General features: G+C 39.7%; 4 protein-coding genes across 8 annotated transcripts; 3 read left to right on the top strand and 1 right to left on the bottom strand.

The window, feature by feature from the left end:
- Positions 1 to 19,134: 19,134 nt before the first annotated feature.
- Positions 19,135 to 83,299, bottom strand: LOC122766066 (acid-sensing ion channel 1C-like). Of its 4 annotated transcripts, none has more exons than XM_044020695.1 (3): positions 81,822 to 83,299; positions 20,473 to 20,623; positions 19,135 to 19,599 (listed from the first exon to the last, which is right to left on the bottom strand). In XM_044020695.1, exons 1-3 carry the CDS (start codon positions 82,374 to 82,376, stop codon positions 19,379 to 19,381), a joined length of 927 nt encoding a protein of 308 aa, XP_043876630.1. In that variant the 5' UTR covers positions 82,377 to 83,299; the 3' UTR covers positions 19,135 to 19,378. The 4 variants fall into 4 exon arrangements, with proteins under 4 accessions (XP_043876630.1, XP_043876637.1, XP_043876622.1 ...); XM_044020702.1 differs by lacking the exon at positions 81,822 to 83,299 and adding an exon at positions 33,982 to 34,547; XM_044020687.1 differs by lacking the exon at positions 81,822 to 83,299 and adding an exon at positions 22,946 to 23,907.
- A 7,427-nt stretch (positions 83,300 to 90,726) lies between these two features.
- zgc:92591 (uncharacterized protein LOC436997 homolog) lies at positions 90,727 to 91,376 on the top strand. The gene is made up of 2 exons (XM_044037268.1): positions 90,727 to 90,956; positions 91,051 to 91,376. Exons 1-2 carry the CDS (start codon positions 90,843 to 90,845, stop codon positions 91,285 to 91,287), a joined length of 351 nt encoding a protein of 116 aa, XP_043893203.1. The 5' UTR covers positions 90,727 to 90,842; the 3' UTR covers positions 91,288 to 91,376.
- Positions 91,377 to 97,367: 5,991 nt separating this feature from the next.
- On the top strand, positions 97,368 to 102,686 carry asb10 (ankyrin repeat and SOCS box containing 10). 2 transcript variants are annotated; one of them, XM_044020471.1, is made up of 5 exons: positions 97,368 to 97,816; positions 98,939 to 99,206; positions 100,620 to 101,124; positions 101,556 to 101,669; positions 102,048 to 102,686. In XM_044020471.1, the coding sequence occupies exons 1-5, from the start codon at positions 97,492 to 97,494 to the stop codon at positions 102,231 to 102,233; spliced, it is 1,398 nt and encodes a 465-aa protein (XP_043876406.1). In that variant the 5' UTR covers positions 97,368 to 97,491; the 3' UTR covers positions 102,234 to 102,686. The 2 variants fall into 2 exon arrangements, with proteins under 2 accessions (XP_043876406.1, XP_043876418.1); XM_044020483.1 differs by lacking the exon at positions 97,368 to 97,816 and adding an exon at positions 98,467 to 98,764.
- Positions 102,687 to 104,592: 1,906 nt separating this feature from the next.
- Positions 104,593 to 106,893, top strand: gbx1 (gastrulation brain homeobox 1). Its single transcript, XM_044036836.1, has 2 exons — positions 104,593 to 105,346; positions 105,856 to 106,893. The coding sequence occupies exons 1-2, from the start codon at positions 104,896 to 104,898 to the stop codon at positions 106,368 to 106,370; spliced, it is 966 nt and encodes a 321-aa protein (XP_043892771.1). The 5' UTR covers positions 104,593 to 104,895; the 3' UTR covers positions 106,371 to 106,893.
- The last annotated feature ends 6,447 nt before the right edge of the window (positions 106,894 to 113,340 follow it).

The following is a 113,340-nucleotide window of genomic DNA, read 5'->3' on the forward strand; positions in this document are numbered from 1 at the left end:
AATATGTACAATACTCTTTTTCTTCTCTAGAACGATGTTGGAGGAATGGGTTATCTTTGTATGGTATTAACATCGTTTTGACCACTTCCATCAGTCTTTGTTTTAATATTCTTATTTCATACATATTTGAGTGTGAGTCCATATTTCAGATTATAGGCTGAGCGGTCTCGTGGAATATCGACTGAAGGTCAAACAGTTTCACCATTTCATTTGGTGAAACCCATCAGCTCGCGGTGTTGATTACACGGGCGCGGAGCAATGACACTGCCTGTGGGCGTGTTGTTGTTCTACGTCCTCCGATTCATTGGGGGAAACAGCGGGACGAGTGTTTGGCAAACAGAGGGCGAAGCCGAGACATGGCCCCGTCATCGAGTTCTTCACAAAAGGTTAACAGAAACATTAAATGTCTGTCAGTGCGTCACAGCAGAGCCGAATGATTGGCGTCGGCTTTGTTCGACTCTCTCCCCTCGACTGTCGTACAGTACGACTTCACCCAACAAACACACCAATTACCGGCCATTGCACTCGTTAATGTGCTGAAATTGCACTGTAAATAAAAGTTCTGTGATAACACCCCCACGCTAATTCCGATGCCCCATAAAAACAATAATTGTCCGCCATGAAAACCAATTTGACTCGGAATTATAAATTGGGCTTAGCCAAGGTAATGAATGATGGCACGCGCCAAGTCAAGGATGGAGGCTTTTGTCTGAGGCAATCACTCGCGGTGGCTTGGCTGCGTTTCATATCAGCGAGACTGACATATGGAAAAATAATTAAAACGGACGCGTTCAACCAATAACAGCTGGCGAGCGAGGGTTTTTTAATTCGCCGTCAGATTTGCATGCCGGCTGTCAATCCGCGCTCTTCCCCCGTCTGAGGCGGAAAATTCCAATCAATCAAGGTCTGGGAGTTTGTAATCGGGCGACATCAGCAGCGGCGGCCGGCGCACGCTCACCTTGAACACGGCGAGACAACGTGGCAGTGATTTACTGAGCGGAGTTTGAGTCGGCGACAGTGAGTGAAAGTGAAAGTGCACGGCAACTTCCTCTGTGACAGAACAATTAATATAAAACGGAGATTGGGGCGTCAGTCTGCGGAGGCCGGGAGTGATGATGCAGTCGAGCTAAACGAGGCAGAGCGTAGCTGCGGCAGCAGTAAGAGCGCGTTCCAACAGTTCTGAAGACTCAGACTATTTAGTTTTTGTCCATAGAAAGCTGAGTCCAAAATATTGATCTGGCCTTTTCCACTTTCTTTAAAAAATATATCAGTTTCTTGTGTCAAAACTTCTACATTTAAACAAATGTCTTGTTTCCACTTGTCAAAAATGTCAAATAACAGTATTTGCATCTTGTCAATGCAGACAAAAGCATCAGCATAACGACTGCACACAGGCTGGAGTTTGACTGAAAACATTAAGATAACGTCTACAAAAGCAGTTACTCCTACCATGCCTGCTCTGCTGCTGTATACACACAAACGCTCCCTCAAGTCAGGTCTGATGACAAACATCTACAAAAGTTCTAGTTTTTGTGTGTTACAGCCATAGACCATATTCACGATACAAAATGGACGTCGCTTTCTGGTTCAAACAGTGAAGCCTCGGAAGTCGGATGTTAAGTTAATTAGTTAGCGGCAGTTAGCCACCAGGGGGCGACTCCACTGATTGTAGAAAACGCCTTCATTTGAATGGAAGTCTATGGAAAAATGAGCTTCTACTTCTCACTTGATTTGTTACAGAAGTAAAAAGTTCCCTCAGGAGTTAATGGTCCCAATTAAGGACACACCATATTTGTCGTTTGGCCGCTATACTGGGAGTGGTCAAGCTGATAAATGATTTACATTTTTACCAACTGCAGAGGTCATTTTGTCTCTTCTGACGTGAAATGAATGCAACATTTTCACACTCAGGCGTTTCTTCATTGTACAAAATACATAAAAACTAAATAATAGCATAATAGTCAAGGTGGTAGCAGCTTATTCTTATTATAGTCTCACATCACTGGTTACAGCTCTTCTTCAATACAATATGATGTCATTATTGTTCCTGAGGTCCTTGAAAGTTGTAGTTAAGTTAAGATATTCAGGGAATTGTCTCCCTTGTCTGTTACGGCGCCACCTGTTCCATTGATGTACGTAGACTAGGCCCAGTCTCCGCCGTTGACGTGAGATTCGGTTGCAGAACAACGGGCGAGTAAAGTTAAGCAAAGAGTGAGCAAATGACGACGAGGGGATGTTTGGGGAAATGGAAAATTCCAAAATCAAATTCCAAAAGACGGTAACTTTGACCGAGGTCCCAAGGACCCTTACAAGTTGTCCTACCATCTTAAGCTGTGTCGGCACATTCTAGCCCCTTGAATTTGAGGGCATTGGTCCTGGAAAGTCCTTGAGTTTGACGTCAAACAACATGTGGGATCACAGTGCAGTCCCATCTGACTGCGTCTCACACACGCTCATGACAGGACAGCGAGCGTCCTTATTAGTTTGGCTCAGTTTGACAGAAGCCTCAACCTCACTCCCTCCTCATTTTGGACAAGAGGACAAGAGAAGACAAAAGAAGGGACGTGGAAGGTGGCTCTGGACAGATGGCCGAGAGGACGGGAGCAAGGTAAGCAGCTGTGCGTGCTAAATAAAGTCCAGGACTAAAGGACCGTCAGTGGACTCATGGAGCAGCAGAGAACAGATGGACTCACATCACACCGACTCCGCTCTGAAGCAGAGGGTGAATCAGGAAGTTGTGAAAAACACAAACACACAAAAAGAAGGCAGGACTCTGCTGGTGGTTTTTGACCGTCGGGACGAAACGTGTCTCACAGCGGCGTGGACAGAAGAGTGTGAGCGTCGTGTTGTTGATTTCTCCAACGTTTACAGACATTCTTAACAGAAAAAGTCAAATTAATATAGGGTTGGCTACTGTTTTGATACCAGATCTGGTTCCAGAGCCGGGATTTAGGAGCCGGAGTTCTTATATTTAATTATATTTTTAGGGGTAAAAACTCAGTTTTATCAAGAAAACAATCAAAGGTTGTAATTATAACATAAGATCAGAATCTGAATGTTTCTAATCTCATACATCCCACCAACATACTGTGGAGGCTATTCTGAAACATGGATTATAGTTTCATTTTTTGGCTTGAGTTTTGATGGTGAATCGTAAGCAGTGACGGTCAGATCGCGAGTTTTGGCACAATAAAAAATAGCAGAAGCTACAATGAACTAACACATTTTAGCACGTGTTAGCACGTGTTAGCACGTGTTAGCACGAGTCACTCCCTCAGTCAGTTTTCATATGAACGTCTGATGGTTATCTTTGACTCTGTCCACCATCTTGTCTGAAGTAAACCGATCATGTGACCCTCTCTACGTTGTCCAGTGACTTTAGCGATATGTTTTTTGAAATGTAAGTGTTCAAATTACCAGTTTTTTAGTGTGATATTTAGTTTTTGTGTTTTTTTAGGGGCAATAGAACCAGTTACATGTTTTCCACTCCTGATTTCCCTACAGCCACTTCATGACGACAGCACTTATAAAAGAGTCGTCAGGACACTGCTGCTAAAATCACAACCGTGTAGCCCCGAGATGGAGACAAGAAAGTTCATGACCTCTCCAAAAGTTGCTAAAAGGCATTTTGTAAACGTCACTGAGCGAAGAGGAACGACACAGAGTCAGCTGAGGGGAAGGTTGTGTTCACCACAACAGTCTGGAAGCTGACCTCACCTGACCTCACCTGACCCTCCCCCAGGACTGAACTGCAGCGCGCACACACACACACACACACACCGCAGCATGACCTGGCATATAATTAACACACACACACACACACTGTCCATCTGTATAATTAAGCACCTTAACAGAGCCAGAGGATCAACGTCCTGAGCTTCAGCATCTGTTTCAAATTCATGTGAAACTTCTCCTCCTACTGACCAGTGAATATGTGTGTGTGCGCGGTGTGCAAACCTCTTGAAAACATAACGAGGCTCAGTATAATTTAGAAATCAGCGGCTGTTTACTCGCCGTTACAGCGAGAGTTCAGGTGTGTTCTGAAGTGACTCACGGACTCTGCTGAGAACCTGATGCCGGCGCTCGCTCACAACACGTGAGTCACTAAAGAAAACGGGAAAGTGACATTTGTGAGGCTTCGTAAAGAGATTCTTCTCCCACAGAGAAAACCAACCAATGTTTACGTCGCTGATCCACTGCGATCCACACCTCGTTGATTTTTAACATTCAAACATCACATGTGTGCCCGTGTGCACCAGAGGAGGATTCTGCTCACACACACACACACACACACGAAACAGATATTTAGCATCAGCTTTTTTAAATGAAATCTCTCATTCTGTCACGTCGTGTTTGTTTCTCCCCGACATTCGTGTGATATTCATAGAAAAAGGAAAGGAATAATCATTTATTTATTTATTCATTTATTGTTTTTGTTAACAAACGATGCACAAACACAAGAAAGAAGAAGAAAGAAAAATAACGACTGATTTCACTTCCCCTCTCGACACACACACACACACACATAACGTTTCCTGATTAGGAAACAAGACGACGAGAGTGAGACGAGCTTCCAGTAACGATCGCCTCGATCACGATGCCTTCAGGGTCAGTTATCACACACACACACACACACACACACACACACGTTTCTACAGAAGCCCAAATGGTCGAACAGTGGTGAGAGTACAAGCTTTAAGGCCACCGTAGTTTTGGAGGGAGTCTCTCGTTCATCTTTAAAGCTCTAGCACGTTAACTTCATCTGACTGAGGGAGCGTTTGTGTGTATACAGCAGCAGAGCAGAAGCATCTAACGCTCCGTCGTTCTCAACATAAAACATCACTTCCTGCGTGCGGCGCGGCTACGCGGAGACATTTAGCTTTTGTTATTTAAAAGTTAACACACTACAGTCGCTCGCTTCAGCCTCAAAAGACTCTGATTAAACATGTGAGATCAGTGTCGACTGAAAGGAGCGCTCTCTCGTGTAGTCTGCCCCCTGGAGGTGACACACACACACTGCGTTTGATTTGTGGAGCCAAAATGGACGGAATAAATCACAACAGCTACACCAACATGGCTGCATACTAATCAGTGTATTACCCACGGGGAAACTGACCCTGACTAATGGTGCTGTGTGTGCGTGTGTGTGTGTGTGTCTGTGAGTGTGACCAGTGTGTGTGACATAGCGTGGTGTGTGTCTGTGAGTGTGTGTGTGTGTGTCTGTAGTGTGTGTGTGTGTGTCTGTGAGTGTGTGTGTCTGTGGTGTGCGTGATGTGAGTGTGTGTGTGTGTGTGTGTGTGTGTGTGTGTGTGTGTGTGTCTGTGAGTGTGTGTGTGACACAACCTGTGTGTGAGTGTCTGTGCGCCGTGTGCGTGTGTGTGTGTGTGTGTGTGAGTGTGTGTGTGCTGTGTGTCTGTGTGTGTGTGTGTGGTGTGTGTGTGGTGTGTGTGTGGTGTGTGTGTCTGTGAGTGTGAGTGTGCGTGTGTGTGTATGTGTGTGTGTGTCTGTGAGTGTGTGTGCGTGTGTGAAAGTAAGTGCTGTGTGTGTGTGGTGTGTGTGTGTGTGTGTGAGTGTGTGTGTGTGTGTCTGTGTGTGTGTGTGTCTGTGAGTGTGTGTGTGTGTGTCTGTGTGTAGGTAATGCGTGTGTGTGTGTCTGTGAGTGTGTGTGTGTGTGTGTGTGTGTAGTGTGTGTGTGTGTGTGTGTCTGTGAGTGTGTGTGTGTGTGTGTGTCTGTGAGTGTGTGTGTGAGTGTGTCAAGGCGTGAGTGTGCGGTGTGAGTGTGTGTGTGTGTGTGTGTGTGTGTGTGTGTGTGTGTGGAGTGTGTGTGTGTGTGTCTGTGTGAGTGTGTGTGTGAGTGAGGGATGTGCGGGTGTGTGTCGTGTGTGTCTGTGGTGTGTGTGTGTGTGTCTGTGAGTGTGAGTGTGCGTGTCTTGTGGTGTGTGTGGCCAGCGTGGTGTGTGTGTGTGTGTGCGTGTGGCAGTGTGTGTGTGTGTGTGTGGAGTGTGTGTGTGTGTGTGTGTCTGTGAGTGTGTGTGGCGTAGGTGGTGTGTGAGTGTGCAGGTGTGCGTGTGTGTGGTATGCGTGTGTGTGGTGTGTGTGTGTAGGTATGTGTGTGTGTGTGTGAGTGTGTGTGGAGTGAGGTGAGTGTGTGTGTGTCTGTGAGTGTGTAAGGTCTGTGAGTGTGTGGCGTGTGTGCTGCGGTGTGTGTCGTGTGTGAGTGTAGTGTGTCTGTGAGTGTGTGTGTGTGTGTCGTGAGTGTGTGTGTGTGTGTCTGTGAATGTGAGTGTGTGGTGTGTGCGGCGTGTGTGGTGTGGCGTGCGTGTGTCTTGTGTGTGTGGCGTGCGGTGTGCAGTGTGTGTGTGAGTGTGCGCGTGTGCATGTGTGTGTGTCACTTCAGTCTGTTGTTGTATTAAAGAGGAAACATTAACACGGGTCAGGCTTTTTATTCAGCGCGTAAACACGCCGTGTGGTTCAGGCTCCTGTGTGAAGAAAACAACACAACAACAACACAACAGAAGAGAAGGTCGTTGTTTACCTTTCTGATGACCTCGACCTAACGTCACAAAGCCAGAGGAGATGAAGTTGTGAAAGTCGGCGCCGCCGCCGCCGCCGCTGCTGCGCACACTCTCTTTACCGTAGTGAAGACCTGAACACACACACACACACACACACACACACATCACAGGGTTTTACTCTCATTTTCTACAACTTCATCCTCCACACAGGGTCACGAGGGTCACAAGGGTCACGAGGGTCACGAGGGTCACGAGGGTCGCTGGTCTCTACACAGAATTCCTGAGGTTCTACCGTTCTACTGTAAAACATCGGATCGAGGGCCAGACTCTCTATCATCACACATCTATGAATGAATGAATGAATGAGTGAATGAAGGACTTTTCCACATATCACAAACTAGTACTGTCTAGGAGTTACGGTCACGACAAATCCTGTAATCCTGTGGTAACAGTCGGGTTAATCCTAACATGTCCATGTTGTTCTGCTGTGAGATTATTGTTTATTTTCAAACCCCTCACTGTGGCGTCAAACAGAAAACTCCCCCCTGCGCCGTTTCCCTCGGGCGCACACGGGAATGTGAACAAACACCCGGCGCCGTCGTTGTTGTCACTGTGATCTTCAGGGGAAAAAAATAAAACAGCGATATGTTTCCAGCAGCCGCTGCACTTTGAACTCAATCACACGTCTCCTTCTGCGCGCCGCAGATAGAGCCCCACAATCCACCGAGTGGGATATATAGTTTTCAATTCTCTCCCAGTGTCACACACACAAGCTTTTGTTGACACCTTTGTCATTGGTAGTTCTGTCCACAACCCACTGCAGCAACCCTTGAATCTGAAAGACCCTTCAAAAGCAGACCTCCTCCTCCTCCTCCTCCTCCTCCTCCTCTCCTCCTCCCCTCCTCCTCACAGCTCATTAAGGTGAGGTAGCATGACGAGCCTGCAGGGGGACGTCTACGCATTATGAATTTATCGTCCTTGGTCCAAAGAAATTCGTGACTTTCACTTCAACAATGTGCCATGGAAATGAGCGAGTGGTGGAGCGAGCGGTGCAGCTGCTGCAGAGGATTCATATGCTAATACTTCTTTTAATCACACGTCGTTGGATGAAACCTACACCTCTGAATTACCTCTGACAGTGAGAAATAATGTGAATAATAAGATAATTATGTGTAAGAAAAAAGCTGCTGGATGTGGTGCAGCGCGGCTCAGCACGGATCAGCGTCGGCGGCCGGTCTATCTGACTCCCAAGGTCGACTATCTTTGACATGAGGCCCGGCTGAGGTCATTTACACGGTGTACTGGTTTTTATGGCGTGATCAGACGCTGCTGCGGACGCGGAGCTGTTTGCGTCGTCTCTATGATGTCGTCATGTTTTCATCACGTGCTGTCTCAGGGAAGTGATCGTAGTGTGTCGTCTTTAGATTCTATTTGTTTTTGGGTTTTAACGGGAGTTTTTGAAACGTTCCCTCTGTTGCACCAAACTCCATTGAGAAATGTCTGTTTTTAGCTCAGAGTGTCCACTGCTGCCTCGTGTGGTAAGTTTGTGTTACTTCACACAATCTGAATAAAGATGGTTTGATAAGATGTGGTTAAAAAATGGCAGATTTTTTCAATGGGATTTGGTGTGGCAAGTAAAGTCCAGTTTCCTGTTGTAAAGTCCAGTTTCCTGTCGTAAAGTCCAGTTTCCTGTCGTAAGGTCCAGCTTCCTGTCGTAAAGTCCGGCTTCCTGTCGTAAAGTCCGGTTTCCGTCGTCGTCCGGTTTCGTCGGTTTCCTGTCGGGTCCGTTTCGTCGAAAGTCCAGTTTCCTGTCGTAAGTCCGGTTTCCTGTCGTAAGGTCCAGTTTCCTGTCGTAAAGTCCAGTTACAGCCACGTTACCTGATTGTCAGCTGCTCCATAATTAACTGGCTCAGAGATGCTGATGGATCCCTGTCTCCACACATGAAACCTGTGTGTGCGTGTGTGCGTGTGTGCGTGTGTGTGTGTGTTTACACTCTGGGGGCAAACGGCTGCAGCTGTGTAATAAAAGCACGGGGCAATAATGAGATCCAGGGCAGGAGACGATTAGGGTGGTGGTCTCTAACGTGGACGCAGTCCACAGAGATGTTGTTTTCAAACACGTGGGCGATGATTATCTGGTCGACATGGAGCGGGCGAGGTCGCGGCGGAGACGTTACGGCAACAATTTAAGGATTAATGAGAGAGAGAGAGAGAGGTTGTGTTTGTGAATACGATTATAACGGCTCCTGCCGGCGAACATCGCAGTAATTTAATCAGCGTTTTTGTTATTTGGGCAGAATTTACAGCTTGACCGAGACTCGGAGAGAAAAACTACAAACCGCCCTCCTGTGTTCACTCTGATCTGAACTAAAACCTAAATGTTGTGTTTTACCTCAAGATCTCATAATAGTTTTGACACTTTAATGACAATATTTGAGCTGATTAAGAAGTGATCATGGTTAAAAATGACACAGTATACACACACATGTACCCTGGAGGTCGACTGATAGAGGGTTTAAAAGGCTGATGACATAAGTAAGAAGCATGAAGAAGCCCTTACAAAAACAGGATTATCCCAATATTCAAAAGAATAATGTTTTGGCACTGATAATTAGAATGTTTTAATATTTCCAGAGTCCAATTTCCTCATTAGTAGTTTCTATTACCATCTAATACCACGAGGTCTAGAGGTTGATTGTAGCAGCAGCAGCAGCAGCAGCAGCAGCAGCAGCAGCAGCAGCAGCGAACTGCTTGTGATTGTGGTTTTTTTTCTTTCAGAATGAATGACATTTACGAGGGTCCCTGAATGCACCTCTGAGCGCCACACGTTGTGGACTCCACATTTATCACATCAGCTCTCATGTGCTGGGTGTTATCCATGCTGGTCGTCTTTTAATAAAGTGTTGATTTCAAGACAATTTTCAGGGAAAAGTGGCCTGGAAATGAGCAAATATCGACATATTTGTGCTCAACGACATCGTTTCATAGTTTCAACTAAACAGAGTGATGATTTAAAGCTGTAGTACGTTACTTTTGTCGTCTACGTTATTATTCCGTCCTGTTCCGTCGCATTATCAGCTGCTGCGTCCTTTCTCTGAAAACAGGCGAGCTAACCTGTCAGACCTGACTGAGGGTGCGTTTGTGTGTATACAGCTGTAGAGCAGGGGTGGGCGGAGACAAACTGCTCAACGACTTGGTTTTTTTCAAGCGGTAGAAGGTTTTCGTGGACGCTTATTTGAGTCTCGACATGAAAGAAATCACTTCCTGTGTGCAGTACAGTGCGTGACTGTTGCTAGGTGACAGATTATGACAGAGATGTTTTAATGTTTCTCCAAAAGTAAAATAAATACCTCAGCAGTTACCGCTGCATTTCCAAATGTGATCTGTAATATAACGTACACGCTGCTCAATGACATGTACACTGCAGTTTATACAAAGTGTCTGAAGGCTTTTCCAGCTCGCCGTGACGCGCTCGTTCTTCCTCCGCCGTTTATTCTGATTCCTCTGCCGCAGCAAACACAGCTCCATAACTCATCATCTAATTTCTCTCTCTTTTTTTATTCATTTATTTTATTTAGGGAGTCTGGTTTTTGTTGACTAAACTGAAGTCGGAGGAAAAAACTGTATTTCATCATAGTGAGTGCAGAGGAAATGTCAGCGAGGAAACCAAGCAGCACTTTAAAAAAAGAAAAAACACCACACAGAAAAACAAAAGAGAGGCAAAGCTCGGCCCGCGGTGTGCAGCGAGGAGGAAAAGAAATCCACTTCATCTGCACAGAGCTGCGGGTCGCTCTGTATTACTCACAGAAACATTTATTGTTTACTTTCACCGACGGCAACCTGACGACTCGTCTCTTCTCAAGGTCTGAGCCGCGCTGAGGCTGCAGCGACGACGTGTGTTTACTGTTTACAGCCGCAAACCTTCAACATACATGAACAAGAACTCGCTCCGCCTCTAATGATTCTGCAAGCAAAACGGACTCTTTGTCACCACTTTGTGATCCACTGTGTAGAACTTTACCTCCAGAAGAATGGAGAACATGCCAAAAACCAGCATTTTAATTATTACTATTGAATCATTTTAATCCCAAACAATGCAGGTTTCATTGGTATCCTATCATTTAGAGATTATAATTCCAACCCTGACAGTCGTAGAGAAACTGGAGAACACACACTATACCTGCGAGTGAGTGAGCGAGTGAGTGAGTGAGTGAGTGAGTGAGTACAGTCGTGGAGCTCCCAAATTTATATGCACACATTAAACACGCATTTTCCCCCCAGTGCTGTCACTGCCTTTCATTCCCAACTCCCGTCAGAGTGGCTGTGCTCCCTGATCGGAGGAGGAGGAGGAGGAGGAGGAGGAGGAGGAGGAGGTGCAGCAGTGACTGTGTGTGAACCTTTAACCACTTCACAAAAAAACAACCGCTCACTCTGAAAGCGCTCCTTTAACTGGAGAGTAAGTTGTAAATCCTGCACCAGACTCCACAGAGAAAATCAACGTTGTTAGCTGCTGGTCTACTGCTGCCTCGTGTGGCCAGTTTGTGTCACTGAACTTAAACCAGTCAAAGAGGCAACAGTGGATCAACAACTGCTGTGATGTACAATCGTTGATTTTCTCTATGGACTTTGGTGCAGGCGAGTGAGGGGTTTACAAAGAGCCACCAGTTTTCAGACGCGGTGATCACTAAACCTTCACAACAACAAATCCATTAGTTATTGGTCATAACGATTAGGGACTTAAATGTTGACATTTATGCCAGGCTGCGTGATTAATCCTGCAAAAAGTGTAATATCCAAACTGAAAGGCACTGGAAATACTTGATAAAGATAAAACAACAGCATTATGATGAGATTCTCTAGCACTGCAGGAGATTTTATGGCCTGAAAATGTTGTAAAATCTCAATAATTCTGACATATACTGTATATATAAAAATGATAAGTCACGCTTGATATAGATTCTACTCATGAATCATTTGACAAGACAAATGTGAGTTCATGACGGTATCGTGAGGCTCTAATATAATAAATAAAGAAACCGTGACGTCGTCTTGTTGAACCTTTTCATATGAACATTATTTAGATAAATGCAGCCTTTAAGAACACTTTCTTAACCCATAAAACCTTTGTTTATGAGATAATTAAATGGAAATATGTCATTTTCCTGTCCTGTGATTGAAGTAACCCGCCTCTCAATCTTGACTTCAGCTCAGAACATTAACCTTAGATCACTGATGGATGGATGTGTTGTTTTTATCCCGTGAGGATTCACAGTCAGTTTGGTCACCGATGTATTTTCAGACGTGGATTTAAAAACGATTCAGTAATTCTGCAGAAGTCTTTGTCTCTCTCTGTCCGTGTCAGTGTCTCGTCTGTTTCCTCATAAATCATTATTTTTTCCCGTCTGCGTCTCCTGATGTCTCTGTCTGATAAGAACACCTGCTGCTGCTGCTGCTGCTGCTGCTGCTGCTGCTACTGCCACGGTTCTCACACTGTGGTGCGTGTACCGCCAGTGGTACGTGGAGTAATACTGTTTCTACCATATATACCAGGGTGCGTGATCGTGAGTGTGGAGAAAATGAAACAAATAAGACATTTAATACGAGGTACTTGGTAGAACCACTGGTCTTATGCTGCGTTCACACCGGACAAAAACGCACATTTGTTGAATTACAAGTTTATGCACAAAGTCAACGCACAGACGCGCGTCTATGAACTAAACAAAAGGTCGTAGCTACGCGTGGATTCTGTCAAGTTATCGAACTTAAGAAATGTTTCAAAATTGACTTCATTGTCATTTTTGACTCCAATTACAATGAAACCGATTTCAAATAACAAAAATAAGAAATAAAGTAATCATAGAGTAACATTGTGTTGGTTTGTGAGGTGATAATAGTGAGTAAATAAAGAGTAAATGCTCTTACTGCGAGTGTTCACCGGAGACCGGATCTCTTACCGTGGTTAGACTTGGACGAGTGAACCGGGGTGTAGTGGTTCTTGGACGAGGTTCTGACCGGCGTGTTGTCTTTGGGCGAGCCGTTCATCGCTGCGAAATTCTCACAGTCGTATTGCGATATAGGGATCGGCCCCTGCTGCCTCAGGATGTCTGCGAGGGCCCTGGAAACATGGTCGGGAAACAAGACGAGGCTTAAAAACTGAACCAAAAACAGGGTTTATTTTTACACGTTATTAATATTATTACATTAAAAGGTTTTATAGTTTCAGCATCCTCACCAGCAAACACACACCTATAGTCCTGATGGTGGCGCTACAACAGCTGTTTATATAATATTTTATATAAACTTATATAAAATATTCATACGTGCTAGAGTTTTGCAGCTCACATCAAAACATGGAGCAAAATGTATCACAATATTTAGCCCATTGAGCTAGCTAGCTAACATGTGTAGTGCATCTATCCACTATATTTAGCTAACTAACTTGCTATATTCTGTAGCTATGAAGCTATCTATTTATCTCTCTCTCTCTAACTGGCACTATCTATATATCTAGCTAACTAGCTCTTACTATAATTCTATCTATCTATGTATACTGTATACATATAAAGATGGCTAGATATAGCAAGCGTTAGTTAGCTAGATATATATGTATATATAATACACATATATATCTATATATATAGATATATATGTGTATACACATGTATATACATATATGTATATATATATATAATATACATATATATGTATATTATATATATACACACATACATATATATATAGATATATATAAACCGAGAGTTAGATATATAGATAACTAAATATAGCAGCAGCTATATATATGTTAGCTATATATGTAGCTAACAAGCTTTCGCTATATATCTAGCTAGTATATAGTATATATCTAGTATATATCTAACTAGAATATAGTATATATCTGGTATATATCTAGCTAGTATATATCTAGTATATATCTAGCTAGTATATAGTATATATCTAGTATATATCGAGCTAGAATATAGTATATATCTAGTATATATCTAGTATATAGTATATATCTAGTATATGGAGCTAGTATATAGTATATATCTAGTATATATGGAGCTAGTATATATCTAGTATATATGGAGCTAGTATATAGTATATGTAGTATATGGAGCTAGTATATAGTATATATCTAGTATATATGGAGCTAGTATATAGTATATATCTAGTATATATTGAGCTAGTATATAGTATATATCTAGTATATATTGAGCTAGTATATAGTATATATCTAGTATATATGGAGCTAGTATATAGTATATATCTAGTATATATGGAGCTAGTATATAGTATATATCTAGTATATATCTAGCTAGTATATAGTATATATCTAGTATATATTGAGCTAGTATATAGTATATATCTAGTATATATGGAGCTAGTATATAGTATATATCTAGTATATGGGCCATTCTACCGAATTCGTGCAAATTGCTGTCCCACAATAAAAAAACTATTTAACAAAACAATTAAGAATTCAGACCTTCAATATTTACTAAGATTATGTTATGATCTAGGTAAACACAAGACTGTAACTATTTAGTAATTAAGCTAAATATATACAAAATCATCATTTATGCTACCTTCCTAGGTACTTTCTATTGGGAAGTAGTTGTCCCAATCTCTAAGCCCTAAATTTCAATCCATGAAAATAATACTTAAAAGAATTTTGTCATTTTTTCCAATGGTGTATTTTAAAATATATGTTTGGTTTCTTTTAAACAGAATGTAAAACATTTAGATTCATTTTGAAGTTTTTTTTAAAATTACAAAACATGCTTTAAAAAATGCTGTCCCACACTTTCATGTCACAACCGTAACACGAGTTGTTTTACCACATGGGTGGAGCCTGGTTTTAGTCACACCCCAGAATTTCTGACCAAGAAATGACACTGCATCCCTGTCCCTCATGGCTGCATGGTGAGATATTACCTCTTATAATTTTTAAGTAAATGGGCTCCAAAGTCTGAAAATCAGCATGTTGCATTAATAATTGTCACAACCGTACACATTTTATCTCCAAGTAAATACACTTTTGGGGGCTCAAAACAAAATATTATGTTTTGTTGTGTGTACAACTGTTCAAACATCTGTTCCTAGCCAATTACTTGTTAGCATGTTTGAGTTATGCTAGGAATTAGCTAAAAATGTCACAACCGTAACAGTCACAACCGTAACGAATTGTAACGTTACGGTTGTGACATAATCATTATGGTGTACTGTTCCACATATTTAAGGACATTTTTCATCATTATTATTACATTATACTCACTAAACATGATAATAATAATAATAATAATAATATTGTTATTATATTTGATTTGTAAAGCACATTTCATTCTTAAGAATCTCAGAGTGCTAAATAATGTTTGATATGATAAGGAAAGAAGGAAAGAGAACGAAACTAGAAACGAAAGAAAGGAGGAAAGATCAAATCTATCAGTGATTTATCTGACAGGGAGCAAAGGAAGGTCAGAAGATCATGGCGAAAAAGACAGCAACATCACAGGCTATTGGTGAAAAGTCAAAGAGAGGTGGAGAGATTGTGCACAACTTCCACGCCACCTCCCACACCCTCTGCCACGCCTTTTCCCATGCCGCCTTACCTTCCACGCACTTCTAGTGAGACTGTTACTCCACGCACTTCTAGTGAGACTAATAAGAGACGTTGGAATGCGTGACCACAGAAAAATAAACTTGAATGGAAGAAAGAAAAATATAGAAAACGGTGCCATAGATTGTGCGTGAGGCCAGAGAAGTCAAAATGTTCTGCAAGAACAAAAACTCAGAAGGAAGTATGGAAGCACAGAGTTCCTGTGCATATCAGAAAGACCCTTCTTTTTCATAACACACTCATGCACAATTTGCAGAAAAAAATACAAGTCTGCCAATTATAAAGAGAAACATGGATTAAGAAGCGCATTGACAAGCAGGTTGCTCAGAAAATACAATCTTGTTTCTATGCTCAGAGAAACACTAGGCAGCTCCCACAGGCAGCTCTCAACACGACTGCAGACAACCCACATCTAAAGTTCACATATCAGAGACATAACATTTGTGTTTGTAAAATTCACATTAAAAGGCAGGTTATGAGTTAATATTAAGCAATAAGGTTGAGGGGATATAATACAACCTTGCAAACAAAATACTGTGGTCACAAGCAAAACAGTGCAGTCACTACCGTAACAGTGCAGTCACTACCGTAACACTGAATGTTTTGTAAAATAAAATAAGAATTGAGTCATTAAATAACATTTTATGATAACTATTGGTTAAATATACATTCAATGTAATAACTAATGAACTCTGAGATCTCTATGATCAGTGTAATTCATTTTACAAAAAAGATTGCATTTAAATTTTGATGAGTCTTAGAAAATAATCTTTGAAATTTGATAAAAAAATTATTTTAATTGATTTAGTTGTAAAACCCTTAATAATAAATTACTAAAATTATTCTTTAGAGGGTGTATGGACACACAATATTAACAGATTAATATAATGGTTTTTATTGCAGTGTGTTGCTGTGTTACGGTAGTGACAAATTTCAGGAGTTGAAAAACATTTCAAGAACAGGCAGACATTAATATATGAAATTTTACTGCGCCTTTACTAGATATGTACCATTGAAATATGGTACAATATATGTATGGACAAGGTTTTTGGAAAAAAACAACTTTTGAAAATGTGTTTCCAACTCTGGACTTTGCACGAATTCGGTAGAATGGCCCATATAACCAAATGTGAGACTTTCAGTCCATTTCAAAAGACTTGTTTAGGGTAATTTACGACAACAATGCCTACAACAAATCACCATGACAAAAATCAGCCAATTATTTATAAAGGGCAATGATGCCTGCTTGGGCATTTGAATAAATAGCACTAATTGCAGTTGGAGCTCGCCAACAATCGATGCTGAAGGCTTCTTCTCGCAGGGAAATTACAGTTTTTGTCAAGTGAGGGTTCACTGTAATTCCCAATCATTTCCACCAGCTCCCACCTGGCTAACTCTTGACAATGTAATGTCACTTAGTCGATAAAGTGCGACAGAGATAGAGTACAATTCACTGAGGAGGTGAATTCAAATGGGCAAACCTGATTAAGACTTTATTGAGCTCCAGTTCTAGTCTAGAGACTCATAACTGGAGTTACACTAGAGATAAAACAATAGTGCAATAAATGCTGGATTTCAAACTGATGCCAGAGTCCTCGTGGGTAATAAAAATTAAAATCTATAATGAATCACATTTGCTGGTGCCTCCAAATAACATTAAGGGGCAGTCCAGTGAATCGACCCATTAACACATGGAAATAAAACGTGACGAGAACTATGCGTGACAGTAAAAGAGCAAAGCCAAGCAGAAGCTCTCATGATGATACAGACACAGATGAAAGGCTTCAAGCTGAAATGGAACACAGTCACTGCTCGATATAGATATCCACTAAATAGAGAAGACAATGATGACAACAAGCGACTACAGATGTTGTCGCTTCAGCCACACAGACTGGAGCTGGGAAAGTCCCCAAGGAAAGGATGCCAGCAGATGAAAAGTATGGAACCTGATGACAGTTGTAGCTCTAATGCATAACTGTTTTTTTGTTTTTTTTTTGTTTAAGTTGGTTTCTTTATCTGTGGCATGCAGCAAGCCCAGACAGTTATACGCTACCCTCTGCTCTTGTGTGGAAACAAACGTTTGGAAGCCGGGGGTGACCCCGAAGCCCAGCTGATGAGGGAAAGGAGGCTCTGACTGAGAGTGAAGCTGAACCTTTATGCCGGCCTCATAGGACGTCTCATCTAGGACGAGGGGTGAGGGAACACAGCCCACATAATTATCAAAAATAAGATTTGAGCGGTGCAACAGTAAGGTAAGGGAGAGAAAGTGGTCAACGCCTCTGTACAGTCAGACAACCTGTAGTCAGCACAGCAACAAGACAGCTACAACGCCCACTGTCATGTGAAAACTCTTCTTTCCTCAAAGTAAAGCTCCTTTACATAATTGCAGTCCAAAATGTGACGACATATTCTTCACATCCATTGTGATTCATAAGTTACAGCCTTGCATTAAAAACCAAATTCATTTAAAAAGGTTTTCAAACATTGTTTCACACTATTCAGTGACTGAAATCACTGCTGTCCAGATTTTAATAACAGACCTAATTCATGTAACACATCCTCTAGGTCATAAACATGTCTTGTGGCTGACACTGGGATGGGCACTTGTGTCATGGTAATTAATGACATTGCATGCACTTCTGCTTCCTGGAGGAAACTTCAGTGATGGTGATAAACAGATCAGAGTCTGTTCTCTTTGGAGATGGGTGAATGATACACCATGTACAGAGAGAAAGACAAAAGAGCAAGAGAGAGAGACACATACTTTATAAATCATATATTAAAAAAACAAACAAAATCAAATTTGTCACATTTGTGGTGTCCAAGTGTCTGTTTCAAGAGACCAAAATTCTGCTTCAATCATCCCATGTTAGTCTGCGAAAAGAGGGGTGAAGAATTTATTTGATCCTTTATCGCATGCTCAGGAACTGACCAAGACCATTAACTTTAGGAGCAAAATCATTTAAAGTAGGCTCGATTAATTCTTAAAGTAATGAATTGGGTTTACTGCTGGTCTATCCATTACTTAATACCAGGCAATGGCTGTGTAGTGTACATTTTAATAAGCCTAGAGCACAAAAATACACTTGATCTCAGCGGTAATCGTCGCAGAAACCGACAGTCCTTTGTGGCACAGCTGCCTGACTTACAATGAGGGACTTGTAATGTTGCTGTTTGACAGTGGAAATGTTCCTGATCTGACAATGCTTACTTTTGGAAACCAAAGAGTGTTGTTTGGCTTGTGTGCTATTCTAGTGTAGACAAAAGGAGACAGTTTAAATGTTGTTGTGGTAATGTCACAAAGCTGCTCAACAGTTTCATTACATTTGGATAGGAAATCCATGTGAGATCAGTATTAGGACCCTTCACTCAAGGCTTTCTAATCAATTCAGACTCAACTCTAGTTATTACTTGTCATCCTTCACTGGTGGCAGGGGACAGTCAACAAATCTGCCACGCTGCCTTTCTGCTGTCATGGATACTGGGCAATAAAAACAATAAAAAAAATTGCTGTGGGTAATCTATGAATACTTAGTTTAATTGTTAGTGGATATGTAAACTAAACTAATATAACAGCAACGTTTCCTTCTATCAAGACACAGAGTCTGGAGCCTCTTCTTAATTTATAGTAAAGCTTTGAAAGTGAGTGAAAGTGGCAACTAATAGCTCATATTATCACTAATGCTGCTGAGAAAAATCCCTCATGTTTTAATGTATTTTTAAGGCCGTTAATTATGAGATTCTTTTTTAATTAATCACTTTTTAATTAGGTTGATGTTATATTTATCATAGTTAATAATTTGATCATGTGCTGACCACGTCTGTGTGAAATCCTTAACTCTTCTAAGCTCTTCTCTCTGGCTTCTCTTCAAATGTGCCATGTGAGACCGTTTTCCCCAAGCATTCAAATATCTGTAATCAGAATTTTTTTATATTCTCTTGCTGACTGAAAGCACTGAAGGCTTATGGAAAACAAAACAAATACTCTGCCAGATATTTTGCCTGCTATAGAGTCTGGGGTTATTTGGCATGGATCAGGACAGTATGCTTGTTCGCTTGCATCCAATCATTACTTGGCCCTGGTCTATCAACGAACCTTGGCTGCTATAATTCATCCGTTTCATTTATTGTACCCAGATTCATTGGATGTTTATTTATTTAACACGTTTTAACTGCACATTTCCCACACAAGATTAATCACAGAGCAGATTTTGCCCCATGCTCTGTCACACAGGTGTAATGGGCTTTAGCCAGAGAGGGTTTGAGGACAAACACATAATGAAGCAGAGCAAAACAAAAGGCGAGGGGGTTGCACGGGAGGAGGCTGAACGTTAGGTACCAGTTGCTGCTGACATGACACAAAAGTTTGAAAACCAGGGGCGACACCAAATCCCAGTTGGTCAATGAAGGGCGGCTCACTCTGGCTGTGGATCTGAACCTTGATGCCTGCTTCGTAGGAGGTCTCATCTGTGGATACAGCACGCCAGAAAATGGAACAAAAGCTGTGGATGACTATGCAAACCCGCTCTGTGGCCCTTTATCCTTCCCACTAGCAGTGATGCTGAGTTGTATATGGACAGAGATTTTTTCAACACGCCAGGAGCTAATGTGGAGAGGAATACTTGTAAGTTAGTGGGGTACAACAATATATCAGGTGTACATCAAAGGATTTATTACATGCTAGTTTGCTTGTGAATATATGGCACAGAAAGTGTTGTGATTCACCATGGAAAGGAAAAATATGCCAGTCATGCAATATATCAGGACAATATGCCTTTAAACTTTAGTTGTAAATCACTTGTGTGTGGAGCAGAATAATGCAAAGATTTTGCAGCAGTGATATTAATGAATGATGAGACCTGAGGAATCTTGGGGGTTTTGTTCTGCCTCCACACCAGCAACAGCTGTGGATGCATGGAGCCATTATGTTTTCAGGTTCCTATTCTAGCCTGTTGTCATGAATGCAATATCACAAGAACACCATGAAGGAATTTCTTTAAATGTTCTCCAAATGTTCACTTGCATTTAAGGATGAACTGATAAGAATTTGGTGACTAAGTGTCAAAGGTTAAAGTCACTGTTGCCTCACATCTCTCCCTGCAGAAAATGTCCATCTTGTGCAGACAAAAAAAAAACATTTACATGATGACGTTTTATGTCAGAAATTCAACTTCAGTGAGACATATGTCTTGGCCATTATCCATTGACATAACTAGGGAAGCTAGGGAGAGACTGTGACCATATGTGAATGGTCACTGTATAAAGTGACACATCTACATGCTCAGATGACAAGACAAATGTTACTGTAAATGTCAGAATGGTGGATAGCGCTGCACTGACCTGTCTCTCCCCACACAGGGAGGTATTCATCCTGTTGAATATCCAGCATGATCTCCAAGCCGTTCCCTGTGCCACCTTTCAACGTTGTCAACAAAGGGTTGCCATCTAATCCGGAGTTGAAAGTGTAGCATTTTCCGTAGCGTGTGTATATCTGTGAAGAACAAGAAGGGAAACATTTTACAGTGTGTTTCAGTAGCAGCACGGCGTGTGTCACATGTCAGCATGTAATTATGCAAGACAGGCAATAATTGCAGAGATTTTGTGATTACCTGAGAAACCACTACTAGCTCTTCATAGACACCTGACTCTGATTTGAGGAATTAATGGGTGCTACTTAGCAGCAGCAGTAACTATCAAACTTTATCCCGTTTCCCTGCACATTTCCCTCGAGTAATTTAAAGTGAATGTACTATTTGCTATCATTAAAGACGACACACTTGAGGCTGGAGTTAAATTGGGTTCGTAAAATACATTTTTGTGTGTCTTAACGTGAAAAACATCGCAAGAGACCAAATCCATGCCAGTAAAGCTCAGTGGTATTTAACAACTGATGTGCAGTCACTGTGGTGAGTTTGCTCACATCAAATGTCTCTCTGATGTAATGAACCCAGCTGTCTTGATTTATATTCCGCTTGTACTCTGGCACTCACTGTTTCCAGGCTGACATTTCATTCACAGTGATTGGGAAATGATCGTCCATACAGGAAAACAAGCACACGTCTATCATGATTAGACTCGACATTTTGAACTGAGCTCATTCATCATCGTGGTTTAGTACGAAATAATTAAGCAAATGGGTTGAGAGGCTGAGAAAAAGTAGGAATAAGACAACCAATTCCAGATGATCATTTCATAGATTAAAAAAAATATGAAAAATCACCACATTGTACAGCTTTGATTTCCTGGAAAATGCATTGTTCTGTAATGAATAAAGATAATTAAAATAATTTCAGTGTGTGGTGGTTTTTCACTTTTGATTAGGTATTGCTTGTAAAATGACAACATTTTGCCATAAATCCTATATTAATAATACCCGCATCATTTGAAGTTGCAGCTTTCGGCTAAAATAAAATGTATCCCCGGCCTACACTACCAATTAACGACAAAAGGAAATACTGGAATATTCAGATTCTACTCAGATGCCTCCCATGCCTGTTGTTGACAATTCACACCTCAATTGCATTCCACCTGTGATAAAGTCATTTGGCATTCAGTTAAATATCAGAGCAAAAACCAAGCCAAATCCAAAATACTACTGTGGTAAGTGGCCAGATGACATCAAATTCAACCAGCATGCCAAAAGCAAAGCCAATCCCCAGAGATCAAAGTCAGTGTTCCATATCCAGACTCCGACAGACTCACATGTAGCTGAGACGGATTACCAAGCTTTGCTCCTTTGCCCTTGCTGGTTATATAATGAGGACTGCAAAGAAGAGTAGAAAGCATCTAACGAGTAATTTTTTTTTTTTACATTTATGGTAAGATAATAAAATGAGATATTTATTGAGTCACAGCACAGCTAGACCATGTGTTGTTTAAACACAACACAGCAAATGTAAATCCCAATAATTACCCCACACTGGCCGTGATAAGTGATTTCTTTGGAGCGTGCAGTTTTCACACGAGTCTCAGTCCAGTTAAAGCCATCACAGTCGGACATTGACAACTTGACTTTAGATGAATCTAGTCTGGATTTGCATCACAGTCAGATGGTTTCATACCAGCGTGTGCTTGTGCTGACGATCGACAAGCGTGGTCACAGATTTATTACCAGTGCTGCAGAAATAAATTTGCCTCTGTGCATGCGTGCCTAACTCTCACCACAGACATTTGGCCTTGTGAATATTTTCTGATGGCCATAAAAGCTGCAAGTTTGTGTTGAAAGTATTTATTGGAGAATTTTCCAGTTGGAATTAATTAACACTAAGGTTGGGAAATGTCACCCACTTTGTTATTCTGCTAAAGGGTACAGTAGACTTCCATCTGGTCTTTTCATTTGAAAACTCAGTCGTACTTCAACTCTACATGCCCTCCAGATGCTTCAATAGAGAAACTAAAATTTTAATTTGGACTGATTTATGACATTTGCATTTTTAATAATTCCCCCCTTAATATTGTTGGCAATGTTTTTAAAACCCAACCTCAAAAATTCAAATAAGTAATTCATAAACCTGTAAGGGACACACTGAAGTGACGAGTGAGGACATTGATTTTTCCAACTCAAGGTCTGTGTTAGATTCCTTGTGTGACTTTCCAAAAACACAAGTTTAATAATTCAAAAGCTGTCATGTTTGAGAGGCAAAAACAGGACGGGCTCGTTTTGTGGCTTTGAAACATCAACACCTTAAAACATCCTTTAGACAAAGCCTGCTGGAGGGAGCTGCGACAAATGCTTGCATGAATTATTAATACACTCTTTGAACAACATTCATATTCACACCTGACAAAATGCCATGTTTCTTTCTGTACATACAGTGCTGAAGTTTTTGTAGGTGCATGTTTCGCCGCGGAACCTGCACTCCAACAGCATGTCTTCCAGCTGGTGCCCGAGGCGTCCCATCATCTCAGTGGTGTTGATGTGGTAGTTAGGGGGTGGGGTGTAGTTGCTGAAGTCCAGCAGGTTCAGGAGACCATGTTTTTGATTGTCCTTAAGAATTGAAAGGCTCCTCTCCATCACAGTGTGATTGGGGTACATGAGGTCCATCCAGTAGCCGCTGTGGTAAAGGTCATGCTTGGTCACTGTGGACACACGGAAGACATTCTTATTGCAGAAAGTGACAGCTGGGAAGGACAAGTTGTGAGCCCAAGCCATGTAGATCTTTGTGACAGCAGGGTAGGACATCAGGTAGAGGATTCTGTTCCAGGACCAGGTGGCGAGAAGACCCACACAAACAGAGAAGGCCATCATCCAGATGACCCGCTGCGGTTTCGACTTGTCTGTAGAGAAGATGAACTTCAAACCATGGATCTTGGTCTTCATTATGAAAGCCACCGTGATCTCTTTCCATGTTGATTTCAGTGAGCTGGAATCATTGGTTTGGAGAGTTGTTTCCTGGGCATCATGTCGCTTGTGTGTCCCCAGGGCCATTGATTCAGATGTGGATGCTTTGACCATAATTGCTCAAGTCTGGGCAGGTGCTTCTTTAGTAGATGCAGTCTTTTATTAGCCCACCCTGTACTTCCCTAATTTACACTCGGCTTTTCCCACAGCCATCTCCAGGCAGAAATTCCATGTAGCAGTGAATTCCTAATACTCAGCTGTCCCAACGTTCACGCTTAAAAAGATGTAAACAAATGAAGTGAATTCCTTGGGGGATGTAAAATTGATTTACATAAGGATTCCTTTGAGGAAAACAGCTGAATCACGCCATTAACAAAAACCATCACGCGTAACCATTACCAGTCCTTCATCAATAGATAAATGGATGTGAAAATTGCAGATGTAAGCAATGGCTTCACTCGCAGAGGCAATCACTTTGAAAATCCGGTGAGGCTTACCCCTGTTGCTCAGGTCTTTTACTCCTCCATCTCCCTCGCCAGTGCCAGACAATACTTGCAGTTTTCACTGGTTTCTCTCTTTGTGCTGTAGCAGCCCAGAATCCAACTCCTCCCTTTTTGCACAGATTGAAGAGATGCCTTTTAGACTGTTGACTTGCAGCCTGCAGAAGCGAATATAAAGCTTGCTGCCTCGCTCTACAGTCGAATGGAGAATGAGGTGGAGCCAGTGAATGAAAGTGTTTTCCTCCGGTGATGAAGTAGACCTCCAATGGTGTAAAAGAGGCGGGGGGAAGGTATCAATCAAAGTAGAAATAATTGTAATAAAGATTGTGCAAACAAAAGAAAAAAAAGGACGGAGGAGGAAGTAAGAGAATGAAAAGTAAAAGGAGAGCTAGTTAAAAACGAAATAGCAAAAAAATCATTAGTTCTCCTGCTCTGCCAGATTAAAATATAATTTCAGAAATAGGGATGTAATAAGAGCTGAGATTTTGCTGCATGCAGATGTGGCACTGGCTGGTATTAAAAGTGCTTTGCTCTAATTATGAGAGGCTATCAGAGGATTCAGCTTAGCTTCCTATACTCAAACTATTTTTTCATATTGTTAGCTGGAATCCGTGAGTATGTTGCAGAATAACCAGATCATGGCTGCCACAATATACAGTTGAAACCTACACTCAAGAGGAGGCAGTTGACTATCATGTGCAAGGTGAGATGGCACTAATTGGACCACAAATAACAGTTTAAATACAACTGAAAATGATTTGTAATGACTTGTAATGGGAATTGTGGAGTCTTGATTTGATGCTAGCATTGCTACAAGTGACGTTACATCATCCCAAATTCATCTGAAATGTTACAGTCTTGAATATGTGCTATACAGACAGGGAGCAAATGGAAACATAACTCTCGTAGTAGTGTACCAGACAAGAAATATTTCCAGTGCAACATCATTTTATTATCAGTATAGCTTATTTTGTATGGGAGGAATAATCAAGCCGCAATATTCTAATTAGTGCAGAGGTAAAAAGCGATGCTGGAGTCAAGGCAGCTTCATTTTCAGTTTTAATTTTCTCATTTACCTCAAAAATGAAGTAAACATAATTTATGTCTCAAAATATTTTGTTAAGACACCAATGTTCATTGTAAATGTTTGCAAGTAATATATTTAATTCATTTCCTTGACCCATCATTTCACTTTTATTTGGCTTATTCTTTGCTCTCTTGTCGCAAGATTGAAAAAGCTTTAAGATCTTTCCCACCACAGACTTCTACCGTCTAATTCCCACCAAGTGTGCTTTCAAATGTTAAACATAACCACTGATTCATTCAGAGTGCCTTTCGCATTTGAAATGTATTGTCTGTTTAAATGCGTGCGCTGTGGTTTTAATGCAACAATTCTTTATCACACTGGCATTACATGACTTCCTTGTTTCAATCAAAACCAATAGCAAGCAATTCTGAAAGTGAAGCTAGGTGTGCAGAGGAAAGGAGACGTGTGATCACTGTGAGGATTATAACTTTAATGTCATTAGATTGAGCTGCAATAATCACACATGATCTGTGTTCACACCATCGCTCAGGACGAGAGAATACATAATGAAAAAGATAACAGTTTTTCCTTTTCTGCATTAAATAAAACTAATGCAGTACCTGTTTACTATGTGCCTCTTCGGAATTCTTTGAAAACTGTTACTATTACACAACAAAAATTCTGTTTATTTACGTTATTTCACATCGAACACCTAACTAGAAAAAGATGTTCTATGTTGGTGCTGTTTTTGCAGTATATCTGTTACATTTCTACCGATTTCTATTATTTGGCCAAGATGCAAAATTTAATTTAACAGGATTATTTCAACACATCAAGATTCATTTCCAGCCAATTTAATTATAGCTCAAAAGGTTGTTCATACATAATAAAGATAGCAGTAAGCCGAGCAATGTTCTCCGTGTTCAAAGGTTAATGATCTGATAACATTAATGATTTTCTAGGGGCTGGGAAAATAAAGAAAACCAAAAGAAACAACTTCACTACTGTGGTTATTGTTGTGTCCTCTGTGTGCAACTTCAAGGGCTTTGCAGCAGCAAAACAACTACATGAATTGTCTGAATATAAGCCCATTGACGACTGCTAGTGCTGTATCTTTGCAACATATATATTTTCTCCTGGCTTTATTCTTAGTCTTATGTTTCAACCTCTTTTTCCTAATGTTCCATTTGATGTCTCACTATGGGAAGCATGTGTTGTATTGATGAACATTTCACTAATATTACTCAAGTGTTGAAAACAATTAACTTTTTATAGTGTAGAAATATGTGCAGCACATAAAAAAACAACCTCAGTTGACCAAAGTGCTCTATAAATATATGCAAAAAATAAATCTGAAAGAAATGCAACAATTAAATCTAAGATGCATGCACAATAAAAAAACAATATATTTCAGAGGGTGAACAATAGTGTGTGCATCATCACGAATGAGAAACAAAGGGGAAATTCACATGCTGCGAGAGTGGCAGTCAAGTATCTCCAACAATAATACCACCTTATTACAGCTGGCCAACTGGTTTCTCCACTTATTGACCAGCTGCATTGATTTCCTTTATACTCCATTTCTTTGAAGCCAGTCAATAGATATGAGGCACATTTAACTTGCGAGTTAATTGCTTGAGCTCATTTGTCCTATACAAGCTCAGTGGAGGCGTGAGGCAGGTGGCTTTCTTAGTCTCTGGATTACCCAAACGTCAGCGGGTTTGAGATGAAATGCAATTCCAAGGGCTATACACTTGTAGAACATGTGAGTCACCATTAGTCTTTTTAACATTTGTTTTCAGTCTTCGGTTCAGCTTTCTACTGTGTGATGCATGCAGGCACAAGTCTGTCAAATACGTGATTTGCTTCATATGGCACTCAAAATTCACAGTTTAATTAGCAGGAAATGTTAGTGCTAAAAGTGAAACATGTCAAAGTGTTGTGATGCTTATTTAAAATAAATGATGATGCCCTGCATTATATATATTTGGCTACTTGGGGGCAGGGTAACTAGCTGCAGTAGTGTGTTGAACATGTTATGTTACTAGCATTAATATGGAATCATACTGCATTATTGGCCAGTTCAGGAAAAAATATCAATGCCACACTCCTTTTTAATGTTATCTTGGTCATCTTTGTCTGTGAGTAGTGTAACTCCAGAAGTAAAGGATGGATTTGGAATCTTCTGGAGATTATGAACAGTGGAAAAAAAATATTATTAAAAATATTTTGGATTCAGATCATTGGCCATTCAGGCCATTGTTGCAAAATAGGGGACTTAATTAACACCGCGGGAAATGGAGCAGCCTTGTAAGAGGTGTGTGCTCTCTCCACACCTCCACTCTCTATTTCTGTTTTTGCTGTTAACACACCAGATAAATATACCAATAGAACTGAGGGACTCTTAACTGTTTTTGCATAACACAGAGCCATCTTTTCCATAACCACAGCTTTAACTACACATATTGTTTGCATGTTTTTCTTTCTGCATACTCAATGATATGAGAAAGAGAATCAATCAACAATCAACTCTGAAACAAGTTTTCCAATCTGGTACAACACTCTGAAAGAAGGTAACTGCATGACACAACAATGTTGTAGAACGTTTGATCTTTTTCAAGTTTTAAATGATCTAATCAAAATATTACAATCAACACAATGCTGCAATCAGTCAGGAAAATAAATAGCTGGGAGCAAAAGTTAATGATTCTTCTTTCTTCTATAGTCTCCTTATTGAAAAGACACTGCAGCTCACACATGACTATTGTTCTCTTCCTGGAAATATTAACACTTTTCAACTCTGCCTCAGCATTCAAGCATTAATTAGAAAAAAAACATGGTGTAATAATAAAACTTATCAAATGAGCAACTGATTGCAGCATGATGGAAAAAATGTGGAAAAAGAATGAATTCCTTTTCATTGTTTTTTTTTTTATGTTTAACCCTGAGGCTGTCAGAGAATGACACCGGCCATTTTCTTTCATATCAAAGCCAAGTTGAGCCCCATAGGTCTCATTAGAGGAGGAGAAGTTTGAACAAAGAAAAGGAAAGAGCTCCGTCAAGGCCCAGTGAGAATGCTCAGCACAAAATGAAATCCTGGCAGCAATTAGTCACACATCAGAAACACACCCAGCACAGACAGGGCCGAGACAAAGAGGGGGAGAAAAAAAAGAAAAAAGAAAAAAAACACCTCTGAAATGAATGTCCAGTTCCTGTAGAGATGGACTGAACATGCAGATGAACACAAATATAGTCTTCATGTCGGATAAAAATGTCAAAAATGCATTTTTTTGTGATACATACTTTGTGTATAATATTAAAACTGAATTTTTTAAAACTTTTGGGTTGTTGTGAGAGAAAATTAGCAATTTTAATGATGTCACTGATGTTATTTAATAGTGACTGAGGTATCAAATGTATATTCAGTGTAATACAACGAAGAAAAAACTGTAAAAATAATCAGTAATTGTCAAATAAAAATAGCAGTTGCCCATAATTGTAAATTGATTGATTAATCAATTAACCATTTTAGGTATGAGTGTCTTTTTTTGTCATTGATAGGAATGTGAATATAATTCATGAAATTAATCTATTGAGTTCATTTTAATTTAACAGACCACCTTAAACAATTTCTTGTTTTAGCCTTAAATTGCTCACACATGAAAAACGTAGCGTCCCTTTAACATTTAAAGCTCAAGTAAATACAGCTAAATCGTAGTATTCCACATAAATTAGATCAACATTTCTCAGCTGTCAGTTCTGGATGCTTTCGTGAGGTTACTTAAAATGCAGCATGTCACACTTGGATTCACATGAAAACTTGACAACTTTAGTCCCTAAGAATTTCGAGAGCTGAAGTCAAGGCTAGAAAACAAGCTGCGGCATCATTACACAGTGATTTAAGACCAAGAGTCACAGAGAAAAAAAAACCTGAAGCATTTGCAATCAGGTCTGTCACTCTAGTGGATGGGCAGCTTCTTAAGCAGAGGGAGACATCTTGTGGCCTGCCTCTAAATTAAACTAACCTCCTCCTCGGAATGCAGCACAGCCACTCTGTATGCTGTTTGAGTAATGCAAGAGAAGCAAGAATGGATTTCTCACTATGAGAGGCATATACTGTGAAATATCCCATATAAAATTAATCAAAAAGGGAGAAATATTGACATGTACTTTGTAAGAAAAAATCCAAAATAAAACCCAGAGGGTTTTTTGGAGTGTATATTCAGTTTATATTTTATTGGTCATTAAACTTTCTCATCTTTTTCTTTTTTGAACACAATTTTTTTTCTTTTTTTTCTGCAGCATGTTGTTTTCCAGGTTCAGTAATGGAAAAAAAGCAGAACAGGAGGCAGTGTTACCTTTTTGAAATCCACAGTTGTTAACATCTCTGACACAGCATGTACTGTATATGCCCCCCTGGCAGAGCGGCTGAAGAGCAGATGCAGTCTGAATCAATAAAAAAACAGACGCTGTTGGCTGCACCCGAGTCTTTCTTCCCTGTTCCATCCAGACAGAATCCAACTAAAAAAAACATAGGTGCGCTGTCACTCAAGCTTTCAGTCTGCAGCCTGCAGTCACGCTTTGATAAAGTCACTACTGAAATTTCCTCCCCGGTACTTTCATTTGCAAAGGATAATCTTTTTTTTCTTCTTCTTTTTTAGCGTGTCCTCATCTTGTTTGCTCAGCTGTAGGCTTTTGAATCTATTTTGCATGCTTGCTCAGAAATTAAGCAAAGTAAGCACTTGCCAGAGGCCCAAAAGTGCAATGTATAAACTGCCTGCAAAACAGTTTTTCCACCATCAGGTAAACATTTTAAGAACTCAAATAATTTCCGGAAACATCCAAGGCTGCACATGCCATCGCTTTCAAGCATTTGTAGGATTTTCTATCTGTAAATATAGAAAAAAAACGTTTTGCTGTTTTAAACAATGTGTCATGTCTGGCTTTCCCTGTACAATGACACGTAATGTCGAAGGAAATCTCAGTTTACATGAAAGAAGAGAGCGATACAATACTTTGGAAGAAGCACTGCATTGCTTTTATTGGCTAAGGGAGTTGAATATAGATCCCATAATCCATTAGTAGGAACAAAAGCTAAAAATAGGCTTGACAGGGCAAGCCAAGATCCAAAGGACAAGTGGTAAGAAATCATGTTCCGTCATTTTGTCCCATCATTACCAAGTAAAGCATTATAATACTGGACATTAAACAGGTTGAAGACATGCTGTTGTATGGTTAACATGCCAGAAAGCTGCTAATCTACAACATAACATAACAACAGTATTGGTTTTGGACAAAGCCATGCTTGTGTTTGGTGTCTCCACTTAACAAGCTAATTAACTTAAGAGCTTCTGACAACCAGCACCTCCAATGTCAGCTGTTGGCAGTATCTGCTACCAGATGTGCGCGTCAGCAAAAAGCATCCGCGTACAGCATCCCTTTTATGAATTCCTTTACTACTTCTCTTCAGCGCCATTGATCGAACTGCCAATACTGCACTTACAGTAACACTGGCTCTCACACTGGCCTTTAGTGACACTGAGTAATGGAACAAACATATTAGGTATTTGCTAGTCGGCCTGTCATCTATGCTCACTGCCAAAGATTTGTTTATTTCATTGTTTGCACAGTGGAGCTTTATTTCATTCGCCCCTCCCGCTTCACGCTCTCGGCAGCACTATAATTTCGTGCTCCTTCATACACCTCTTCCCTTCATCTCCCCTAAAGCTTCCAGTTGTGCATCACGGCTCTGGCTCGGCTCTAAAGCAGGCTGAATCACAATAGTGTCAGTCCTCAGCTCAGTCCCAGTCCCACCTCAATCTCAGCACAGCACTGTCTCCTTATGCTCTCTCTCTCATCCTTTCTCTTTGATTTCCATAACTCTTAGCTCTTTCCTTCAACTCTTTTTCTTGCTCATCAGTTACTATCCATCTTTTTTTTTTTTTTTAATAAAAAACTACCTCTCTGCTTCTTTCCTCATCTCACACACTGCTTGTCTTCAGCCAGGGACTCGTTGTTACTGAACAGGTTCTAATTCAGACTTTCCTCTTCTCTTTGCTCTCCAAAGCCAACCTCAGCCTCCAGAATATACTGCAATGGATGATTGTGTATCACCACATCCTGGTTCTGGTTTGGCAGAACCTGAACACGTCTCCCAACACTGCAGACACGCCATAATGTAATATTAAGAGGGGTCCCTAGATTTGGTTTCAACAAAGGCTGATACCTTAACAGGAAGTTCAATCACAACACATGATATCAGCAGTAAAATGGATGAATTTGCTTGGCACTGACTCACCAAAGCACTGAGCTGGTGATCGATTGAAATGATATTACACTAACTCCTGCATGTGTCCTGCATATACACACACTGACAAATGATTTATGTGGTCGAAGCCCATCTTGCAGCTTTAATCCAGTAGTGAGTAGGGCTGTGTTAGGGGTGTTTACGCTCCGAGTATTAATGAGACAATCAATCACGCACACGCACACACACACACACACACACACACACACACACACACACACACACACACACACACACACACACACACACACACCAGTTCACAGACGGCGTGTAGGGCAACAGGACGGAGGTATATGATTTTAATTTTGTTAATGAATAAATAAAGCCTTCACTACGACAGTTATTCAACTAACTGGTTGTGTCGAAGTCTGGAAAGTTTTCCTAAAGTCAAATTCACGGTCTGATGCATTTTTAGTAGAACAGCAGTGTCACGCAGAACGACAACTGGAGGAAACCATATTATCACTCACAGATTGATATAGGGACATTCAAGTCCATCTTTCTGTGTGTATTTATAGCACGGGGTAAAACATTTCCAGCATATACCATCTGCCAGCCTTTAATATCTGAATTGTTCTCCTCCAGTGAGTTAAAGTATCCTCTCACCAAAAAAAAATGTTTCATTCATTTATGTGAGGAGGAATAATTGCACTTCAGGGCCCTGAAATTTCCTCTCTGCTCTCCCAGTACCACTGCGCCAACATTCAGCTCATTAGTTAAAAACATCTGGTGTTTCCTGTCACTTTAGGCATGCTGAGAATCTCTTTCCATGGCTCCTTTGTTTGACTTTGAGACAAATGCAAATGACATAAACACACGAGGACAGCAAAAAAAAAAAAGAGATTGATTTATCACACAGTTCATTCATTTATTAAAATGTTCTGTTGATTCATTTGATATCAAAATGCCTAAATCATCTTCTCATCCTTTTAACAAATTCAGTTGACTAATTGATAGATGTTGTCTGGCCCTGGTGTGAGTCATCATGCGGTGATTTTGCTGAGGTACATAGTGGGTAATCTCAAATCCATCACATCTCAACTCCTGTGAGAGGACGTGCCTCTGAGCCTCCCACAGTAAGATCAGCAGGCCGAGATGAGGGAATTCAGGCAGCTCCATGAATCTTTAATTAGTCCCCTCTATACTTGGGGCCCCAGAGCATCTCCAGTTTCTGACATTTAGCTGAAATCTGCCCTTTGTGCATGGGTATGTGAAAGAGCCAAGGTCATCTGACTGACCACACTGATAACAAAATCTGCCGTTTCATAAACACATTAATTTTTTAATCTGGGAGTCAAAACCACTGCACCATTGCCACATTAAATCTGTAGCGTTTTTTTGTTTTTTTGTCTTACAGCAGATGTTAGGTTTGGAGTCGTCTCAAAAGCCAAACATCATCTATCAATTTGTAACCATTGTCTCATACCAAATAATAGTTTTGCCACTATTGGCTGTACTAAGTAATTAATATAAATCATTTGCCTCACTTTCACTGCTGCCAGTTTTTCAAAGAAAGTGTGCAGCATGACAACCTCATCTTGGTGCTGGGCTTTCATCGTTCAAATCAATGGCCCATTTCATCGAAATACAATCCTTCCCCTGTCTCTGCAGCAAGACGATTAAGTTCCATTCAAATTCTGCTGACATAATTTTATCTCTTTGCTAAAGGCCTGAAAGATTGAGAAGGAAACAATGTGGGTTGAACAAAAACGAGTGCAAAGAGTTAACAAATATGACACTTTCATTATACATATGACAGTACTATTTGTTTTTGTGTCACTACAACATTTGTTGCCTCTTGAGACGATCGTTCCTCTAAAATAATATGGTATTGTATGATCTTAAACAGCATATGTTTGCTTCATAATGCATGATGTCAAGAAAGACTTGCTGAACCATATGGCGTCTCAGTAGTCTCCACATTTTATAGGGACGTTTTTTTCTCCCTTGAGAAAAAAAAGACTAAAAGTTGTTACAAAATAAAGAATTGGACACAGTGCAAGTACTGACAACACAATGAAAGGAGATATGTTGCTACTTTAAGCACCGGCTCTTGTAAACAAAGATAACGCACAGCTGTATTAGTATGCCTCAGAAACCTTTTCTTCACACACATATCCCGTACCTGTTGTTCCGCCCCCGAGCTACTTAATCTTTCCACAAACATGGTATTAATTATTTAAAAAATGTAGGATTACAAGACCATTACTAAAGAGACAATTAAGCAATGACAGCAAAATTGTGATGTCTCTTCCCTAATGATAACTGATGTGGATGTGCTAATCTCACCATGACTATGCTCACTTTATAAAGAGCCCCTCTTCTTACAGCTGTTTTCTGCTGTCATGTCATTCATTAAATCCACACGAACCAATTAATTTCAACGGCGACAGAATGACGCATTCAGAATTCAGGATAATAACCTTTGAAAGGCTGTTAAGTCGTATGTATATATCTAATTCTCACTTTAAAGTCATGGTAAATGGTATTCTTTTATTTAATACTCCTTGGATTTTGATTTATTTAGTTTAAACATTTACATATTCCTATACATATTGAGATTTAATTTCTCATATATATTATAATTAGACTAGGGATCAGTGATTTGGCTGATAATTCTAATGTACACAGATTTGACCTGAGGCTACAGAACCACGGAAGGAGTCGTACTCACTGTGGTAAAGTTCTCTGGACCACAGTCCTTGCCTCTGTATTTGCAGTCGAGCAGCATTTCCTCAATGTTATGACTAGTTCTCTGCACAAACTCCAGCATGTTGAAGGTCTTGCTGGGGAAAAATTTGCTGTTGTCTGTGGGCTGCCCTAAAGCAGCCATGAAGTCATCAAAGTCACCCTGCTCCACACCCAGAACCCCAGCCATCCAGAAGATGTCGTTCCTGCGAATCTGGGACTTTCGAAAGCGGTTGTAGTTGCAGATGGTGATGGCGGGGAAATACATGACAGGACTGTCCATTTCATCCAGGAGGGTGACATGGGGGTATTGGTAATACTCAATAATACGGTCCGCTACTTGGAGGAGGAAGATGGAAAGGGAGGAGCAGAATGCGACAGCCCAAAGTAACCGTCGAAAAGTCACTCCACCCGGCAGAAAGATGTGGCTCAGGCCATGCAGCGTAGAGTTAGCCCCAAACACTGTGATGTCTGATGGTGGACGTGGTTCGTCCTCCTCAGGGGCTCCCATTTTATCCAAAGAGTTTCCAAGTTAGGCTCTGCGATTGTTGGACGTCGTGTCTCGCTGCAGTGGTTACTTGCTGAATTCCCCCAGAGTAAATGAACAAGGGAGGCTGGACAAGTTGGGGTCGAGTTTTCCTCTTTGCGCCAGAGGGAGGGGAATGGGTTGAATATCAAGAGCTTGGAAGTAGTAATGGACTGTTGCGTCAACCAATCATCACCGAGATCTTAGAGGGCACATTGAATTCAAGAGATCCGGTTACATTTGGGGAAGTAAGATCAGATCCCACAGTGGGTTGCTTGGGTCCAGACAGTGACACATCAGAGATGCAATGATGAAAACTGAAGCATATTCAATTCAGTGACCCCTAACACACCCAGATTTTAACCTCAATCTGATGGACCTCTGATGCAAAAGTATTCAATGTAATAGGTGAATAAAAATAAAAACCAATTGGAGGCACACCAAATGAGTGGTCCTGCACTGAAAAGATCTGGTCTTATTTTCTAAAAAGTCTACGATTAGCAGATAAAATGTCAGCAATCCCTTATAGTTGCATCAGCACACGCACACATAGTGAGAATTACTATATACAACCATGATAATCTATTGTTAATTATGAATAAGCTACAAAGGGGGAAGGGTTTACAGCTTCCCTTAATGAAACCTTAATTGATAATGTGATGAAGAGCCAGAGTATTAGTCATTTATGATTCCCATTAAGCTTTTTGCAACTGGCCACAGGATTTAAATTGTGCATGAAAGGTGAGTTACGGACTAGATCTCTAGTTTTTGGCCATCACCAACCCTCCTGGGCGTGTGGATTTTCCTATTACATACAGTCATACAGTGACATTAGCCACTCAAAGCAGAGTCAAAGCAAGTGCTCTACTAATAACTTTAACTGAATTAAAATGATCAAAAACAGTGGATTCAACAAAGCTGATCCTTTCATTTTGGAACACCCATCATCCATCTTGGTGCAGCCTCGTGTTTTGTAACAGCATCAATTTTTAATGCGCTCCCCTGCATACATTGAACTCATAGACAGAGGTGTATATGTGCAGGATCAGGCGTGAGGTTATTTTAGTCCACCGTGAGGAGAATCTGTCTTGACTGATACTGAATCTACTCAAAGCAGCATTCGTTTAAAATTAAATTAATAGTTGAATTGATGCCTGGAGATCTCAGCACAGCTCTAATCACCTGACAGTGCTTCCAGTATGAGTGGTGAACCCAACCTTTCCTGTTTGCGTCAGCTTTCTTTACCAACACACCAATCTGTCTCCAACATTTACATTTCCTCCCCCTTGATTTGTCCCCCGTCGTGCTAAATTTTCCCATGTCCTCCTCCTCTCTAAATCAGCCTTGTGCTGTCCCTCCTCTGCTTCTTTCACTTACTGCTTGCCAGATAAGTGGCAGATATCTATGACCAACTTCCTTGAAGCATTTGTGAAATTTCATCTTTAAGCCATTTAGAGTCTACATCCGTTTCCCTCACACAGTCCAAAAAACATGCCGAGGTTAAGTAACACTCTCAATTGGCCGCAAGTGTGAGAGTGAGAGTGAGAGTGAACGGTTGTTTGTCTCTCTGTGGCCCTGCGACGGACTGGCATCCTGTCCAAGGTGTAGCCCGCCTTTCACCCTATGTCACCTGGGTTTGGCGTACAGGATAGAGCGGTAGACGCACCACATTACGTCCCAAAAGGTGACGAAATCGTTGGTGTAAATCTATGTAATGATGTGTAAACTTGGTTGAAGCACAACAAAATGCAAACACAACAATGTGTTAGCAAACTGTTGTCTTTTAAGACACTCAGCAACATTAGTGTTCATTTGGAGACATGTTTCCTACAAGCTGGTGAACGTTAGTACAATATCGATTGCCCTGTTAGTTCTAGCTGTGGACATCGCAACTCTTTAAAGAAACACTTGGCTCTTTAGCTGCTAAATGCTCCGTTATATTCACCAGCAATTTGCTATTTTTTGATGTTCGGTTCAGTGGTGGACAGGCAAAGTACAGGGTTTTTAATCAGAGCTCTTTGACTGAAAACAGCTGCCTGCTGCTGCCGGAAGCAACACTGTGAGACGTGTGAGAAGGAAACAAAGAAGTGTGTTAAGTGTAATATAACCAAAACAATGTGATTGTAGACAATTTGCAGACCTATGGTGCACTACAAAGTAATAACTTTCATCTTTTCATTTTAAATAAAAGAACTGTCACTACATGAAGAGCGCTATCTTACACTTACTACATAATTATATCACTGGTGTTGTTGTTTTTCAATGGACTTTAAATACATTACTAAGGCCACTGCTACACCAGAGCAAAGAAAAATGTTGTGATGTTGTGTGTTTCATAAGAATCTCAAGAAACGTATACAGTACATTGACGGTTTAACAAGGAAATAATGAAAATGCTCAAAATCCCCCAATCCCACATTTTAATAAATCTATTCTTGAGACTGAAACGAAAACATGTTTTTTGCCCATTGGCTGATTTCCTACTGCAACCTCTTACCTGTTATTAAACCATCTTTGTTATTCAAGATAGACTGGCATGGAGAGGTAGAATCATAAATCATACACTATAGACTACAATAACATGTCCACAGACCTAAATGCTGAGCATTCAAAAAGAAATAGCGTCTAACTGCGGTTAAATTGTTTTCTTTGCATTTAACTATAAAAATATTGTTTGTTGTTTGTTTTGTTTGAGAAATGTTATATAAAATAAAGACACAATAAGTGCAAATATCAAATGACAGCAACTGAATTCACAAGAAGATTTTCATGCACGGTTTGTTTCGATTACCTTGCTTTGATTACTTCACTTTCAGTAAAAAAATCTGCCACCTCACACCCAGAGCAAATGGAAACGTGGGCAGAGCATATTCCTTTAATTAACAGGTGCACCATGCACAAAGTGCAAGTCGCCAATCAATCACTACAGTGTGGATTTTATCCAGCTGCTTCAAGTTAGGCAACGCTGCCTTAAGAAATCAGCTGCTCTGTACGTTAAGGCTTCACAGTGGCTTTCTGTAGTCTTTCCTCTACAGTGGGAGGAAGCATCGGCTGCATTCACATGTCAGGATTACTGATATCTTCAGGGACTAAATGTTCTTTCACATCAGCCACTTTGTATCCCAACTGCCAGAGTTGGCCTAGTGGATGTGACGGAGGAGAGAACAAGAATATAATTTCCCTCCAGCTGAAAGGTCATTTAAAATCCAACTGTGAAGGGAAAAGGTTTCAATCTGAAAAGAGCAGTGTCCATATGCAAAAGACACTTCAAGTCACAAGCATTTAATGCACAACTTTCCTGCACTCACACTCTCCTTTAATGTATTTCCAAAATCAAAACAGAGAGGAGGAGCCAAGTTTTAAAGTGCTGAGCTGACATTATTAGTTTAGTGACACATTACATCAATAAGCTTCAGTGAGATATGATGAACAAATATGCAAATCGAACAGATAGAAATGGATGTTTTAAACCCCCACACCACAAAGTCCTGACTGTTAAGCTTCAAGGTTCATTTAAGTGTCAATTTCTTCAGCCAAGCAAAGGTCAATCACACTTTCAGTCGCTGTAACAATTAACATTCAATTTTGATCTGGAATCTGAAAACGAAGAGCTTTTACTCAAATTAAACTGACCAAACTCCATCTGCTGACAAAGACCCCACCAGAGTTATTATTCATCTACTGCTTAATTATTACAATTGATGTTATTATCATGAAAACGTGATCATTTCAATTTCCTTAATTTGCTACATTGAAACTATAATTGCAAATGACTTCCAAAATCACTCCCCAGCAGAGTAATAAAATACCCGGTGACCTAAAGAAAGTATCTCCGTCTACCGGGAATCCATCTTTGACTCACAACATACAGAACAGACTCATGTTAGTTTGGCAAGTTAGATTTTGCATTCCCCATTCATTCAAAAGAAGAAAAAGACAATCGAAGGACATCCTTAATATCTGCAGTTCTCCAACCTTTGCTTGACTTAGTTAAAATATCAATTATTACAGCCAGATACTTAATTGCATGTGGAATGCAGCTGTTTCTCCTTTCAAAAAAAAAGAAATGGGCAATGACTAATGAGGAAATTCAATACTTCACTATTGACCCTTAAGAGAGTCCTGGATAGATTGCAAATCATACAGGGAGGATATCAGGTTCTGTTTGCACAGCACTGGTTCCATACTGTGGATTTGCATGAGCATGTTCAATGACTTCTTGATTTTTTGTTCCTTTTGGTCATGAAAGAATTCTTAATACCTTATTCCATGCAGACCGTTATTCATCAGACACAAGCAGAGGACTTCATGTAGCTGCCACAGTAATCACAATGAATATGAAAGGCAGGGAAAATTCTCTGTGGATACTTCAAAGGCTCTTTCAAGAATTCATTTTGTCTATAAGGCAGCAATTAACTGTGAGTACAGTTAAGGGAAATAAAAGGTGACTCCCCCCCGCCTTTTCCCTTTTAAAGAACAGTATGGAAACCGTACTCTTGAGAAGAAAAGAATGACATTGACATAACATTGGTTTCCTTGCAGACTGCAGATACCTCTACTCTTCAAAGCTGAAACCTTTCAGAAATACACGCAGTGGATAGGTTTATCGTAGAGACGGGGAAACAATGCTGATACACATTTTCCAAAGGAACCAATATCACAGTTATTATCTTTTCCAAAAGTCAAAATGCACTAATTGATTATGTCATTTGGAGACAAAGCTTTAGTCAAAGGAATGACCAATAACTTCAATATGGCATTAAAATTAACACCCATACATTTTTCTGAGGAACCACTTTCAGTGTGTATAAATTAGTGACATCTAATGGTGAAACTGCAGAGTGCATCAAGAACCCCTTTGCTCAGTCTCAAGTGTGTCAAAGGGAACAATGGAGGCCTGAACCAGTCAACAAGCTTTAAAAACTCTCCATTCTTCCAATCTACGTACTCTCCCTGCTGTTTCCTCCTTCTCCATTGTTGCTTCGTGTATCGGGCTTACAGTATGTGATGGAGTCGTTTTCCTTTGAATGTTAACATTCTGCTTCAACACAAGAAATGTACTTCTGTTCAGGCTGAGATGTTCAGAGAAAGTTCATATTATAAACAAACCACTTTAATTTTCAAGTGATTATACACTTACAAAAATACATAATGGCAGTTCATTCAATTACTGCCAGTAAAGCCCTATATGTTACACACAGGACCTATAATGATTAGATCTTTGAAGCTGAAAATCTAACTTAAAATGTTACAGTTACTGAAGCCTTTGATAATCTTTGACCTGTGCTAATGAACAATTTCCTCTCCCGTCACTCAGACATTAAAGGCTCCTCTCTGCCGTGTGTGTGTGCTGACCGAGTTTAATTTGTGCTACATGATCTTGTTGGCGCTTTTAACTCCCAAAATCAATGCTGTTTACATGTGGTGGCACTGGTAGCGCAAAGCTGCACTCCAGAGAGATGCCGTGCCAATCCAAGTGTTGCATTTCTTGTCCTGAAGGACTGTGTCAACTAAAAAGATCCATGCAGAATAAATAAAGGCTTCCATGCTTCACTTACCACGTCAGGTCTCATTTTATGATAATGACCCTCTGTCCTACATTATCACTGCACCATGATGATGCCGTATACAGCAAAAAGGTCTCACTGAAGGTAAGCCCCCTATTACACTTAACAATAATGACATCTTTCATCTATCATGGCATCACACTACACAACAGAAAAGATGTGCCTTTAACTTTGCATCGGACTTTGACCAAACAAATGCATTCACACGCGGATGTGTGAGACTCTGCTGGTTTGTAACGGTCATTGTTTTGCATTTTTGATGGTTAGAAATTGTGATAAAATATTGTTATCCCTCCCTCCCTTAATCACTCTCTGCAGCATTCATTATTATAATTATTTAGATTTTTTTTTTTTATCCTTGACATTTAGAAATTATAGAATTGCATTCTCCTGAAATGTGTTTTTCAAATAAAGATCAAGAGATTATTATATTTTCCCCCAACATCTTTTAGCTGCACCTAGCAGTAATTATCAGCAGATAGGATTTCCTAAGTTGTCATGGAGATAATTCAGCTTTCATCACAAGTTACACAGATTTCTGCAAGCAGGTGTACAAATCCAGAAATGCCAGTTTTATTTTTTTTCTACATGAAAGGGAGCCGTGCCTAGCTCATTAAACACGATTAAGGATTTTGTTTTGATCTTGAGTGGTACATAATTCATTATATTATTTACCATTAATAGATAGAGTCAAGTAGAGGTATAGTTCTGTGGTCAAATATTGTAAAGGAATGCTCATATTATCGACTATGCTTAAGTATTAGGATAGCATTAGGGCTAACTGGATTAATAATGACAGTTAAAAGGAGACACTAGACTTTGTACGTTCTTGCCATTAAAGGAAACAATCCCTCCCCTCATTTATGTCTGGGTGTGAACTATGCGAGGAGAGGAGAGGAGAGGAGAGGAGAGGAGAGGAGAGGAGAGAAGAGAAGAGAAGCTCACCACCAACTAACTCTCACAGCCAGCTGCTATAAATTGTTTTCAAACAATTAATATGCTACTGGAGGGAGACTGATTGTGACGATAGCTGTCAGAAAGATGTCAGCAAGAAACAGGAAGAAGACGGAGTAACTGCAAGGAGTGTGAGAGCGAGCCTGGTCGTGCAGTCTGCTGCTGCTGATGTCCTTTCCCTTAGGAAAACTGGCAGACACCTGGGCTGGCTGGATCCTCAGCTATTGTTTAGGTGGGTTTAGAATAATGTGAACACATTTCCCTCAGTTCAATAAAGACAGGATGACACATTTGTTTTGGCCAAAAATAGGGAAAGACTTAATATCTGTTCTGATACGCACTATAAAGATAAATGGTTTACTGAGAAACCTCAGTGCTTTGATAGATCTCCGCTGTCAAACCATGATGAGGCAATAACTAAATTACCTTTTTATTACATAAAACACACACCATCCCTATTGATGTGTTTATCGCTAGTATAAAGGAGAATTTCAAAATTACGCTTAGAAAAGTGCATCAGCATCATAATCGGAATTTAATTAATTGCAAAATGTGCTGTTATCAGTCACACTTCTCATCTTAGTACTGAAGCATGTAAAAATGTTTTTTACAAAACAGGTGGAAGCAAAGATTCTTAAACAATACTGCAAGATAGCTTGTGGTTATTAGCTGGAAACAAGGTTGGGTAGAGATGTAAAGAGTGTCCTACCCATGAACCAACGCAGGCCAGCATACAAAGGTACAAAGGTGTTCCATTACAAAAAGCACACAATCAGAAGTACAATTCACACAAAAGGATGCATATTTAAATGGTTATTATTGTTATAGATTCCTCCCTGTGAACTTGGCCTTTATGCACTTATATGCGTTAACAGAAAAACAGAAAAAGGCCCAAGTAAAGAACCATTAAGGCCATTAACGGTATAAAGAAGAAAATAACATCTTGTTTGTACTCGTATCATTATGGCATCACTCTTACTCACAGCTGGTGTAAAGAGCACTGTGAGGCCCAAGTAACAATCATTACTCAAAGCAGTCCAGTGGTTCTCTGTGCTCAAACATCTTCATCTTCTGTGCCCTCTCTTCCCCATTTAACATATTTGTGACACAATAGTTCCTCTCAAGGGCACAGTGTCAAACATGTCTTCTCATGCTATCTGAATGACTTCTCTCACTGCATTACCCACTGCAATGGCATTACGATGACTCCTGTATTGTAGACTGGGTAAGTTTGGATGTGGAGGCACAGCATGTATTCTACTTTGACCACGAATGTCATTACACCATCATCCAAAGGCAAACGCTAAATCCACCATAGGAAATGATTGCGTACATTTAGTTCTAACACCTTACATAATTATCAATTGCAATGATTCATGTTGACAGTGTTTTGATGACATGGCCTGAATTGATTATGTCCACTGGGTTCTTATAACACAGGCTTGTTTGTGTTGGATGCTGAGTTTAGGGTGTGGACACAAGATGCTATAGAATCAGTGTCCTCTCTCCATAGTGGGGTAAAACTAAATGAAAATGAAGGCAAAAACTAATCCTGTCTTATGTTTCAACCCAAACCAAGTGCTTCAGTTAACTATCTAACCATAAAATTGAAAGCCATATTTTAGCTGCCATGAGTGAATGTTGTATAGAAGGGAAAACAAATAATATAAATGCTTTTCCAGTACATTGAGCAGGAATTCCATTTTCAAATGATGTTGCAGTATAAACTGCTGCAAATTACTAGTAAATTACAGGAGACCTTTCTATGAGTCCAGAGAACTGACACCGTCGGCCCCATTCTTTACCCGACTGTGGTTACTGCAGTTATATAAAACACCAAACGGCATAAAAGCAATACTAACATACACAATATTGCCAATACAAAGAGCAATAAACTTGAGTTTAGCTGCTGCTTCACACACCTTAAACAAACCAGAACCTTTAAATATAAATTCAATTCAGCAAGTCTGTGTGTGTAGTGATGGAGACATTTACTACAGCAGGAGCTACCGCCTAAATCAATCGTATCTTGGACTGCTGACATCACTGCATTAGTATCCCAGCTGTGCAAGATACTGACACGGAACTTTAAAGACAGCAGAGTTCAAGACAAAGTTCAGAGAGGAGTATGGTATGACCCATGAACACTGAGATGTAATAACCACCGAGTGCTCATATTTCAAACCATCGACATGTTGACAGGTGTCGCTGATGTTGTGATCCCATCACAGGAAGGTCTTTGGTTTCTGTCTCTTCATTTATTTTCTTTGCAGCACTTTTATTACCTGTATTAAATGTGTGACTATGTATTTCTGCAATGAAACTATACAGTGTAACATTTTTATTTGCGTTATTTCTTCCCAGTATTTTATACTGGGAAGTATTTCTTTTTATTTATTCCCATATATTTTATGTAACCCTTCTCCTTTATCTCCTTCCCGTGTTCTTTTCATGTGACGTGCCACACAAATGAACGCTCCGTGCCCGCTTGTCCATGCAGTACACACACTCCTGATGCTCCTAATTTACATATTTGAGATTATCTTCCTGTTTGGTTTAATAAACCTTTGAAACTTTGTGTGCAGTGGTCTGGTCTGAGCAAACAGACGGGGGCATGGTGTGTGAACAATACACTTGAACCAATTACCTCCTTTCTGTATAACTCACAGGCAACTTTAACCTGAAACTAAATAAATGAGCACATACTCTGACTGGGCTCTGGAGTCAATGGCATTAAAGTCTGTATTTTTACTGATTGCTCAAATCTTTCCTTGCAATCGTTTGTGTGGCAGAGAGGTGTCACTGGGCTTCAGGCCTGCGTTAACTAATCAGGCCATCGTTTGCCTGTAATGGCTGTGTCCAGAGCATGAAAAATTCAATTAAATTGGGTAAGTAAACACTCCCATCCATGAAAATGACCCGCTGAGCCGTACATCTTAGTCCCACGGGATTAACTAACTCATACTTTCTGATGATTAACCAAGCAGGACAATAGCAAGGACACCACAGCTTATACATATGAAACATAACATACACTACTCCAATTTAAATGTAATCAATAGGCCTGCAACCTGTGATGTACCATATATGTTACAAATGATCCTCAACAGAGGCAATTGTTCTTGAGAAACAAGCATCAGTCACTGACCTCGCCTTCTGCTCTGTGGCTTTGTTATTATACTGCTTCTTGTTTATAGCCTTCTCTGGCTTCCGTCTCTCTGGGCAATGTGTGAAGAACCTGACTGTCAAATAATGTCAACTGTTATAAGACCAGTTTTTAAGTTCAGCTTTGTCTCGTTGTCTTTCCATTTTGACAGTTGCTACAGGGCCCTACAACTGTCTTCATTTGAGGGAATTGGAGGCTTACATACAGTAGCAGTTTTTTTTTTAGTTGTTTTTTTTTAAATCTGGGCCTTTCACCAGAAGCTTCCATTATCCTTTCAGCTGTCGCCTAACAAGCTCTCCTGTGTGCCTCAAAGCTATCTGCTACGCATCCGCACCACTGTTCATACACCCGAGCGATTGCTATACAGTCCCCGCAAAACTGTTTTCACCGCCCCCAGTAAGTATTATATTCAATACCACATCCCTGTATGCCTCTAAAACTCAGACAGTTTGAAGATTTAAATTCCTGTGTATGTCAGCTCAAGAATCTCAGTGTGTGTGTGTGTTTTACTATGATGCTAAATGCAAGTTGATATATATGACAAGACAGACGCTGATTGTGCTCTCAAGGTTCGATTTTTCACCCCCTCAATTAAATGAGCAACAGTATTTTGGTCATGGCTGCAAACGGAAAAAACATAATTTCAGTGCACGGACACAATGTGTTCCAAAAACTCTCTGTATGCCTTGATTCAGTTAACAGAGGCTGGCACCAGGTGGCAATGTTTATTTAGTCAGAGATTCAGCGTTGTGGAAAACAAATGCTGTATCTGCAAGAGCGACAGTGGATGGAACGATTTTTCACACTAACTTGTCAGTGACCAATTTATTAGACACGTGCAGTGTAACTCAACATAAAAGAAGATATTCAGTATTGGTCGACACTGTCAGAGAGGAATTATTCCTCCTAATTCGAGTGCATCTGTATTACTGAAGTTGAAGATTACAGCAGCAGCAAACTTAACTGTACTGAAAGATTAAATGTGTGTGGGGGTGTATTAGAAACAGTTTTAATTTAATAAACACTAGTAAAACAACATCCAGAAAGGTCTAAATAAACAACTGGCTATTTTAGAATTATTAAATGATGAGTGTGTGAGAGAGCTGTGTGGTACTGGACTGGTTTATTCTTAATATAATTTCAGTCCAGTGTAGAGTAGAAACAGGCTCACACCAGTAACTCAGCTCCACACACACACGTTTGTACAGCTAATCGTATCGACCTCCATTGATTTGGACAGTCTAAACAAATCCTTCTCTCTGACTGTAACCATGACCAGTTAATGCCCAAAAGTTCATCAGAAAAGAGGTTCTGCATCATTAGACCAGGTGTTGGTCTCCATGAGGACTGCTGGTCCTGACAAGGTCAGTGTTTATGCGAGAAAAGGTGTGTGCTCCAGATTAGACTGAGTGAAGTCTACGTTCTAGTAAATTTGATTTTATTTATTTTTATTTCACACGCACGTCACATTCATACACTTTCATTTTAAAATGACTCAAGCCACAACATCTAAACAATAAGACAATTCACAATTGCACCCCTAAACATAAATGATCATCTAAGACAGCACACAGATTTAATATAAAACATTAAATGTTGGTGTTATGACTTAAGAGTGCAAAAACCCACAACAGGATAAGTGCTTAGAAGTAGCAGATAGACTTGGGTTTGCCGAAGAGGGCACATGCCTTCTTAACACCTGAGGATTTAACTCTAATTTAAGTTCACTAATGTGAGAGATTACAGCAGGTATGTGAGTCTGTGAGAGGCACTGTACATGACAGCACAGAGGGACTTGGCTTTCCACCTATTACTCTCAAGCCTCCATGACCAATAGGGGGAAGGTGCACAAGTCTGTTCACCCATGATAAATGCTCTTCAAGTAAATCTGCGGGTGACAGAAAAGCTGGTGCGATGCACTGCAATTTGTCTCCATGAACAGTCTATAATTCAAGAACAATAATTTTCTCAGACACCGTCATCACATCTTTAGAACTAGGGGAAAAGGAGGAACAAGGTCCAGATTAGATGTGTTAGCTACATTCATTCAAATTAATTTAATGGTGTCATCAGACGATGATGGTTGAGACAATTATTCACATAATGACGAGTAGCATTACAGTACATACAGACTCATGTCCACATCAAAGAGATAATCAAATGTCAAATTGCATAGAAAGCTGTTAATATTAGTGATTGATTGGTCTTTAGATCTCTTTGTTGCCTTGCAGCAGTTGTGCATCTTGTGTGTGACTGCACGTCACCAGCAAACATTGGATTAGGTCAATATCAATACAGACTGGTGCAATGATATTGCATGTTCTGATGGATGGGAGGAGATGGCTTTGGTTTCAGGGCAACGGCCTTTTAATTTGTGAAGGATCATTAGCTGGGGAAGGCTCCTGCATGTAGCTCTGGGGGGTGGGGAATTAAATAGATGCAGCACAAAGAGACACCTCTTCATCCATCTAGATGCTGCCGTGTATTTCACAGCTGGCAAAAGTGGATATTATTCATGCATTACAGTGCAACATGAACCGCAACGTGAACACTCCACGTGGTGGGCCCTGGCATGAAAACCACCTATCTGTGTGAATTATGTGGCTTTTGAAATACACAGGAATACCAAGTGAGCTCGAGTCAAGCACTATATATCCTGGACTTGTCATCCAATCCTCCTCCCACACACACAGCTATGTGTGTGGGCATGTACAGCCAGGAACAGGGTCTCACTTACTGCTGCAGTCACTATGTAAAGTACATTCATATATGCAAACAGTGTACACAACTGATTCCGATTATCCCACAGGGTAAAAATAGATGTTTGCAACTTACTTAATTTCCATGTATGAAGGCACAAACCGCATAGATCGATTATACAAAGATTCAATTTCCAAGTAATAGAGTATCACAATTAACCTAATATGCCAGTTTAGACATGATAAAATACAGGCTTTACTTTTTTTGAGGTTAGTAGAGGATGAATCAGATTTTACTTATGCCTCCATGTTTATTGATGAATACATACTCTGCAGCAGTGGATGCACTTTTTTATTCTGAAGCCCACTCGTATCATGCTTTTCATTTCTCCCTAAATCAATAGAAGGGAAACAATACAATCAAGTGCCTTGGGCAAACCACTCATTCTACTGAACACGTGTATAAATTCCGATTGCCCCAGAAGATGGAGTATAATCACAGCAGACACTGAAAACTAATAAATAGAAAGGCAGAAAATATTTCAAGCGATTAATTATTGCTTTTTTTTCTTTTTTTTTATTACTGCTATTCCACTGAAATGAAAAGATAACTGACACAACTTTTAACATTGTAAATTGTGAATATCACCAATACATACAATTATAAGTGCACTCCCCTGGCATTTAAAGGTTGAGGGTATACTCTCATTTTATTTGTATTTGGTTCCGATCAAACGCAAAAGGATAATGACTCCTTCCTCTTCCACGGCAAAGGCAGACCACAGCTAATTTGCATGAAGTGTTTCATATCATTAATTGTGAGGGAGGTATCCAGTCATGTCATGTTCTTTTTCAGTGGTTATAAAACCCTGCAGGCTATTTATAGTAACGCGTCAATGGGCATGTTGTGTGACATGAAACAGCAACGTGCACAGATTTACTACTAAGATGTAAATAGAAAACAGGATTGTATAAAATAAAGGTTCTAAAGTGAGAGAATACATAGATGAGAGGTCATGTTTGAGTGACCACATTTTACAGCGTAAGAATGGGCCATGTGATGAGAAGTAATTAAACTTTAGGGAGACATTTTAAATGAGAGACAACTTTAACATCCCTAGTATTTGTTTTTCTCTCCACTGATCGAAGTAGATTAATATAATCACAACATATGATGTATCTGTTGTGGGCGACAGACTTGGGCACTGAGGATTTAAGATTAGTCTGGTGATATGAAAATATGCACAGACAAACAAACGGAAAGGCTTTTGTGAATATAAACAATTAACAAATGATTCGGAATTTTTCAGTCTATGACCTATTAATTCTTACACCAAGGTCAATTAGATATTCAGGAACGAGGATGTTTCCCCTTTCCTGATAACACTTCCATCGCAAAGTGATTATGCAAAGTTCATGATTCATTAAATTGATACCACGGCTTCCATCATTCTTTGTCTTTGCTATAAACTGCCAGTTCTGTCTTCTCCATCTTTTTAACCTATCAAGTTTATGCCGTTATCTCTCTTTCCTCCAGGCATCTGTTTAATGAGAAATCTAACCTCATCATCATTAGTGTTATTTCTGTTAACAGTATTACATTCCCTCCCAAATATGGACAGAATGTGGATAGATTGCATCACTAGATAGTCATAATTGTGTTATTGTGCGACTGTAACACAAAGAATCGGCAACAAGTGAAATATCCAGCGCAAAGACTCACTGAACTTACATTACTGTGCAAAGGCATTAGGCCGCCATTAGATTTGTTGTTTTGGCAATGCTCTAATGACTTTACAGCATAATTATTTCTCAATCACTTTAATGGAACAATGTTCCAATAAAGTTAATGTTAATGGTAACACCTGTGTTTACTTCAAATATCAACTTTGAAAAAGGTCTATTACACCAGCAGGTTTATTCAAGACATGCTTAATCATTACACACAAGTTAAACTCACTGGCAGCTTGCTACTACTTAGATCCAACTTGCAGTCACATCATTCCAATCCAAATGCCAATGATGACAGAATTTGACGGACATTTCAAACGACTTTCACATGGCACTGTTTGTTGTCACAACTCCAAATTTTCAGCAAATCTTTTTTAATTTGGATAATAGTTCACTGGACAGATGCTGGGACATAGACGGAGCATCACTATCATGCCGGCAATACACAGGCCTCTACACCTGCAGCATCTTCCAGAAAACAAAGACAGTTACAGATTACAGTTGGGGAAGAAACGGCAAGTCCTTAAGTTGAGTGCAATAGGTTGGCTGGTTGCTGCAGAGTACTAATTTCTGCTTCCTTCACAGAGCCCTTTTTCCTTTTCCTTTTTTCTATTATTTGCCTCAACAGCAAAATACACATCTTACATCTTAATAAACTGTGATACCATTAAAAATTAAAAAGGCATAGGCTTATTTTTCCTCTCCTTTACAAATTATGACACAACCCAAATATCTGAAATATAAGAAAAAAACACTATTCAAAATTATACTACTTCAATATTTGAACTTACATTAAAGGGATATGAGCATTAATAGTTGTACACTTTAGTCTATGACCATGTCCTGGACAGTGTGTACTTTAATAATGAGTGTCATTTGCTTTCTGTCCCCTTCTTTGATTGTTGCCTCTCTTTATGATGTGACTGTGCATTCACAGGTTTGCGACCATATCCATATTGCATAAACCTCTTGCTTCATAAACAGTTGTGTGAAGTATCTCAAAACGATGCTTCACTTTACTTTACTCGGTCCCGCAGTCTATATCTATAGGGACTGCGATAATTCTCCTCAGATCGATGTTGTCTGGAGCAATTGCAAGAAAGGATTAGTTTAAAGAAGACCCAGAGTGGAACTTAATTTCTGATCCACTTGGTATAGGTGATTACATTTTATGTAAATCAACACAGATCAGCTGACAACTGGTGATAAATCTTAAATATAGAGCACTATGGCTGCCACTTGTAATTGCGTTTCATTTTTTTATTGCAATAGGAGCAATAATGCAGACTCTTCCTGTTGCAAACAAAGAATACATTAAATCATTTATTATTGGAACTGGAATAATAATAATAAAAAAACAATTTGTCAACAGCAAAACTATCCTTGAGCTTTCACTTAATGAGTCTCAGAGCAGCTCCTGTATCTTGAGGTGTCATCTCAGTACTGCTGCAATAATCTGGCCTTTGCATTAACACAAATATATGCATATATGTGCACACACACACACGCGCACACACACACACATATATAATGAAAGTCACTGCTATTAAACCTCATTACAGTCATTTCTTCAGCATCACCAGTGCATCTGTTTTTTGAGCTGCTCGTAATTATGAGTCTGGTCTCGTCTTGTCTTCCTGGTTCTCTCAGTATTCATGATTGAAGGTTCAGCAAAGAATGGGAGCACATTTTCTGATACAACCTAATACGATGCATCCATTCGTTGCCTCATATTAAGGCAAGAACAGTGGTTTTAATCAGGTCTGGTTTAATTAAATGTTGAAATGTAACATTTAGAGTATTTAAAAAAAAAAAAGTACTTTGTCTTTCTTTCGGCTACAACAGAACGATTTGAAGTCGGTGGTGTGTCTGCAGTCGAGCAAAGGTCCTGCTTCAGTGGAAGTTCTAACATCTGCTGCAGAAACATTTCTGGATTTTTCCATTTGAACAATCTCATTTCAACATAAGGCAAAACGTGATCAGTTAGGAAATGATCATACATGAGGATTATGAAGGTGGACCTAATGTACAGTATGTGAAGGTTACACAGTTATATATACTCTAGATAGCGCAATATAATTAACTTGTGTATTGTACATACAATTGGTGCGAAGGCTAACAGTTAGTTCTTCTACCTTAATCTGACGCTTTTGCAATTTTTCTAGTGCAGTGAAAAGCAGAAGCTGGAATGGCGTTTGAGTCACAAAGTCATTGTTTATTTGAAAATATGCATTTAAAAACCCACCTACAGTCAATCTGCTTGTTTTCTGAGCTGACGAGTGCTGAATCATAGTGTATGCTGCATTTAGGGTCTGTGAAGCAGACGTTTGTTGATCAGGTGTTTGAGATGAATTGTGCTGGGGGGTAAAATGTCAGTGTGGAGGAGGAGGAAGAGGAGGAGGATGACTAAATGCACCTTCCAGGATAATTAAACTGACACACAAATGCAGGTCTTGATATGCAAATGATGACTAGCTATGGATAGCTAGGATTAGCTATGACTGCAAGTTGGTATTTTTTTTACCACCAATATTCTTCACATTTTACAGTCGGACAAAGCCTTAATGTAAAGCTTTATTTTCAAATCTGAACTTCACTGCCTCATTTAATGAAATATAATTTACATAACAATTATAAAATATTGAACAGGTCAGATAAACAATGTTGGGCACTGTTTAATTAATTTGTACTGTGTATTAAACAATGTCTTGTTCAATAAAAACTTGATGTTTCATTGGAACACTAATGCTTTTTAATGAAGCCAGAGGGACTCAGCTAATACTAGGGATATGCATGAATATTCAATTAGTCAAATATTTGTTTGACTATAAAACATTGATCAGCTGATGTGACTATTTGTAAAAGACACAAAACTGAAAGACGTCTTATCAATAGTCTAGATTAGAAATAATAAACTTATGTGTGGCTTGCACACAAAACAAATAAAAACATTTTTAAAAAAAACAACTAATGTGTGGTGCATCTATTCTGACAAGGTCAGGTGAAAGAGTAGCTTGTAACACCAGTAGCAACCATTATTTCATAGACTGCATGCGTGTTTGCAGAAGTAATACAATTTAAGAGGTTTCTTGAATGCATCTTGAAGGTGCTCCTCTCAGCCCAACATGCTGTGAAACCTGCATTATTTTTGCTGGAGTTTAGAATATTTCAGCACAGTGGAAATTATTATTCAGAAATTATTCGTTTTACTGATAAATCTGTTATGGCAAAATCTTAATCAGACTATGGTGAGTGTGGACATAAAGACATTAAAACAGCTGTCTCAATGCACTAATAAGGAGTGAATTAAATAAGATCTTGTGGTCAATTTAATATAGAATGTCTAGAGATATATACCATTTTAAGAAAACAGTAGCATTCTCTATTAAAGGGAAAACGCGTCTTCAATATGAAATGTTTATACCAGTAGCTGGAAAAATACAACATCTATATTACACCAAGGAAATATTACTGCTATAACAGGAGTACTACATTTCAGCATGTAGAGCTGAACCTCTGCAGCATTCCAACAATCCATTGACCTTTGTAGTAGAAAGAACTATGTGCTGTGACATTGTTTTCTTTACCTCATACAGGGGTTTGAACCAGTTACACTAACATTATCACTGAATGAAGAAGAAGTTGATTTTGCAATGTCACAATTATGAGTAGCCCAATACAGAATCAAGTCAGAAAGGTGCACTTTTCTGTGTTGTGTTATGTTCTGGTTAGAGCTGATAGTCCTGCCATGGCATGAAGCTCATTTGGATGCAAATTCAAATAAACATTGGCCAAGTTTTCAAAGTCAGCTTCATGCAACAACAAAGGAGCGGTTCCACATTGCACAGAAGATTAGAGTGTTGTTTTTCTAGGATGTGCATGGTCACAATAGTGACTCAACGCCACAGTGACATTCAACCGAGACTTATTATAGGTCAACAAGCTTCTGAGTTTAAGAATTTTCCAGTATTAAAAGATTACTGAACAAAACCATTCTGACAGAAAATACTTTTTCCACCTGTGAAATTTAACTTGGTGTCTTCAGGTAAAAGTAGCAGCTCAATGTATTTAGGCATGAAATGATCAAAAGACACGCTGAAGCTCAAACTGAGCATCAGAATGAGGGAGGAATGTGATTTAAGTGACTTTGAAAGTGCCATGGTTGCCGTTGTCAGACAGGCTGGTTTGAGTATTTCTGAGAGCACTGATCTACTGGGATTTTCAAGCACAACTGTCTCTAGTGTTTACAGAGAGTGGTCCAAAAAGAGAAAATATCCAGTGAGTGGCAGTTCTCTGGGGGAAAATGCCTTGTTAATATCAGAGGTTAGAGAAGAATGGCTGGACTGGTCCAAGAATTTACAACAGTAACTGAAACAACAACCAAGAAGACTGTCTAAATGCACAATGTTGGAGCTTGAAGAAGACACAGTCCTGACAGGAGGTGCCTAATAAATTAGCCTGTGAGTGTATTTAATGTGTACATGACACAAAAGAGGAAATAGTGTAACAAAACCACAGACTGTGATCTTTTCAGTCAAAGAGAATCATTCTTTTCCTTGAACATGTACTGTATATTCTTTAGAGCATGTAAAGAATGACCTGCTAGTATATTCAGGCCTATGATATGCAGTGATGCAGGTTAGATATAACTGCAGAGGACACACGACATTTATGCATGAAATTTCATGTAGCAGTGTTTTGTACTGCATAACGTGGGCCTGGTCACGGTAGCTACACACAATCTTAAGCTCACAATCCCATATGAGAAAAGTTAATCTAATTACTGTCGCATAAGTGTTACACCCACAGGAGCTGTTTTGTTATGGACTCAATTTAAAAATGTAATTCACCTTTCAACTCTTGCAGGTGTCTAAAGTTAGAAATAGCTAAGGCTCAACTGCAACCAGCTTTTGTTCAAAATGGACAAACACTGCAGGTTAATTTAATGTGTATCTACAACCAAAAAAGCAATATAGGTATTGATAACGCAACACTGATGTAGCCTTTTCTTATTCATTAGCTACTGCCTGAGGAGTTCAAGAATAAAGTATCAATTTATCAAAGGCAAATTGGCACAAACCTACAAACTACCATTTTGCATCATTACACTCACCAACTCAATCAAATTTATCGTCTTATTCAATAAAAAATATTGTCTACGAGACAGTAGTGAAACCTGCTATGATGAATGGGTTGGAGACAGTGACACTGTCTAAAAGACAGGAAGCAGAACTGGAGGTGGTAGAGCTGAAGATGCTGAGATTTTACCAGGATGGACAGGATTACAAATGTGCATAATTTGAGAGACAGCTCAGGTTGAGCTGTCAAGGTTGAGATGGTTTGGTCATGTGGCTTGAGGAGGAGGAGGACAGTAATTATATTGGACAAAGGATGTTGAAGATGGAGCTACTGACCACAGAGAAGGTTCATGGATGTTGTGAATGAGGACATGAGGACAGTAGGTGTAACATAAGAGGACACATGGGATAGGTCAAGACAGAGGCAGATGATTAGCTGCGGTAAAGCCGAAAGAAGGAGAAGTCAATCAATTCAATCACTATTGATGGCAAAAAAAGGCCAAAATCTCCATCACTCACCAGCTTTCTTAAATGTGAATTGCAATAACAGTGGACACATTTTTTTCATACATACAAACCTGAAGTTAAAAACAAATTTCTTCATATTTTGTCAATTCAAGTAAAACACCCCCCTGTGTCATAATGAGGAGGAAAATGTGAACTGCAAAAACTGATGTGTGAGCAGGAATCATGGGTCAGCTGCTCACTGGATCAGCTCCAGCAGGGTTATCTCACTCCATCACCACTAACCACTGCATCAGTGAACACATCACACATAGATGGGGAGAGGTTGCATCAATCAAACACCACACCATGAGGAACTACATCTTAGAGCCCCTTGGGGAGAACATGGGGAGACCATGTCAAAATGCAACAGAATATCAACAAATGAGCCTGAGGTTGGAATACATTTTGCCAGACTCCCTGCTGATGCCAATCCTACTTCCCAGGCTTAAGCCATGCTTTAATAACTAGGTGCATTCTGAAGGAATTCACTGCAAATAACTAATACAACAGAGAATGGGACTCTTGAACATATACGCAGTATATAAATATTACAAATATAATATATATGTATAACATATATAAAATATGACTATGCTGGCTAACTGAATGTAGCTGTGAAGGAACTCAATCAGCTAGACACTGTGGAAATGAGCACAAAAAGGGATTGTTTTTCACCAATCTGAGCTAAAATACAGCTTGAAAAGGAAGCAGCTCACAGCAGCAACTGTGTGCACATTGATTTGGAAAAAATTGACTGAGTAAAGAAGAGTACAGGGCTACATGCCAAATGTGGAGGATAGATTGGTCAAGGAGATGTGAGCTGCATATGTTGTTTGTTCTGTAGAGAGCTGGGGGTAAAATTATACAGCCAGAATAATGACACCCGATCAAACCACCAGGCAACACTGTGCCTTTTCTGATGTTGTCACTGCTGCAGAGCAAGTTTTCATTTGCTATTGCTGCACACTGCTCTGCTTTTCAAGTATTGTCTCCAAGTGAAATAGCATTGAAGGCTTTGTGCTGACAAAATGAAGCATGTTTGAAACTCTCAAAAAGTCTGAGGGTTCAAAAAGAAGCTCCGAGTAATTTCAGATTTTATTTTACCAATTTATCTGTGTTGGCCGTGCAATAGACTGGCGACTTGTCCAGGGTGCAGCCCACCTTTCACCACAACTGGGATTCGCTCCAGCACCCCGCGACCCTCATGTGGAGGATAAAACGTTAGAACTAGAACTGGCATATTGAAACTATGTTTTATTTCACAATAAAGGATAAAACCATTTTGACCCATTATGTGAAAACACTAAGCCAGGTCATTTGAGACATTTCCAATAGCAGCAGTTGACTACTTCCAGTCAAAGAAAAAGTGCACATGACCATGCTATTACATTAAAGGCCTTTTGATAGTTTAAAAGAGGTCAAAAGTAGCCTATACTTTTGGCTCATACATGAGTAACAGATGACAGTAAATGGTGCATGTATAACAGTCTGTGAATAAAACTGTGATGATCTTAGTCTTATATAGTTACACAAATTATAGATTATAGTTACACAAAAAGACAGACTGTGTTTAGGGTGACTCTGTCAGGGCCACTAATTACCAATTACCAACAGTTTTATTAATATTTAGCTGTAGGAAATGTTGAACCATTCAGCATGTCAAGGTTGCAGTCATTGAGAATATTAATTTTGGTGAATAATGCATGAATATGTGTGTCACCGGCATTCAAATGGAAGCTTGCATTATGTTTCCTCAGAGCATCATTCAGGACTAACATGCACAGTTGGTCTAAAAACAGATCCTTGAGCAATCCCACAGGTAATCTGGACAGAAGATACTGTACCTTGCCAATGGTTACACCAGGAGATACATCTTGTAATAGCCACTTAAAAACACAAGCTGAGATAACAATCCAAAAATGGAGACATTCCAATTAAATAACATGGTCAAACAAAAAAAAAAAAATCCTGATTCTTCATAGATTAAGGTTAAAAAAAAATCATATCTTATTTTTAGAAGAAAATGTTTTCTTTGCCGGAGTGGCAAGATTTGTTGTGATGATAGAGATTTTGTTGACAAAGGAGGTTAAAAATGCTTCACATTTCTCAGGGGAGGTATCTATGTTGACACTTGGAGGACCCTCTATGCTGTACGGTTCATATCATTAAATAAAGGCCTGGAGTTGTGTCTGTTCTTTTTGATAAGGTCTGGAAAAATGTGTGCTATGGATTGTTTAACCTCTTCAGTGTATTTCCAAGTGTTTCAAGTGCACAGTCATTTTAGACCCCTTCCATTTCTGACAGTCCCTGTTTAGGGCATATTTTCTGTTAGTAATCCATGGCAAAGAACATATTTGTTGTTTTGTCCTTCAAGAACATAGATATAGGCAAACATAATTGTTTTGAGTTTTGTTGAAGATGTTTAACCTTTCCTCTCAGAGGTTCCTTCATCTGGGTGACACAATATGGACACTTGCAGATTATAGAAACATAACTGAAAAAGCCTCTTGGACGAGAGATGTGATCTTCAACAAAACTCAAGTTTAGAGAATCTAAATTTCTCGACAATACTGAATTACAGTGACTCAAAAGTTGTGAGTTCAGTCAGAGACTGTAAACTCAAAGTCCTCTGGTGAGTGTGGCGTTGTGCGTATTATACCAGGTTTCTCATGTCATTAACAAGTCGATCTTGTTAGCCAGGAAAATCCTAGTAAAGAGCAGATTGCTCGACAGAGGGGCACATGTAGGCGATGTATCCTGTGGCTGAACTTTGGGAGGCACAGGTCATATCCTAAAACAGTTGTCTCCAACTGATAATTGGAATTATGGGAATTGATGGCATCCAAGGGAAGAAATAATAATATGTATGGTTAGCTGGATGAGTGTCAGGTGTAATAAGTGTAATATTTGCTTTTGCACAATACAGTGATCCCAAAATGCATAAAAGAATATTTTAATTTAGTCAGAGATATTCACCAATGTGAGCCAGAAGCAAAATCTGATTTGCCAGGAAAAACCTTTGTTTCAAACATAGCACCAGCAGTAAAATGATGAAAAAACAGTGGCTTCATGTTCAGTGCAAAGTCAACCTGGACCGATTACTGCAGGAAAACCATTTAGCAAATCAAGCATTTTGTCAGTTCTGCATCTTAACAAGCAACATAAAAGCATTTGATGTACTGCACTCAATCCAATGTATGTTGTCCCCGGACTTTAAGATTTCATCAAAGCCAGTTCAATAATAATAGCAATTCTCCAGGCTACAGTTATACATCTTTATGCCTCAATAAAGATGCATACAAAATGCTCCCAAATCAACTCTGCATTCATACTGTTCATACTGTTCAACTGTATTTTTACCATCAACAAGTACTGTGGCCAACTGTGGAAAAAAAGAATTATAGAGTAACAAATATACAGTGTTCTGTTTTTTAGGTGTGTCTAAATATGTCTCCATGATGCACAGGAGCCATCGCAAGCAAAACACCTCCTCAAACACTATAACAATATAAAAACCCTCAGTGCACTTTATCAACAGTTTGCCTGTACGCTGAGACTAACTGCACCTGCTCCTACACTACTCCCTTTGTTTTAGCAGGTAGCCAAGATGCCTTTCTCCCAAAAATGTGACTTACCTCCATGTAAAAACACACATAAAAGCTCTGTCACTTAATTTAAAATTCCTACAGATGAGGAATTGAAGTAGAGGAACAGCGAGAAGAGCAGACTCCTGCAGTGAGGTTGCAGTTGCTGCTGATAAAGAGAAAAAGGGTGGAGGACTGCTGGTAAACTACCTCTGTATAATATGCAATATGCCGGTAAACTGCAGCAAAATGGTGAAAATGCCACTTCTCTACATGTTGGTAACAACCAGAGTGTTTAAATTAATATTCGGTACAAACATTAATGAATTTGGCCAGAAAGTGTGTGCAACGGCTGTAGCAGCCACACCTCCTCTGTCTCAGAGCAGAGAATGAAGATTTTATTCACATGATTTTAAAGACTTTTCCCATAGGTGACAAAGTCACAAGAGACATTTTTTTTATCACTTTACAGGGGACTTTAAAGAAGATAATGACTGTTCACGCCTGAATGCTAAATAACTTATCTCTGTTACTTTGCCAGCCAAGACCAGCCAAGCTTCCCTTTAACTCTTTAAACCCAAAGGTTCAAAACACTCTCTGATGCCGACTTTAAAGAAAGGTTGGACTTCAATAGAAATGCTCAGGATGTGACAAGGTTAATGCTTGTGTGTGCATCTCTGTAATATAATTCCTATGTTATGTGCATATGTGTGTGGGAGGCTGCATTGCACTGGGTATTTGTGTGTGTCACTGTGTGTACAAATGAGTGGGAGGATAAGTGCATGCATGGGATTTGTGTGTCACCGTCAGTCTGTGTGTATACACAACATTTACTGGCTCCTCCACCAACTGTCTTTGACCTTCCAATGCTGTCCAAGGCTCCAAAACAGGGACAGAAAAGATCCTGAATATTGTGACAGAGATCAATAGCCCCATTTCTCCCTTCACGCTCCTCTGGACTTTCTGCTCAACCCGTCCCTCTCTGGTCCAACACAGAATTAGTTGAACCCCTGCACTATGAAACTTCTCTGCTGACTACTATCGTGAAACGTGTAATGAAGTGAGTGAGAGATAATTAATGACTGCAGCCTCACCCAGGTTAATAATACAGTTCTTAGGAGAGTAAACAATATTCACATCCATATCTGTTTAAAGCAGCCACGCTCCACTGCCTGTAATTGTGTCCAGAGAAAACAGCAGGTTACTGTAGCAAGAACACGGTACAATGATGTAAATAAATAACATTGGAGTTCTGCAGCCCTCCTCCCTTCTGCACTCCCACTCCACAGTGACATCTAGCCCACAAGTTATTATTACAGAACATACTGGACACAAAGCTCTAGCAGGCCATTTTAAAACACAAAAGGAATCAACAACGATATAAAAAACTAATGGGCAAACTTGTGTACTAATTTGTATGATGTCCCATGTTTAATGCGGTGGCAATTTTATCATTATCCTATGACCTACTTTTTGTACCACTTTCTATTTTGTACACCACATAAATGTTTTAAACTTGATGCTGAACAAGAAAAATGTGGATATTTGGCTGTGTGTCACTGTTAATGGATTTAAGACACTGTTCTGACATTTTATGCACAAGTTATTGTCTTAAATTATTATGTTAGCCGTTCCCGTTTTTTCTGTCTCGCTAACCGTGTTCGTTCAAGTCATCATCAGCTCATGCAACATTTACTGAAATTAAATCACGACGGTTAAGCTGATAAGAGTCATAAACAACAGCTCTGCATTATATTGTACTGTACTTAAACAATACTGACTGTTACAAGTGGTTGTAAAAGTGAACCTTGTAAATACTTTGCATCTGGCTTTAAACCAAGATAACAAAATAAATCTTAAAAGCTATTAAGTAAAATGTGCTGAAAAAACAGTACTCATTACACAGGGAAAAAAACAATACACACTGCATTTTCTTGTTGGCACTTTGCAACAGCATTAGTGCATGAACTGGTTGTGCTTGTTAATAATACCCCTGTGAAAACTGTATGCAATAACGAGCTCAGAACACCTTTACTCCTCTCTATCAGCTGTTTGCTTAGTTGGAGGAAAAACTAAAATCACTGTTTATACCACAGGATGTTGTCAGCTGAGTAACCGAGTATCTCACCTAACACTACGTGATATTTTCAGCGACCAGGAAAACTTAAACCAAGGGAGACATTAAAAGCTTCAACCCAAGTGTTTTAGTACCTATGTTGTTTGCAGAGCCTCAGTCAATATTCCACTTGGCTTTATCTAAACTTCCTGAATGCCTCAGGCTGACTGATAGTCCAACTTTATACTGAGATCAAATCAAGGCAGTCCAAGCTGCACAGAATCTGGACTCAAGTATGGACAGGCAATGAGCCCAGGACAGATAATTACAAGAATTACTTTTCTCAGAATGTTGTGTACATGACAGCTGTAAGAAACACTTAAAAAAATCTGTCTAACAGACCCCCAAATACATGCAGCTGTCAATCTGGTGCCATAGGGAGAAAAAAAAAGATAAGAATACAAGAATTAATTAAATTTCTTATCAAACATTTTTTTTTATTTCCTACAGCAGAGCCACAAAATGACAACAAAACATCTGTCTTTTCATGGTGTGCTGAGCTGGTAGCTGATGACTTCACATCATAAACCTAAATGCAAAAGGTGCCATCTCAGCAGTATTGTGTGTGTATAAGCAGGGGGCTGCCCTGTCCCGCAGAGAGGGGAATAGTGAGAAGGTGCGTGAGGCAATGAAATTGGCTGCCACTACAGACACCAATTTCCTTATGTGCTTCAAAACTGCAAGCAGAAAATAAATAGGATGATATTGCAGATGCATCCGAGACAGTGATCTGGAGAAAGGCTGCTTTTAAAAAGACCAGCACAGTGGCTGTGGCATTTCTGTGGATTCACCGAACCTCATTTTATCTTATAGCAAAATACATGTTTAATATATATATATATATATTTTTTTAATTAACATTATTGCACAAGTATGTAAAGTTGTAAAAGGCAGTCAAAACTTTCAAGTTAGCAAGTGGAAGAGGAATCTAACGATATGATGTAAACATCTGAAACAAATTTGCTTTAGTGCATTCTTCGACTGTAATACAATTGTAAACCATCATTATTTAATATATTTATTAAATAATATTAATATATTTATTTACTGTACATTACTGCAAAATGTTTTGCAGCTTATTTATTTGCTTTAACAAAATGTTGTGGCCAATTATGCATTAACGTTGGTTATTTTTCCCTTGAACAAGGTTCTGCTGAATGACAGACTTCTGTACATTTGTCAGTTTTTCTCTTCATTTCTCCCCTCATCCATCTATTTCAAAGCTGTGACCACAGGAGTGAGCTGTGCCACTACTGTGTGATCATGTGTTGCCACTTCATCTCGTACATCAGCAGAAGTGTAACGATTTGGAGCTTGTACACTATTCTCGGTGGCTTCAATTAGCCGAGCTCCCTGCAGGGCAAACTGCTTGACAAGTCAGAACTGCACACTTAAAGACTGCTGACAAAATATTTTGCCATGTGAAACACATTATCTTAAACAATGGCTGTGACTGGCAACATATCAGCTCTCGAGGGGGAAACGTTATTCCTACCGCTGTTAATAAAAACATAAATCATTTTAAACATGTGTAGCTCTGAGGTGTTACTTTAGCCAGCACAAAGCAAACAACTCACAATCGTGATTCAAAAATTGAGGCGGTTGGCTCAGTTTCCTGCCAAATGTATGACAGCTAAAAAAGCCCAAAATCACTATATTGTAGCCTAGTAATATACTCTGAAAAACAACTGGCTGAATGTCCACTTCCTCCTACTGCTATGCCATATTGTGATATGATTGTACACCTGAGTGGTTAGCAAGTGTTTTCATGTCCTTGAAAGCATCACAACAGTCTTAGCCTGAGGGCTGCGACAACAACGATTAACAACAGATGTATCGGCTTTTACAAATATCCCTACACTGCAACATTGAATGTTGATGCATACATCTTGGAAATAAGCGAAAAGCTTTTAGTTTAACATCTCTTGCAGGTCAACTGAATTGATCGTATCATATAATAATCTATCAGCCATTTTCAGGAGGTCCTTGTCATTTTTCAAACCTTGAATACGGAAAGAGGCGAGCACATGTGATGAATAATTGGCTCTATAGGGGAAGTCGCTTCCTTGACTATGAAAAAACAACTCAGAGGCTTAATAAGCAATAAAACTGACTCTTGAGCGGAGTAAAAAAGAAAAGTTAGTGACAGATACAGATATTTGGTTAGGCACATACAAGTTGTTTTGATTTGCCCTCAACAACTGAGGCTGCTAGTTTTGAGTCCCATGAACATGCTCAAATTGGAACGATATTTGAAATGACAATACTCACAACAAATATTGTCTACATGGAAACAGAGCAGATTGAGGGTTTAGCTATAAAAATTGATGCATTCAGTTTTTAACTAGTGTCAACACATGTACAAATACTGCCATATTTACATATCATTCCGGCCATCTGTCCCTATTTATACAATCATCAAAGGTCCATCTTGTTCAGTAGCCAGCAAATGCCCATGAAATAACATCACTTGATCATGAATATCTCTCTCCCCGTCATAAAGCAGCACTACACAGTTGGAGGAGCTTTACTGAAATCAAAACAAAAAGCCTCCTGACAGTCAGGTCACGGATCTAAAGACTGTCTCAGTGCTCTGTAAACTGAACGAACCCCGAGGTCAGGCTGACAGAACAGATGCAACCATTACTGCATCTGGGTGTGTCACAACCTAACATAAATACCGTCACTGCACCGCAGCCAGATGAGAGTTCATGTGTACCAAACCAACACACTGCAGTAACACTATAAGCTTCTCCCATCTTTTACGTCACACAGGCAGACGCACACAAACACACAGTGGTGCGGCAATCACTACTGTTCCCAGTGTAATCACTAATACCCGGCGCCGTCTCTGCTCCTGCATTCCCTTTGTGGTTTTAATTTTAATTTTGTTCCTAATCCCACCTACAGAGGTCCAAGTAATAACATATGTTCAACACCAGTCCACACTGCTGCAATATAGCAAGAGACTGAGAGGAAGAAAAATAAAGCTCCAGCACCTCCGTGCAGTGTGTTTGCGCTTCAGTAATGAACAAAGGGACAATGCAGCTGCCTTGTCATTTGCTCACTCATGTTGCTTTCTGTCTGACACCACACATAAACAGCAGTATGGTATGCAGATCAAGTGTAACACACGGGGATTCTCACACACATGCCTCAGTTTGGTTTATGGATGATCTAGATGACTAAAAACATGACCGATGCTTGGGGCAACATAGATTTATCCACATGTTACACAGAGCATCAGTAATAGATCAGCTGGCTTAATAAAGATTTAACAAGATGACAAACGAGTCTGCACTGTGTTGAAACAGTGGTCATTCTATGACACTGAGCTAGTAAAAAATGGTTGCTTAAAATATGTGGAGCATTAAGAGCTTTATTATGAGGGAGTACCTCTTTTAATCAGGGAAGTGCGCCTCCAGGGCTCAGATCATGCTGTTGAGGATGACTGGATGGCTGATCACAGTGGTTTTCTGTTGGATTGTGCATAATTTCTGTGCCCCCAATAAGGGGTGGTGGCTCCCTGGGCAGTGCCAACTCCATGTGCCTCACAGCCATGGGAAATTAGCAGAGTGTGCCCCCACATTTCTTCATCCGTCTTCACGTGAATCTGCAGATCCACTACATTCAACATGATGCACAGTTTGGGCTGGGAGACGAAGCTTATGCTGTGACTCATCGTGCTGTTTTTATGGACGCTTGGCAGAGGAAAACTGTGGAGTCACATGCAGGTTTACTTCATCCAGCTGCACACTATTTGCCTGAGAGAAATTGGAAGTTATCGCACACCAGTACACGCCACATTTAGATAAACTGTGTATAATCTGCCAGGCACACAGGTAATAACCTGCAACCTGCAATAGTTAGCTGTCCGCTAACTTTACTGTTATGTTTTGTATTACCATTCAGTGTATTTAAAAACACAAGGGGCTCACTAGAGATCCATTCATAATTTAATTGAGAAATCCACACAGACTTGCTGCTTATGTAGTGCTTATGCTCCTTTTACTGTTAGCAATATTATTGCACATCTCTAATAATAATAATACTAATGATAATAATAATAATAATACATTATATTATTCACTTTAGATTTGCTGTGACCTGACTTCAGTAGAGGTTTAATTGATCATTGATTTAAACCAAATTCTCTGTGAATCCTCAGTAACGGTCCTAACAGCACAGCAGCATTGTCATCTCTATGTGTGCAGCTAATGTGTTCTCTAAGATGGTGGGGCAAATTAAAAGACACTGATCAACAGTACACATTTAGTATGCAACCACTGAAAGCAACCCTCCTTTAGGCATTGACCGTCCAATTTAGGCAAATGTGATGGCTGTTTAAATATCACATGCAATTTGTATTCACCATTCACACGCACCTAAAAAAGAGGTGAAAAATGGCAGGCAGAGGGGAGGCGAGCAGGGAATTTACTTGCAACGCCTTGGTGCTTGACGTTTGCTGAATCAATGAGATAAACGAAGAGGCTCTGAATGTCAGAGTTTACATTTACAAGATTGAAGACTTAAATTTGGTCATTGGTGACTGCTCTTAGAGAAAATTCCATTTAAAAAGGTCAGCCTCAACCCTCCTCATACTGAATAACCTATAATGTCTTGTCCCTGTGTGTCACTGGCCTCCTGTATCAAAAGCATGCAACTGGTGTAAAATGCCTTTGCTTCTGTGCAATAAAATCACCCTTTTCTGGAAACCACAGAAGGCTGCTATATCAACAGTGTTCCCTCTAATCCCCGATTCATTTTTAATGATCTCAGACTGAAGAGTTATGAAACACATCTTTCTGATTTAAACTGTTGCCTATGTCAACAAGTGGAGGACAACATTAATTGTACGACGCATTTGTGAGATAAAAGGCAACTATTTTCTGCTTATTAAATCTTGTAATTCAATCATAAAGAAGATTAGCTAAACACCTGGCACTGGCGCTCAGTTATTTATTCATACAAGTTGTTGCCAGGGTCCTTGCTGAGGTCTGATGGTAGGACTGCAGCTTGATAAGGATTCCTGGCGGCCTTATGGATGGGTCCCTGGCTGTGACTAGACGCACTACACAAGACCAGGTGGCAGTGCAGTAGGAGGCTCTTGGCAAGAGGTTCTGTGTGACTGGAGGGGAGAAGAATGTTATCCTGCTGGCTGAAGAGGACGTTTCTCACCCCTTGTACAAGACAAGCACAATTCTGCCAAAGCATGCCTATGGCATGTGGGACTTGTACCAAGCCTGGAGGGGAAAAACTGAATTATGGAATAATTTTAACAAGACTTCCACAAGTTTATTTTGCTTTTTAGATGTGTGTGAAGTTATTGATATTTAATGTCTCTTATGATACAGGTCGCTAAACCCAGCTTTTTCTCTGTTCCACAGCATGTGATGGATGTTATTCACAACAGCCTGAAGTGCACAGTAAGAAGTACTCAGCACTATGCATGAACAGCAACAATCATGTGTTTAAACAGAGCACACGAGGGAAAGGGAACAAATGTGATGCGGTTCTTGCATCACATTATTGTTACATTATTATACAAAGGTAATTGGAAATGCAATACACCAAAGTATCAGAGCAATACCCATAAAAAAAGCATTTCATGAACCACACTTAAACACACATTACTGACATATCCAGCCAAAACACACACTGTATTTCTCATGGGCCTTGGTTTGCAGTCCAGACAGGAAATTGGTCTGTCGAATGAGACTGAGTCAGCTTCAGATAAAGGAGGCTGAGGATGCTGAGTTTGAGTGAAGCCATGACAAGCCAAAATGAGGAAGGTCTTAACCTGGTAAATTAAGAGGAGCATGAGTCTGTTTTCAAACACTAATGTCAACAAAATCTAGGTCTGGACATTTTCTTCTTTGCTCTATACATGTGACAAAAGCAGAAGGAAACAGTCTGGTGTCAGACACATTCACAGCAGCAGAGACATTTCTGGAACATTCAGTTGAAGGCTGGTGCCCAGGTTGAGACTGCAGGAAGCAGGACACTCACTCACTGTGAATGTACTGCTGTATTCTCACTAAAGGACATTTTCATTTTGACATGGGGGGGTTGGCAGGAAAACGTCTGGATAATATCTGAAGCAGCATTTGTGGGCTTTTGTATTCACACCCATTCAGCTCCAAAAGATTTCTGGACTTCATTGCATGCTGAAAGCAGCTTAAGTGGGCATTGCCCCTGCCAAGATACTTACTCAAGCAAAACTGCCTCTGATAAACATAAAAAGGGATCAATGACTAAAAAGACTAATACAACATGACGATCTGCATCCATCACTATCTGTCTGCATTTAGTTTTGTTTATTCTTTTTTATTTCTGGACACAAACAAAGAAACACATTTCTTTCTCAGCAGACAGAATCTGTACAAACCAAGTCTCCCACGTGTGGAAGGGTTAAACGTTTGAATCACTGGCACAACTTTATTTCCATGGGCAGATTCCTAGATAATCTTGGCACATGTTCTATGTCTCCGTTTCGACTAACTCAATCCATTCTTTACCATTTTTAATAATTCATCTGTGACTGACTGTGGTCAAACATTTTAAAATCAGCCCTAATGAAACTGTAATCACAAAGGCATCTGCAGTGATAAAATAAAGATAACAATCCATGGAAATTGGTCTAACTGTGCCAGTAAGAGTAGTAATGAATTCTTCAGTGTTTCTTAAATTAACTTATGCTGAAATACAGAAAATAAACTCATGGTAAAATATCACTCACTAAGCACTTCCAATCAGTTGTGCAAGCAGAGGACAATTATCAGACCCGTAATGAGTTCATCTGGATAATGGAAGTGCCAAAGGCTGACTTTCTATTCTGCATCTTAAACCCTTGTATTAGCTTTTCCAGCAGCAATTTAGATTAGCAAAAACCCAACACGGACTCAAGAAATTAATCGAGCAGATAAGATGCTGCAGAATACACAGAGGTTACACCACACTTGCAAAAAGACGTTGTTGAGAAAAAACATTTCTTTGTATAGTCTAAAAATATTGACATTTGACCAATTTTTGAGTTTGATAATGATATTTGAGAATTTGAGGAAGAAATGATATATAACGAATCTGGAGTTGCAAATGACAAACTCAAACAAGGTCAATGCTCGCTGTTTGAAAAGGTACGCAAAGGTTTGTAAATTAATTCAGAGCAAAGAAAAGAGAAAGAGTTTGGACAGAAACAGATTAGAAGTACAGCAGTGAGGACAGTGATTCTTTGTTGACCCTGACTTTTCCTGACTCTGACTGATGAGTTAGCCCAGATACGGAGACATGCCAGATTGTGAAGTCACAGCATCTCAGCCCTGCCACAGGTACAATGTTGTGTTCCCAGTAAAAATGTCTCTGTAACCGATTTCTGCCAGAGCGCAAACATTGCAGTTATTTTGTCAGCCGTGTCTTTCAGTTTAAATAACGTCTGGATATTATGCAGAATACGACAATGAAGAATTAGGCCTCTTTATGAAAAACAAGGAGGAGACATTGGTGTGCAACAAATTAATTTAGACCGTCTTACTCTCGGATCAGTTATAAGTCATCATCAGTGTCTATTCATGTGAAACTGACCTCGGTGAATCTGAAAATCAATATCATAAAGGTTTGATTTATGATCTTTTAAATTAAATCACATTTTGCTACTTTCAGGATTGAGAAACAAAAAACAAAGAAGTTATCACGCGTTACTGTTTGCAAATGGCTAATATAAACCATCACAGTGGATAGGTAATGAAATCGAACTTTTTCCAGTTGGAGTCAGTTGTGTGAAGACATGACTTTGAAAAAGTGATCCATGCCTCCATCACAACTCATTTGGGCTACTGCAATGCCCTTTTAATGTGGAGATTCTGTTTTCTCTTTAACACCCGCATAGTCCAAAAGGCTGCTAATTGGCTTTTAAGTGGAATACACAACTGTATTTATACCATTCTGCCCTCCTTCATTGGTTTACAATCTGTGACAGAATCCATTTAAAAATATTTTTGTTCACTTTTAAACCCCTCACTTCTCCCTGACCTGCTTCAACTTTACAATCTTTTTTTGTGAGATGTTGTATTTATGTTTATTTATTTTATAGGTGAGTTACTGCTTTGTATACTTTGTATGTTGCTTCATAATTAATATTGGAATGGTTTTGTATGTCTTTGAGGGCTCTGGTTTTCATCAGGTGAGAGACATGATCAGAGGTTGATGGATTGACTGGATTGATTTTATCATTCAGGGACGTTTCCAGGTAGATCAAGCAGCAGTTTCAGACCACTGTCCTGCAGTGTCTTTAAATCAAGACAATGTGTATGGACAGTTCTACAAGTTCACACTGTTCACATAATAGGCTGGAAATTTTAGCTTTAACCTCATAGTTTTTTGATTTATTCCAGATCCAAACAGGATGCTTGTGTCTAGCAAAATAACTTAACCAGATAAATTCAAGACAAAACCTACACAATTCTTTTTATAGAAATTTGGTAAATCCATGAAGTAGCATGAGTCACAATTTGTTCAATCTTTTCAAAATGTGGCTCATACATGAACCCTGATGTATTGACCATGGACAAAAGGTGTTGCTTTGGAGCTGTGTGACAAAGGAAACATGTCAATGAATCACTGATCATTCATTTGCAACAAATCTATTAAATTCATAACAGTCATCCATCCTCAGCTTAGAGCATGCGAATGATGTCCATGTTCTCGTCGTAAGCCTCTGTGATATAAGCACCACCTCTCAGTGCAAAGTTTGCAACAGCACTCGGCAGCACAGCAGATAATAAAGCATGGACAAGGCTATCTGCTTTAATTTATATGCAGGCAGAGAGTGATCTGCCTCAGGCGTGTTAGGCCTGACTAAGCAGAGTGAGGGAGACATTGACTTGTCTGCAGAAAGCCTTCCAACGACCCATGGAAAAGAAACATCTCCTTCAACTGTGGACAGTGGGTCTACTGTTGAGTAGATGCAACTCAACAGACGTAACCATATGCAAAACTGATATTTCAAAATAAGCTCATCAATAAAGGTAATATTGGGTAATTATATCTGGAAGGGACTTACTGCCACAAAACCAGCCATTACAGAATAAAGGTTCAGCTTGCAAAGGAGCATTTTTTATTTTTTAAATAGACTCCTAATAGACTGGCGGCAGATATGAGAGAGCAACAGAGAGGGAGATTGAGATCACACAAAGACAAGATAAGGCAGACACGAGGACAGAAAGGAAAAACAATTCTTTTGACTTTCTGGGGTATATAAATTATATGACTGCTGCAATTATGAAGTGCCAAGAGGCTATTGGAAATGCAGTGGTACAATATTCTAGTAATTATTGTATTCAGAGTCACCCACTACTCACTGAAATAACATGTAAAGATTTTTCAAAACAAAGATATTCAAACCATAGGTATTAACAGCCAAAAGAGCAAACAGCTACTACTAATAGACAACAAAGAAAAACAGAACAAACGTAGATCTTTATGGTATAGGTGAAACAATTCAACATGTGGACTAAATACCAGCACCTCTGTCTGATCACACCAACAAATTACCATTTTATGATCAAAATAGTCCGGTGGTGTATTGAGCAAAGTATGAATCAGCAGGACACAAAGGCGGGGGAGACGAGGCGGTATGAACCCTGCGGGTAAGAGCTGCAGATTCAGACACTACTTTGAGATAAGTGAAGTTACAGAAAATGCAAACTAGATGAGTCACAAATCCAGTTGGCACAGACCAGAACAACACATTTCAGGTAAGGTCATTACAATTACAGTGCAGATAATAACAATTGAGTGCTGGAGTGCAGTGCTGTTTATTTTTCTATATCTCTTGCAGTGTTGCGTTCAGTCACTCTTCTCCCATACAATGAGCTATGGCTGGTATTTATTGTGATATTACTGAAACCACTGCTAATACACAGATTTGTAGTGACAATTGGTGGTACTGTTGGTAGTAAATTATACTAACCTACGACTATAGACCATTCAGAACTGAAACACCCTCATTCAGTGTCAACGCACAACAGCATCACACCTTCGATCCATTCATCGATCCATCGCCTATCACTTTATCCTCCACATGAGAGGCGTGGGGCTGCTGGTGCCAATCCCAGCTGACATACTGTAGGGCAAAAAACGGCCGATATATTTAGAGTGTCCATGCAAACTCACACAGAAAAGCCCGGAAGGGAACGCAAACTAGCAACTTTCGTGCGGTGAGGCAACTGTGCCAGTGCTGGGTTGGATACTTTACAATCCAAAAATGTGTGTATCTGGTGAGATTTGTGTCCCCAGTCAAATCATTATTTTATATCCTCCAGTTCCGCAATTATAATGAGTCTCAGTGGACTGCACAGTGCTTCCAAACATTTCTCTCAAAGCACAAACATATTACAGTTGTCCTAACTTAGATCAATCACCAAACTTGTGTTGTATACGAAAACCATATACATCAAATGTTTGTTACGTAACGTTTTAAGGTGTGTACGGTGTGCCATTTACACAGGACCTGCAAAGGCAAATCATTTCTGCAAGGTACTGCACACAGAAACACAACATTCTACAGAACAACATGGAAACAAATATGAATAATTAATAATTGTAAGCAGGCATTCATCTGGAGTAAAAGTGACAGAACTGCAAATTAATTATCCCCTGTGTAAATACCAGATAATTTAAAAAAGGGGAACGTGCAAAAAAATTTGAATTATATTTGAGATTGAGATAAATTGAAACGTGTATCTTCTCTGAAATGTGAAAATGGTCACCGGTGAAGCCGAATATCTCTTCCAAAACTGATGTATCTTCAAAACTCTAAACATGTTTGTCAACTTGGGGTTCTTGAAAGCAAGGTTCATTCTGGGGTAATGAAAAACAATTCTTCAGGTGGTTGTGCATGTGTAAAAAAAAACAACAACATTATTTTATCTTCAATTATCTATCTTAAACAGTAGACCTTTAAGACAACCCTGTTCAAATATCAAAGCCAGGACAAACACCTCTACATGAAGCTGCCTGCATTTTTTCTTAAAATAATCGTCACCCCCTCACCCCCTGCTAAAGCTCTCACATCGATTCCCTTGAGATAAGAGTGCCTCCTTTAGTATGTTGTAATGTTCACTGATCCAATATATTGATCTGCATGGAAATGAGATGTCATCCTGCTGTCAACATGGTCAAACGCCGTGATCAGTGCTCTGCACAGAGCGACGCCTCGGAGCAAATGCAGGAGGAAGAGAAAACATGAGACGCAGGGTTGATATTAAATGTAGGAGGAGTGCTGCTGCACCTTAAAAGCTGGTTAGATGAGTCAGGTAATTGTGCTGAACATAGAGTAATGCAATTCACGATAACAGCGGAGGGGTATGTCTCACAGATGACTGCCATGGCAACAGACTGGCCCAATAGCAAGGGGCCAGATTTAAATAAAGAAAACAGATTCATCATCAGCCAAAACGTCAAGCCTTGATCTAGTTGGAAGCAATTAAGCAACTAAATGGTTTAAGTTTTTAAGAAAAGCTGCGTCATCTCAGACAAATGTGATTCATTTTTAAGTATTTTCTTATTGTTACAGCTGCCATTATCAGTTACAAGATATTCAGGCATTTTAACGTTCAAACTACTAAAACACACCGCAGCAGACGCAGACGGCTGTACTGATGGGGAAAAGCAGTTGTGTAAATCCAATAGAGGAGGGCAAAAATAATTATGATCTAATGAATTTTCAAAGGGCAGACTGGGCTCCCTCATCAAAGCAACAACATTCCCCTTGGCTATATCCTTTGAAATCTTCAAGTAACCAAGACACAAGGAGATTTTTTTAATGCAGAGGCAAAAGTTGAGTCATGAGACAATATAGTTCATAAAAATACTACTGAAAGATGGAATAATAATTCCTCACAATTTGGATTTGTTTTCATATTTAATTTGATTTCATATTAAATGAGTTGTCAATGTATCTCTCAAATGACACAGATTAGAGCAAGAATAACATTCAAGACAGAACGATAAAGACAAGTCAACAATAACAAAACAGAATATAAACTAATGATTGAAGAACATTACAATTATTTCAAATTAAAGCCACTGGTTATTGTATGGTACATATAAGGAATATTTAAAAGAACAATGGAGGACTTTGGTGATGCGACTAAACAAATTTATCATTTTCATTTACAGCTTCCTTAAATTTAAGCTTTAAATATATACCAATACAGGTAGACATATTGATGTGCATGTTGGTAATAATGCCCATGATGGAAGTGAGTATCAATAAGATCTTGATCTAACCTTGCTCTCAAATCTGTGGTATTTGCAAACACCTACAAGCATTGCCTATTCAATACTTTTAGGTTGTGTACACAACTGGGCTGCTAAATAGAAGGTAAATAGGTATACCAGGTTAAAACATGAATCGAGAGACTCAACCATAGCAACACATGCTATGATTTTTGGCCAAGTCGTTGAATAAAACAAAACTTTCTCAATTTACCGATAAGCATTTAAACTTACTGTGTTATTGTTATCAGTGTAATCCAGTTTGAATACTGAAGTTGTAAAAGCAGCAGGGTAGATGCCTCACTGCCTCACTCAAGAGATGCTGCCATTCTGACATGATATCAAAGGACAGGGACACTCCAGGGAGACATGCTGGTTCTGTTGCAAATTCTTGCATTTATTCGCTCAAGTGTTGAGTTAAGAACACTGACAGCAGGTGATGATTTAAAAGACTATCAGTTGTTAGGAAGGGGGGCACCTTGGGTTACCTAGGTTTTCAAATAATCTTTGAGAAATTGGCTTGTCTCTCTTTTATAAAAGACGTTAAACAAACATGAAATGTGCTTTTCCGTCATCATTTTATCAGCAGATATTCAGCTGGCTAATGTGATTTTGTTTCTCTTTAACCCTAACACTTAGGTTCTTTAGTAGTTATACCTTGTTGAAGGGCTAAATTAAGTCACATCACTCTTGTCAAATGTGCAGAAAACAGCAGATGAATGCTTCAGTGAAATGTTTAATACATTTCACATACACTTGCAGCAAGTATTGTTAATAACATAATCTCAGGGAAAAAAAGCAGGTCTCTTGCCATACATAAATTGAGTTAAATACAAACACAGGTCAAAGATTTGCCTAAGATTCTTCCTTGCATCGATACAGACCAAAAAATCTCAAGCAACGTCAAGAGTTTCTTACACAAGAGAAGGCAGAGAAAAGCTTGAATGGTCTACTCGCTTGGCAGAGGTGTGACCTTCTGTTTGGCCAAAGACTGCAGGCTATCACATCATCTAACGGCGTTGTATTTGTGGCTCCACTATGTTCTACCACTGCAGGCTATAACAGTGTATCGAAATAAACCTGTTACAAAGCCTATTTGTGAGCAGTCCTCTATTTCTGGCCGTGGCACTGCAAGATTGGATTTTCATAAAAATACTAGTGTGTTGAGGGCCATGAACCTGCCATGCATCAAATGTTTCAGCTAACATTGGGGGAAAATAGCATACACACAGAACACAACACGGTATGGGCCATGATTAACGTAGGTACAATGACCAAAAAAAAAGTGTAAAGCTCAGAGGCCCACACTAATCTCTCCCAAGATACATTTTATTATAATGTGTAACAGCAGAAATTTAATACACCACCACCAGGTTTCTACATAAAAATGTATAACTGCTTTTCAAATAAAAAAACCCAAACATTGTTTGGTTTTGTACTGTAAGTAGGGGCCTTGCTTTACATAGGCCGCTATCATGTTTCAATCCCTGTCAATTCAAGTCTTAATTAGTTTTCACACCTAACAGTCCAACAGACTCGGTACGATTGGGGACTCGGTTCAGTTGGGGGTTGCAACATTCAGCCGGTCGGACTTTGCTTTCACACTGCACTTAATTGAAATTAACCAACACCTTTGAATAACGTATTCCCCTAAATATAGAGCTGCATCAAATCCTATAATTTAAGTGAACCTACTACACATATATGCTGCAACAATGGACTCAGCAAACGTTTTACCCACAATTCCCTGAATGCCATGAGCTCGGTTGCGCATTCACACCTAACCAAACCTCACAAACCGGACTTTCCGAGCAAACAGACTAGGATTTGATTAAGAAGGGCTGGTGTGAATGCATCCATAAACACTGGACCACAATCATTGAGGAGCATAGTTGGTGACCACAATTAAAATAACCCAAATAACCTAATCTTACCCTACGTCTGGGCTGTGAGCAGAGTAACTAGATAAAATCTAAGCAAAAAAACAACATGGAGACTCCACACAGCAAGACCATGGTTTGGATTTCAAACCAAGAACACATGCACCAATGCAAACCACCATACAACATAAAGTAATTCTCTTCCTAAATCTACTGTATGACTTATATCTTATGATATTCTATAATATCCTACAACACTTTACTCACGTAAACTACAGTATTTCAAACTAACTGGATCAACGTTACCCAGCATTAACTGGGTTTGTACTCTACAGAGGGACATGTTGACAATTTGGCCCGGATACAAAGTAATCAAGTGTTGGTGAAGATAAATGGACCACCACAGCTCATGAATGTTAATGAGTTAAGCACTGTAGCTCTATTTTTTGATGCAAGTCACAATCAAGGTAATGACAAGTTAAATTATTTTCCAGCACCGTCCTGTCTGTGTGATTAGTGGCTGAATGAACAAAAAAGCAAAGAGAGTCACCCGTTTCAAGCCGTGGGTATGATTTGGGGGGAAATTAATAAACATTCTGGACACGATGGATGCAAAATGTATTTATTCAGATATATAAATGTGTGCTTTCTTGTTGTGTTGCTGTACTCTAATGGAAAATGCACTCATGCAAACACAGGGTTCAAGACACATTTTTCACCCAGGCAACACCAAAAGATATAGACGTTTTGTGAAAGCAACATCTTTTAAAATCATACATAAATCAAACTAGACTGACCTTTACAGTGGAAAGGTTTCAGGAGGGCTTTTAAGAATTACCCTTTAAACAAATCTTTCTTTTACAGTAGAAACATTGTCTGCTCCAATTGTGGTGTCCTCTGAATAGTTTAGACATTTTGTATTGCATTTGTGACTCTTTCTCTGTGTGTGTATACATAATCCTGCTACCACTAAAATGTACTTCAATATCTGTTTGAACACAGTTATAGAGCAAAAATAAAAGTCAGGTTATAAGTCTTTATTTGGTTTATTCAGCACCGAGGCTTTAAATCATAAATTGATTTGCCTCCCAAGGTTTTCCCCAATACAAAACCCTTGTCAGCCAAATCATGTGGATTTTATTTACATAGCAAAAGGTATAGTCAAAGTCTTACTGTCTGTACACTAGCATACAACTCCCACTTCCCTTTGGCCAGCATTTTTGATAATGATCCTGTTGTATAGTTATTGTGCCATTTCCAGTGTTTTAATAGAGATAAATAGGGACTTTTTGACATGTGGCCAGATACTCTAAACGCAAACAGTGTGATTGATTTTTATCAGCTATTTTGTGCCAAATCAATCAATAAAAATGTATTGACTGGCTGAAAGCTGGCTCTGGACATTCCTCGCTATTTTGCTTTACCATTATGCCCAGACCGCTGAGCAAATCAAAAAAACATCTGAAGACTTTTCTCTTCTCGCTGGCTTTTAACACTAGCTAGGTAAGACAACTTGGCCTCACTGTACACTCACTGTCTCGGACTATTCTAATGTACTTGTCTATTGTTCTATGACCTCATCCTCTGCTAATTGTTCTCTCCCTCTCTCTCATGCACTCCTGCTCCTGGCCTCTCTCCTCTGACTCCTGGCTTTTTCTATCCTCCTCTTTTGTCCCCAACCTCTTTTCTGTCCCCCATCTTTTCTTGTGCCGTTCCTACATTTTTAGTTTTACTGTGGAGGCTTAGTCTTTTTTAGGTTGCCTATCTCATGGTTGTATTGTTTTGTTTTGTTCTTTTGCTGTTGGTCCATGTTCCCTCTTTCTGTTATTCTCCCCCTTTCCTATTTTTATTTTATTTTGACAAACTTGTATCGTTTGATCATTGATATGTTGATTTGTCGTCTCCCGTTATTCATCTCTCCTTGTTACTACTTGCTCTCTTCCTTTCTATCCCCCACCTCTCCTCTGTTCCTTAATGTCCTCTCACCCCAACCAGCCGAGGCTGATGACTGAATGATTTGCTCATTGTGTTGAACTGTTGGGCTTCTGTATTTCCTTGCCTTACTGGACAAGATGCCTTGTAATGTTTGATTAGGCATGATTGCTCTGTTAAGTACTTTGCAGCATTTGTTAGGAAAAGTACTATATAAACAAAGTTTGTTATTATTAGTAAAACTGGGGGTGGGGGGGTTGACTGAAGAGAATTTCCCCTCTTACTAATAGTAAAATGATAATTAGTGCAATACACCACCCACTTTTATTGCTGACCAATGTCTGAGGCAAACCAGAAAGTCATTTTTGTATTATCTTTTAACTAGGATCAAGAATATGCAGTTCTCTTGTGACCAAAACTGTCAAAATTGTGTGTCTAAAACTGTCTGTTCATTATTTAAAAACATCACATGTACAAGAGTAGCTTATCACCACATGACGCATCCTCTAAGCAAACTGCGTTTTTTTTAAACTAACACCATAACATACTGAACTTGCAGGGCAGTAGCAGTCCTTGTTGGAAGTCTTTGCTGATATAGCTAGAGTGTCATCATTTGGTTGTTGCAGCAGTATAAGCTGTAATGGCAAATGCTGTTATCTACTGATGTCAGATGTGAGTGGTGACATGAGGCAATCTCAGGCAGAGATTAGGCTCATTCGAGGCGTCCTGGCAGGAATGCAGATGGGAGTAGGGTTGAGGGAAATGACAAGAACTGCAGTTAAGTTGGACAGTTTCATCTTCCTCAGGTGGCACTGGAAGTCAAATATCTGTCATTGTGCAAAAGTTACTGCTTACAGTCTCCAGGGTAGAACTTAGGTACTTGAGCTATCAGGCAACTTGTTAGTCTATGGAAAGTGTTTAAATAACATACATTTGTCCAACAAACAATACAGATTGTTAATAATTATCAGTGCATACAAAGTAGTGCACAGACCACTTGAGAACACTGGAGAGTCATTTTGGAGATCATTGTATTCATTAGAGCCCTGTGATAGGCAGGCTGGCACCTTGACCAGGGTATTCTGGCCCAGTGTAAACTAAGATTGGCTGCCGCTCCCCCCACCACCCACGGATGATAGACAGCAGCAGCAGCACTCTTTAGTCTCCCTCAATAAGGCTGATATGAACAGAACTGGGGTGTCTCCCTCATTTGTATTCTTCCTGTCGATTACCATTCTTTACAGTCGAGTAGGCCTGATTTATTCTTGCCGACCTTGTGCTGCCTTCTAAATCTTCTTGAAGGCTCTGTGAGGAAGTGTGCAGGTTAACATTTTTCTTTTAAGCCTGCACTTAAGTGGGAGCCATTTTTACCTCCATGTGATGTTAAAAACTATATCTTTAGGGAAATTAGGGGGTTAATTAATTTGCTTGCTAGTTTTAGAAGAAAAACAGAAGCAAAACAAGAGTCAACACTTGTAGCTTGTCAAAGAAAATGTGACCGTCCACAACTATTTCTCAGATTTACCAAGTAGGAGATAGGAAACAGAGGATGGCGATGGATATTTCATTTAAAAAATGCCCTGCACCTTAATAGCTATACAGTGATCTTGCAGCCAATGCTTCATATTCATAGCCAATGCTTCCCCATTTGCTTTTGCTTCCAGAGTGCAACTGCTGCAAGCTTCTCACAACTCATCACCTGCTAAAAAACTCATGAAACATTCGGTGGAGCATGTTCTCTTCTTCTCACTGTTGCTTCCCTGAGTCAGAGTGCTGTGGAATAAGTAATGATATGGTTTTGCTGATATAAAAATACAGAAAACTTTCACCTCTGCAGTTCAGAGTTACCACTGAAGTGGAGCATTCAGTCTGACAGCAGAGCGACAACAACACAAAAACTAGTGACTGCAAATGCTGCATCTCTGGATGGAAACGATTCAAAGGGTTAACTACCATATACATACGCAATACGTGCAGAAATATCTAAGCCCTGGAAAGTCAAGTGTGGGAATCACACTGAAGATGATGCATTAAGTCAGACTACCCTGTCAAGACATTTACAATTTACAATCTATCTCATATTGACTCTTAACAGAACCTGCATCACCATCTGCGGAAGTGTGACATTTTACTCTACCAACACAGCTGCTGCAGAGTAGCGTAAACAAATAAACCAGCTTCACAAACAATGAATGGTTTTAAAATGACAACATTGCTGTCATACAGTATCATTGACAAGCCAATAATATCACTGTCGAGTTCTCGCGTCACTTGCTTTACTGCCGAAATTAGCCTCTGAATGGGGAGGAGCTCTGCCAACACGTTTAGTGCAGATGGACATGTCACACAGTGTCATTCAATCTCATCTCGACTGTAGCCACAACTCGTACTCATGACACCTGCTGTCATCTGAGTGATAAGATGAAAGAAAAAGACTGAGCTTCAGCAAAATGTAATGACAAATACTGATTTTAGACACTCACAAAAAAAAAAAAAAAGGATCAAGACTTGGAGAATGATGCACTACATCTGAACAGCTGTTGTTCACTACCAGTTGTCTATCATCGACAGAGGTGGGGTGACATTTACATACAGTGTCACACACACACACACACACACACACACACAGTGGTCTATCGGACAAAATGTGGAAAATCATTTTCTTCAAAGACACACAGTCATTTAACGGCAAATACCACCACAAATTAATGTGTAAGAGGTAAAAGAATAATCAAGTCCAACAGGTTAATTAACATTGATAGACATAAATTTCAACATCCAAATAATGGTTAAGTCTGACTGAGGTTTCAAGATATAGAAGTATCATCTTAAGGGGATAAGTGATGATAAGAAGCAGATATGAACTGTGGTTCAACAAATTATATGCGTTTCATCATTGTAAAGAGTGAGCTCATTGTGGAAATAGTTTCCAGCAGAGGTAATGGTCAGACGCTCATTTAAAGCCCATGAGAATCTAAAAAGATGACTTCTTCCCCGCTGCTTTTGACAAGCACACTACAGAGCCAACTTTAAGATAACATTCATATTCTGACAAACTTTAAAATGGCTGTACAAACTGTTCTTAGATGTTTGCCTTGCAAGGGTTAAAAATTATTTGCTTTATGACACTGGCAACAGAGCACACATGACACATGAAAATCATTAGAAAAGATTCAAATGTCAAATATACAAATTGCCACTCTCCCACTTTCCACCCATCCATTACAGTGCAAAACATTTAAATGCTTTGCATCATAATCCAGACTTGATGGGATTCAAGGTCAAGGCTCATCACTCCCTCAGTCCTTTGCATTGTAAATCTTACTATCAACATAACTGTGAGGGAATCTGAATAATTGTACATTTCCTTTACCATACCATCTGAATATTTGTGTATTTGGAATTAATACTGGTTGAAAAGGAAACCCCACACAAATACAAATCAGTAGATAAAAATCAACCAAATACCGCCTGGTGTATTGATAGAGTTGTTTTTCCTCCATTGAAGCTGGCTTTGTTATTCTCTTAGTGACCAAGCCACAGTTAGTAGAATAAGATTATTATCAGATACAGCACCAAACTCTCAGCTAGATGGCTATAGTATACTGGCACTCATCCAAGCCCTGACAAGCACATTTCTACCCACTGAGCACATGACACACTATGGTGAGGCACTCAATCTAAACAATGCAACAGAGTGATGGATGGGATATCAAGACTGTTCAAATCTGACAAACAATCCTTAAACAAGTCACACAGATTACATTTGCCTAACAAAAACAAAATAACAGAGCATGACCAAATTCATTCATTTTTGACTAAAAAATAGAGTTTTGCTTTTATGTACACTTAAATGGAGATTTACAATATCTCTACACAAAGTGGAAAAAAGAACTTGGATTAAAAAGAAATATTTAATTAGTGTTTTATCTGCTCAGAGAAGAGCTGTGATTAACCGATTGCAGAGTCACTTAAGCCTGGCCATCTGCAGGGGTTTCATTCAGGGTCGATTAAAGACAAAGTATAGATAAGAAACTGTGTTATGAGTGGATAGTTTCACTTGAGTAAATTATACATAATTCCCACTGGTCAAAAACCCAGTTTAAGCCCAAGTTTTTTTCAGCACCCAGTTTAAAATGACTCATGAATTGTCAGTGGGGATTTAAGATGAGGTGACCATGTTAATTTATTCTGCTTAGTCTGCTTAATTTTTGGCAGGGATGGAAATTCCGGCATAATTTCCAGCTCAACACGTCATCTTGATGAGGTACATGGTTGGCCTGTACAACTTGAGACAGTGCTCAGTATATTTAATCTTACTTCATTTAACTAGCAATTTAAAATTGGTCACTCACTGCCGGGTTTGAAAGAGGGACTAAAAGTTAAAAGATACAAAACAGTAACAGCTCTAACATGGTTACTGAGCTGATCTTCTTCCTCTAACTCATTGTTTCATTGTGTCATTGTTTTTAGAGAGAGAATTCACTCGGTTTAAAAATACCCTTTTCATTTAAGTGTGAATGAGGATTTAGATGTCGTTCCATCAAACCTGCACTTGAACAGATGGGATATGGGATACAGACATGGGGAGATGAATAAAATGTAATAGAATTGGGGTATTCTTGTTTTAATAAGATAATATAAAATCCAGACTGAGATAAGAAGAGCTTTTGGGTGTGTTTTTGGGTCTGTATTTAACTCAAATAAACTATGCAAACTTGTTTTCTGTCACACTTTCTCAATACATTTTGTTTATGATGGATTAAGTTGAGCTATACTTTAGCCTCTTTAAGGTAAGCTCGGTAAGCACATCATTTTACTGTAAGAGAACCCATTTCTTTTCCAGTACAAACACACAAATTGAGAATTACTAAGCTTTACATTAAGGCCTATGGCTACTCCTCGTTTATTTGCCACTTTTTCAGATCACACAGCTGTGTCCATTGCAATTCAGTAGCAGTAAATGGTTATGTTGGGATTTTATAGGGTATGCCTGATGTCACCTCGCCCCTAAATTTGCTTAGAATCAGCTCAGGAGGGGATTCTTTCAGGATACGTTATCTGCTGGTTCTGTCTTGTCAAACAACATACCCAAAGTCTGCAGCTGAATAAGGATATAGTGTTGACACACACACACACACACCAATGAGAAACCATTTACTGTTAAGTGGACTTCATTCATAATGTATAGTCAATGAAGAGTTATTTAACTGGATAGACAAAGAAATAAATGTGGAGCAGAATTACACTTTGAGGTATAATTTAAAACATGATAAAGATGTGAAAGATTAACATGAACAATGGGGTGGCACACAACACCACAGTGACCACATCCTCATAAAGTAACTGTCAATTAGAAACCTCAGTTTGAGCTACTGCATGTTACAGTGACTGATTAGTCAAAACAAGGGCTTGTATGCATAGTTAAATCACCCATCAGAGCTGATGTGGATGTGCTTCAGTGAGACACAGGGACACACAACACCAAAATAATTTCTTTCCTCTTTCCTCTTTCCAGTCAAGCTGTTAACATCACCTGATCCACTACCACATGGTTTATGCACTGTTATCTGTTCTTAGCAAAAATGTAATGCAGTAACACCAGCTATTTTTTTTTTTCCAAGATAGGTCTATATTGGAGTACCAGTTGCTTTTAAGCCAAGCATGTGCTTCCAGTATAGTGCACAAACAACACTAAATCAAGCACGATCATTTCAACATAAGAGAGACACTGTCCACTCCAGCAGGAAATAAAACAGGAGACATACTGTGCAGAATTACAGCAGTGTAAAATAAGAATGAACACTTACTGTGGAGAAATTTACTGGGTAGCATTCCTCTCCTCGGAAGGTGCACTGCAGTAGCATCTCACTGATGTCATGACCTGTACGGTTATAGAAATCAGTCATGTTGAACAGTTTTGGTTTGAAGTTCTGAAAGTTTGCTTTATCCTTTAGGGCAGCCAGAACCTCAGGCTCAGCCAAGTGCGGGTTGGCTATTTGGTAGTTACTGTTGAGGAGGGCCAGGAGCTCCCCCACATGATAGAGGTCATTTCTGGTGATTTTGGAGAAGCGGAACTCATTAAGGTTACAGAAGGTAATTGCTGGAAAGGTGAGGTTTGCTGCAGCCACCTCGTCCAGCTTGGTGACATGAGGATACTCAAGGTAATAGGACACTCGATCCAAGCAGACAATCATCAATAGGCATAGAGAACCCAGAAATGAAAGAGTCCAAAGGAACCGGCGGAATGTCATATGCCCATAGGCAAATATGTGACTCATGCCATGTAGGGTTGATATGTTTGCAAAAGCTTGCAGGTTGGAAGGCCTGACGCTTTCAATGCTTTCCTCTGAGCTTCCTTTCATGGTTGTGAAGTAATGCTCAACACTGTCTCTCCAAGAACTTCAGGTTAGTGACTTTGCTTAGCAACAGCAAAAGCAGGATCCAGCTGGCAGCGCTTGTTTGGCACACTGCTTCTTTATTCCCTCAAGTCGTGGTAAAGGTCTCAGTGAATAGCTACCTTAAAAAGGTTGTCAGTCTCTGTAATACTTTTCTTTTCATCACAGTTCACCTTCCAGTGGTTGTCAGCTGGTCCTGTAGTCCAAGGTCCCCCCTTGTCTTTCAGGCTGCTTTTTTATCTCCAAAGCTGTCTCTCTCACTCTTTGCACAGCTATCCTTTGTAGTGGCACCAACCACAATGACAGCTCCAGAAACACCCACTTCTAACAAAATGCAATGCTTCCTGATTCCTGAGTGGTGTGAAAAAGGGACAAGAAAGGAGGGACGGACAGAGCAAACAGCAGACGCAAGGAAAGAGGCGAGAGATGAGGCGGAGACTGCAATGAAAAGGGCTAGCGTTTGGAGAGAGGTGCTAAGCCTGAGCAGTCAATGGGACCCTTCCTCCTCCAATCGGAGAGAATGCCTCTACATCGCTGTGATAATGGTATGCGATGGTTTTGTGAATGGAAGTAATAAAGAGAGAAATGGCTCACTAGTCCCTTGCTGTCTTTTGTCTCGTGTCTCTTCTGCCGTCCTCTTTTCTTCCAGACACGAAAATGAGAGGGTCAGAGACCTCCGACCAACCTACCACTGTGCTTGACAACCGGCGTTCACAGCTTCCACGGGTCCCACTTCCTTATTTGCACAGATCCTCAGTTAACAGGAAAGACCACCTCTTGATGCTTTATGGCCACCCCCCACCAGTAAAGCTGCTTCAAGACCTCCAGATTTAGTCCTGTTAACATACAGATTTATAATCTGCCGTGTGGAGCCTTTCACGCTCTTTTTCGCTTCCTCTCTCTCTCTGCCACCACTCCCCCATTTCTTGCTCTCCCTCTCTCTCTTGCTCTCTCGCTCTCTCTCCCTCGCCTCTTTAGTAGTCAGGATCCATCCCACTGCTGAATGGTTGCTTTGCTTGTGTGTCTGTGCTCACAGCTGAAGTCTCTCAATCTGGACACCACCTTCACTGTGTTATTATTATCTACTCTCCTCCTACAGCCTCTGTCGCCTTGTTTGCTTACACATAAAAAATGCCACAGGTTGCATGTTTTATGCACTTACCCAATAGAGGACCAGAAATAACCACATTTTAACCTTGCAATGCAATGCAATAAAACAATTACAAATATATAACCAAACCAGGAGATGATTTCTTAATCATGTTGATGGATAAATCGGATTGTATTTGATTCATTTTAGGATCTTTATCCATTTTGTTCATATTTTTGTTGTTTCTTGTGACAGCATACATTTAAAAAATAATTGCTGTAGTATATGTAGAAGGGACACATAATAAAAAACAAAGTGTTTCACAGATTGATACAGCAGTCCTACGTTATGCTTCACTACATGTGACTACATGCGAGTCTCAGGCTTAACCAGTAATGCAGTTGGCAATTTTATTGGGGTTAAAAGTTCACCACACCATTTTGAGAAACCTTTTCATTGCACCTAGGACCAAACAAGATTATCACTCATTGGCTACCCAGGGATGTCTTATTATCATGACAATAGGTGAGGCGGTTTGACCACAGTCCTTGAGGAATAAATCAATATTCAGTCCTAGTAACCAAGCACAGAGACTATTACCCTCAACACTATAGAGGCTTGCAATTGATGAAACTATGAAAACCTTTTCATCCAAAAACGTCTGAGAAATGCAACCATACAATGTCAGCATTGTTGCAGTCAAGATGCTATCAGAAAATTGCTCACTGGAGGAAACACAAGTGATAGACTAATGTATTTTTAAATCTACCATCACACTCTTTACCTGACAGGAAACATGGGAAGAGTTGCAGCAAGTGCCAAAACAATATCTGACATATGTCAATTTCAAAAATACAAGACTTTTGTTTCCTCCCACAAGGAGCAGCACGAGTAGAAACAAGCCATTAAAGTCACTCTCTTGACTCATAACATCATGACACTTTAAATATATCCAATAGTACTCCTTGTGAAAAATGTCGCTGACTTGATAAGATGTTTGCATTAGAAGAGACTGATGTATGGCTCAAGGCTAGTTACAGTCCTCTTATACTTTAAAATGTATAGAACTGAGCAGCTCTATTTGTATCACAATCACGAATGATAATGTATAATGTGCTAAAACCCTCTTCGCCATGATGGATAGTTGTGCATCTATTTAACATGAGACTTTCTCTGGGATTTTATGTCTTCACTAACAAACAGCATCACATATGTCACTATGATTAACTGTTGAAAAAAACAAAGGCAGTGCCACATAAGTCAATGTTGTTGAGAAAAGCACATGCAGAATACCTTAATGAGCATTAGGTAGCACTTAAGCAAGCCAGCAGCAGCAATCATGTTTCTTCTCCAGAGACTGGACGGGTGTGTGGAACTTGGTGGATGTGCAGAGGCCCAAGCCTTTCCATGATATTAACCTTTGCATAAGAATTAAGGTCAACTGTTTAAATGAGTTAAACAGGAAACAACGAGGTGAAATCCTGTGACTATACACATGATTTCAACGTAATTGAACAACGATAAATGATAAATGGGTCCTTTGCACAGCAACCACTTTGACATGTCACAACAGGAAAATCACTGGTGTAAATAATCAAATGATGGCTAAGCTCAATTTAGCTTTCTCAGTTTTAGTGAGCAAGCTGGTTCACTGTCACTGCTAAAATATGCAAATAGCCTATAGTTGAATTGTCCACAGTGAAACAAACTTATTTATATCTTGAAAAATAATGGTGATTTTTTTTCCAACATGGTATTATTATACAAGTCTGCATTTACACAGTGGAAATACTCTTAATGTAGCATTTATTTGAATACTCTTCACATATGGGGAAACATTGTCCTGTGTCAAGAGTAGGAAACTGAACTTCTGCATTCACATTGGCTGGCAGGCCTGTTGTTGCAGATTGCGGGATTATGGTTGTAGACTTACAACAGTAATTTGCTTTCAAGTGGATGGTAGAATGCACATCATAATGCAGTTTAACATTAATAAGGAATGGTATTACTTGTGGCACTGTTTGGCACTACACTATTTCTTAAGCCTTGGAATTCATTGGTTTGACTATAAACTAATTACATGGAGAAAAAAAAATTCAAATTGAAAACACACCTGACATAGATCAATCTTGTTCACCATATTTTCCATAGTGACTCCAGAGTGGCCACACACCCCAGGTCTACATATACAAGCATGTTATGATAACTGTTCAAGCTTTTTTCAAAAGCAGTTACTAGGATTTGTTGACCCTCATGCAACCATGACATAATGCTTGCTAAATTACAATTTTACAGTAAGGCTTGAAACATGTGCCTATACAGCACTAAATATATATAGATTTTGAAATTCATTATAATTCAAATTCTTATTGCTGTACATGAGTTATGGAAGACCCTAACAAATGTGTTTATTACTATTGTTGGGACACTGTAATGAAAATTGACCACACATGATAAATGGCTACACCCACTGATATAAAGACATCCAACAAATGAGGACTGCCTCATATATCTGCTGTAAACAAAGTGTTGGCAGAGGCTTTGAGAAAATGTTCTGAATAAAAGTTTAGCCTGATTTGACAAGTCATCTGAAGAATAATAATAATACTAATAATAATAATAATCAATCATGGATATTACACATATCACTAAGTAATTACGACGCCCATGTTGTGCATAACTGGCAAGCAGCACACAGGAAAGATTGCTCTGTTAAGAACTGAACATGGCGGTAAAGCATTTGACATTTAAGAGCATACAAGCCATGAAATTAAAGGAGCAGCAGACACTGCACTGAACAGAACAGCACTCATATGATTGAACAAAAGCTGCTGAAAAAAACAAATCAGACTGCCTGCAATATGTAAGAGCATTTCTCTCTTTTCCACTGCAGAGGGGTGTGATTTCTTTTTTAATATTCTGGGGGGAAAAAAAATTAATAAAAATCGCTCATGTTTGGATTATTAGGAAACCCAGAAGTTAAGACCATCATATTTTACCCATAGCATGTACACCAGACACCTGATCAGTTCAGCTATTTTCTGCATGGTGGCTGAGTAACATTTGCTGCAGTGCTATGAGATTGGTTTAGATGCTGCAGACTTACAGGAGAAATATGAAAAAGACTTCAGCACTCTGTGCAACTTCTTCATCACAGGTCTACAACAAACATAGATACAGCAATTTCAGAGTGAAGACCTCAGCAGGAGGAGCTTTGTCACCTCTGTCACAACATAAATGTAACGTTGTTGAACATGATTCAAACTCACCAAGCATTCTGTTTTTTGTGTCCAAACCTGACCTGAGCCTCATGCAGTAATGTAATAAAATAATCTCCAATGAGAATGTCCCAAACATACAATTGTTACACTAATTAGTGCTCGTTTTCCCATGTTTGACATATTTGAAAATACATATAGTGCTTCACACATACTCATGGCTAGCCCTGTCAAGGTGACAGGGGATATATGCCTAGTTCCCAGAAAATATTGATCAGTGAAACATCCATTCCTACTTCCCATGTTTATATACAGTATATACAGGTGTGTACAGTACTGTGTAAAAGTCTTAGGCCACCATAACGACCATACAGTACAATTATTGCTCAGTCACTGAATTGGAACGCATCCAGGAAACATGTATATGGTTTTAAACAAAAAAAATAATCTGAAAAAATTGCTTCTACAGGTTACTGTTGAACAACAGAACAGCCATGGCTCTCTTAAAACTGGAGTGGAACCCTAATTAATGTTACTGTGTTTGTGTAACTGCTTCATATCAACAAATATCTGCTGTGAAAAAGTTATTTTACACCAGATTATTAAAGAGAGCATTACATTCACATGCTATATGAGATTAACTCATTGAAAGTTTGCCAGTATACGAGACTAACTTCCACATCAAACCAATCCAAATGCCAAAGATCAGAGAATTTTAAAGATATAAAAAGAAAAAGCTAGCCAGACTTTTGTACCGTATTGTCTATAAACCCTAGTGCATGTAATTAAATGTGTTTACTTTACATTTTCTTTTCCCATTTCCTCTCCTTTCAACCAAACCTATAAATGCCGCCCACCCAAAATCTGGTTCAGTTAAAAGTTTCTCTGTGTTAAAAATGGAATTCTTCATTACCACTGTCACCACGTCCTTCCTCGTTGTGGAACTAAATGTTTGGTTTTGTGCTATAATATTGTTAGGTCTCTGTAAAGTGCCTTGAGATGTAAAAAAAACCTCCCTCAGCCTCAAAGCCATTTGTTTTTCTATACAATGTCCTGTTGCTCACACAAACACATTGAACAGGACCTATAATAAAAACAGTTTGAATTAATAAATATCAGAAGGACTGAATCAAGAGATAGGAATTCAAAACATTGTTTGTTGCTTGTATGCATATATGTTACTGTGGTTTGCAAGCCGATGAGACATCTACAGAGTAATCACTGCAGGTATCAGGCAAGGCTTTGCTCTATTAAGCCACAAATCCTTCAGGGGAAAAAAAACACACAGCAACAGAACACACACACCTCATAGCCTTAAGCAATATGTCGATATGAGAGGTTGCAATGAACAGAAGGGCCAACATTTTTCTTTTTCTGTGGCTGTCAGACAGACATCGAAGTAGCAGATGTGCACACACTCACCTTTTCCCATTTTCTCTTCACAGATGAAAGAACCAAACCGCAAAAATCTCCCAGACAACAGAGAAGACGGCCTTCACAATACACTCACCCAATGGATGCTATTCACCTTGTGCGACAGTTGCTGCAAATGACCTTGTTTAAATGTTGTCCAAGATAAGGACTTATTTATTTGTAGTATATCTGCTGTACACCTGTGGAGAACAAAATTGAGAGCAGAAGAGAAAGTCAAGGACAGTGAACAAAGACATTTCATTTTACAAGGATATTTGCACCAATTATGCATATGTCTGTATTTATATTGCACTTTTCTTAAAGCTGCTTTACACAACAGTTTTACCATTCTATCGCATGTCTTTCACACCCATTCACATGCTGCAGTCAGAGGACATGTGGGGTTAAGTGTCTTGCCCAGAGACCAATCTGCATGTAGACTAGGGCAGCCAGGAATCAAATACTTGACCTCGCAGTTGAAAGACAACTCGCTCTACCACTAACTATCATCACCCTCTCAAAAAAGGTACAATAAACCCATTTCTTTCATAAACCAAAGATGAGCGAACCTCACTGTTGTGCACAAAATGTTATATTCCTAAAGCTTGTATGAGAATATTGTGTGTACCAACATGACGTGTCCCTTCATACCTTGTTTCATAAAAATAAACACATTTCAGCAGGTCCAAACTTCAGCACCACTTAAAACAAAAAACATTTTCATGTTGAAAATGCTACTCCTCTCAGGTTTTATCACCACTGTCAATCTACTTTACGCGACATATCCTAAATAACCGATGGGGAGTGATGTTGCACCAGCTTTCTCTCATTTGTTGCTCACCTGTACACTGAATGGATGCATCTCAAAAATTCAGTAGAGCCTCACTGACATGTTTGTAGAGTCCAACTGAAATAAGAAAAATGCAGAGATAGTGAGATAGGTGATACAAAGCAAAATCTTTTACTTAAATACACTTTTAGCATCAAACATGCTATAAATTATACAATAATTGTATTTGGCCCCAATAGGGTAACTGGTTATACAAGAGTTGCTACTAAGAGACTACAACAACCGTACACTGGTTTTTTTATTAGATAATATAGTTTTGCTAATATGTGCCTGAGCAAAAACGTGTTTATCTCAATAATAAGCATGAAAATCTCACATTCAAATCATGTTGTTCTATAAATACAAGTTTCCATGGACAAACACAGGCATAGAGATGAGAGGACATGACTATTAAACCAAAAATAACAACATCAGACACCATAATAACACCAACTGAAAATAAAATACATTTTCTGAACCATACCAAGAGGGCAGAGCGACCAGTATGAGGGCCTAAAAAACTATTTTAAGCAAACCTTTACCAACACTGTGCTCTACTTGATGAAAATGTACGAACTGTATGCAGTTGGTGAATTCTTCTCACTGAAGAGAGGATATGTTCAAATTATACTTGAAATATTATTACAAAGCTTAAATACATCCTGGCCTGTGCAAAGAGACACACAGTTAAGGGACAAAGTAGTTAAATATCTACCCTACATATGAATTAAAATGATATGATCCATCATGTAAAAAGGGAAAGGGTTGCAGACTAGACACACACACAAAGGGATTGCATAGATCTCTCATTTACATGACATGCAACCACACATTTGCTCCTATATTTTCATATATAAACATAATATGTAACATTGTCTACTACCTGCAATATGGAACTGACCATTTTAATGCACTGTACATTATAAGCTTTTAAAACTGGTACCAGTCTGCCACCAAGTGGACATCATTTATATATACACAATGGTGTAACCTCTTAAAATAACCTCCCTTTATAACATGACAGCCCTGAGAGATTGCATTAGGCATTTTCCACTGTTTATTTTGGTATGCCATAGAGGGAAAGGCACAGGTGTTAACAATAAAGATAATTAAAGCTGGATTCCATTTAGCTGATTCAGTTTCCGGGGCCAGGTACAGTGCACGCTGCCTCTCCCATCACCAACACAAGATAATACAACAAAAATAACTCCAACAAGCACATTCTTAATTGTAAAGTAAGCTATCAAATCTGGTGCACACAGTCAATGTTTTCATTGTTTTTTCTGTAACAGGAGGTAAAGCTATAAAGTAGAATTCTGCATCCTAACTGAAAGCACAAAAAATGTTCAATTATGTTCAACACAAAGTCCCAAGAAGGTCAATGTCCTTTCTGGATCTCCAATCAATCCCCATGTAAATATCCTGAACTATGTAATCACACATTGAACAATAATACAGTTAGTCTTGTGTAATCTCGCCAATAAGTTATAAACGAATACTCACAAGTGTGTCAACTGGTTCCACAAGTGAAAGGACAACCCATTAAATTGGTTAAATTGACTAAATTGAAAGACGATCTGTCAAAAATAAGCAATATTATGCATTTTGACCACATGATCCCTAGAACTTAAGAGAACCATTTCCTCGACATCACGTCAAAGTTACTGTCACTTCGCATAAATAACGTTATTAACCGCCTGAATTGGAACGTTGAACCGTTAATGGGAGGAAAGGCGCACGAGTCACAGCTCCAAACAGGTGAACTCAATCACACACTAATTAGCGCTGCTCGATAAACAGCCGCGCACAGAACCAGGAAATTGGGAAAAATCAATTCTCATAAACTAGTTACTTCATATTGTCAACCTTACCGCGTTTCCAACATGAGTAACGACCTTTCCAAGAAGAGGGGGAAAAGTTCGGGTGAGAAAAAGGCGAAAAGAAAAGTCAAACGAAGAGAGACTTACGCCATGTACATCTATAAAGTTTTGAAACAGGTGAGTGGAGGAAGCGCGCACCGCCGACTCCAGCATCCGCTGCTCCCTGAACTTGTCACTGAACTTGTCCCCGTCCCCGTCCTCGTCTCCACAGGTCCACCCGGACACGGGGATTTCAAGCAGAGCCATGAGCATCATGAACTCCTTCGTCAATGACCTGTTTGAGAGGATTGCCACGGAGGCGTCCCGCCTGGCTCAGTATAACAAACGCTCCACCATCACCAGCAGGGAGGTGCAGACTGCAGTGAGGCTGCTGCTGCCTGGAGAGCTGGCCAAACACGCCGTGTCCGAGGGCACAAAGGCGGTCACCAAGTACACCAGCTCCAAGTGAAGCCTCCATCACCAGCTCATCACCACTAGACCGGTGCATCTAACCTGTGCCTCAGTGACTTTGTGATTTCAATAAACGCACAAAAGCTCCCTTTTTCTCTCGCTCTCTTTTTTTAATACAAATAATAATAATAAACTATTTACGTTTACAGGAGCGGAATATGAACGTACCACCATTGGCCACTAGATGGAGTAATTGCACATGACAATAAATACGGGGGCAACAAACTTGATATTGTACAACATATTCATACAGGGGAAAATAAAAGCTAAAAATATCCCCCTGAGCAATTGGATAGTAGAGGTATTAATTATAAGTCAAATCAATTTTACAATATTAAACATGGATAAAGCCACTTATTTGCCATTTATACACACAGTTACTGTACAGGTGGCTATGGATTTTTAGTGCATCTAGATTATGTACACACTTTCCTTTGCTCAGTACTATTAATATAAACTGTAATTATAAACTAAAAGACTATTGTTGCACTATGCTTTAAAGCCCCCTTTCGTTCTCTTAACTATGTTATGCACAACAAAGATTTAGTCAAACTAAAATGTCAGTGCACATGCACCAGCACACCAGGCCTGACAGGTGTGGCTTTAAACAGGTGGGTGTGGTGTTGACTTGGTAATTGTTGATGACAAACTGGAGCTCATTCAGAGTTTTAGCATGTCATATAAATAGATAAATAAATACAAATTAAAATAATCCTCCATTTAGCATTGTATGTAAGTAAGATTCACTGTGGCCTTGTGACCATATATATGTATTATGACCACTTAACACTGATGGATCTTATAATCTTATATCTTTATTTTTATTTTATTTTATTTATTACTGCTACTGGAATATGAGCTAATGTTATGCATTTAAGTATTTAGGGAATGCCAGCTTGAATAAAATAATGATACCAGTGATTTGAGAACTTTTTTAAATTAAAACATGTGAAATGTTTTTTTTGCTAATATTTGATACAAATACAAAAACATTGATTTCCACTGATTTAATCGATCAAATGTTCTATTTTAATGTGAAATTTATGTGGAAATAATGATCAGATGCAATAACACATGCAACATTTCCCTCTGAAAAGTAACAGAGAAGATGTCATAATATTCATCCTAATCATAAGAAGTATTAAAAAAAAAAAACCTTTTCTGGTTACAAAATACTTCCCAGAAAAAACATATCACACAATAAAATGTTATAATAGCTGCCTCTGGTTTTACAATAATGTTATCTGTTTGCAGGAGTGATGTATTAAACTACACCATATTTAGAAATGGGATCATTTGCTACTGGCCACAAGGAAAACAATATAATTATGATGATAATGATAAGATGTTTTCTGTTACATTTATTAATATTAGTACATTAGTACATCAGTACGGCCTGGCTGACGACCTGGCCAGGATGTACACCCCCTCTGGCTCCTCCCCCAACCCTCAACTACAGGTGGTATAAAATGGATGAATTATTTGTTTGTCATATGTGATTTGAAATAAAATAAAACAGCCAAAATCCATCCACATTAAATTTATGCACGTGTTCAACACTAGAGTTTTGGTTTCTTTATGCTTGTTGGAAAAGAAGTACCAAGCTGTGACTCACCTGTAATCATCACTCATCTCAGTAATTGTGTTTAATATCCTTACAATTATAATTCAAAAGACCACAGAGGACATGTTTTTTAAGTAGTCTTGTTTTTTTTTCCCTCTGGTGCATTCATACTTGACAAGATCCCTGATTTGGTTAGCTTTAAAGTTTGACATATTTATAAACTGTCAGGGGAAATAATGCCACCTTCAATCCTTGTTGTGCATTCTCATCAGGTGTTTTAAGAGACGCCACTGTCAACTGAATAGTACTTGATTACAAGATAATGACACCAGCATTTGCACTAGTCCAATCTGCATAAAATGAAGGCACTGATCAGGGTCTGTCTCTAATTAGGATGCTGTTTACATCAGGCTTTACATTCAAATATTAGGCTACAGGCTAGTGCACGTATGTAAAGCATGATGCCGTAAAGCCTGCTGTTGTATCAACATCCTGCAAACAAAGCCAGGATCACTGTAATAATGCACTTGAATGCGACTCCAGCCACCGACTGTTATTGTTGAAAAGCTCATTTTAGACGTTTCCCGGTGTTTTTTTGATAATGACATGAAATCTACAGATGTTATGATGAGGGTGATACGGTCTTTGATGGCAGTGACTTGATCTTGATTATCGTGGCCATTTAAAGGTTTTGTATCTTGCACCCTTTCCTCATATCCCCTCTCACGCCCATGCCTATACTGGTAGTGATCACTGTCTGCTTTCGGCAGGCTGCTATGAACATATTATGGATGGATGCATTACTGAGTGATGCAGGACCCGCGCTGGCTTGCCTTGTTTTTGTGTGAGTGCATCATTAGAAAATGTTCCACTTGGCAGGGAAGCGCGTATTAACTGCAACCGCAATGAAATGAGGTTGTGATAGATGGTTAAAGTTATACAAGACTATTAGGCTGAAATATGAACCTCTCAATTGTCATGATGAAACAGGGGGCTATTTGCGTGGTGATCAGTGCATTGAGAGACAATTGGAATCTGCAAAGACCGATATACAATACATTATAGGTGGTGGGCTCGACGCTGGAATAGTACAGGAAAAAGTAATCATGCTTCTACTGAATAGTTTGGAGCTACTGTTCTGCCTCTACAAATTCATTTAGTCTCTCCACCAAGCATCAAGCATTGTGATGAGACCTGAGGAAGATTTGCAAACAAGGTGCCATTCTAAGCCCGTGCCATATACGTATATAGATTGAAATAAAGCAGTGTGGGAAGGCACTTTAATGGCATTGATGACTTGGAGCAGACGGTGTGTGTCTACTTAAATGTGTCTGTGTGGACCGAACAGTCGCTATGATATTAAGAACATTTGAATAACCAGTAGACAAATGCATAAATGCAGTCACCATCTTCTCTTTAGCAAATGTCACCAGCCAATTAAGCGCGCTGATTATTTCTCATCATGTTTCCATGGTGACATCCTAGTTACTCTATCACCAGAAGAGAAACTTTTGACCCTTTTTTTTTCCTATTTAACTCCCTGTGAGAGAGCTGAAGTGTGTAAATTGCATATTAATTGCTTTCTTTCCTGTACAGAACAACTCATATTCCAGGCATCTGTTTGCCGCCTTCTGATTGGTGTGATATGAAATAACACATGAATCATTACAAAGAGAAACACCTGATGAATAACTGAGTGCTCTGTTGTCATGGCCGATGCTATCTCTAGACTTAGACTTTGTTTGGGTGCGCTGACTCTGTCTTAAACTAACAGCAGATCCAATTGCAAATTGGATCCATGCCATTAGCATTTAATATTACTGTAATTACTGTGTACATTTCATTATGTTCTCAGTATATTAAATGACTGCTCAGTGTGGAGGGAGGGCTATAGTTTAATCTCTTTCTGTATTACAGTGTGCCACAGTACTCAAAACAGCATTAAGAGGCACATAATCAGAGGGAACTAATTGCCTATGATTGCAGAAATGAAGTGCCTCACTCTCATCAGGGCTGTTGCTGATGTCCGGCCTCTTGCTGCCTTTGGGAGAGGCATTCAGTTGACCACAATGCAGAAAACCTTGGAGAAACAGCTACTGACCGGTAATGTGAGGAAACCAAAAATCTAATATGTCCACAGGGAGCTGGCAGGGCAGGGGCTGGTACTGCTGCTGATGTTTTTCTTTTTCTTTTTTTGTTGTCATCAGAGTTGCCTCCGCTTCACAGAGAAAAGAGAAGGGGAAAAAAAAGGAAACATGAATGCCCACCATTTGAGAAATGAATTTATCGAAGTCGCTGTCTTTTTCCCCATTAGTAAGTGTTTAGTTCAGCGTTTTAAATAATTGCGTTACCAGGAATGATATTTAAAATACATTTGGGAGTCAATGAGGCGGGAAAGTGCCTACATGTTCTGCTGATGACACCCGGGCCATTTGGAAGACATCAAAGTAGAGAGGAGGTAGCCCAGATGCATATTATAAACTCATTATGTATATCATTTAAAAGGATGTACTCCAGCCGCAAAAACAATATTCCTAGTCTCTCTCTGGTAATGTGTGTTTTCAAAGTTGAAACTCTTACTCGCCTTCAGTTTAATGTGGCATCTATTACCAAACTGTAACATAAAATAAATGATCTTGATTTCCATACCAGAACAGTCATTAAGGTATAGATGAGATGCAGTTATGCTTCTGTGTTTTCAAATGGAGGAAAAAAGGCAAAAACCTCTGCACAAATATCATGTCTTCCTCCAGCTGTGCTACAGACCTTGGTTTCTGCAGAGATTGCATGTATCCTGATGGACTCAACACAGAATCACATAAATGGACGGCAACATTTTTGGTTTTATTACACCGTGTCTCCAATACAGCTCATTTTACTAGATGGTGACATCAGGATGTGTTATTCAGTCTTCATAAATCTCAAAAATATTAACATAAAAAAAAAGTGTTCTTCATGTCAATAGAGAGTTGGACCTGTTTTGCTACTGGGTAGAATTTCAACCAGCTTTAGCAAATGGCCCATCAGTCAAAAGAAATGTTTGTCAGATGCCTAGGAAGAAGGCTGAAGAGGCTTAATTATACACTGTCCCTCCACCATCAGAACACTACACGTGGGGCAGAGTAACACAGCGGTTGCTAGTCATTTAGCCTAATGCTCTAATGCAGGGAGCCATGTGGCTACATAAAAGCCATTAAGGCTCTTGAATAATAATAATAAAGAAAAAATGAGCAGAAAAACATGTTTTTTTTAAACTCATAATCACAGAGTCTCACACATATTTCTTAGTTGCTTTTCTTTAAAGAAAATATCGGGGCAAAATGTGACAATAAAAGGCGCCCAAACACAGAATATTTCAGAACTTTCAAATATTAACAAAGGTCAAATACATTCCAGCCACTGTCAAATGAGTTCACACAAGTTCACAGTGAGATGACTTGAGTATGACGGAAAACACAAAGAAGTGGGCACGAAAAGTTTCACAAGTGAATTCTTGCCCTGACACACCTGCGCTGCTGGTGTATACACATTAATGGCACTTTTCAACTATACATTTCTAACACTATTCGGCTCGACTCTACTTAGGGATAGTACCTGTTACAGGGTGGGTTTTGTTTCAGGTATCCCTGCTCTGGTGATGTTCCATGCGAGCTGAGCTGATACTAAAATGTGACTTCAACAGACTGCCGGCTACATATTGGAATCTTAAACCGAACAATTCCGAGATGAAGATCAGTTGAAAAGACTTAAAAACCCTGAAAACATGCGTTAATCTCCAACATTTAGCAAGGAAGTGTCTAAAATCTCATCATGTAACACAGGAGTCTGGTGTATTTAGGGACAGCACTGCCGAAAGTTGCATCACAACCCTCTCAGCCGTATTTTAGCTCAGTGACTGTGTCAGACTGAACTAATCTTTTTTAATGAAATGATCTAATGATTCAGTTACACTGGAAACAACCGCTTTGCTCGTCACTAGTTTGTGTGTTTGTGTCGTATATAAAAAAAACGACGCCACGGCCGTGCTACGGCGACCCTGCCTACGTTGAGGAGGTACTATGGTAATGGAAACGACGTGCCTGATACCAAACCGAGTGGGGAAAGCACCATAACAGTCAGGTCAGGGTTAAGACCAGAGCAGAGACAGAATGAAAATGTCAACAATAAATTCAGTAAATGTTACATACTGCAGCTTTAATTTAGATATTCATTTATACCTGGCTAATTTGTTTTTTTACTCGGACTACTAGGATCATTTTTGTATGAGAATTGTAAGAAACCTTAACTTAGTTAAGGTTTGTCCAACATGGTCATTTTTTGTGGTTACAAAGAACGAGGTTTTACTTGTTTGACACCTGCAGCCTGACAGAGACACTTCATGGCTTCAACTTGGCTGGAGGCAAACATGGGAGGCTCGAATGGCTGCACGTGAGACATAAAAATAGCATTACTTGTCACACTGCAGGGAGGGTCTCATACCAAATATCAAAACAACTCTGTGAACCATCCCTGTGAACAGCCAGCAGGCACATAGTGGACATTAGCCAGAGAGAGAGTGAAACAACAAGGTCTGTTTAGAAGGTCTTTGCACTTTAACGCTCGCAACTGCTTTTCTCTGTTGAAGGCAAACCATTCAGCATGCTGCGAGGCAGCTTTGTCTTTACACCCACGGCCTTGCGTTCTCTTGAACTTGACGAGGAAATGCTGGAGAGATACAAGCACAAGAGGCAGATGGCCTACCATCATCTCAATAGCTATATGTGGAAGAGGGAGGCCAGGGAGAGAGAACAGCTGAGGTCCAGCTCCGCTCTTCCACCAGCATTGTGCCAAGATGTGGTTATTCAGAACGCTTTATATACAGGAGACCTGGAGGCTATGCAGCGCCTCTTTCCTAGAGGATCCACAGCAAACCTCATCATTGAGCCACAGGGAGGGGACATGCGCTGGGTCGCCAGAGGGGAAGGTAGGAGACAGCATCTGTCTTGAAATATTTCAGTGATTCTTACGATACGGCGCACTATAGCACATGGTTTACACATTTCAGAAATCTGGAACTACTTTTTATTTTATCACAAATAAAAAAAATGGCGAAGTAATAGAAAAAGAAATCACAGCTTTAAGAATAATTTTAATATGGAACCACAAGCAGCATGTGCATCTCACCCTCGGGCACATATTTAAGACAATACAATCAACTATTAATGTCACAAAATCAGTAGTTTGCTCTTTTGTTTTGAAATAAATACTATCATTTTAAGATTGTTTGCACATGCTTGTTTATAAACCAGAAATTAAAGAAGTAAACTAAAGTATATCAGTAAAACAAAATCAAAACTCTGTATTACTTCATAACAAAAATTGGCCGCTGTCACACTGGATTTTACCAGTGATTTTACATTTGTCATCAGTTTGTGTGTCTTCTACATTATCTGAATGCACATTTATTAAAACAAGTCAGTTTTACTGCATCAGTGAGCATGTGATGAAAAGGCCAGTAGGTATTGGCTCCAGGACGTTATACTGGCAAGTTTCCCAGGGCCAAGCAAAATATCACCTGACCCCTGCCTGAAATAGCCCTGTGTGCACAAACAACCTACATAAGTGCCTGTTTCCTTCTGGATAAAACGCACTACCACCACCACCGTTAAAAACAAACTAATTAGCTCCAGTATGGCATATGTGGCACCTAAGATTAAGTGGCACAAACGAAAGACGTACCGCACTGACGTGATCGCCACAGCCAAGACCACGGGTTCTGTCCTACACTTCTGGAACTCTCTGCTCGTTGGTGACGAACTGATGATTCTCAGCATTTTGGACGATGACGAGTATGACTACCTTGTCGATGCTATTTATGACACCAGCAACATAGAGGAATGGAAGAGCTTCCGATTTAACTACAGAGGCCTGAGTAAGAGTTCCAGTGCTTGATTTTAAAGATGTGATCGCTGATTCCTTCGAGGAGACCTCAGTGAATGGTGCTGACATTCAGATGAATGTTGTCACTCTGTTTTATATGCTATAGTGATGAGAACCTTGAACTCTGTTAGGCAGAGTAACTGAATGCAAACTGTGCTTCTTGCAGGACTGTGGTCACTGACTTATGAGCAGGAACTGACCACGCCACTTCACATCACAGCCGGTCGAGGCTTCACAGACTGCCTGAAACTCCTGCTGCAACGCGGGGCCAATGTAGACCTCGCGCCCGGTGGCACCACTGCCCTCCACGAGTCGTGTGAAAACTGCCAGCCAGAGTGCACCAAACTGCTGCTGATCCACGGCGCCAACGCCAACGCTGTCTCTGAAGACGGCCTCATGCCTTTGCACGTTTGCACGAGTCCAGAATCTTTTGAGTGAGTAGCAGAAAGTGTAGACCAGTGATTCATCAACAATCCCATATGAGTACATAACAAATGGCATTATAAATGTGTGTAAACTTTGCTGTACTTGTTGTCATAGTAACTATTATACCTCACAGCTTACTGTACACAGGACAACCTCACACCAACAGGAGACAGTAGTTGCATCAGTATAGAGGAAAGTAGAAAAAAATGTTATACATTTTTTGCAATCCCAACTTCCTCTGTTGTTGTGGGAATGAGACTTGTATCTCAGATCCACTGTCTGATGATCGAATAACACATTTATCTCTGGAAATTGGTAAAAAAAAACTGTATTTTTTTTTAAGTGGCCCTTTAAAGTGCTATGTTGATCAATACTGTTTAATATTCATATTATAAAATAACATAATAGTAATTTTAAGCGACCAATATTATTAATAATATGCTATATGCCTTTAGTCATGCTGTAGTACAAAGGTCTCAAACTTGCGGCCCGCGGGACATATGTGGCCCCCCAATTAATTTCATGTGGTCCACCATTTAATATCATGTTTTGACAAAAACCTCCTCTGTCTTGTAAACTGCCAGTGATGTGATAGAATGCAGACAGATTATAATACTAAATATGTTTCTTAGCAATTATTTTCTACTAATAGTAATACATTTGATTATATTTATCACATAGAAGGTAAAAGAGTTGTATAACTTAGAGATTAATTAAGAGATTTAATGAAAGTTGTCCCTTATTTATTGCATCACAACTATGTTTATTTCTTCAAACTATACATGGTGCAGTATCAAAACAAATACTTTTACATTGAAATTCTGTGAAATATCATTAGTGATTGCATTATCGTGATGGAATATTGTAATTAGTTCAAGTTCAAGTTGCCCACCACCTTACTGATCAGTTGTTTCAAGACCGGTCCCCTCTTGACCAGACTAGACGCTCACTGGCCGTAGTACATTCTTATTGCTGTATATCTGTAAATCCCCTGAGTGTATTTAACTGGGCAAGGGTGGTTTTATTGCTAATTAATTCTACATTCATAAAGACAGTGAAACAAGTAACATTTATCATCATAAAGTACAAAGACCCAGTAAAGCTGTAGCAGCTAACCCCCCTGAGAGCACTGGACTGAGCAGGAGTGCATTTGTTGCTAATCAATTACACACTTATTAGAGGGATATTGTGTTGTTTGTCTTTTAAGAAAGTTAGTCTCACTGTAACGCCACCTACTTCTGTTAAGGGTGAATGAAATCAAAATGGCTGGCAGGTGAGTGGAGAGGGTGAAAGGGTGTACGATTTGGCGTCAAAGTAATATCACAAACAATATCATCAAACATACTGACAAACAAAGTTTGATGGTGTAAAATGACTTCAGGTTTGAAGTCATTTTCAAGATTCTGTATTTCTCTCTGCAGCTGTGCCAAATATCTCCTTCAGTACGGAGCAGCAATCGGTGGTCAGACTCTCGATGACAGTGACACTCCTTTACATGTGGCGGCCAGGAGCGGCCTGCCAGACCACACTGAGCTGTACCTGCGATACGGAGCGACTGTGGACAAACAGAACGACGAGGGTCTCACACCTCTCAATGTGGCTTGTTCTCAGCCTCAGCAGGTGCAGGACCTCCAGCGTTACTTCAAGGTGTGCCGGATGCTGCTGGGAGCGGGGGCTGACGTCCACACCACGGACCAAGACAAACACACTCCTTTGCACATGGCCTGTAAGAATGCAAATCCAGACATCGTGGATCTGCTCCTGGCTAACGGGGCCCATGTTAACAACATGGACTACGGTGGTGAGACTGCCCTGCACAACATTCTAAAGGTGGTGTGCTACAAGGTTTCCCATCACCCAGAGAGGATCGTCCGTGCTCTGCTCAACCATGGTTCTATCCGCGTGTGGCCTGGAGCTCTACCAGTGGTGAGAAATGAAAAGCTATGTAATGCTACAGTGCAGTGTAACACCTCGAGTAAGAGAGTCTTGAAACATGAAACAGTTCCTTGCAATAATCCAGACTTCTGCACATTTGAATCTCCCATTTCATGACACAACATGAAGTGATGCGCTCTCTGCGGGAAACAGACTACAACTATCAATGAACCCACGTGCACAAGACAAAATGCATGGTTCCTAATTAGGCAAGTGTTAATAGGAGATTAATTAGCACTAATTGCATAATTTCCAGTTAAACCCCTGGAGGGAAGACCAATCTGTTCATTTCACAAGTGTTTAATTACTTTATTTCTTCAGTTGTATGTTCATGAACGAGTCACAAGCTTGTGCATGACCTTATATGATCGTTGTGTGAATCCTGTGGCCGTGCACTGCACTGTTGTGGTGCTGTCTTTTAGGTTTTGAAGCACTGCTCTGAGTCTCCACACACCATCGAGGTTCTTCTCAACGCCTACAGTCACCTCAAAGTCACAGACACCTGGGTCGAGTCCGTCTCTACAGAGGCATTTAAGGCAAGCACTTTCTTCTTTCTTTTTCGATTGTGCCATTATACCTTTTTTTCTAAATGCCATGTGCTAGTTTTTGTTTTTCAGTGGTATTTCCATGCACAAAAAGTTTGTCGCGCACATGAACGCCAAATAAATCTGATTTCTAAATTATAAAATCATTTTTAAGATGGCTCAGCGTACAAGATAAACAAGATGTTAAAAATATAAAACTATAAATATTTGCTAAAAAGACTGGGTGTGGAGCTGGCACACACTACATTATAATGACTAATACAGTGTAGATAAAGTGCATTTTTAAGTACAATTTGGCTCACTGGAAGTTATGATGTCAGTGTTTGACCAAAATGAACTTGAGTTCATTTGTGTTTTGTGTCTAATCAGGAGCACAAAGAGTTTTATGAGTCAGTCTTCTCCTTGACGCTGACACCTCGCTCCCTGCAGCACTTGGCACGCTGCAGACTCAGGAGCTTCCTGGAGGGCCGAGTGCACCAGGTGGTGCCAAAACTCGACCTCCCCACCTTCATTAAGAACTACCTGCTCCTGGAATTTAGAGGCTACGTCCACTGAAGAGAACATTACTCAGACGTATAATATTGTGGATTGTATTTTTTTTTTTTGGTGCCATGAGTGACCTTTTAAGGAGATAGAAGCAGCTGCTATTTTCTCTTTTATTCCATATCAATCTCTCAGCACAGTGATGTGTTTGATTTTTCACCACAGGAGGGCGCTATAGACTTGAGTTGACGAAGTATAGGTTACCAAAGCAACTGTGTTTTACATTTCATTTAATGTGTGATCACATTTTGTATCGCTGCACTTGATAGTGAAGATGCTATCCTGCGTTTATTTGATTTATTTTTTTATAAATAATAATACAAATTGAACAATAACTCCCAGGGTTTTACTTCAAATTGTTCATTAATAAATATGTATTATTGCCCATCGATATGATTGTACTTAATTAGTTTTATATTAGACCAGGTACAAAATAAAAATATTCTACCATGTAATTTCTCTTTTTCTCATCTCTTGATACATTTTATACTCCGCAGTCTTCTCGCATGCTGCTTAGTCTACTTCATGTTCTTCATCATCAAATGTTTTATAGGGGAAAAGCAGAATTCACGAGTATATATTTAAAAACAAAAATACTATATTATTTGTACGCAAGCACAAAATATAATGTCTGTTATAAAAGGCGGATTGCAGACAGAGCCTGCACTGTATAGTTTTAGGCAGGTTGTTGCCCATAATGCGTGCTTTTATTATGAAAAGTCAGACAATATTTAATCTCATCATGAGATTGGAACAGCTGGAGTTAAACAAAACCTGAAAACAAAAAACACACAAACGTTTTGCACTTGCCCTAATTTCTACACATTTACTAAGAAAGTGGTGTGAGGAATTAGCTGATTCTAAAATATAATCTAGTTATTGTGTGGGTTCTTGTTTGTAAATTAAGATTATGCTCAGTCGTCAGTCTATAGGTGTACATTATCAAGAAAATAATCTGAATGATGAAAATGTTTTAACACAGTTTTAAGGCGCACGTGAAAAAAAAAAGTCTGCACCGTTATTTTAATCCTCTTTAAAAGTTCATTCCAGCCGAACACTGTGACTAACTGTGTGAAATAAAAGAGCGCGTCCAGGCTCCAGATGATCGGTGTCACATCATTGAAGCTCCCACAGAGAAAAGGCAGAGGGTCTCAACAAATGGTTTCAATAGATCAAAGAGAGGTGCTGCTGAAGTCACTGGCAATTACAGGAATTAGCCTGGCCCTCCACTGCTAATCAGAGCCGCTAGTGATATGTTTGTGTCCTCATGCAATCAGACGACCAGTTGGAGAGCCCGTTCACCCAGGACTCAATAGGGCTAATCATCATCAGTTCCAATAGCCATTTAAAAGGTGAAATGATCTGCGATTAAAACACAGTTTAAAGGGAGCAGAAAATGTGATTTTTCTGTCCACGTGCGTTTTGAATCAGGGATAAATTACCATGCTCCTTAAGCGCAAAGTAAAAATGTGTGTCTTATTCCATTAATTGAAAATGTTCTCGGTTAAATTGGCAGATGATCAGCGGGAGATATTTTGACATGTTTATGATTCATAGCATTTAAAAGGAGAAAAAAAGTCTCCAAAGTCGTTTTGTTTGTTTGTTTAAAAAAAATAAATAAAAAAAAACTGGAAGTGGAAATCCATACAGATTTGACTTTGGCCACGCGGTGCGTGCGTAACGTTGACCTCACATACACTCCCTTTATCTGAATCTAATTTCGCGCAGAGTATCTCTCTCCAGGGAACAATTGTTGCAGCAGCACTTCTTTTTCTGCAGCCAAACACATTGTTTTTAGCCGCGGAGAATGGCACAGAGAGCGGAGAAACATCTGCCTCTCTCCTCCCTCCTCCTCCTCTCCCTCCTCCTCCTCCTCCTGACTCTGATGCCCATCGGCCCCAATATTCCCTACAAAAGCCACCGTTGTTTTAGGCTGTCCCTTCAATCCAGAGTAATTACTTATCATCAATCAAAATTAATAATAGCTGATTGGGTTGGTGTGGTCAACGATTATAGAAGGGGAAGGGCTGGAGCAGTCTCTCTCACATAGTTTTAGCAGTCAATGGTGAACCCGGCACAGGGGGAGGAGGGCTGGAGGGGGTGCGACCCGTCTATTTGGTCTCCACTGGGAAACTACCGCCTCTCAAGACGGCCAGAAAGTCAGAGGCTGAATAAGGAAATGAAGCGTAATTTGAAGAAGATGGATGAGCCCCCAGGGAAACACCCCCCTTTCATCCCTCTTGTATTGCAGATTATAACCAATGCGCGCTCTCTCTCTCTCTTTCTCTCGTTCCCCCTCTCTCTCTCTGCGCGCGCACACACACGCGGTGCAGGAGAGGGGCGGAGGTTAGAGTCTCACAGAGAGACGGGAGAGGTAGATAGACAGAGAGAGCGTGTGTTTGTGTCACAGTGTGTGACAAATAAGAGGCAAAAGGTAGCAGGGGATCTCACAACAAAGCGTCCCGCGCACTGACCGACGCACACAGAGCGCACAGATCCGGAGAAGGAAGACCACTCCACTCCCAGGGATGACAACACGCCAGAGGATCTACTTTCAATCCACTCTGCGCCTGTGAACTGAAAAGTTTTTTTTTTCTTTTTGCGCGTCGCAGAGGAAAAGGAGGACACCTGCTTCCAAGTTTTCCTCCAGCCAACAAAAGTGTCCACCTGCAAAATGCAGAGACCCGGCGTTCAAGGAACGGCGTTTTCTATCGACTCCCTGATAGGGACTCCTCAGCCCAGACCGGGACACCTGCTCTACACGGGCTATCCCATGTTCATGCCATACAGACCTTTGGTTATTCCACAAGCTTTATCCCACTCGCCTCTATCGTCTGGTATACCTCCACTTGCGCCTTTGGCTTCTTTCGCGGGACGACTCACCAACACGTTCTGTGCCAGTTTGGGACAGGGGGTGCCCTCCATGGTTGCGCTCACCACAACCATGCCAAGTTTCTCGGATCCACCGGACAGTTTCTACCCGCCACAGGAGCTGCCCGGCCCGCGTTTGAGCGCCGTCGACCCAGGAGCGAGGAGGCAAGAAAGTCCGCACTCTGATGAGCTGCACAGCCGGGACAAGAGCTCCGAGCTCCTTAACTTCTCTGAAACTTTCCAAACAATATCAGGTAAGCATGGCCTCGCGACTTCTCTTCGCTACATACAGTGAGCGCTGTGCGTAAAATGCTCCAGAGACTACTTGTTTTCCGAGGAGCAGTGTGAGAGTCAGTGGGGATAAAGGAAGTGAAACTTTCTAACATTAGTGTAGCCTGACACAAATGGGAAAAAAAAAAGAATAAATTACAACTCATCATCCAGTGTGCAGCTATCGCATTCAATTTTTCAAAAACAAACTTTGATTTATTTGTATTATGTGATTATAAACAATTCGGAGAGCACATTTAATTAAACTGGAGGTAAATTATAAAGTAAAATATACTGAATGATACAGTAAGTGGTAAACTGTGTAAAAGTAGGTCCTTCTACTGTACATTTGGAAGATGTTTTGTTGTATGTCTCCTCAATCAGCTCAACACGCAGTGAATGATGTCTAACACAAATGCGTAATGCTCGTTTTTGGCTAATGCATTCAATAAATGACTTAACATGCGTGTCTTCTGCTTTGAATGTCTTTCAGGTGAAACCAAATTGTACAGTTCAGACGACGAGAAGCTGGACTTAAAATCAGCAGACACCGTTTGCAGCGACAGAGAGGACAGTTCCGCGGACAGCGAGAACGAAAGTTTCTCGGACGGGAACAACTGTGGCTCCATGTCGCAGAAGAGCAAACTAAAAACGGGCTCGCAGGAGGCGCTGCCGCCCGGCAGCTCGGCGGGGAAGAGCCGGAGGAGACGAACAGCTTTTACCAGCGAACAGCTGCTCGAACTCGAAAAGGAGTTTCACTGTAAAAAGTACCTGTCCCTGACTGAACGCTCCCAGATCGCACACGCACTTAAACTGAGCGAGGTGCAGGTGAAGATCTGGTTTCAGAACCGCAGGGCCAAATGGAAACGGATCAAAGCCGGCAACGTCAACAACCGCTCAGGGGAACCGGTGCGTAATCCCAAAATCGTGGTGCCAATCCCCGTGCACGTCAACAGGTTTGCCGTGAGGAGTCAGCATCAACAAATAGAGCAAGGGACCAGGCCATGAACTCAACACCGACAACAATGATAATAATTTAAAAAAAAACTAACACTTACATTGACTCTATGTTCCACTAATTTGTTGAACGCATGAAGCACAAAAAAAGGGGGATTCTGTATTTTTTCGTGTCTGAGCAGAGCAGAGGCTTCTTGCAGACAGAACAAATATTTGGCAATATGCTGTCATTTTTATTTATTCTCCTGTGAATATGTAAATATAAATGGGCACTATGAGATAAGACTGTAAAGATTTTTTAAGTATTTATATGTAGGGCCAATATGTTCTGTTGGTTATGTGCATGTCCTCATTTGGTGAAACTATTCTGGATTTTCTTTTCCCGGTTTGTTTTGTTTTTGTGTCGCGTACAGTTTGTTGAGCATGTAATTTAAGACGTTTCAAATTTACTTTTGTCAACTGTAGATCCACCTTTGACAGCTATATGTGAAAAAAAACAAGATGTGAAGGAAGTTATGACCAAACAAGGGGACAAGTGTAAAGTATATTGACCTAATAAATCGCTTTATACGAACGTTTGAATCCAGATTGAATCTTCTTTTTTTTTCGCGAGACGTTAGAGAAACTATAATGTTTTAATGTTGGTGGAAGAAAATGTATTAATTATTAAAAATGTCACCTTCACTTTAAATTTAAAAAAGAGCAACATTTTCTTTTCACCAATTACAGAGTAAACGCCACCAGGCTGCTATAATATGATTTAACATATTTTAAAGAGGAATGATCACTGTTTTGTAATCCTGCAGAAATTAATTGAAGTTTTTAATTACAATATTTCAGATAAATTGAAGGTTTTTCACCCCAAAATTATGCATGACACTTCATTTTTTATTTCAATTCAGAGTGGTAATCTATATGTCCACTGAGGTTTTTCAGTAATGCAACATCATGTTACATTTTATTTCCCTCTCTAACATCAGGACCCGGACGGCAGATGGGTCATTTAAAAAGCAGCAGTGATTGATTTGTCTTTTAGGAGGCCATGTTGTCTCAAGTGGACTGATGGATCCTCATTAGAATGAGCACATTCAACACACTGTGATGAACTTCTCCATCAGTCACAACGCTAGAACTAGAATCCCACACGCTAGAACTAGAATCCCACAGCAGCTCTTTCTAATGTGATGGATTCAATTTATTTATTATTTTTCCTACAGAACAAAAAGACAATTAAATAAGATTCTTATTCTGGCTTAACATATGTTTAAATCCACTCATAATTATAATTGTCAATACAAGACTTTTCTTAAATAATGTACACATGTATTAATATCAAGATAATATCTAGAGATTTGATTTAATATGTCCGTATAAATATTACCACCTGTGGAGAATCTAACTTCAAACTTGTATTTGAAAATTAGAATATTTAATTTCTTCTTATTATAAATTCTTATTTACCAAAACAAATCAGTATAAGCTTTGAAAAATGCTCTCGGAGGAAACATAAGGGAAAATAAAACAAATCAAATATTTACACTACAAATGCAAGACAGTGACATAAACAAATGAAAACCATGAGCTGCTCGCTCAGACGAGAACATGAAAACTAACATGGTGATGTCAAATTATGGCGCAGCAATATTAAAATAAGGGGTGACTAAAATTATTGTGTAACCACATAGCGATCCTCTTACAGGAGAAGCAGAAGAGGGCTCGGCGGTCATTATGCAAACTCTGCAGGGTTTACTTTACACGTTTCTCTCAACTGTTTCCAGGAGAGTCTTAGGTTGGAATAATTTAACTGCAGCTTCTAAAACAGACCAAATTCCTTAGGCCACACACTTCCCTTTTCCAGCAGCACCTGTTGAAGTATTAGGATTGTGAGATTCCTCAAATGGTTTTTAGTATTAGAATTGATATTTTTACCAAATGAAGCAATTCTCTTTTAGGGTTTAGGTGTTTAGATGTCACAAAAACATGTTCTTGAATACACCAGGAAACACACACCACCCTTCAAATTTCTCATGGATGAAAATAACTTGTTTTTTTTTTTTATCTCAGTTTGAACTCAGAGCACAAACTGACTGTTGATGACCCATGATGGGTGAACTTTATTTTACAGTCCACCTCATGCATAACGACTGTGGCACTTAGATGGAGATTCAAGGAGTGACGACCGTGTGAAGGAGCAGTGGACGTTATATTATGGTCCCGACTTAGAGCTGACTAATACACTACAGTCAATTCCACGACGTTGTGCCAGAGTGCAACGGCTATTTCAGTCTCCCTGAGCTGCGTGGTGGTGGCGGGGAGGACAATGAGGAGCCATGACACAGCACAGACGCTAATTTTAAAATTGGTTGCTGTTATCAAGATGCCGCGGGTGGAGCTATTTCATTCCCTGTTTTATTACCAAGTGAGATTCTTTGAATTGTGAAATGATCAACTCACAAAGTTGGCAATTAGCAGAGTGCAGAGATTATCGTTAGATACCTGTAGATTTAATACAGTGTTTTTATAATCTTATGATCCGTCTGGCATCAAAGTCACATGTCCAGTGTAAAAGATTTAGGTGAAATTGTGAATTTCATTCAAGCAGAAGTTGAATGTGAAATCAGAGTGTTCATGACTTCACCACTAATGTGGTTAAATCACACATACTGCATCTTTAAGTGTGTCTCAAGTCAGTGACTGTATTATTTGCCACCGTGCTACTGCGCTTCACAAATGGAAATATCAGAAGTTTCACCAGCAAAGACGTTAAACCATTTCTAAAAATCCCACCTGGATAGATAGATAGAGAGAGAGAGAGAGTGTGTGAGGCATAGAGAAGGAAGCTCATTACTCGCTGGTTGTGTGAGTGTGCAGACTGCTCAGCGCTGACTGGAGGCCTGACTTCTTGGGAGGGTCTGGACGGTGGTGGCTACAGTGATGTATGGGCAGATGCATCAAATCGCACAAGATAAACAAGCGATGAGTTTCATCAGGGCCATCATAGCTTTAATTTGGCTGCCTAATGAGTCAGATCTAGTGGCGGAGATAAGAGTTGTCAGAGGCCCGGCTCTAATGAATTTCTTGCCACTTGTAATCAAGGTTGCCTGTCTGAGGGGGGATGATTAATGGAACCCTGGAGGATTCCCTCGGCCCTCAGCCTTCATTACAGCTAATGCATTCTCAGGCAAATTAACAGAGAAATGCAGGCAAAAGCCAACGGGGAATGGGAGCGAAAGAGAGAGGGAAGAAGGGAAAAAAAAAAGGGGAGAATGGGAGAGAGTGATGGGAACAGAGCATTTATGTAAAACTAAAGAGAGAAGAGAATGAAGAGAAGCTAGTTTGGTGAGCACGAGAGAGTCGGGCTGGCAGCGGGGGAGAACAGTGAAGCAGAGACTTGGTGGAATCGGCTGATTAGTTAGAGGTTCAAGGATATGGAAATGAGGACAGAGACATGGGTTTGAGGCAGTCAGAGAGGGCAGAGTGCAACACAGATGTACTGGTTAGACATGATGGAGCTGAAATTGATAAATGGATGTTCAGGTCTGGGGGGGATTATGGAGGGGAGAGATGGTCAGATGGAGAGAGTGGAGTGGATGTAATTACTGGTTAAAGGGGTTAAAGGGTGATGGGAGGATGACAAAAAAGAGGAAGCAACAGTAACCGATACAAATCCAGACAAGCACGCAAAGACGAAGCGCTGCTTAACGACACCTTGAAATAACATTTCTGTTTCGATGGCACATCGCTGACTGTTTGCTAAACAGGCTATTAAAGTGGCCTGTGGCCAAGCAGATCCTGCACGTTATGGAAATATGGATTTAATGTTTGCAAATATGGTCTCGTCAGGTCTTTGTGTACCCATCCATCAGCTTCAGACCCACCTCTGCAATCTCGGAGGCAATTTGTCTAAGGAGAGGTGGGCGGCAGAGAGCCCTCCTCACTGTTTAGCAGGCCCTGATGAAATATCAAAACACACAGCAGTGCAAGCCAGCGCTCTAGTCTCACCACAACAAACATAAGTGGCCGGGGCCTGCGAAGACGTGCGTGTGGTAATAAATTACAGGGCAGATTTTTCTTTGTGTGGCAATATTTCTCAAGCGACGAGGAATACTGTAAATGGCCGTTCGTTCAGTTTAGCGTGATCAAGGTCTGACACTTTAAGCACTTTCAGAACCAGTGTCAAATCTGATAGCTGCTATATTTAATATTTTTCATGTATTTAACATAAGAGACTCTACAGGTTTTATGAACATCACGAGCCGTTTGAACACTTTTGCCGTTGTTTCGGTTTTCACGGCCCTTAACTTTGCTGTTTTGAGTCACTCAAATCAAAGTCGCTTCAAGCTGAAAGAATAGCTTTTAAATCTCACAGAACGTTATCGGCCCAGTACTAGAAGAACACGCAGCTACCAGGAGCATTAAGTCCTACAAGTGCCTTCTTTCACTCGCACAGGCACTAACGGCAGAGACAAATTCAAACAATTAAGCTGTGAAGACCCAGGTTTCCCTTCCCTTTATTAATGGGAGAGCTAATAAGTGGATGCATATTAGCCATGTGTCAAACAACTATTAACAATAAAACAAATTATAATGCTTCAATAAATGCACATTTGTGTTAATTTGTCTTTGTTTGGGGATGTTTTTCAAGTGACGAAGAAAATCACTGATGCCCAAGTTTAAGCACTTTAAGGACTGCAGTCAAATCTTAAAGCTTCTGTAACAAATAACATTTTGTAAGGTATATACATGTACAGTATATCCTATGTGTATACATATATATATATATATACACATATATGTATATATATTAATATATATCTATATATATATATACACATACATATATATGTACATATATATACATATATACACACATATATATGTTTATATGTATGGACATGATAAACTCAGAGTTAACTGCAGATTCCGCTGAACCTCGAGAACACTTGCAACACTTTTGTCACTGTTTTGGCTTTATGACCCTTAACGCTGCTGTTGTGGTTCACGTTCAGCTCTCTCATCAGAGTCGTTTCAAGCAGAGAGAGAAATGCTTTAAAACTCACCAAATGTTTTCTGCCCGGCACCAAAAAACCCCTCAAAACAAAGCAACTACTTGTGGACGTAGAGGAGCATTTAACAGCTGAAGAGCCAGGTATTTCCCCTGGGAGAAGGGTGGAGACCAAAAACTGAGCTAAAAGTCAGTGTTAGGGGGCCAGAAACATATAGATACACATTGTGTTTACCATGCTACTATAAAACGTCAATTATCCCAAATGACCAGAAAGTTAATGCAGGTATAAAAGGTTTAAGGGGCTTGATCTCCTCAGAATTGACACGAGAAGCTGCCATCGCATAATTCAAATGTGGATAAATACATATCAAATAAACGGTGGAACGATATGTGACACACAAACAAGGATAAAAGTCTGTTGTAATGTGACCTCAACTCGCCCCAGTTTCAGAAAAGTGGCCCACGTAGGACCTGAATTCAATCAGCATCAAGCCGATTAAGAAAAGGAAGTTTTCGGTGCCTTTCAAGCGCGACTGTGTGGATTGTGGCTCGATGTCATGCCAGTGTTAAGGGAAGAAGACACCAGGTCATAAAGCATGAACAATGCCAGCCAACAGAGAGAGGAAGGGGATGAAGATATGCCGAGACAAGATTAGCAGGAAATAAGAAGTGGATTAGTAAGGGTTTGACTCCTCTGAACACTGAGACCTCTCACTTCTCCCTACAGTATTATGCTGACTGACACTAAGCTCGCCATTTATCTTAATCCTCTTTCAACAACTGTTGGGGGGGTCCCACAAGCAGGAAGTGGAGTGGCTGCTTTTACTTACCTCGAGATAGAGCAGGTTATTCTGAGATACGCCGTTGCAGCAAAGTTGTGACGATGACGGTGGCACATGAAAAAAGGAGATAACATGAAATGGCATTTCTGCTTGAAATGATGGGGGAGATTTTTTAATTTGAAAGAGAGCCTCACCTTCTCCGTTAGGCTTCAGTAGATCGGGTACAGAAGCGACAGGAGGAGCGTGATGGATGATGAATGAACAACACACATACACCAGACAAATGCGTTGATTCCCCTAAATCCAGGGAAGGCTACATTGTTGAGTGTTTATTAATAGGTCAACAGTCAGCCAAGCATCCAAGCATACAACAAATTACTCTTGAGCTTTTTGCTTTGTTTCACGTCCTCAACGTAAAAGGAATTACAATAGGAAAAATGAACTTGGAACAAAAAGAAAAACAAAAAAAACAAAAACAGAACAAAAAAAAGATATTTACATACTGCATTATAAATATGTCAAATGTACATCATTATACACAAGTACCGTGGATGGTCAGTTAACATCGAGACCAAACAAAAGTACCTTCAAAAAGAAGCCGAAGGAGAAACAAAAGCAACACATTAAAAAAAATCGGTTCATAAGTCAAGAGGACCGAAAACCAGTTCAGTTTGTTTCTCTAACTTGAGCTTGTCTTTAAGATAAAAGGCGTTAAGCTAATATGTACACGTCATGGTGAGTTATGGGGTGAAAAAGGGCAGTTTAAAGAGGGTGTTTTTTTCAGCGTCTACAGTACTGTTTGTAAATAAAGGTTCAGTTCACTGTACACATTAAACTTCTTTTAATCATCTGTGGACTTAAAATAAGTTGGTCAAGTAAAGGCCAGTACGACAGTTGAGTACAGGTACCTGGTTGAATTGTGTGTGATGTTTTAATATTTTTGACATGTCAGTAAATGATGTTTATTTGCTTTCCTTCTGTGAGGAGTCAGGAGGACGGCGCCTCAGCATAGGCAGCGGAAACATAATGTTTGAAGCTAATGTGTCTTTGTCTAAAAGCATACACAATAATACATCATGAGAAAGAGTTAAAAATGGCTCGACTAAGCCAATCGTCTCCATACGTAAAGTAGAATGCGGACGCGAGAGGACCGCTCGCCCTCTGACCCACCTCTTCAGAAAATAAGCAAATAAACATGATCTGTGTCAAACTCTTACTTTTTAATTTTTCA

Source organism: Solea senegalensis, linkage group LG1 (genome assembly GCF_019176455.1).
Source record: "Solea senegalensis isolate Sse05_10M linkage group LG1, IFAPA_SoseM_1, whole genome shotgun sequence".
In the NCBI taxonomy this organism is placed as follows: Eukaryota; Metazoa; Chordata; class Actinopteri; order Pleuronectiformes; family Soleidae; genus Solea; species Solea senegalensis.

What these genes read in the sequence shown, in the direction of transcription:
- LOC122766066 (XM_044020679.1), bottom strand. Translation starts at nt 23,587, where the DNA reads ATGGTCAAAGCATCCACATCTGAATCAATGGCCCTGGGGACACACAAG. An exon ending in GAAACATGGCATTTTGTCAG is followed by an intron (nt 20,624 to 22,912) that starts GTGTGAATATGA and finishes TGTTCTTCACAG; the next exon opens with ATATACACACGCTACGGAAA. An exon ending in CCCTGTGTGGGGAGAGACAG is followed by an intron (nt 19,600 to 20,472) that starts GTCAGTGCAGCG and finishes CTGTATCCACAG; the next exon opens with ATGAGACCTCCTACGAAGCA.
- zgc:92591 (XM_044037268.1), top strand. Translation starts at nt 90,843, where the DNA reads ATGAGTAACGACCTTTCCAAGAAGAGGGGGAAAAGTTCGGGTGAGAAA. An exon ending in TCTATAAAGTTTTGAAACAG is followed by an intron (nt 90,957 to 91,050) that starts GTGAGTGGAGGA and finishes TCGTCTCCACAG; the next exon opens with GTCCACCCGGACACGGGGAT.
- asb10 (XM_044020471.1), top strand. Translation starts at nt 97,492, where the DNA reads ATGCTGCGAGGCAGCTTTGTCTTTACACCCACGGCCTTGCGTTCTCTT. An exon ending in GGCCTGGAGCTCTACCAGTG is followed by an intron (nt 101,125 to 101,555) that starts GTGAGAAATGAA and finishes GCTGTCTTTTAG; the next exon opens with GTTTTGAAGCACTGCTCTGA. An exon ending in TCTCTACAGAGGCATTTAAG is followed by an intron (nt 101,670 to 102,047) that starts GCAAGCACTTTC and finishes GTGTCTAATCAG; the next exon opens with GAGCACAAAGAGTTTTATGA.
- gbx1 (XM_044036836.1), top strand. Translation starts at nt 104,896, where the DNA reads ATGCAGAGACCCGGCGTTCAAGGAACGGCGTTTTCTATCGACTCCCTG. An exon ending in AACTTTCCAAACAATATCAG is followed by an intron (nt 105,347 to 105,855) that starts GTAAGCATGGCC and finishes AATGTCTTTCAG; the next exon opens with GTGAAACCAAATTGTACAGT.